At 44.8% G+C, this 144,179-nt stretch overlaps 4 protein-coding genes and 3 non-coding genes across 9 annotated transcripts; 3 read left to right on the top strand and 4 right to left on the bottom strand.

Moving 5' to 3' along the window:
* Positions 1-21,743: 21,743 nt before the first annotated feature.
* HMGB1 (high mobility group box 1) lies at positions 21,744-30,979 on the bottom strand. 2 transcript variants are annotated; one of them, XM_083169845.1, is made up of 5 exons: positions 30,826-30,979; positions 25,564-25,725; positions 23,739-23,884; positions 23,283-23,457; positions 21,744-22,399 (listed from the first exon to the last, which is right to left on the bottom strand). In XM_083169845.1, exons 2-5 carry the CDS (start codon positions 25,711-25,713, stop codon positions 22,238-22,240), a joined length of 633 nt encoding a protein of 210 aa, XP_083025971.1. In that variant the 5' UTR covers positions 25,714-25,725; positions 30,826-30,979; the 3' UTR covers positions 21,744-22,237. The 2 variants fall into 2 exon arrangements, with proteins under 2 accessions (XP_083025971.1, XP_083025970.1); XM_083169844.1 differs by having other exon boundaries at positions 30,764-30,887.
* A 23,476-nt stretch (positions 30,980-54,455) lies between these two features.
* USPL1 (ubiquitin specific peptidase like 1) lies at positions 54,456-79,220 on the top strand. Of its 2 annotated transcripts, XM_083169842.1 has the most exons (9): positions 54,456-54,595; positions 60,206-60,376; positions 61,929-62,057; positions 62,163-65,022; positions 65,886-65,972; positions 68,720-68,849; positions 69,207-69,332; positions 71,434-71,588; positions 76,343-79,220. In XM_083169842.1, the coding sequence occupies exons 2-9, from the start codon at positions 60,281-60,283 to the stop codon at positions 77,968-77,970; spliced, it is 5,211 nt and encodes a 1,736-aa protein (XP_083025968.1). In that variant the 5' UTR covers positions 54,456-54,595; positions 60,206-60,280; the 3' UTR covers positions 77,971-79,220. The 2 variants fall into 2 exon arrangements, with proteins under 2 accessions (XP_083025968.1, XP_083025969.1); XM_083169843.1 differs by lacking the exon at positions 54,456-54,595 and having other exon boundaries at positions 57,257-60,376.
* Positions 79,221-86,013: 6,793 nt separating this feature from the next.
* TRNAV-AAC (transfer RNA valine (anticodon AAC)) lies at positions 86,014-86,086 on the bottom strand. Its single transcript has one exon. It is a non-coding gene; the product is annotated as a tRNA-Val (tRNA).
* Positions 86,087-86,540: 454 nt separating this feature from the next.
* TRNAN-GUU (transfer RNA asparagine (anticodon GUU)) lies at positions 86,541-86,614 on the bottom strand. Its single transcript has one exon. It is a non-coding gene; the product is annotated as a tRNA-Asn (tRNA).
* A 346-nt stretch (positions 86,615-86,960) lies between these two features.
* Positions 86,961-87,032, bottom strand: TRNAE-UUC (transfer RNA glutamic acid (anticodon UUC)). Its single transcript has one exon. It is a non-coding gene; the product is annotated as a tRNA-Glu (tRNA).
* A 1,058-nt stretch (positions 87,033-88,090) lies between these two features.
* On the top strand, positions 88,091-112,648 carry ALOX5AP (arachidonate 5-lipoxygenase activating protein). The gene is given in 7 exon segments (XM_083171309.1): positions 88,091-88,283; positions 93,615-93,758; positions 100,680-100,750; positions 100,752-100,780; positions 108,784-108,854; positions 110,687-110,768; positions 111,966-112,648. Coding segments are annotated over 6 exon segments (486 nt in total). The 5' UTR covers positions 88,091-88,283; positions 93,615-93,688; the 3' UTR covers positions 112,129-112,648.
* A 3,088-nt stretch (positions 112,649-115,736) lies between these two features.
* MEDAG (mesenteric estrogen dependent adipogenesis) lies at positions 115,737-142,370 on the top strand. The gene is made up of 5 exons (XM_083169841.1): positions 115,737-116,047; positions 129,286-129,398; positions 130,266-130,378; positions 136,291-136,582; positions 140,702-142,370. The coding sequence occupies exons 1-5, from the start codon at positions 115,830-115,832 to the stop codon at positions 140,779-140,781; spliced, it is 816 nt and encodes a 271-aa protein (XP_083025967.1). The 5' UTR covers positions 115,737-115,829; the 3' UTR covers positions 140,782-142,370.
* Positions 142,371-144,179: the final 1,809 nt, after the last annotated feature.

Raw genomic sequence — 144,179 nt, 5'->3', positions numbered from 1 at the left:
AGTGCCACTCCTAGATGGGCCACGTGTTTGTGCCGCCCACTTGTGTCGCTTAGCATAGCCATCCAGCTACCTCGGTGCAACCTTTTGTCCTTAAAACAATATTGTAAGCCGTGAGGTATTCAGAATAGATTGGAAATGAGTTGAGGTTAATATTACTATAATAATATATTTTTAAAAAAAAATACAGATACAAAACCAAAACCCGAAAGGGTGGTTTTGGCAAAACCAATCAAGATGCAAAAGACGAAGGGAGATCCAGATCCAAAATCAAAACACAAACCACGAAAAGTGTCCGGTACACACCCCTAATTACTTGTGGCAAACAAGAATATAAACCTTACATAAAACAACCAGTCTGCACCTTTATAGAGAGTTAATTACTACACTAGCCAAATGATTCATAAATGGTGCCGCCCATTTCATCTTGACAGTATTTGTTCATTCACACATACCCAAGGCTAAACATGCCCACAGTAAAGTAATCCGCCTGCACATAGGAGGCAGTGTAAACACTGATTTCCTACAGACAGATGCTGATAAGTTCTATAAACTCTGATATGCACAGGCCCAGCAAGAGCTATAGTCAGTAAGTTATACACAGAAGGTGATGTCAGCTGCCTGCCCCTTCACCCGGGTAATGTCCTCATTGCCATGAGAACTCCCAGCGTTATAATGGGAACGCCCATGAAAAATGGTAATGGTGCTGCCCGCTGCCCCACAACCCTCTCCGCCCCCACCTGCTGTCCTGGGTGCGTACCCACTATTGGCAGTGGGTGCACGCACCCAGTGATTGCACATGCTCAGAAATGCGCATGCACACAGCATGACCATCGTTGCGAACAAATTCTGGAATACCGGCGCTCATAAAATGAGAAAGGTACTTCCCTTTAAATGTGTGGTTCCCAAAATTGGTCCTCAAATGAATTGAAATGAATCCTATCAAGGTATCTTTTTAAATGCCAGTGTAGGACTCTCATAAGGTGGTGTCTAAACTCAAAAGACCGACAGGAATGAGGTGCATACCCCAACTCACTCAGCAAAATAAATGTACATTCCCATAAAGGTACCTTTGGAGGCCAAATGATAGGTTTTCCACAGGAATCTTTAATACAAGTTCCTCCAACAACAGGATACACCATACAATTTAAAATAAAAAATAGTGAGGAAAAATACAGTGGATTCCAGACTTTAAGATAGGGCAGATGTTAACATCAAAGTCTACAACCTGGAATGGTGTCCGGACTTGCATCCCAGGTGTTTCCGACTCAGAGCCACAGTCCTTCAATCTGGATCCAAATGTTGTCCTCCTTCTTTGCCTCCCTACACGTTTCGACCCTACTTGGATCTTTATCAAGTCAAAGTGTACCGGGACGCTTGCGATGCTTCGTCGCTGCACTCCGCACACTATTTTATTCTCCCACAGTGCCGTAGTAGATGGTAGCGCATGAAATACCGCCTGTGGGCACACCTAAGATAAAAACATGAAAAACTCAAGTCGACCTATTGACTGTGGACCTTGCCATTGTCAACTTAATGCTTGTGTCGACCTTAGCCATATCAACCTAAGCCCTGTCGACCTTCAGTGGTTGACCCAGTGCATGTCGACATAAATAGGGTCGACCTAGTGACCACATCCCACCAAGTAGTCACAGGAAGTCTACTTGATATTTACTATATATATATATATATATATATATATATATATATATATATATATATATATATATATATATATGTAAGAAATCACAATGTACTGACTCTTCTGCACATCACACAGCACTTTATTCTTTTGATATTGCACGCCCCGACGAAAAGTTTTCGGTCTTGAAACGTAGGCTACAACAGCAATGCAATAAAGAACTTATCTTCTTCACCTAATGCCGTCGGAGTGCCGCCTGCCTTATTTAAACCGGGATCCCGGGATATAGAGCATACAGTGACTATATATATATATATATATATATATATATATATATAGATAGTTAGTAGATAGTTATAGATATATATAGAATAGAAAATTGAAAGTCTGCGCTTAGCTGTTGGTCCCTTAGGAAGCCAGTTAGAGAATCCCTTGTATATAACACAGAGGGAAAGGGTGCACCAAAGTCCAAAATTCTAAGGACCTGCAGGCTCTTCTTTTCTCAGGGAGTGAAAGACTCTGGAATCCACAGAGCAAGAGAAATCTAGAAATGGGCAGAAAGAAGGCGCTTCATGGTGTAATATTTCAAAGTACGAAATTTATTAAAATATATATTCCCAGGTGCAGGTAAGATTAGACTCGTACCAGATATAAAAACACTGTGGACTGGGTACCACAAGGCATGGGTTTTAAAACCATAGGCATAAGCTGCTCACACTGTACCAGGACCTCGCTTGGACTCAAACGCCGCAGGGCTGGGTTGCAGGGAAGCGTAAAGACTCACAGCACGTCGAGGCAGCCAGTAACCAGAGCAGATGGAGCGTCATAGGCCACGCCCTGACGCGTTTCGTCACTGGGGACTTCGTCAGAGGGCGTGGCTACTACGTACGCTTGAGATGTTTATATAGGGCTAACCCCGTCGAAAGAGCAGGTAAACATTCAGTAATGAGAGCCGATAGTAAAGAGGCGGATAAACAATGTCCGCGTCATAACGTGACGCGCAGGTGGGGAGTGTCTCACCTCGGGCGCGTCACTACACGGGGCGGGATGTACTTGGAAGCATCCGCGTCATAGCGTGACATGCGGAAAAAACGTGTCCGGCAATAGGCGAGTCAGCCCCACGTGGGGTGACAATGGTAAACGCCACGCGTAAGCGTAACACGCATTACGCTACCTGGATACTCAGAAGATCCGGCAACACTAGAAACAGTCGGGGACGTAACCTGGCAGCCGGCAACCAATCCCGACTGTCTAATGTTGACACAGCAGAACAAAAGGGGGGATATAAAGATATATATAAAAAAACAATGAATACAGCGGGCCGTGTTATTAATGAAAAATAGCTATAGGTATTATTAGTAATAGCGCCTATTATGCTACAACAGGGCTATTAAAACCCCGTTGCCACGGTAGCGGCGTACACAATAATGTATGTAACATAGGGACGGGCAGCCAATGGAAAAAATTAATTAATTAAGGGCCGAACAAGTCAGCTGAGAAGGCCACTTGATTAGACATAGTAAAGTATAAGGGACCGCAGGCATAAAAAAGTAAAAATAGCAATTTTAAGGGTTTTTATGAAAGGTCCTTATATGTGCCAGCAGCATATCTCCATGGTGTACATAAAAAATTGATAAAAAAACATGTACATCAAATCCCAGTACAAACAATAATACATATAGGTTTTTATCAAGGGAATATAAATGCAACACAGTGCATATATCAAATAAACGGGAAACCATTTGGATATTGAGGCTTAATACACTGGTACCCAACGGGTTGAACGAGGGCTATGAGATTACCCCGTTCATCAACTAGAGTGACCGTTGTCTTTACAAACTTTTCCTCTGAAAATAATATCTACCGTTTTTTAACATCCTTTAGATTCATTGTCTCTTTGTATATACTTATTGGTTAAGTTTATTTGAAGATTTAGCGATGTAGGATTGGGATACAGATTGTATGATTTGGTTTTCCTTGAATCCCGCTTCTTTCATAGTAAATTCTATGTGAAAATAATGGTTGTAAAACTAATCTTATAAAACTAATCACAGATATGAAAATTGTATTATATATATGTGATCATATGCATTTTTGTATATATTTGATATATGCACTGTGTTGCATTTACATTCCCTTGATAAAAACCTATATGTATTATTGTTTGTACTGGGATTTGATGTACATGTTTTTTATCAATTTTTTATGTACACCATGGAGATATGCTGCTGGCACATATAAGGACCTTTCATAAAAACCCTTAAAATTGCTATTTTTACTTTTTTATGCCTGCGGTCCCTTATACTTTACTATGTCTAATCAAGTGGCCTTCTCAGCCGACTTGTTCGGCCCTTAATTAATTAATTTTTTCCATTGGCTGCCCGTCCCTATGTTACATACATTATTGTGTACGCCGCTACCGTGGCAACGGGGTTTTAATAGCCCTGTTGTAGCATAATGGGCGCTATTACTAATAATACCTATAGCTATTTTTCATTAATAACACGGCCCGCTGTATTCATTGTTTTTTTATATATATCTTTATATCCCCCCTTTTGTTCTGCTGTGTCAACATTAGACAGTCGGGATTGGTTGCCGGCTGCCAGGTTACGTCCCCGACTGTTTCTAGTGTTGCCCTGGTTACGGATCTTCTGAGTATCCAGGTAGCGTAATGCGTGTTACGCTTACGCGTGGCGTTTACCATTGTCACCCCACGTGGGGCTGACTCGCCTATTGCCGGACACGATTTTTCTGCATGTCACGCTATGACGCGGACGCTTCCAAGTACATCCCGCCCCGTGTAGTGACGCGCCCGAGGTGAGACACTCCCCACCTGCGCGTCACGTTATGACGCGGACATTGTTTATCCGCCTCTTTACTATCGGCTCTTGTTACTGAATGTTTACCCGCTCTTTCGACGGGGTTAGCCCTATATAAACATCTCGAGCGTACGTAGTAGCCACGCCCTCTGACGAAGTCCCCAGTGACGAAACGCGTCAGGGCGTGGCCTACGACGCTCCATCTGCTCTGGTTACTGGCTGCCTCGACGTGCTGTGAGTCTCTACGCTTCCCTGCAACCCAGCCCTGCGGCGTTTGAGTCCAAGCGAGGTCCTGGTCCTGGTACAGTGTGAGCAGCTTATGCCTATGGTTTTAAAAACCATGCCTTGTGGTACCCAGTCCACAGTGTTTTTATATCTGGTACGAGTCTAATCTTACCTGCACCTGGAAATATATATTTTAATAAATTTCGTACTTTGAAATATTACACCATGAAGCGCCTTCTTTCTGCCCATTTCTATATATATATATATATATATATATATATATATATATATATATATATATATATATATACACAACAACAGTAGTGTCTTCAGCGCCCTATGGATGTAATATCTTATTAAAAACAATTAAATATATAAAAAGAAATACACTTGTGGCTTCTTTTCTGAAGAATATTTTGATTTTGATTTTCAGATAGCATCAATCAATACCCAGGGTATTGATTGATGCTATCTGAAAATAAAAAATATTCTTCAGAAAAGAAGCCACAAGTGTATTTCTTTTTATATATTTAATTGCTTTTAATAAGATATTACATCCATAGGGCGCTGAAGACACTACTGTTGTTGTATTTCTGTGTTGGTTCTTACTAGTAGGGAACCGAGTGTCAACAGCGACCACCTACTTTTATTAGCGCAATTTCGGAGATTGTGTTTTATATATATACATATATATATATATATATATATATATATATATAGACTTCTTATTGGAAGAACGCGGCACTCCAGACCAATTTCTATTTGAGGAACTTTATTGAGACATATTGCTATATGTCTCAATAAACTTCTTTAAATAGAAATTGGTCTGGAGTGCCGCGTTCATCCGATAAGAAGTCTACATAACATCTTGACGAAGGCACCTGACAAGTAGTGGATATCGGAGGTTGTGCCCGGCCCTGCAACGAGTATATATATATATCAGTCGTGATATATAGACCTTCATATTATTTATCATAGGTTAATCCGTACATAATTCTTTTGGACACTCTAAATCTGGATTGTATTGAATACTCTATTCTGGATGTTATTTTTGAATGACCTATAGGTATGTCCTCTTTTTGTTGTCCTATGCCCTCAAAACGGCCGTTCTCACCACCAATTGAAAAATCTGTTCACTAAAGGTGTATTTTAAGGCTTGATGTTCATCATTGTCCTCTTCCTCCCCTCATTCTCTGACCTGTTCTGTGCTCATGTTGTATGCTCAACTAGTAACTACTAATTGCTTAATCATTACTTATATTATTGTGTTATGATTCACAGTTCTAACAGTTATATTGTTGCCCCTGATGAAGTCATGGTTATGACGAAACGCGTCAGGATTTCTATTCTGACCGGATCCAACAATCAACCAGAAATGTCATTATATTGACTCATTGATATTGTACATGAAAAATTCTGTGTACTTCTGCTGGCCCAAAAGGACGGTTTTTATGTCATTTTTAATCAATTTTATGTATTAAATATTACCTTTAAACATAATTGTTATATTCTTATAGCGCCCTCTGAAACACCATTTCTCTTTCATATACATATATATTTATATATATATAGATATATATATATATGTATATATATCTATATATATAGATATATATATCTATATATATAGATATATGAAGAGAAAAGGTGTAGAGGTGCGCTCAAAGGTAGTTTCACCAATCCACAATTGGGAAAATATAAAACATTTATTACGAACAGTAATACAATTAAAAAACTTTCATAAAAAGCTTCTCATTTGGAATACATTATACAGTTTCATGGTGTGTCATTGTCATCCAATATCGTTTTGATCATAGGTGTTTGAGAGATCACGCAGAACCCTACGCGTTTCGTCCACTAGGGACTTCTTCAGGGGTAATACACCAGGATCTAAAAAGGGGGGTGGTGAAACATTGCCGTAAAGAAATGGAATTTTACCGAAAAAACTGGTTAAGAAGGATGTTTCTATGGTACTTGTTTCCTATCTGGGCGCCCACTAAGTTAATTGCGCACCATGCTATTCTCCGTAGAGAAATCGGATCGCATCGCATCGTACACATACACGATATTGAACGATGCGATGCGATGCGATCCGATTCGATTTCCCATAGAAAACAATGTTAAATGGCTCAATTTAGCCAAATTATCATAGGAACAATAGTAAATGGGCCAAAAACACCCCTGAACATTGAAATGTCCCCCCAAAAGTAGTTGACGCCACCCCGCCATCAACGTGAACCCGAAGCGTGGCGAGCGCAGCGAGCCCGCGAGGGGCGGCGGTACGCGTCCTCCGACCTTTTCATGCCCTACTATCCACGTCGGCGTGGAGTGAGAATAGAATAGTGTGGCGAGCGCAGCGAGCCACCGAGCCCGAAGCGTGGCGAGCGCAGCGAGCCCCGCGAGGGGACGCGGATACCTTCACAGGTAAACGCGTCCCTTCGCGGGCTTCCCAGGTGTCCGCGTCGCCCGCGAGGGGACGCGTATAACTGTGAAGGTATCCGCGTCCCCTCGCGGGGCTCGCTGCGCTCGCCACGCTTCGGGCTCGGTGGCTCGCTGCGCTCGCCACACTATTCTATTCTCACTCCACGCCGACGTGGATAGTAGGGCATGAAAAGGTCGGAGGACGCGTACCGCTGCCCCTCGCGGGCTCGCTGCGCTCGCCACGCTTCGGGTTCACGTTGATGGCGGGGTGGCGTAAACTACTTTTGGGGGGACATTTCAATGTTCAGGGGTGTTTTTGGGCCATTTACTATTGTTCCTATGAGAATTTGGCTAAATTGAGCCATTTCACATTGTTTCCTATGGGAAATCGAATCGGATCGCATCGCATCGTTCAATATCGTGTATGTGTACGATGCGATGCGATCCGATTTCATTACGGTGCCGTACGTAGAAAACCTGGGCGCCCAGATAGGAAACAAGTACCGTTTCTATCAGCACATGGAGGACCGGAGGAAGAGACAATAAACGGAGAGAGCAAGAGGAGAGACATGTGGGCAGTTCCTCCCAGGGAGCTGCAGAGTAAGTTTCAGGAAAAAAGTTTTTAAGTCAGGATTTCCCAAAATCACCTCAGTGAGTAACAGCGATAAATGATAAACATACCTATGAAAATTATGTACCTTGGTTCGATACACACGAAATTATATAGGGTGGCTCTTTTGAGAGTTATTAAGGGGAATGTGGTCACTGTAGTTAATCCGGTGACCTTGTAATAGTTCCCTTAGTAGTAGGTATAATGGAATCTGTAAATTGATACAGTGCGCAAAAATGAATACATATATCTTAATTTCCGATGGGGCCAATTTTTAACACTTCCAATAGGAAGACTTAAAACATATAATCATCCTCTATGGGTATATACGTGTCTTTACACATGGCCTGATGGTCAAAGCAGGGTACAGTTGGAAAATGTACAAAAACCACCAGTATGGTACAACGTATGTATGATTGATAATACAGGTACTTAGATTAAAAATAGAAATAGAATGGAGGAGAAAAAGTACATACCGAATCAAGAAGCACAAAAAAACTCCTCTCCGACAGAATAACCAACTGCACAGTCAATTCTAAATATTGATAAACAGCAATCAGTTACAAATTCATACATAGGAAAAAAAAAAACTTCTTCTACTCAAGCTAACCACAGTGTGTCAGCCTAGAAAAAAATGGCTATAGGCTTTGATAGTCCACACATGGGTATGGAGGTACATAAAATATCCATATAGTTTAGCTGGTTCTCCATAGTGGGTTACAATATAATATAATATAAACCTTATGTAAAGCTGGTAAATTACATTGGTTACCTCCAAGATTAACTGGGACAATAGTATATATATGTAGCTTTTGATTTTACTCATAATCAATGTGAGCTTTTTAAAATACCAGTACATCTGAATAGTACATAGTTTAACATTTTATAAAAACAGCAAAGACATTCACTGAACATTAAAGAGCAAAAACATACAGTGATCAGAGATATACAAGACCAATTGGGAGCAACCTACCTGAAACTGCAAGCCTCAGTCTTACACAGCGTGTGGAGAGATAATTACCCTCTGTGGAGTGAGGCTTAATATACCCCTCTTAAGATGACCTCATTTCCGTTTTTTCAATTAATAACAGACACAGTAAATGGACTTATTAAGAGGTGTTGGGATAGGGGTACAGCTACTTATAACTCTAACAGGGCAAAACCCCAGTCCTCCGGAATAATATGGGTGTTAATAATCATTACAATAAGATGCCGCATATCCAGGAACGCTCTGCGTTCCATTTTGCGTGTCAGCCCTCTGTTTGAGTGGCTTGATCACGTAAAGGGGATTCCTCCGATGGGCGGCTGTACGTGAGCAGGAGGGGGTGGGCATTAAGCCCGCTTATTGTTGCTAGGTTGCGTAGTAACCCTACGTGTTCTGTATTAACCACGTAGATGAGCTGCTGGACGTGACCTAAAGCTATCGGGCGCGCGCCTCATTCCACACATACAACGTGTGTATGGGCGCCGCAGCTGTATGGCAGATCAGACCCACCAATATAGATGAAGTCTAACTGATCACGTGTTGCGTGTCAGTTTGCGTTCCATAGTAACCATAGTGACCTGTAGTATACGGATAGTGTGAATGTCAGTCTATGTCACTTAATAAAGGGATGTGATGCTCCCTAAAATAGCTGGTGGAGGGATTACAAGTATCGCTCAATATTCTAATACTGAGGCAAGTGTATCTCCATATTCTAATTATGAAACAATGTGAACAATGTAATAATCCCTGAAAACGCAGTGTAGGGGAAGTGCAAGTGTAACTATGTTTCTAGTAATAGGCTATCAATCAAGTTGTCCTGTTGACGTGTAATAAATATGTGTGATGGGGAAAAAATCCCTAAATGGTGAAAATTAGTAAAATAGGTCTGTGGCATATATGATATATAAGTGAACAAATAGTCCACATAACTGATATATTAATAATTTATTCATCCTTTAGCTAGAAAAAGGTGTTTTAGAGCCATAATACATTATTATAAAGATTATAAATGTGCAGTAATCCAGGTGTTCATTAGGTGAGAACTCCCATTCATTCAATATGTGGGGAAAAAACGGGGACACTAAACCCCTAAGGTGGATAATATGAAATATCAAAGATATATAAGGGACATATCTTAACAAATAAGGGAGAAAGGGTCAAATGATAACACTTCTACACCGATGTGGTATCCCGTGTGTAGGGCAGGGGAAGGTGGGGGTAGGGAACCTTCTCAATTTATACGGGTCCTAGTGTCGATACGGTTTAATGAATACAAAGAAAATGGAGGGACGAGCATGGCTTATAACCCATTATCGCAATAGAACTGTCCTTCGAGCTTATAGGAGTTATCTTCCGAGAGTGGTAGAGGATATTAGAAATGTGGAAAAAAAAAAAAAAAAACAACTATTTCATAAAAAATAAGGGGTATGAAAAGGGTGGAGAACATTGGTTGGTTAAATCAATGTTACAAACATGAGGTTTATAGCCCAATTGGTCCTGTATGTACATATTTTCAACATTTTTCATCACACTATTCAAAAATTTAAAGAAGGAGTGGGGGGTATAGGCAAAGAATGCAGGAAGAGGGAAAGTGGTATGTGTCCTTATTGGTTACTCTACAAAAAAGAAACAATGTCTATGTTCTCGTTGAGACCATTGGGGGCTAAAGACCCTAAGGTAAATATCCAGAATGTCTCCCGCTTGGATAGGGCGAGATCCCTATTCCCGCCTCTGGGGTTCTGGGGGATACATTCAAGGACAGTAAAGGAAAAGTTTTTTTCCGGATTGGAACTATGTTGATGAAGATAATGGCGGGGTAGATTATGAGAAGTCAGCTTGTTCTTAATACTTCTAAGATGTTCCTGAATTCTTATTTTCAACATTCTCTTGGTCTTGCCTATATAATATAGGCCACATCCGCAAGTGATTCTATACACAACATAGTTCGAGACACAAGTACAGGATTGATTCAAAGTGTAGGATTTATTCTCGATGGTCTTCCACAGAAATGGTTGCTTTTCCATGTACTTGCAACATATGCATTTAGTGCACGGGGTACATCTGATGGTATCCTTTAGAAAGTGGTTCCCCTTTTTCTGAGTTGCTTTATCCAAACGGAAATGACTAGGAGCTATTAGACTTCTCAAGTTAGGGGCTCGTCTGTAGACCACGTTGGGTGACGGGGGCAATGTGGGTCCCAGGACTGGGTCCTTCAATAGGATATGCCAGTGTTTGGCCAGAACTTTCTTAATACGATAGTTTTCCTTATTGAATTGAGTGATAAAAGGACGACATGAGGTTTTTTGAACCCTATTCTCCATTTTATCACGTAACATTGCTTGTCTGTCCGATCTTTCGGCCTTTGATCTGGCTTCCTCGATTTTTTCCTTATTGTAGCCGCGTTCGATGAATCTTTCTTTTAAGACTTCAGATTGTTGTATGAAGTCATGGAGTTCTGTGCAGTTCCTTCTGAGTCGGAGGAACTGAGCATATGGTACTCCATCTTTCCATTTTGGATGATGGCAGCTATTATAAGGGATGAAGTTGTTGGCGTCAACATCCTTAAAATACGTTTTTGTGTTAATAAACTCCCCAGGTACTCCCTTGAGGGTGAGGTCCAAAAAATCAATTTCTTTATTGTTGGCCTTTGAAGTGAATTTCAGATTATAGTCGTTTATCTGGAGATAGGTATTGAAGTCATCCAGACTTGAAGCGTCTCCCTGCCAGATGAATATTAGGTCATCGATATATCTGTAAAATAATTTGATGTGTTTTTCAAATCTGGAGCCATAGATGTATACCTCTTCCCACCTCCCCATTAGAAGGTTGGCGTATGAGGGGGCGAACTTCGTCCCCATAGCTGTCCCGTTTTGTTGGAGATAATGAGTACCGTTGAATTCGAAGTAATTATGTGTAAGGATGTATCCTATACACTCAATGATGAAATCAACTTCTTTTACGGACTTCTTTGGGTCCTTCGAGAGGGTCCATTTGACAGCTTCCATTCCCTTAGAGTGCGGGATGGACGAATATAGTGCCTGGACGTCCACCGTAAGCCAGTGGAAATCTTCTTGCCACTTGATGGTTTGAACTTTCTGTAGAACGCTTGTTGAATCCTTCAGATGGGATTTGTTGAGTTTCACATAAGGTTGTAGGAGAAGGTCTACAAAGTGTGACAGATTTGCACTTAGAGATTCCACACCAGCCACAATGGGTCTTCCAGGGGGTTTCTTTTTATCCTTGTGGACCTTGGGCAGGTGGTAGAATATTGGCATAATGGGATGTTTCATATACAGATACTCAAACTCTTTTTTAGTAATCAGTTGATTCCTAAGTGCGTTCATCAGTAGTATATATAATTCCTCCTGGAATTTGGCTGTGGGGTCTTCTACAAGTTTTACATAAGTGAATTGGTCCTCAAGGATGTTTGATGCTTCATTCAAGTAAGCCTCAGTGGTCTGCAGCACTACTGCCCCTCCTTTATCGGCCCCTTTAATGATAATTTCCTTATCCTTCTTGAGAGTTTTGATGGCTCGTTCTTCTGGAGTACTCAAATTGCTGTTAAATTTATGGTCTGATACTTTGAGTTTTTGGAAATCTTCATTCACTGAGTCATAAAATATGTCAATATGACTTCCTCTAGATTCTACTGGGTAAAATTTAGACTGGGGGGCTACACGGGATAAGGTTTGAATTCCCCCTTCCGGTTCCACAGTAGGATTTTTAATGAAGTGTCTCTGCAATGTCAAGTTCCGAATAAATTTATTTAAATCTATAAAAAGATCGAATTTTTTTACATGTATATCCGGTGCAAATTTCAAACCTTTGTTTAAAACTGTGATCTGCGTTGCAGATAGTTGCCGCGCAGTGAGGTCAATAACCCCTGTTTCTGTGACGTTATGGCCGATGTGACTTTTCTTTTTTTGGGACTTCTTTCGTCCACCTCTACATCCTCGTCTTCCCCGTTGAGGATCCTCTTCGTACCTTGGGGTGAATCCATCATACGGTGGAGTTCTTCTTCTCTTTGTAGAATGGGTCGTTGAAGAGCCATATTTCCTCCTAAAAAACGTTTGGAAGGTTGTGGGGTAGGGGAGGGAGATCTATAATTTCTTCTATAATAATTATGTTCAGACGGAATTCGGTAGCGATGAGTTTGTTGTCTCCTAGGGTCAGATCTATCCCTATAATTCCTTTGGCCTGAAGGGTCTCTGGGTTTTCTACGGCCTGACCGATCACGAGGGTGTGTATAATAGTTATTAGAGCTGGAAATTTCTTGACTATATACTGGTTGTTGCCATCTGTTGTGGTAATCTCTTCTCATATTTCTACGAGGTTTGAATTCTTCCATAAAACAGGAGTCCCGCTGCTGGTAGTTGGAATATATTGGGCCTTCATAGAATTTAGGTCTTGTATGTTGCGGATTTTGTTCCATCCTTTTATCAAAATTCGACCAATTTCTGATCTTCCCGCTTGTATAGTCGTTTTTATCGCGTATGAATTTTTTCTGTTTCCTACGTATTATCGCGTTCTCTTCTTCATCCAGTTTATGTTGGATGTCTGCAACGTCACGTTTGAATTCCTCACTCTCACCGAATTTCTCCAGTAGTTTTTCTATCTTATTTAGCTCCTCTTCAGTTTTAAGGATTTCTCTCTTTCTTTCATCAACTATCAGTGCTATAAGTTTGGATGAACACTCATCTAATATAGCGTTCCAATGTGTCATGAATTCTTCATTATTGTTGCCCATTGTTGGGGTCTTACTAATTCTCAGTCCCCTTGGTATACGTCCTACCTCCAGGTACTTTTCCAAGGTGTTGATATCGTACCAATTTCTAAGTTCCCTTAGGGTGAGTTTTTCAACCATATTAAGGTAGTTGTAGTAATCATCCTCCTCTGTCTCGATTAGTTGTTCTTCCTCCAGAAAGATATTCTTCACTCTGTTTGATCTTTTAGATCTATCATAAAACGGCATTGTATTTAGCAGCAGGTGGGGTACACTTTAGCAGCTGAACCTAGGTCCACAAAAGATAGAAGAAAGGGGGGGTTTGTGACCCTATCCTGCGCTTGTTGGGTGAGCAGCACAACTCTAGAGGCTCCGCCGCTAATGGGAGTCTAATGTAAGGAATGAAGAGAAAAGGTGTAGAGGTGCGCTCAAAGGTAGTTTCACCAATCCACAATTGGGAAAATATAAAACATTTATTACGAACAGTAATACAATTAAAAAACTTTCATAAAAAGCTTCTCATTTGGAATACATTATACAGTTTCATGGTGTGTCATTGTCATCCAATATCGTTTTGATCATAGGTGTTTGAGAGATCACGCAGAACCCTACGCGTTTCGTCCACTAGGGACTTCTTCAGGGGTAATACACCAGGATCTAAAAAGGGGGGTGGTGAAACATTGCCGTAAAGAAATGGAATTTTACCGAAAAAACTGGTTAAGAAGGATGTTTCTATCAGCACATGGAGGACCGGAGGAAGAGACAATAAACGGAGAGAGCAAGAGGAGAGACATGTGGGCAGTTCCTCCCAGGGAGCTGCAGAGTAAGTTTCAGGAAAAAAGTTTTTAAGTCAGGATTTCCCAAAATCACCTCAGTGAGTAACAGCGATAAATGATAAACATACCTATGAAAATTATGTACCTTGGTTCGATACACACGAAATTATATAGGGTGGCTCTTTTGAGAGTTATTAAGGGGAATGTGGTCACTGTAGTTAATCCGGTGACCTTGTAATAGTTCCCTTAGTAGTAGGTATAATGGAATCTGTAAATTGATACAGTGCGCAAAAATGAATACATATATCTTAATTTCCGATGGGGCCAATTTTTAACACTTCCAATAGGAAGACTTAAAACATATAATCATCCTCTATGGGTATATACGTGTCTTTACACATGGCCTGATGGTCAAAGCAGGGTACAGTTGGAAAATGTACAAAAACCACCAGTATGGTACAACGTATGTATGATTGATAATACAGGTACTTAGATTAAAAATAGAAATAGAATGGAGGAGAAAAAGTACATACCGAATCAAGAAGCCCAAAAAAACTCCTCTCCGACAGAATAACCAACTGCACAGTCAATTCTAAATATTGATAAACAGCAATCAGTTACAAATTCATACATAGGAAAAAAAAAAAAAAAAACTTCTTCTACTCAAGCTAACCACAGTGTGTCAGCCTAGAAAAAAATGGCTATAGGCTTTGATAGTCCACACATGGGTATGAAGGTACATAAAATATCCATATAGTTTAGCTGGTTCTCCATAGTGGGTTACAATATAATATAATATAAACCTTATGTAAAGCTGGTAAATTACATTGGTTACCTCCAAGATTAACTGGGACAATAGTATATATATGTAGCTTTTGATTTTACTCATAATCAATGTGAGCTTTTTAAAATACCAGTACTGTACATCTGAATAGTACATAGTTTAACATTTTATAAAAACAGCAAAGACATTCACTGAACATTAAAGAGCAAAAACATACAGTGATCAGAGATATACAAGACCAATTGGGAGCAACCTACCTGAAACTGCAAGCCTCAGTCTTACACAGCGTGTGGAGAGATAATTACCCTCTGTGGAGTGAGGCTTAATATACCCCTCTTAAAATGACCTCATTTCCGGTTTTTCAATTAATAACAGACACAGTACGGACTTATTAAGAGGTGTTGGGATAGGGGTACAGCTACTTATAACTCTAACAGGGCAAAACCCCAGTCCTCCGGAATAATATGGGTGTTAATAATCATTACAATAAGATGCCGCATATCCAGGAACGCTCTGCGTTCCATTTTGCGTGTCAGCCCTCTGTTTGAGTGGCTTGATCACGTAAAGGGGATTCCTTCGATGGGCGGCTGTACGTGAGCAGGAGGGGGTGGGCATTAAGCCCGCTTATTGTTGCTAGGTTGCGTAGTAACCCTACGTGTTCTGTATTAACCACGTAGATGAGCTGCTGGACGTGACCTAAAGCTATCGGGCGCGCGCCTCATTCCACACATACAACGTGTGTATGGGCGCCGCAGCTGTATGGCAGATCAGACCCACCAATATAGATGAAGTCTAACTGATCACGTGTTGCGTGTCAGTTTGCGTTCCATAGTAACCATAGTGACCTGTAGTATACGGATAGTGTGAATGTCAGTCTATGTCACTTAATAAAGGGATGTGATGCTCCCTAAAATAGCTGGTGGAGGGATTACAAGTATCGCTCAATATTCTGATACTGAGGCAAGTGTATCTCCATGTTCTAATTATGAAACAATGTGAACAATGTAATAATCCCTGAAAACGCAGTGTAGGGGAAGTGCAAGTGTAACTATGTTTCTAGTAATAGGCTATCAATCAAGTTGTCCTGTTGACGTGTAATAAATATGTGTGATGGGGAAAAAAATCCCTAAATGGTGAAAATTAGTAAAATAGGTCTGTGGCATATATGATATATAAGTGAACAAATAGTCCACATAACTGATATATTAATAATTTATTCAACCTTTAGCTAGAAAAAGGTGTTTTAGAGCCATAATACATTATTATAAATGTGCAGTAATCCAGGTGTTCATTAGGTGAGAACTCCCATTCATTCAATATGTGGGAAAAAAACGGGGACACTAAACCCCTAAGGTGGATAATATGAAATATCAAAGATATATAAGGGACATATCTTAACAAATAAGGGAGAAAGGGTCAAATGATAACACTTCTACACCGATGTGGTATCCCGTGTGATTGCTGTTTATCAATATTTAGAATTGACTGTGCAGTTGGTTATTCTGTCGGAGGAGTTTTTTTGTGCTTCTTGATTCGGTATGTACTTTTTCTCCTCCATTCTATTTCTATTTTTAATCTAAGTACCTGTATTATCAATCATACATACGTTGTACCATACTGGTGGTTTTTGTACATTTTCCAACTGTACCCTGCTTTGACCATCAGGCCATTTGAAAAGACACGTATATACCCATAGAGGATGATTATATGTTTTAAGTCTTCCTATTGGAAGTGTTAAAAATTGGCCCCATCGGAAATTAAGATATATGTATTCATTTTTGCGCACTGTATCAATTTACAGATTCCATTATACCTACTACTAAGGGAACTATTACAAGGTCACCGGATTAACTACAGTGACCACATTCCCCTTAATAACTCTCAAAAGAGCCACCCTATATAATTTCGTGTGTATCGAACCAAGGTACATAATTTTCATAGGTATGTTTATCATTTATCGCTGTTACTCACTGAGGTGATTTTGGGAAATCCTGACTTAAAAACTTTTTTCCTGAAACTTACTCTGCAGCTCCCTGGGAGGAACTGCCCACATGTCTCTCCTCTTGCTCTCTCCGTTTATTGTCTCTTCCTCCGGTCCTCCATGTGCTGATAGAAACATCCTTCTTAACCAGTTTTTTCGGTAAAATTCCATTTCTTTACGGCAATGTTTCACCACCCCCCTTTTTAGATCCTGGTGTATTACCCCTGAAGAAGTCCCTAGTGGACGAAACGCGTAGGGTTCTGCATGATCTCTCAAACACCTATGATCAAAACGATATTGGATGACAATGACACACCATGAAACTGTATAATGTATTCCAAATGAGAAGCTTTTTATGAAAGTTTTTTAATTGTATTACTGTTCGTAATAAATGTTTTATATTTTCCCAATTGTGGATTGGTGAAACTACCTTTGAGCGCACCTCTACACCTTTTCTCTTCATTCCTTACATTAGACTCCCATTAGCGGCGGAGCCTCTAGAGTTGTGCTGCTCACCCAACAAGCGCAGGATAGGGTCACAAACCCCCCCTTTCTTATATATAGATATATATATATAGATTTTCTCCTGTGATCTAAATTGTATTATTATTATTGTTACATTGTATTCATAATGTGCCACAAGTGGTTAGCAGTGCCATTCATATAGCACACATTAGAACAGGGTACACAGAACTTTACATAACAGACTGAAAAACTAAAACAGACTTTGGGGGGGATTTACTAAGATCGAATGGGTACGAATGCACATATTCATACCCATTCATTGTCAAATATGGCTTATTTGCTGATTTATGTAAGGCAAGCTCAGCCAAATTCTGGTTTACAAATAAATACATCATCGATAGAACATGGACGGATATGACCATGAGTTCTATGGTGGGGTGCTGCATTCGTACTGCTGAATTCGGCTTGTAATTCAGCAGAAAATACGACTGGAAAAAACAAACAAATTTTCCAGGCGGATTTGGTTGAAGCCTGCATGGATCAGTCAGATCAAACCAATACCATATACACATGGGCTTCCTTACCCCGAATGCCTGGTACCCACGTGACTCCCGTCGCACAAACGGCTCACGTATGCACACAGTCATTCGAGCCCCTAGTGTATACACCTCTTTTTTGCTCCAAAAAATGTCATGTGACTAGCTGGTTGCTGGTCCCAGTGTTTAAAGCAGTGTGCATAGCACTGCAATGTTGTACCATCCTACTTTTAAATAAATACTCAGTTGCTCTTCAAATTGTAGGTCACATGGACACGCCAACACATATACAACAGATTTGGATGTACAGGTGGGTGGCAATATAACTTTGACCATCTGCAGCACTAGAATAAAGGGGTTGTAAAACCCCTACAATAGCAAAAAGAAAAAGTATTGCTGCGCTAAAACATTAGCGTACATGTGGATGAGATTTCACAAATTTAAAGGACATGATTACTAATTCAATAAAAAAATTCACAAATAAAAAAATATATTTTACAAGTAATAATATGGTGTATTAAATGATTGCAATATAGTCACCCGCAATAGGCCCGATATTAAGTCCCTTCTGGTGGTAAGACTGGAGTTAGTAGGTCCAGTTTCCTCAGCACATGCTGGCGAGGTGGTGTGCCTCTTCAGACTTAAGATAGAATTTGACGGCAGATAAGAACCATTTGGCCCATCTAGTCTGCCCCTTTTTTATCCTTCAGGTAATATCAACCCTTTTTGATCCTTATTTCTTTGTAAGGATATTCATATGCTTATCCCAAGCATGTTTAAATTGTTCTACTGTCTTAGCCTCTACCACCTCTGATGGGAGGCTATTCCACTTATCCACTACCCTTTCTGTGAAGTAATTTTTTCTTACATTTCTCCTACCTCCCTCAAAGAAAGAGATCTAGGAGTCACTATTTCAAGTGACTTAAAGGCAGGAAAGCAATGTACTGTAGCAAAGCAATGAGGAAGGCTAGTCAGATGCTTGGTTGCATAGGGAGAGGAATCAGTAGCAGAAAAAAAGAAGTAATAATGCCACTTTATAGGTCATTGGTACGGCTTATCTGGAATACTGGGTCCAGTTCTGGAGGCCATATCTTCAAAAGGATATAAATACATTAGAGAGTGTACAAAGAAGGGCAACTAAAATGGTGCATGGCCTACATCACAAAACGTACCTGGAAAGACTAAAAGATCTTAACATGTATAGTTTGGAGCAGAGAAGGGAAAAGGAGGACATGATAGGAATCTTCAAATATATCAAGGGTTTTAACATTGTACAGGAGGGAAACTTTCTTCAAAGGAAAAGAAGTAATAGAACACGAGGACATGCACTGAAACTGGAGATGTATTGTCTGGCGCTGCGGAACCCTTATGGCGCCATATAAATAATAACTAATAATAATAGTGGAATGTATGGTGTCAGCAAGCTTTTGATAAATCTCTTTATAGAATAGAGGTGGCTCCTGGACAATTTCTCCACAGTGGTACCATGTGAGAAAGTTGTACCAGTTCTGCAAATTGCGTTGGTTGGAAAGGCGCCGTTCACCACCAGACGTCCCTTTATTTTGCTAAACCACGGTACGGCTGTGGAGAATTGTCCAGGAGCCACCTCTATTCTAAACACTGGCATCAGGGGAAAAAGGTTTATCAAAAGCTTGCTGACACCATACAGCCCATCTCATCTCTCAAGAGGCACGCCACCTTGCCAGCATCTGCTGAGGAAACTGGACCTACTAACTTCCCATGCAAACGCTGGCCATTTCCATGTAAATGCCAGCAGGACGAATATGCCTGAATAGGTGAGTTTTCAGGGAACGCTTGAAAGTTTGGAGGCTAGTGAAGTCTTATTGTGCGTGGAAGGGCATTCCATAGGATGGGAGCAGCCTGATGAAAGTCCTGTAATAGTCAATGGGAGCTAGTGATCCGTGCAGAAGACACAGATCCTGTGCAGAGCATAGTGGTCGAGATGGGAGACATTTTGGAATAAGTAAAGAGGGTACGGCACTGTAGTAAAATCGCATGCAATTTTGCTGTGCAATGCAAGTTGTTAATTTTTAGTGCACCCACTATCCACGTCAGTTAAGCGTCCTCCCGACCTTTTCATACCCCCACTATCCATGTCGGCGTGTTAACTTTATAAATTGTGGCAAACGCAGTGAGCCACCGAGCCCGAAGCGTGGCGAGCCCCGCGGAATACATGTAAAGTTATCCATGTCCCATCGCTGTGCTCACCACGCTTTGGGCTCGGTGGCTCGCCACACTTTATAAAGTCTACTCCACGCCTACGTGGATAGTGGGGGTATGAAAAAAAATTGACCTTCGCAGTGACGTGGATAGTTGGGGTGTGCATGGGTGCTTTTAAAATGAAGTACCATCACATGGGTGATAATACAATGAAAAATCGTATTGCATTGCACCGCAAATGGCATGCGATCCGCAGGCAGGGGTTCACTAAAAATGAACTAAGGAGAATCGCATCGCACCGCAAAATTGCATGCAATGCGATTTCACTACGCAGTATAGCCCACTAAGCAAATAGCTTAGTGGGCGCCCTGCAAATACACAAGTACCGTAAAGAGATATATGCTGGTGCAGTATGGTTAATAGCTTTATATGCGAGTAGAAGTGTTTTATATTGAATACGGTAAGATACAGACAACCAATGGAGGGACTGGCAGAGCAGATCAGCAGATGATGAGTCTTGCAAGGAAGATCAGCCTAGCAGCAGCATTTAAAATGGATTGCAGTGGTGAGAGTCTGTTCTTGGGAAGACCCAGACTTACCCCTGATGAAGTCGTAAGATGAAATGCGTTGGTTTGTTTGTCAATTCAGCTGTACCTAATGTGGAATTATGTCATACTTACTTATCTTGTTGAACGATCTCCACATTCTGATTGTTTTATATATGAATAAACATGACATGACTGGCATTCATGCCAGAGTTCAATCTTTGTCTCATCAGACCAGAGAATTTTGCTTCTCATGGTCTGAGTCTTTCAGGTGCATTTTGGCAAACTCCAGTCAGGCTGCCATCTGCTTTTAACTAATAAGTGGCTTCCGACTGGCCACTCTACCATACAGGCCTGATTGGTGGATTGCCGCAGAGACAGTTGTCCTACTGGATTGTTCTCCTCATCGGGTTCTGGGCCAACTAAGGCCCTTTTCCCCCGGTAACTCAATTTAGTCTGACCAGCTCTTAGAAGAGTGCTGGTGGTTCCGAACTTCTATTTATGGATAGAAAAGGCCACTGTGCTCAATCAGACAGCAGCAGCAGATATAATTTCTGTACCCTTCCCAAGATTTGCGCCTCAAGACAATTCTGACTTGGAGGTCTACAGAAAACTGCTTTGACTTTATGCTTGGTTTCTGCTCGGACACGCACTGAAAAGTGTGGGACCTTATACAGACAGGTGTGTGTCTTTCCAAATCCTGTCCTCTCAACTGAATTTACCACAGGTAGACTCCCAATTAAGCTGTAGGAACATCTCAAGGATGATCAGTGGAAACAAGATGCACCCGAGCTCAATTTTGAGCTTCATGGCAGATGCTGTGAATACTTATGTACATGTGATTTCTTATTTTTTAATACATTTGAAAAACTCCAAAAAAGTTATTTCATGTGGTCATTATGGGGTATTGTATGTAGAATTTTCTGTGAAAAAAGGTGAAGCACTGTTTATACTTTCCGGATGCAATGTAATATATATCTCTCTAAACTATATATACTTAAGAAAGCAGAATACTGAAGACATCTGTGTTTTCTAGAACCACCAACAAGAGTGTAATAAAAAAAATGTTTTCTTTACTTAGAAGCAATCATAATGTCAACAACGTTGCAACTTTTTTTTTTTTTTTTGCAATTACAGAGTGGTATTCATTTAAACAGAACAACAATTATGATGCGGAAACAACTGAAGATGAAAAATAAACAACATCCCCCATATAAACTATTTTGTGCTGTGCACCAAATTATGAAATTGCTGAATTTACCATGCCAATTCACAACCCCCATACTATAACCAGGCAAGGTTAGTGGCAAGTGAAAACCACTAAAAATAGGGAAATCTAAAAACACATATGGTAGTGTGTTAACTATACAAGAAAAAGAAACAAACAAGGTTTGGGGGGAGGAAAAAAAATAAAAAAGACACTGTACAGTTTAAAAACAAAAACATACACATTCTTAGATTTAATTTGTTTTTGTCTTTAAAAACAAGTGAGCTGTGTACAGGGGGGGTTTAAATGATATATAGACAAAAAATGCTCATAGTGAGATCTATTCATCATCGTCATCATCATCTTCCTCTTCTTCGTCATCCTCCTCATCGTCGTCTTCATCATCGTCATCATCATCCTCCTGTTTCTTGCTCTTTTCAGGCTTAGCTGGAGCTTTCTTTGCTGGCTCTATTTTACCTTTGCACCGGTATGTGTCAACGTCCTAAAGAGAGATGAAAGAAAAATGTAATAAAAGCAAGCAAATATTCAAAACTTATTTTTAAAAGAGAAAAATTGTTTCACTATGCACATTTTGAGGGGGAGATTTTTTTCCAACTGGGGATAGGTGTATATTATGCTGCGTGCCCTTGTAAGCAATGTACTCTGTCGTGTATTCATGTACAGACAACAGAGGATATTGCGAACGACACGCAGGAGTGTGCATAGTGAATGATATAGGAGCCCATTTATCATGCTAGATTTGCGGCTAAATCCCTAAAAACGCTAGCCACAAATATTAAAGTATCCCCCCCGAATGTATGTAGGAGGGACCGCAGCAGGACTCTACAATCCCTGCTGCGACCCCTCTTGTACCACCGCCGGCCCCCTACCCCATAGGTTTCTATTGGGGGGTGCGAAGCTGCCCGATGTGGTGGCTACCACCATTCTGAGATGGCGATAGTCCATTGTAGCCTATGGCAATATTCCACCCAGATCACATTGTAAATTCGATCATTGACAAATGGGCCCCATAGTGCATAAACACAAGACTATATGCACGATAATATAGGTAACGATAATCTTCCCGTGTGTACCCAGCTTTACTCACACCTCATGCTTTGCTGCGAGAATTTAGATGGCTATCGTGTCATTAGGTAGCCAGAGATAAAAGTTGTCTGAGGATCCATTGATGTGATCAGAAACCACACATTCCCCCACACTCACACAGCTATTGCGAAACCATCCATGGAATTTCCTGTTTGAGTTTTTTTTTGTATTTTTTTTTTTTTACAGAGTCGTTGTTTTTACAGTTTAAGAAATATTTCTAAACTATTGTCATGTTAAACATTACAGTAAAATAAAATAAAAAATAAGAGTGAAATTACCTTTTTATACTTTTCCTTCAGTTTGTTAGCTTTTGCTTCATAAGGCACCTTGTCTTCTGATGGAGTATTATTCCACATCTCTCCCAGTTTCTTCGCAACATCTCCAATAGTCGAGCCTGGGTGCTCCCCTTTGATTTTAGGACGGAACTCAGAACAGAACAAGAAGAAAGCTGATCTGCATAAAATGAAATAAAACAAAAAGAATTGAGATTGTCATCTGTATGATCTATTTTTCCTTCAAAACTCCTTATTTGTTAATCATTAACATTGCTGGAGTCTTGAGCTGTGTTCTGACCAAGGCGTAATTTTTATGGAGTTTGTTTGTGCTCTACCTATTTGTATGGGATTCCCATCCAGATGCTATGGTATTCCGCTACAGCCCACAAACATACAGGTAGGCTATTTAATTGTTGACAAAATAGACCCTAGATATTTACCCCCAAATTTTAAACTTACGGTGGTCTCTTTGGTGCATTTGGGTCCTTAAACTTCTTTTTTGTTTCTCCTTTGGGTGGTATATAGGTTTTCATTTCTCTTTCATAACGAACCTTGTCCACTTTTGCCATATCTTCAAACTTTCCTTTTTCCTTAGCAGACATAGTCTAAGGGGGAAAAAAAAAATAGATTAAATCTTGTTAGGATTTCCCAGTCTTCAACTACCCAATGTGACTGGTACAGGTTAGTTTATGGGGAAATACTTATAGGATAGGAAACAAGTCGCAAATATTAGGTTTCAACATACGGTGGTCAATCCAATTAGGTGCAAGATTGGGTTTATGAAGCTCGCATGCATGGATGCACGCACCCAACACACGTGAGCTTGAATTAGAAATTCAGGATGAATTTGCGTGACTTCTGTCTACCTTGGAAGAAATGCCTGAGGTAGGGACCATCGTAGATCCTAAAATAAACACTGCTAACTAATATAGTAGGACCATAAGGAAAGAAATGTTTTTTTTTTAAAAAGGAGTGAAATTGATGATTTTTTTTTTTTTTACTTTTTTTTTTTTTTAATGGTTACAAAAACACTATTTTCAATATTTTGGGATACAGAAATAGGTCTGTATTGTAATTTTTCAGTGTTTTTATAAAAGTTTGAAAGTTGGGATAAATTCTATTATGGATCATTCATTAAAAGGGTGATCCAGACATTCCCCACTGTCCCACCATTTTCACCTTAAATCAGATTTTTTTTTTTACCCTTCTACAAGCTCAGATCATCAGTCTTTCTCTCATTAATTGTACAATTAATGCAGCAAAGGTCTATGCTGAGTTCTTTTAATGGGGCTACTGCTTTCTAAGAACCAGACTTGGGACACTTGAAGTTGGGCTTCTAATATTCCTACCCCAATCTTATTGTCTAGTACTTACTTTACAGACTATGTAGCCAAAGGAACCATTTGGGGTATGATTCACTTTGTAGTAATAAGGCATGATTACGGGTTGCACACAAGTCTGACAGGAACGCAACAGCATCGCTCAATCGATTATATAAATGCTGATCTTTAATTGTATTTACTTAGCTACACAGCCCCTAACCATTCATTTGTAAAAGTAGCTGTGAACACTCTCAGCTCGCTGGTCGCATTAACCCTAACCTTGGTACAACAAATATGATCATAAAGATATCGGAATAGTCCTCAATTCTGCCTCTGCTGTGACCTCACTCATGGGTCTTCAACCTGTGTTCCAACATGCATTGCCACATATATTCCTACAAGAGCATGCCAAAACTGTAAGTTCATGCTGGGACATGTAGTTCCACAACATCTGGGGGCCCACAGGTTGAAGACCTGTGCTCTACCAGAACACTGCAAAACTACAGACAATTAAAGAATCTTGCACAGGTGTAAGCGGCATAAGCAGTATTAAAAAAAATAGACATTCCTTCCACAAAATGGACTTGTGTGCAACTGTGAATCAGCTCCATTGTCTGGTGATCACCAAACACTACAGAAACCTTCATTATAAAAAGGGGATGATGTATCAATCAGTGAAGGGTGGAGAAGTTACCCATAGGCTTTAAGGTAGCATTTAATAAGTATATTTAAATGATAGCTAGAAGCTGATTAGAGAAATTGCTAATAGCAAACACTCTTTTCATTGTTTGATAAGTTAACCCCATAAACAACAAAAAAAAAATCTTTATTTTGAATGCACTCAGTAGAAACTATGTTTTAAAAGGAAAAGACGACTTTTTTTTTTTTATTCTTGGGGGAACGGGAATGGGTCTTGGTTGTAGATTTTAACAAGACCCATATTTATACACAAATATCTTTACCTTCCATCTTTCTGAGCACTTCTTGGAGAACTCTGCAAAGTTTACAGATGTATCAGGATGCTTTTTCTTGTGCTCTTCTCTGCAAGTCTGCACAAAGTAAGCATAGGAGGACATTTTCCCTCTCGGCTTCTTAGGATCACCTTTCCCCATTTTAGTATTGTTCTGTAAGACATGGCAGTTTGTATTTAAATACTATGAACCGTAGAAGTTCAATGCAATTCATAATATTGCTGTAAACTTGTATTTGAAGTTCACTTTTTGTTAGTATGGTCTGTTAAAAGATATGCTGATGCACTGTTTGTTTGTCACAGAAAGTGGGATGCAGTCACATAACACACTAAGCTTTTACTTTACCAATATAAGAATCCAAACAGTTTTGTCTTGTTAATGTGAGACCAGTGGGACATATTGTAGAGATGTATGTGAATTGTACGGTGTTGCCTTCCAGTCAGTGTTACTAGTTTGGAAAAATCAGCACTTATTGTAAATTTTTTAGTGGCAGACTACCGTATCTCATGGTAGCTTCAACATTAAAAACTGATGTCAATAGTATTAGAGCCCTAGTTCATGTAACCTTTTCTCCTAAATCAAATGCCTATTTCCCTAAATATCTGTAAATGGGGCCTAATTCAGACCTGATCACAAGGCTGCTAATTTGAAGTGGCCAGCAATTAGGTAGATGCTGCCCCCCCTAAAGTGACGTCCCGCCTTGCAAATTAATGTGCATGCTGTGTGAAAAGATATGTATGAAGAATTCATAGCCGAGCAAATATGACCAAAACTCTTCGTGAGACGCTGACCATCGACTCATCACCAGTCATTGCAAGCGCCCCATAGCCCTGGACTCTCAGCCACTGCGATGAAATCAGCCCAATAGAGGCCAGAGCTGACATCCCCTAAAATGTTTGGGCACGCCTACGTTTATTCAGTCATGTCTGTATTTTTCTTGGCACTCAAATGAAACAACCGGTTACCACCCCCAAACGCTGGTTTCCTGTCAATCACCTTGCAAACGTCTAGCGAAAGAAAAAAGTAGAAAGATTTCTTCGCAAGCAGGCGTCGCACAAGTAGATTGTCGCCCAGACGCATATGCAGTGTATCGATAATCAGCGGATTCATTCAGGTAAGAGAGATAAGGCATCTCTGTTAGTAGGTGCACTAATTTGTCCAACTATTAGCTCATCACATGACAAACTGCAGTAGGGATGGCCATCGACCATTGATGATTCGAAATCATTGATGGTTCATGGCCGATGTTGAATACTTTTGTCATCGATGGGGGAGAACCAGATGGTTCCCTTTCATTGATGGAACAGCAAAACTATGTTTTTCTTTTTTTTTTCTTTCAAAGTGCCGGGACATGGAGCATAGCCCCGCCATCAGCGAAGGCCCGCCCCCGTGTTTTGATTGGCCCACAGGCCAATCAATCAAACACAATGGATGACCATCGATATGTAAAAATATCGATGGTCAGCCATTGCATAGTTTAGCACTATCGATGGCCAGTTGCAGAATTGCTATCGATGGCCCTAAACTGCAGTAGGTGGGAATACTCTAGCTGGACACTACACAGTATGCTTCAATGAAGGCCGATTTGAGTTCAGTAGTAGAAAGGAAGGAAACATTTAAAAGAGGTATTTACTTTGACATACAGTAGGTGAAGAATATAATGCGGGTAATATAATTACATTTGAGGTGTTTTTGTATGTAATGTTATTAATTCTGTATTATAGGCACTAGGGGCATGATTCAGACCTGTTCGGAGGCTGCATATACTCGAAGCCTAGCTAACAGTTCTGCGCCCTGTCAAACTTTTTGAAAATTTTGCCCCAAATGTATATTTAATGCTATCTGACCACCGTCAATAGAACCTTGGACCCTCGAGGGCTCACTTGCTTTTTGGCAAGGCGACTCGCTCCACTTGCCACATTTAACTATTCCCAATTGATGTTCATGTGGATAATAAAAAGAGCAAATACTAAATTTGGGACAATTTCTTTTTCTTCAAAAATGTGCATTGACCATTTTCCTGTCAACCCGTTGTACCCATCGACTGTGCTTAAGGGCGACAGGTACATTTCATCCATGATAAACATAAGGCCTTGACCTATACATTGTCTATATATCATCCGGATAACCGATGTTGCATAGGTTGACAGCAAAAGCCCCGTGTACACAGTTCGATTTTGCTTAAATAGTTCAAATCGAATCAAAAGTTTTTTAGCAGCATTTGATCTAGATGCGCAGCCCTGAAATCAAATTGATAAATAGACTGTGCAGGAAGGACCATCTGTTCTATATAGTCTGAATCGAATGTGTTCACTGCGCCGTGCGATTAGAACCCAATCGAACCAGGAATGAATAGAAAATTAATTGCACCATGTGTACGGGGCTATAGTGAGATATCCTATTGAGGGTACACATAAGTAAACAGGTGAGTGGAAAATTATTTCATAATTGTTACTAGGATAGCAGGACTAGGGATGGCCATCGTTGGCAATAGTGCAACTGGCCATCGATAGTGCTACACTATGCAATGGATGACCATCGATATTTTTACCTATTGATGGTCATCCATTGTGTTTGACTGATTGGCCTATGGGCCAATCAAAACACAGGGGCGGGGCGTGTGTTGGGAGCAGAGCTATGCTCCATGCCCTGGCACTTTGAAGGAAAAAAAAGAAAAGCAAAACATTGTTTTGCTGTGCCATCGATGGGGGGGGGGGGGACCAGATAATTTCCCTCCATCGATGGCAAAAGTATTCAACTTCGGCCCGATGACCAATGATGATTCAAAATCGATGGTTAACAGCTATCCCTAAGCAGGACCTTAACAAGGGGGTCGATCCTATTAACCCGGAACGGTGCGGATGATTAGCGAGTTGCGAATCATCATGCTACCGGGCACACTTTACGGCAGGCCGAATTCGATGATAGCCTCCACCTCCATAGAAGTGGAAGCAATCTTCAGCCAATTCAGCCCCACGAAGGGTGCGAGTTAGGCTTAATTCGGGTGCTGCTTTCAGCATTAAAACGGCACCCGAACGGCAACTCACACCCTTCAGGGTTAATATGATTGACCCCAATGGCTGGACTTTAAATGAAAATTGCAGTGAGCAGAAAATTACTATTTAAAAAGGATATTAAAGGGTCCATCCTATTAACCCCGAAGGGTGCGAGTTTCCATTTGGGTGCAGGGCTGAATTAGCTGAAAATTGCTCGCACCCACATGGAGGTGCGAGCACTTTTCAGCGAGTTCGGCCTGCCGTAAAGTGCGCCTGGTGTTGTAAGGATTCATAACTTGTGAATAATCCACACCCTTTGGGGTTAATAGAATCAGCCCCTAAGGCTGAACTGAAATTTCAAAAGGATTAACTTTAACATTAGTATATTCTCAAAATACGGCATTTTCTATGTAACTGAATAGTGTATTAATATGCCGTGCTTTATTTTTATTTTTTAAGAAATGCTCTGAAATATTATTACATTTCCATTTATTCCCTCATCAAAATAAGGATAATCGTAAAATAATGCTTGAATGTAAGCAAGGGGGGCTGTAATGTGCAAAAACAGGAGACGGTCACCTATCACAAAATGTAGCGGCCTGGCAGGATATTATAAATAGATTTCTTTTGGAGCCATGTATTTGTATGCCTAGCTGGTTACACTGCAGGACAGTCTGACAATCCATGATACACATTGCTGGGGCAAAAAGCAGTGTGTGAGCGAGGTAACAGGCCAGTTGTAAGCGAGCGTATCCTGGGAATGTCCTGTGTTTGGAATACTTTAAGTGTTACTCATCCCCCAGCACAACCCGTGATCCACCACATGGGATACAGGAAAACTCAATGGGGAGTACACAGGAGAGGTCAGAGCTCTTGTATAATTACAAATCTCAGTGTAAAGCGAGCTAACAGGCTATGCTGAGACTTGTAGTTCTACACTTACAGAGCAGCATAGCCTGCTGGTGTAGTACTACAAGTCCCAGCAGGCTAGTAATGTCTTCCAGAGGCTACTGTCTCCATCTGGCATAGCTGATCCATTAGAGAGAGCTGGAGAAAGTGAGTGTAATCACCACGTCGTACTATTAGCGAAGAAATGGCGCAGCTCCAGGAAGGAGGAGGGAAAGAAGGTCAACAATGACAGTCTCTGCTCCTTCCATCTTGTGGCTGCCGCCTCTTGATGAAAGAAAGTCCCCTCCAAATGCATCCCTCCGCCGGTCTGGGCCTGTGTGGGGGCGACCGGCGGTGAGGGGGGGCCGGAGCACTGACGTGCCTGTCCTGCTGCTGCCGAGCCCCGCTTATAGATATATATACACAGTATTACACACACAGCAGCAGCGAGGCGGCTATTACACAGCAGCAGCACTGCGGGGCCGGGGACGCGCGTCCCTCTTTTCTCCTCCTAGCAGCGGGCGCGACGCGCGCCCCCGCCACCCTCTATCCCCTATTGTTGTTGCTGCCGCCGCCGCGCTCCCGCGACCGCGCGCTGATCACCACCATGTTATAGAGAAGTGGTGAGGCTCGCGCACCGCCCGCCATCTCAGTGGCAGGAGGAGAGAACGGCCGGCTCTGCAATGGTGACGGGCACATAATGATCACCCCTCAACTAGGGCTACTCACCCGTCTCCCCAAGTGCCTTCCCGGCTATTACCCCCTCCCATCCCCCCTGCCTGTTTACACCCTAGTCAGCCATGTTACGGCGGAAGCTCCTGAGGTAAATTCGGGGTATTCTACCGCTGGCAGAACGCCCCGGGTGTGCCCGCTTCCAGCCACCCGCCGGGGCGGGCAGCAGAGCCCGGTGCAGGGCGATACCCACCCATCACCCGTTAATGGGCGGCATTTATCACAGCCGCTTCTTTGTAAAATGTGAAGGTGACAGAGCCCGGCTGTGGTGATACATCACCCGGGGGGACACCCGAATTGCAATAACGGGTGTTAAAAGTTACCCCAATACTTTGTAGGGGCAAATGATACGTAGCGAGGGTAACACCGGGCACAAGTCCGGCGCGGACTCCCGGGCACCACTTCTCTGTGAGGTGCGGGAGGGAGAATGACCCTTTTTAGGGCACATTTGCCCTCAATCACCGTCGGTGCCGGGTGGGTTTTATAATGAATCCCTGCGACGGCCCGGGATTATTTGACGTTTTGTCGCGGATTGAGACGGGTCACTGTCGTCCCCCACCGGCCGCTATACTTACCCGCTTGTTCCCAGTGCATAGACATGGCCAGTCAGCGCAGTTCGCTGGTGCCGGGTACTCACCCAATGCTGTGCCTATGGAGCGCAATGTACTGCAATGGCTGTGACACAGAGAGCGGGATCGATACGCAGCCTCTTCACTTCTCCCAATCTGTAACATTACTCTTAGCTCAGGCGGCCGCTGAGTGGCCGCCACCAACTCGTACCCTCTCGCTATTGGCTATCGAGCCTCCATTGTCCTGACCAGCGGCCGACGGTAATTGGGCGGAATTTAGCCGACGTCACTGAAGATCAAAACAGCGCGCAAATACAAAGTGTCTTCAGTGTGTGCGAGGCGCCGAGACGGGAGGGATGCGGCTGCTACATATACTGTGTAATGCGAGTCTGCCATAGTCCACACAGCCCCGGTGCTGGGGATCGAGGAGCGGGGACCTGGCTGCGTTACTGGGCTATGCCATGCCAGAGAACGAGCGGACAGCTATCCTGCAGCACCTGTGCCTACACTCTACCCCCTACCATACCCTGCAGCCATCTGCACAGACTGGAGTACGAGGACCTTGTAGCCGCTTTCCTTCCTATGCTGGCTACGGCGCCGTGAACGCGCATAGTGATGGGACTAGGCAGGGAACGCAATACGGGGATGCTCTTTTGCAAGCAGCCCCTGTGGCATGCCCCATCTACCCGCCACCTGCTAAGGTGATCTGTAGCTGCAGAATGCAGCGGTGGGCAGTCTGTAGTTGTTTCCTTTGTGGAACTAGAAGTCCCAGCACGCCCTGTTATTTATACGCAGCCTGGGCATGCTGGGGCTTGTAGTGCCGCAAGGGTAGGCACAGTTTGCTTATATCTCGCACAGATGTTGTGTGATATAGGACATGGGGGCACCGGGACGATGCTCGGTAGTGTGCAGCCAGCTGGGGGATAACGGGGCAGACATCACATTGATTCTGGGAGACCCGTATTGAATGCTGGTGCAGCAGGTGGCCCGGGGATGTCATGCAGCTGCTGCGGTTACGGTGATGCCTGGAAGCGGCTGCAGCTACATGCACCTGTGCAGGTAAGTTGCTCGGGGTATTTATCCCTATGTCCACACGATGCTCGCAGTCTGTGCTGGCTACCTGAGCCTGCTACTCTGGACGAGGTCCTATCGGGATTAGGGGGTGCGACTGCAGGGTGTCGGGGTACCCCAGGACCACCACCGATCGCATTTAAGTGCTATGGGAGCTGTACTGTAACATGAGCTCGACTCGGGGCGGCTATTATAGGAGCTGGTCTCTGTACAAGCCCGAGTCACCCCGCAACGTTCCAGAACGTCCAACTGTGGAATCTACAACTTCCAGGGTTCTAGGATGTCCGTGGCAGCGCGCTACCCGTGCATTCTATATGGGCATTCGGGCTGATGTCAGTACAGTGATGGACCGGGCACTTCGCGCAGCTGTCACCCATCGATTTGCATTACATGTCGAGTAGGGGAAAATTTATATAAATTACCTCTCCATCCCCCACTGGCATCATAAATCAGATAAGAGCTATATCTATTTTTGCCAATGTACGGGTCCACCCATTTTTTACTGTACTCATGCATGTTTTCTTTTAACTAATGTACTTCTTTTTTGAAATAAATGTTTTATTGTTTATAAGCAATATTACGCTATATTCTTTTCCCATTTTTGGGAGACTTTTTTGGTTTTAAGGGATCGGGACGACAACCATTGGATAACACCTGGATGTACATGTTCCAAGTGTGAGTTGTCTGGTTTTTACCCTTTATAAAGCCTTTTTCACGAGGTGATCAGCACGTGGATCATTTTAAATATTCCACTAGGTGGCGTTGTTCACCAAGTATATATTTTTCCATGCACTAGCACTTATAAATATTATTTAATTGAGTCACCCTAAAGTGAATATTTGTAATAATACACTCCCCCATCGACTTTCCCTATGCCTGGAACGCCTTCTTGAGACGCGTCTACAGGAGAGAAAGCGAGGGAAGGAGATCGGTGTAAAGCAAGATATCACTACATGAGAATTCCTACTCATTTGATGGTACGCATATATTGATTAACCAAGAGGGATTATTAATACACTGAAGGCGCAGAAGTCATACCACGTTCCTATTTTAACCTAGTGGTCCTATGGAAATTAGGCCAACCCGATGACATCTGACGACACAGTTTGAACTCTGGAGTGTTTTTAATAATTTTCGAATAGACATTTTTGCGTTTTTTGCACACTGCACTGTGCACTTTCTATTTATATATATTTGTAAATCACTGGTTAACACTTAGTCAGTGGCAGCGCTGTCTGTGCACCACACACCATATATATATATATATATATATATATATATATATATATATATATATATATATATATATATATATATATATATATATTCTTTTTAATAGAAACAATCAAAAGTACTTGTTTTTTTTTCATATACATTTTAGCAATAAAGTGTAATTAATATATATATTTTTTAAGTTATCTAATTTATATAATCGAATTAATTTCGCCCATCATGTAGGAGACTGGTGCTTCAGTGATTCTACCCACTTTCTAAATTTTCATGTGGCTTTCAACTTTTTTTTTTTAAATTGCTTACAACCATTAATGCCACAACCCAGGTGTTTAGATATTGGAAAAACTCATTTTAACCTTTTCACCATTGGGAGACATAGGGACCATGTGGTCAACGGTGGTCACAATGTTATCCTGCCTACATCCCCAAGAACGATTACTTTTCATTTACTAAGTAAAATAGCATACTTATATTTTGTAACTCTTTACAGAGAATATTTAGTCGTCAGCCTCCGTCCCTGCTTTCAATCTATATTTTATTCTCTATTTTTACATAATTCATTTCTCTTTGCACTGCTGAAGTGTGAAAGGTAATCTGGAGATGTAAATACCCTTGTGAGCGGTATTCATTGCCAGGACAGCAAGCAGTGGCGATAGCTCACCATCAGAGTATTCAACTGCCTCATAATTTTATTTCATATAAAAAGCAAACATTTCTAAAAAAGCAACTACTAAAGCCGTCTAATGAATAGACATTTATTTATAAAGTATATTGACTTGATTACCTCACTTAATAAGCTTTCTTGAATTCAGTCCACAAATAAAGTAATAATATACTTGGTGTGGGACACCTTATTCGTTGATATTAAGTGGTAGTGTTGTATCCAAGTGGCTATAATTGGTAGTATTGGAACAGATCACCCAAAGATCTTTGTACACTCCAAAGTGAATATTGTGTCTAAAGGTGCGCACACATGGGCTAAATCCCTGGCAATATGGTCGTTGAGCGTGCTCGTGGTTTTAGCCCCCTTATGATCGCTGGTCACCAGCTGATTCCCTCTGCGGCTCCCCCGGCAGAGGTTCTCTTTCATCAGCGACCATCTCTGGTCACTGATGAAAAGGAGACCCTGAGCAATATACACAGCTTCAGGTCTCTCCCGTGCTCAGCAATGCTTAGTGTGTCCTCAGCCAGATCAGGTAATGAGTATGCTTCAATCAGGTGTCTCCGTGCCACGCAGAACTGTTAGTGGTTGGATTCCAAATATCACTCTGGCTGTGCCGTTTGCACAGCGTCGCATCAGCCAGTCAGAAGTGCGGCATCAGGGAGATGCTCTCTGGCAATGAGACAAACCCGGCGGTCAGTTCACCTGTGAGCATTGCAAATGTGGATTGCGCACCTCATCTGGACCGACCACTCAGCTGTGCTAGTGCCTTGCGGCTGAATCGCTTGTTGTGGTCGTATCCGTCAAACCAGGCTACAGACACTTAGGTTTAGACACACGCTGATGGTCTCCCATGTCCGCTAAGTATGGCAGGTGTAAGGACAAAGGTAGTGCGGGGTGGTTGGTCACAGTCCCCAGCTTTGTAGGTCAATTCAATGAACACCTTAACGCGTTTTTCCGCAGGCAGAAAAATGGCGGTTTAATCCCTCTGATGAAACCGCCAGGTATATTAATTATTAGGTTTGAGTATATTTGAACACCGCATATTTGCACATTATAAAATGTCATGAACATTTCAGATTAGCATACATATTAAGACGTTCGTGGGTTTTGAAATACCCACATTGGTTCATGACATTTTTATGATCTGCGCCTGATTTCTTTTCTGAATAGCATTCAACTGCCTCCCCTTCACTTGCAGTTTCCACCTCACTGGTTCTTTTCGGCGAGCTGGAAACGGCGAGTGTGGCCATAAAAACGGTGGGGCTCGGCACAAAATGCAGCATGCTCACTGCATATGCGGTGAACCTCGCCATTTAAGGGGCTCCTTGCTGTCCTCTGATGGCCAGGAATTCTCCCTAACATTGAATATAGCGAGGTGGTTTGATGGAGAGAATGGCTTTTCCTCGCCGAAAAAAGCCATCCTCGCCGTAGCAAACCCCCCTCACTCTGGCATCAAATACCGCCATGTGTGTCCACATATTTATTGCCAACAACTGGGTTTAGGCCTTAAACTGTGTACATGCTAGACCAGGGGTTCTCAAACTCGGAAGACTGATTGTACGGACGTGTTCTCAAACTTTAGAAATAGAAAAAATGTGAATAAAACCAGCGCTGGGTTGCAATGGGAGAGTTCAATTGGAAATGGCAAACAGCATAAATCCTACTTCAGATGCCGACCCCATTGAAGGAAGGATAGAGACACAGATCAGAGGACTGAAGCCGCAGCGTCTGCAGCGCTGCCCGCCGGCTCATCTGACATCCGTCCCGCTGTGTCCTCCTCTTTACTCTACCTGTTCCCGTGTACATTACCCCCGCTTTTACCTGTATGTCTGGAGAATAAATCGCTTTTACCTTCAGAGGAGTGGAGCGTTTGATGTAAAGAACCTGTTACGTGTACTCGTGACAGAAAGCTAAAGTAAGTCTGACTCCAATTTCCTGTGTACAGACGTGGGGATTCTTAAAGTTATACAGATACTGTTACGTGCATGCGGGTCAGAACTTGAAAGTAAGTGTCTGCCGTTAGGGGATATCCCTGATCCCACCTGCCTTTCAAGTTACTGTCACCTGCATACATCTTTGGGACGTTCAGAAGTAGGATTTATGCTGTTTGCCATTTCCAATTGAACTCTCCCATTGCAACCCAGCGCTGGTTTTATTCACATTTTTTCTATTTCTACGGTTCCTGAGTTGGGGAAGTTGATGGTCCCCTGAATTTAACCAGCTGCTCGTTATTCATTTAACACCTACATTTGCGCCAGATTAGGAGTATTTTGTTTTTTGCCTAGATTGTGTGTTCTCAAACTTGGCCCTCAGGATCCGACACAGTTCCCATTTTCTAGGTCACCCGGCTGGTGCATTCATTACTTACTGACACATTTCAAAAGATCCACAGGTGGAGCTAATGATTTTACTTGATTCTGTGAGACGACCTGCAAAACCTGCACTGTGTGGGTTCCTGAGGACCGAGTTTGAAAACCTGTCCACTAGACCAGAAAAGGTGCCAATATGCATGATGACTATAGCGTGAAAAAAATATCATATTTCATATCTTCTAGGGTGTAGGCAATTTGTTATTGATGCGTGCTCCCACTGGTCATTAACTGCCCTTTGTTGTCCTGCTTGTACAGATGAGGGACGATGCCATTGCTGCTGTCATAGAGAAGTGTGTCCGTGCCACCGGGTTCCGTCGCTTGTGACTTTGCTGGGTACATATCGGGTAGTGCAGGGGTTTCTCAAACTCGGCCCTCAGGGCCCCACACAGTTCACGCTTTCCAGGTCACCCGGCAGGTGCACAGGTGCATTCATTACTCATTGACACATTTTAAAAGATCCACAGGTGGAGCTAATTATTTTACTTGTGATTCTGTGAGACCTGCAAAACTTAAGCCCTGTACACACACATAGATTTGCTTTTGATTCGATATTAGATTTGATTTTCTATTAGATCTGGCATTAGATCTTTCCATTCGATTTGGCATTAGATCTGTATTTTTGCATTAGATATCGAATTTAATATTCCTTTGGCTGCACAGTAGATTTTTCTGTTCGATTTTGTGAAAACGGGAGAGTGCATCGAATCGAATGTAGATCGAAAGTGACACACAAACCATTCAAATTCGCTTAGGATTCGATTTGATTTTGCTTCTATAAGCAAAATCGAATCGAAAATCTGGAAAAATCAATGCATTTGTACAGGTCTATACTGTGTGGGGTCCTGAAGACCGAGTTTGAGAACCTGGGGTGTAGTGTGTACCCAGTTTTATCACTTTGATTTTGGGTACAGTTTCTTCTATCACAGAGACTTTGTAAGTGATAGTATACACATCTGTAGTTGTGGTAAATTAATTCTAAAATATATAGCAAAGCTGCATTAGAAGCAACTTAGCTATATATTTTAGAATTGTACCACTACAGATGCGTCTGTCACTAAAAACGTCTGTTTGGAGGAGGAGGAGGGGGGGGGGGGGTAGTTGGGACTATGGCCTAATCTCCCCTTTGGGAAAGTTATTGTAGGTGAAATCCAGTAATTCCCGAAACGGGTAGTGACCAAGGGATCCAGGTGCAGCTAGTGATTGCAAGCAAATGTGCGCTAAGTACATGCTTCAGCCCATTGCTATGACCGGATGGCCTACAGGGGGAAATTTTTTGCCACTTTTAGTGATCTGTCTACATAACTTAAGGTGCCCATACACGCTCCGATGCGGGCATCCGTTTTGGGCTTAAATAGCAAGCATAGCATGCCTTGTGCATGCAATGAAAAGCATATACAAGAAGTATGTGCAGTACATACTTTTTGTACTGTAGGCTGAGATGCCGCGGGAGCGTGCATCTCAAAGTACAAAACGGACACCGTTGGGCACCTTTCGAAATTAAGCACACATCGCCTGTGTGTACACCGCATAGCGATGCACGGTTCCTTGTGTCTCTAAAGCAGCCCATACACGGTGCTATGAGGGCGTGCTTTTCATGCTGTACTAGCACAGATTGCATGTGCATGCAATGCGATGCAATTTGATGAAACCTAAGTACAAAAAGTATGTGCAAGCACATACTTTTTGTACTTAGTTTTCATCACATTGCATGCACAACGGATGCACATGGAATGCAATGCAATGTGATCCGTGCTAGTACAGCACGCCCACAAAGCAGCGTGTATGGGCTGCTTATCGCCTGCTCAGATCTTTAGCACAGGCAGTCAAGATCTAAATAGATTACAAATTGCCCATATGTATGAGGCTTTGAGCTGGACCAGGGGTTCCAAAATTTTTCTGAGCGCAGCACCCTAGAATCTTTTTTCATTTAAAAAAAATTAAATTGTATTTATATGGCACCCATAAGTTTCAAGTTCTATGGTGAGGGCGAGGATTCGCTTTGTCCGCATATATTTTATGACTTGCAGCCACAAGCACTTGTTTTGCCTATTTGACCATAAATAATTTGATTTGGCCTGGACCACCACCAAGCCATGGCACCCCTGCAAGTACTCAGCAGCACCCCAGAGTGCCACGGTACACAGTTTAGGACATGCTGCACTAGACTATATTTTACACAAATTTGACAATAATGACATGGCCACTACATCAATAGCAATGTTCGCGTCTGTGTTTCTTAACATCCTCCATTGTCTAATTACAGGTTCTCAAACTTGGTCCTCATGTTGTGCAGGTCTCCTCACAGAATTACGAGTGAAATAATTAGTTCCACCTGTGGCTCTTTTAAACCGTGTCAGTGCGTAATGAATTCAGGTCTGAAAAATGTGCAATACCGGGATTGACTTCTTTAATAGACAAAAAGGGCAATGCACCTGGGGGCGGGTATAGGCTGTATGGCATGCGCAGATTGCCCTCTGACCACGTCACGCTTTGCAGTCTGACAGCCGGGAATGGGAGCAGGTGGGCAGCATTTGAGCCAATGCTCAAACACTGACTGTGCATCCCTTTTGAATAGGCTGGCCCAGAAACAAATCAGTATGGGCTGCAGTGAGCAGTTCAAATCCCATTTAATGACGAATAGCCAGTTCATATAAGGCTACAACAGGCTCAACTTGTTTCCACGTGGAAGTACCATCTTCATCAGAAGCAAAATGAATCAATAGTGAACTGGGGCCTCTTAATACTCCTGAGCTAATTGTATAATTGATTGCAGGTGTACCTGTGTGTATATATATTAAAATAAACTATAAAAAGAATTGTATGTACAGAAGACCACATATATATACTACTTATTCAATACATTCATAAGTGCATATAAACTCCAGAAAAATTATTTTCATAATATAAACGGTCCTGTGACCTAAGTGGGTCACGTGATTCAATTTGCAGAGTTCTGAAGCAGAATCATTTCATTTATTCTTTTTATCCAAACAATATACCTGATAGGGCTAACTTATATCCAGAAGGAGCCCGTCCGGGCAATGGCAGATGTAACGTGCAGAGAGAATTAGATTTGGGTGAGTTATTTTGTTTCTGTGCAGGGAAAATACTGGCTGCTTTATTTTTACACTGCAAAGTAGATCTCACTTTGAAGTAAACCCCACCCAAATCTAACTAAATCAATGCACATGGTTTTGTCCATTTGAGAAGGAATTTGCCTTTGTGAGTGAAACAGAATAAAGGTGCGTACACAGGGGGGCGATTTTGTACAATATCGCGGGAAATATGGTCGCTAAGCGATCATATTGCCCATGATGGGAGTGTGCACCTGCGATATATCGCCGGGTACGTGCTCCTGTTTTTACCCCTGTAGTGATCGCTGGAACATGCTCCTGCGACCAGCTGATTGCCACTGCCGGGCTCCCCCAGGCAGTTTCTTTTTCATCAGCGACCATCTCTGGTCGCTGATGAAAAGGAGAAACAGCAATATATTGCTCAGCCATATATGGCTGAGCAATATATCTCCCCCGTGTGTACGGGGCTTTAGGCACAAAATGTGAGCGCTCCCTTTTTTTTGGACAACAGGGTATCTATTATACAGAAAGGACCAATACTCCCCTCTGGATGATGGTTTTTATCGATCACGATGCTCTCAGATAGTAGATGTTTAACCAACCACCGTTTGACACGAAGAATATGTAAAATGAGAACACATGGATATATACAATGGATGTATCTGGTTTAGCATGACTCTTTAAAAAGCAGAAGGTTAAACTCATATGTACCTAAAGCAATCAATTTCCCTCTCTCCACTTGCTACTTATAACCTCCATCCTGACACACTCTCATTGACAAACGGGGGCAGAGAAACACCCTGCTATGTTACTCTAAACAACATGGCCGCACTGCCAACCCCACTGCCGACAGCAGAAGTGTCTACCTTCTCTATCCCTACTTGACCCTGCAGCCCAGTCCTGGATTCTCTCATCCTGAGTCCAATGTACGTCTGTATGACTCTAGGAAAGCAGAAATCCTAACTGGAAACTAATACTGCTTTCACATTGCAGAAATGGGTAATGACGCGGTATTCTTAAATGGGACTTTAAAACGGGTCTGAGCCTTGAGACCTTTAACATTGCAGGTGAAAACCGTTTTAAAAATCATTTAATACCATTCAACCCGTTTAACCCCCAAGGGACACGTTTCAAGCCATTGAAATAGAGCTGTTCAAACTGCCAAAAAAATGGCTTTAAAATGTGTAGGACTCTGCTTTTTAACCGTGTTGAAATACCGGTTAACTTTAACCGGTAAATCAACTCTGGCACTTTCACACTGCAGCCTTAAACGTTTTAAAATGGAAAAAAACCGGCAATATACCGTTTTAAAAGTGCGATGTGAAAAGGGGTATAAAGGGTCTATCTACCAGAACAGATTGGAATAAGCACAAATTAGGAAGTCTATATAGACAACAAGCTATGTACCCTATCCCTGTCTGTTTAAAGTAGATACATGCAAAATCATTTACATTGATCAATCTAGAACGGCCTGGTACACACCAGAACGATCTAGATTGTTAGCAGATTGCGTGATGCTCGCACGATCCTGTTGGAGCACACAATCTGCTAACGATCTGCATCCAATCTGATCCCAATCCGATCTGAGTCTGTATCCAGTTGAATGGATCTTTTACAGATCCTCACTGCAGCAGGTAGGATCTGTAAAACGACCAAACGACAGTGGGGACCCGCATCGGATTGGAATCGGATCGGAATTGGACCTAAACATGCCCAATCTACATACAATCTGCATCCAATCGGTCGGAATTGGATCCAGATTGATGGAATTGAGCCCTAATCGTTCTGGTGTGTACCCCCCCTAATTCTTTAAACTGCTACTAAGCGTTATGAATTCTACTACTGAGTAACTAGTTACTACTGTTGCAAATAAGTAACAATTCTATCACTGAAAGTGGCTGTAAATTTCTGACATACTATTGTGCCATTGTAAAGAGCAAGAAACTGTGGGATTCCTCCAGATTGCAACCACTTATTTTAGGCCAATCGAGAGGAAGCAATTTATAATTGGTCAATTAAGTGTAAAACATACATGGAATCAGAAACGCATTTTAGTGTGTCAGGACACTCCATTTGAAGGGATCAGAGATTTTATCCACCGCTCCGCATACTGACCAATGAAAGGTCAACTAAATTGAACATAGCAGTCTCCATAAGAATAGGGAATTAAACCCTTAAAATTCTCCAATTTGCCTCTAACAAGCCCTAGTTAGAATAAGCCCCAAGGCTCACTAGGAACACATCACAACCCAATTGGTCCCATTTTGGAACCAACCCAAATCCCCAACGCATAGCATATATCATAAACAGCTCACTGCAAGACTGGTGTTAGATTTTGGGACACAGGCCAATTCGTCCAAAACAACCCCTTTTTCTTAAAAATACTATGAATAAAAGTAAATTTTTTATCTACAATATCATCATATCATAAGTGCCCCAAGAAAAAGAGTCCTCTTTTCTCTCCCAATTGCCCATGTTTATTGTGAACCTCTGGTTTCAAACCTGATAAACATTTTACCTCAGTAATTCAACCCAATAAATCGGTATATGAAAATAAGAAAAATGTATATAGTATAACACGTTTTTTAATAATACACAAACATAAAACATGGGATTCAAATGTAGTATTCCAATAAAAAGTCTGAAGGTGATGGGCAGGATTAATAATCTCTGTATTTATTATCCTTAGCACTGATGGAGAGATTACCTCATTATTTCTTTCAGTTATACTGAACACATCACAATATTGGTTTTAGTTCAAAAGGTTGCACCGCGGTAGCTGGATGACTAAGCTAAGCCACACAAGTGGGCGGCACAACCCCATGGCACTGCAGTGACAGACAGGATGGCCGTTTAAAAAAAAAATAGGCCACAAAGAGCACATAAAGCAACAAACTATCATTTTAGCGACAGGGTCTGAAACACAACAGGTCGGCATTACTGGAATTATATAAGGCTGTGCAGGGCCGCTCTCCTGGACTAATATACAGCAGCGTGATTTGTGGCTCCTCTCAAACGTGTAGGAAAATTACAAGCAGACCGCAGCCATATTCAGAAGCCAATCATAATATCAAGAAACCTTTATGTGCTTAGATGGTGTTTTTTGCATGTAAGCATACATGTAAGAATATTACATTGAGGGTGACACGTGGTGAACCTATAGTCGATCCGAATAAACACTGGTGGGAGAAGGAAAAACTACATTAAGGACTATTACCCTTTGGGGATCCCCCTACTCATTGGTCATACAAACGAGAATACACATTGTGTGTTTTTATTGTTTCACGTGTCCCTGAGGGAGGAAAATACAAGAGGAATCCATTCTGGACGTTGAATTACATTTTGGGATTGTAAGAGACGTTTTTGAGGTTGTATCTAAACAGTAAGATCACAACAGTATCTGTTTACCTAACTATTGGGCGCTTTTTCCTGTCTTTTTACTCAATAATATTCAGAAGCAAGCTCTCAATAAGAATAACCTCTTGAAAGTATAGACACCCCTTAAATAAACACCCACTCCCTCCCTTTTCCAACCCCCATTACCCACTGCGCTACCTATGCACCAGATAGGTGGTCTGGAAAACATGAACTGTTGATGGCCCACAAAGGCTACTTTAGCCAGGCCTGGTCATTGTAGTTTCTTTAAAGAAAAATAAATCCTACAAAACACATGGTGAAAAAAGGAAGCCAATGCCTGGGGGCATAGACAAAGAAAAACCTGGATGCAGGATGGCCTTGCAGCATGGTTACCAAATAGAGGGGTAAATCTATGAAGCTTGGATAAGTGGTATCCTTCCCCATAAAGAATTATGGGCAAGGTGATAATGCAACAGCCAATCAGCTCCAATATGTAAATTGACAGTTAGGATCTGATTGGCTAGAGCAGGGGTGGGGAACCTTTTTTGTGCCAAGGGCCATTTGTATGGGGAAAAAAAATCCTTTGGGGGCCATATGTAAAAAATTCTCTTACAAATTGTCCTGCTGCAGCCGTCCCATGCTGAATAGGACTGACAGTCTCCGGCTGCTGTTGATTAAGAGGAATCTCGCAAGAACTACCGACCTCTCGCGAGAATTTCCCTGTACTTGACTCCCGGCAAAGCCGGGTGGGCGTGCCACTCAGACCAGCATACGGCCCCCGGGCCTGAGGTTCTCCACCCCTGGGCTAGAGCATTATCACCTTGCATATACCATACTTTATGGGGATAGATACCACTTCTCCAAGCTTCATACATTTACCCCAGAATAACTATTACAGACATTTTCAAAGCATTGATGCCTTCTATTAGCTGTAACTAGCAGCACAACCTCTGGACCCTGCAAAGCAAACAAGGGCCTCACACTGCTAAATTCTCCATAGTTATCAGCACCTGACAAAGGAAAGATATCCAGATATCTTGCAATGTAAGCTCTTATGGTCAGGGCTTTCTTCCCTTATGCTTTTCTTATTTAAAACATCTTTGATGGCACCAAATCCTGCAGTTTTATGCCTATTTCAGTGCCGTCTGCTAATGCACCTATGTTTATGTACCCTGTACTTGTCCTCTACTGTATTCAACTCTAAAGGTGACCATACATCAGAACAACGTGCATACAAACTGATCGTATGCAGGTCGTTAGATCTGCTTATCATATGTGCAGCACGTATGATTTGAGGATTGATTTCTTGAGCCATGGGGCCGTGCATCATACCGATATTCCTTACGATGTGCACACAATGAATTGCACACCCCATTGAAATTGTGCGTTCGGGCCTGAGATCGGTCTAGTGTATGGTCACCATGTCAGTCTCCTGTTTTGTTTATGTACTCTGTAATGAGGGGCTTCTGGTCCCCTGTGTCGCCATATAAATAAAGGATAAATAATGGTAGTGACATCTGAAAACGAGTGAGATGGGCGCCTCCTAGTGTAGTATTTTATTAGTAACAAATTAGATTCCCTTCACCACATGGAGACAGGATATCCCCCAATATTAAAAGGTGTACCGTTTTTAGCGGTAACCCACCACTGTTCTGTGAGCGTGTTCAAATACAAGTGTCACTGGCTTTTCAGGAAACCTTTGTGGTCATATTTCTCTCTCTCTCTCTCTCTGTTCCTCTCCACGGTATTTAGCACCAAATGGACATAGAAAAGGAAAGAATATAGAAAGCAGACTAGTGCAATATTGTCAACACAATTTATTGTCACCGCAAAATGAAGCAATTAAAATCCGTACAATATTCATAAAAAAGTATTCCGTCAGCCATCCACTAAAAGTGGAATATAGCCCCCTCAACGCGTTTCATCCCACAGGACTTTCTCAGGAGTGTAACTATATATATTTATATATATATATATATATATATACTGTATAACATGAAAGTTGTAGATAAAAAATATGGCCACAAAAGATCGGACAGTGAGCACTAAAAACTTTACAAACCCATTATACTGCACTAACCCTTTAAAATAACACTTAAAATATGTTGCAGAAGCAACCTAACACTTGTTGGGCACCATCTGCTTCCTCCTGGTGAACTTGGATTCCATTTCCGCTGCCTGCGCTGTGATTTTTCACAGTCAATGGTTTCCTGGCACCAGTGTAAAACATCAATGTGGCCCCTTCAATGACCATCTCTACTCTGGCCTAGGCTGTGGGGAGAGTTGCCTATTCCCATCAGTTAGTTCCCCCTTGACAGGAGTTACCTCAGAGAGGCAAAGCTGAATGACAATGTACACTGGACTGGAGTTGGCTGTGTCAGCTTTCCCTCTGTTTTTTTTTTTTATCTCCTCACTTGGAATAGTTGAAATGTAGTACTTTCTGAGTAAAAATACCTCACTATAATATACATATTTTAATATTGTGATTTTGTGTGTGTGTGTCACTGTAACTGCAATCTCTTCGAGATTCGCAATTTCCGCAGTCAACTATACCATTCCTGTCACAGGCAATTGTTTTTTTAGGATGTTTTGGGGGTGTTTGTTTGTTTTATCATAGATGTGATTTGTATTTAGTGCTAATTACTAAAATGTAGTTCTGTAGGAACTATACACACACACACACACATTATATATATATATATATATATATATATATGATATAGGATCGCACTCCATACAACAATTGTGCAACCGCTGGGGTGACGTCCAGAACTCTCCTCGCAAGAAAAAAGTCCATGTATATAAAGACCAAAAAGACACACTCTCCAGACTGTTTGATGCAAAATAAAAAGCTGTGTATTTGTATTCACATAGACATCAATATAAAAAAGAAGGGTACTCAACGTTAGCGTTTCAGTCCATAAAGGACCTTCCTCAGGAGTTAGACAACAAGGGCATCCATTTGGGGTGAAGCACAGCGTGGACCACACAGCAGGTTCCTTAAGCAAGGTCTTAAGGTGTGCACATACTGGCCATTTTTGCCTATGAGCAATGTTCTGAAAATCTCTGGCAGATAAATCACTCAGTGCATACACACTGAGCAATATTTACCTGGCCCAGCGATTTTCACAGGGGGGATGATCCACTTTCCATAGTACAAGCCTACTGAAATGGTTCATTCTGCCTGCAATAACGGCCGACGGCCGCCCGCAAAGATGCTGGAGCGCACCAGCAATTGCCGCCCGCCCATACACACTAGCATAATCCTTAATCCACACGCAATGTTGCGAAATTTGCAGCATTGCGTGTGGACCAGAATAAGGTCCCCTGTATCCACTACCTATTGAGGGTACTGTAAAATCTCCACCGCAAGTGAATATAAATATTCTACAACTATCAAATCTACCATGATTCCAAATCCAATCACTGCCTTGCTAAAGGACTGCATGGATAGGAAGTATGAGGTAATAACGGGTCTGTTTCCACTTCCTGGGTAAATAAGTGGTAGTTTAGTAGCATGAGCACATTTCCGAGTGATTACAATCGGGTATAACATAGAATCATCAGAATATTTCAGTGATGTTGCACTGCATGGCTCTTGATTATAGTCTTAATGGTTGCTATATGGCACACAATCTGCCTCATATCCCCGGAAGTGGATGCAAGGTGTACAAGGGGTGGCCTTTCTTTTTTAAGGTAATTTTTTATTTGGGCATGAGTCTGACAAGATAATTAGACCCGAAACAGGTAAGTATCACAAGGATACAGGTGGGGGTCGGTCCTCACTATTAGCGCTCACAATACAAGATTCAACCACACCTCCCTTAGGATTTAGTGGCGATCCTCTTCTCCAAAATAACGACAGCTAGAATTAGGAACTCTGGACCATTTTCATACTCCAGGTCAGCACACACTCCATCCCAATAGATTTCCACATAGGAAGAGAGGAGAACAACGATTGCGCAATACCACTTTTATTTATGTACACACAAATCAGACAAATCAATGTTTTAAAAAAAAAATGCACAGATCCAGTAGAGAGGAGAAGGGGTGAAGTTTACCATTTGAGATGGAGAACCAGGTGAAAGGCTCTCTGAATGGGCTTAGGCAGTGACAGATGTTGGGACCCGGGTGGTCACGGCGTCAGTCCACAGAGAGGGCACTCCTTCTCCAAAATCTCCTTGTCTGTAGGTGCAGCCTGCTCCAACGCGTTTCGGACACCATTGTGTCCTTTTTCAAGGAGTATGGCTGTAGTGACAACAGTGAACCTATTTATAGGGGAACTGTCTCTGAAAAAAGTCCAATCATCAGCGTCAGTCCGCACACGCGGTACTGACTTCCGGTATCGGCTCGCGACTTCCGGTTTCTGTAACTCGCGGGGATGAATATGCCCCACTTCCGGAGCGGACATCTACTTACGGCGGCGGCGTCCTGTGAATTATGCCACACTTCCTGCTGCAGCCCGATTTCAGCTGTGTGCGGCTGCAAGCTGGATTGGTGTACATCTCCATGGCAACTTGTATCACTTGTTTGCACGGGGATCAATCTCATAGTCAGAGAGGTATGGAGGTATTCAGCCGCTTTGTTTTTGTGACAGGACAAATCCATCTGACAAATGATGGTTGAGAGTCTACAAATGATGGTTGAGTTCAAGCACTTATGTCTCTTGTATCGTAGAGAGCCACCCAATTATCCTTTAATGTTCCACCCAGTGTCCATTGGATGCTCCGGTCACCACAACAGAGATTCAGGAGCATGGTTCGGGTGCTCAACAGGATGGAATTTCCCCCTGATCCAGCCCTGAGACCCTAACTCATGTTTATCCTCCACTGCTACATCCAGACCTAAGTTAGTCTTCCTCTTCACCTCTATTCCTGGCCCCATCATCTTTCTTACATAACACCACATCCTGTGAAAAAAAAAAAGGATAACACTGCTCCTCACCTCTAAGGGTGGAATTAAAGTTTTGCTTCTGTATATAGCCTATTATATTTCAGGATAGTTTGAACTTGATCAGATGGTGATGTAAAGCCCATTTCTCATTCAATTTCTGAGGAGAATTGGTGTTTTGGGAGGTTAAGTATCCCCGAATATTAGTAGAATCTCCGATACCTCCTGTCCCACATGCAGTTGTATCCGCCATAGCGTTTTATGGGGGATGCGATCCTGCCAAATCTACCAATATCCGGAATGCAAAGCCTGTGGGATACTGACCGAAGTGGCCACTTACGAGTGATAACAAGTATATCACTTATTGAAACATCTGCCCCTCAGAAATATAAATTGTGTCTATAAGATATCAGAAAAAAAGTATTTTGGTGTGAAGGCCCCCATACACTATGCGACTTCTCTGATGGTAGAAGTCGCATCCAATTCCCCATGATGCGCCCGGGACCCTCCCGTGCGGCAGGATCACATGCGATACATCCTATCCGCATGCGATCCCTGCCGCCAGTAGGAAGTCCGACACAGAGATCATATGTGCAGCACATGGGTACGATGCGCAGAGGACCATAGATCGGACGTCAAGCACATGCTATTTGAGCCGATTTCTCGTCCTGACCCAGGCTCAAATCGTATAGTGTATGGGAGTCTTAAGTGTTCAGCTGTGCTACAATCAGGTTGCTACAATCAGGTGATTTCAAGATATGTAATAGAATAAAATACATTTTACATATTTTGTGGAGGATGCAACAGAGAACATTTCCTCGTCTGTATTCAGGTCAAATTATTGAAGTTCTAATAAAAGAATAGAATAAAAGAATAGTATTTTATGGATTGATTAGGTAACAGACATGCATTTTCATCAGACACCATATTAAATTGGTTCATTACTGATACATTATTTGTGGTTTCTCTGATAGGATGAAACAATGAAACTTAGATAGTGACTCTAGTTGACTCGGTAAGCTGTGAAGCTCGCAGCTTACCGAGTCCTTGTAATGCCGCTCTGGCGAATACCCGCCGCCTTTTCCCCTTGCAACCATGCAAGATGATGTATCACGAAGACCCATCCCCTCGAATGTGCCCGCAGCAGGAGAAATCCTTAATGGCGACCATCAACAATTTCCCCTGCCTTCGCAAATAAGTCAGTGGAGACAGACATATTTGCGGGCCCCGGGAAGAAGACAAGGTGGGCGGCTGTTGTCATGTGGGGTGAGATTTAATAGGATGAGAGATTCAGAAAGTGAGAGATTTGGTGAGAAATCTCCAGTTTTTTTAAAGTGGCAATCATTTACACTGCAAAACCAGTTTCATTTTGCAGTGTAAATGATTGCCGCTTTAAAAAAACTGGAGATTTCTCACCAAATCTCTCACTTTCTGAATCTCTCATCCTATTAAATCTCACCCGTGATGTCAGCCGCCCACCCCAGGCAGACTTTGTCCCACCCTCATTCCCATGGGAACGCCCAGCATTTTCATGGGGACGCCCATGAAATTTTGGGCATTTCTATGGCCCAGCGCCGCCACTGCCCCGTCCCTCCCTCCTCGCTCTGAATGGCCTGGCGACATTTTAAATTGCAGAGGCCATTCGCATTAGGGGTATGCACATGCACAGAAATGCGCATGCGCAAACCCCGACCATCGGGGCAGGGGCCAAATGTGGTTCACAATGAGTGAAACAGAATTATCCCCTTAATGCCTTGATGCATTTAGTCTTTTGGAGTAATTACACTGTGGTGCTCAATCCAGTTGCATAGAATTATTTATTCATATTTCTCATTATTTTACATTAATCTGTATAAACCAGGGTTGCCTATCCTCTCGGAATGACTGGGAGGCTCCCGAAAAACGAAAGGTGGGATTCTGTGGGACTCCCGCTCTGCATGTGCATGTAACGTATGCAAACTTATAATAAATAAATTATAAAGCTATTTTTTATATAATATAAATAATCATTAAACCATGACAATCCATATTAAACTTTATATACCAGGACCCCCAAGAGACTTAGGGGGGGGCACACACCAGGACGACTAGGCCCGATCCCATCAATTTAGATCCAATTCCGACCGAATTGTGTGGTGATCGGGCCCTATTCTGTCCCTGTGTGGACCGATCCGATGCGCGGTCCCGCGGGTCGGTCGGTCGTTCCTCAGATCCTACCTACTGTAGGTAGGATCTGAAGGACGACCATACTCCCGGGTGCGGGTCGCCATCGAATCATCGTGAGCGGGTCGGAAGAAAACACTGACGACCCGCTCACGATGTGCATCGTGAGCGGGTCGTCCTGGTGTGTAACCAGCCATAGACATTGTGAGTGTCTTCAAATTTGAATTATAATTAAAAGACAATAATATCAGCTTTGCCAGTCCTAAACATCCTATTTTTTACATTAGCCAAAATGGTATGTAGAATCGAGCATTTATCCATAGAAAGTGAACAGGAAGCTCAATGGTGTCTCCTCTCCTAACCTATACTGTATGACTGGCTTTCAATACTGAGCCACACCTTACCAAGAAGTATTTGTAACAAGAAATTACTTGTGTCTTTTACTACAGAGATCCATTGATGCGCCTTGTCTTGTCTGCAGACACTGTGTGTTCCTGAGCTACAGTATACAAAGACAAGGATAAACAGTTATTTTAAACATTACAGTTAAGCAAACAATAGCTCACCAGCCATTACTGACTGAATTAGGGGGCAGATTGAACAACGTGTGATATTCTTGTTGTCACTCGTTACAAATAATAAATAGTGCACCGGCCAATCAGCTACTAACTGTTGTATTTTAAATTCGCCAATTAGGAGCTGATTGGCAGGCTAGAGCACTTGGATATATACGGATGACTGCAGGTCAGAATACTGACTCTTTCTCCTCCTAACCCTCCCTTCTCGCAGCCTGATACTAATCCTCCCTGCTAGTGCCTAACCCCTGTACCCTGCTGCCAAAATTGAACACCCCTACCCCGCAGCCTAATCATCACTGCCTGCAGTCCAACACCCCTCCATCCCGCAGCCTAACTCCAATTGCGCCCCCCCTCCCCCAAGTGCGTAAACCTAACCCTATCCCAGAGTATTCTTGTGCCACCATCCAATTGAAGTCGGGATTCTGGTACCGGTTTACCAGCAGTAGTCGGAATGCCAGTTAGTACCGGCATCCCGAAGAATCATTTGTTATACTAATAAGTGATAACAAAAATATTACTCTCTGTTGAATCTGTCTGCAGATTGGCTAAGCTATGCATCCCAAAATACGTGGATGCTGCAGAAAGGGGGGCATGGTTAGGGAAACTGCATTGTAACTGTGTCAAGGTGTGTCCGCAAGGCCAGACTTGCCATTTGCCACTTCTAGAATGCCAGAAGGGCTGATGGGCCTATTCAGCCTAAAAGCTTGGCAGAGTAGCTCTGTTTGGCTGCACAGCAGACAAAGAGTCAGGGGCTGACCGAGCCGTCCCGCCTCATGGTGCTCTGTATGGTACACTGGCACAGGAGCTGGCGAACAGCTCCACCTCCAGCAGATATTCTCTGCCACCCAGCACACAGAGAGGTATAGGGGCTTGCCTAGAGGTCAAACCCCCATGAGCCATGACCACGCCTCCTTGCAGGGCATGCCCACTAAAATGCCAAGGATGTTTAACAGTGCCAGTCCATCTCCGATTGTGTATAGTGATTCCTAAGCACTAGACTACAGCTAAATCCCCTAACATACCCAAAATGTGTATTGCATCAAGCATTCAGCACGTGCTACATCCTCTCCAGCAGGATATCACTTTCCCCAACAGATGAGTTAAAGACAAAAAATGTTCCCCTAATGTTTTGAAAGTCCACATTTTGAGGATGGTAGAAATGTTTAAGATGGCTGTATAATAAAACAAAGCAGCTTAAGAATAAAAAATACCTGTGGCCCTCCAAGCCTTCACTTCCAGCTAGGGTCACTAAGAACAGCCAAGGACCGGGGTAATTAAGGGGTGTGGCCAAATACAGGGAGTTGTGTCCACTCTCCCTAAAAAAAAAGTTTTCTACACAAATGTTCCAGTGGTTGCCGAGGCTGCTGGCGGTTGCACAGGGGGACATTTGTGCTCTTAATAGTGCTGCAGTTGGGCCCCTATGTCATGCCCAGGCCCAGGTAATTAGTATGCAAATAGTTATTTTCTATTGGAATACTTGTATAAAAGGCTGCCAATATGTGCATCTTTCATTGTTTAAATGTATTAAATTAACTGACTACTGAGATTGAGTAATGTGCGGTCCTTTAGGTAAAAGGGCATGGGCACCTGAAGTGTTGTCTTACACGGAGTCAGATGTTTACTATCATTATCCATATCTTCTAACTGATGTGATTTCAGCAGAGCTGCCATGAGGGGAATAATAATAGGGCCGGATAGGCACTAGGACAACATGGATCACGGGCGATGGGATGACCGATGAAAAGATACATACACACTGGACGATGTGCACATCTTTAAATTAGAGATGAGCGGTTCGGATTCAGTAGATTCCGAACCACTCTGAACACAGCCCCCGGCTCCACATCTGTGAGACGAGCCCGCAAGTTTCCAGCTTTGTTCGGAAACCCGAACACGGTAATCTCACGTTGGAATCTGGCAAGCAGCCGAGTCTTTAAAGGCTCGGCGTCCCAAGAATTTGGTGCCATTTCACACACACTTCCACAAGCTGGGCACAGCTCTGCAGTGCAGGGGTCTGGGCATGTTGTCCAGGGGGGTGTTGTGCAGTGCAGAGGGGTTACTTTGTGCAGTGCAGAGGGGTTTGTGCTGGGTTTCTGTATTGTAATGGTCGTATGTTAGGCAGGCTGTCAGTCAGTGTAGTGGGGTACAGTACACAGGCAGGCTGTCAGTCAGCTTTTCATTTTTTTCTTTTCTTTCATTGTGGTGTGTGGTGTGCTGAACTGCAATCCAATACACCATATACTACTGTCAGAACATGTTCCGTGTGATTGTTCTGCTTCCACGCAGCGTTATACAAGCTGCACATTACAAAAAAATAACGGTAACATTTAAAAAAAAATTCTCTTTCTTGTTTGTGTGTACTGCACCCATATTATACTGTCAGAAGTTCCGTGTGTGATTGTTCTGCCTCCACGCAGTGTTATACAAGCTGCGCATAAAAAAAATATTTTGCTCTTCTTTATTGTTTGTGTGTACTCCACCCCAATACACCATACTGATAATGTCAGAAGTTACGTGTGTTAATAACCAGCCAGCTTGCTGCAGACCTTGGCCTAAATTGAATCAAAAAAACACTGGGAGCTGTAAAGTGGTCAAAATTGTCTGGAAAGGGCTGGAAATTAATGTTACTGAGGTTAATATTACTCTAGGGATAAAAAAACGCAAAAATTACGTGATTTGGGTGTATTTTGACAATTTTTGAAAAGAATCGAAAGCTTTTCACCGCCGCTTGACAAAGCCAAATCGCGGAGACAAAGCCAAAATTTTGGCCCCGGCGCTCATCTCTACTATAAATGCAGCACTGAATACCCATTACAACCATCGGTCGCGATGATCAACCTGATAAGTTTACTCAGTCTGGCCATTACAACCCCTCTTCCGGGTCCAGAAATTAGAGCCTAGTTGCAGCAAGCCTACAAAGTACAAGGCCATCCCTACAAAGCAACCTACCTGCCAACTTTTCATACCTCACTTCTGAGAGTTATGAAGAGGTAGGTGTTATACCTCCCAACATGACCCATTCCAGGAGGGACACATTGCTCTGTTCCTGGACTTCTTTAATTTATGATGGCTATAACCTATTTTAAACAGGTTAATTCAAAAGAAAGGTGTTTCAACACCGGTGATGGTAATCACAATTAAGAGGGTAATCCAGGAATAGATCATAAATTAAGAGGAATAGAGCCTTTTAACCCTCTTGGAGAGGGCCAGGTTGAGAGGTATGGTGAGTGTGGCTTAATGCCATCATCAAGCCAATGACCGCCCAGGGTTTGATGACATCATCATAGCGGTTGATATGACACAGCTTTGCCCACTTGCTGGCAGATAAATTACCTTTCACAAGTTACAAATCTTGAGGACTAATATGCATTTCAGAAGTGTATGCTGCCATGATTTTGGACTAAAAACACAGAATAGTATAGGAATGGAGAATGTTATATTTAAATTGATAGAATTATAGCTGTAGCAGAGGAAAGGTGACCAGGGAGGGCATCCACGGAACCATGTGATGTCATGATATAACGTAAGGATGTGCCTAGAACCATGGGCAGCAGCACCATTTGCTCACCCCCTTGGGGGTGAATCAGTTTGGCTTGCGCAACTACAAATTCAGTCCGGGGACTGCCCATGCGTATTGGCAAAAATACTCTTGTGCAGACCAGCTGTGCAGATGCCTTTGGTGAGTTTCACACTTGTCGAGGCATTCGCACAGACAGGGGGTGGTAGGGGACGGATAGTGGGCTGGAGCATGGGAACACACACATGTAAGTGCACACATCCATTCACATGCAAACGTGGCAATTCGCTCAGTGAATTAGGGTTGGCGTTCGCTCACCCATCAGGCGGTTTACCTGCTCGCTAAGCAGCGCACTGCTGAGCGAACCAATCTGAATCAGGCCCCTCGTTACAGTTAGCAGAAACTTAGAAGAAAGTTATCTCTGTCTGTTGCCATGACTCCACACCAGAAAAGGAAATTACATTTATATATTTTTCCTGTTCAGCTGTAAAACAATAGTGAGTACAGGGATTGCAAACATGCCCCTTTATGTTAATCTGCTGCCACAGTGAGCCCAAATGCTTGTGACCTGTTGCCTATTACTTATAGCAGGATGCGCGACCGTCACCTTTCCCCCAAATCAAACATGGCATCAAACGTATATTCTTTATTTAAAATACGCCGGACGTGGGGAAGTAGGTTTGTATTTTTTTTTTTATACTTATACCAACGGAAGTGGGGCAGTGATGTACTTGTCCATGCCGGAAGTGGGGCTGTGATGTGCATGTGTACCGCCGGAAGTGGGGCTGTGATGTACATTGTTACCGCCGGAAGTGTGCACGTAGGTTTTACGTTCTCGGTCTCACGTGTTGCCGGCTCGGTCGATGCCCTGCTTTGTAGTGTGGTCACGGTAAGGAGATCGGCGTAGCAGAGCACACAGGTGAGAGAGGCTACAGCTTGGTCATAAGAGAATGACCCTTATATTCCATCTACCATACCTCCGTCCATGACCCTCTCAAGGAGGGACGGATGGCTCTGTTCCTAGTTTTCCCTCTTATTTATGATTACCATAAACCTGTGGTAAAACACCTTTATTATCAATTAATTTGTTTAAAACAGGTTATGGTAATCGTAAATTAAGAGGGAAGTCCAGGAATAGAGCATTGTGTCCCTCCGGGAATGGGTCATGTTGGGAGCTATGAATCTACTGACAGTACCCTACAAGGTTTTGTCACCCTTACACACCATGTATTATTACACTCGAACCGCACTTGCAGGTACTTCCACTGTATATTATTTACAATACACCTACGCTGCACTTACAGATGCTTTCACACTTCTACATTATGTATTCTATGCTGATCTTACAGATACTGTCACCTTTATACACCATGTGTTCTATCCTATACTGCTCTTACAGGAGCTGGCACTCTCCCACCATGTAATAAAACACACTGCACTTGCAGGTACTGCCACCCCTATATATTTACTTTACACCTACTCACGGGTCCTGTCACACTTGTACAGCTTGGTTTTAATACTGCTATTAGGGGTGCTTTCACCCTTGTACATCATATTTTAGACCATTCACTGCTTTCTGGTGCGGTCACCCTTATACATCATGTAGTACATCCTAGACCTATACTGCTCTTACAGATGCTGTCACATTTATTGATGATGTGCTACATTCTATAGTGCTCTTACAGGTGCTGTCACATTTATCGATGATTTACTATATCCGTGATGGCTAACCTTGGCACGCCAGCTGTTGAACTACACATCCCAGCATGCCCTGCTATAGTTTTGCTATTTGACCTTGCCAAAACTGATGCAGGGCATGCTGGGATGTGTAGTTCAACAGCTGGAGTGTCAAGGTTAGCTGTCACTGCTATATCCTACACTGTTCTTACAGGTGCGGTCACCCATATACATTATTATTATTATTAATAACGTTTCTTAAGGCCCTCTTACACTTGTCCAACAAGTTGGACCTGATTGACTTGAGATTTATCCTATGTGCAGGAGGATCAATCTCTTGGTTAGACACAATGCGCACAGGATTGTGCATTGGGTCCTACACATCAGGCACATCAGATTTTGTTAGATAAATTGGCCTAATCCATCTGAATTGGGTAAAATCTGACAAAATCTCACAGGGTCCTTTATATAGGGCAGCATATTCCGTTGCGCTTTACAATTGGAAACAGTGATAAAATAAACTACGTATAAACAAACCAACATAGAAGTAGGAGGGCCCTGCTAGCAAGTTTACCATCTATAGGGATAATAGGAGGGATACATAAGGATAGGATTCCATATCATGGCAGTCCCACCAGGTTACAAGACAGTCCTCATAGGTGTGAATGCTACTGGAGGTTATGTGGGGGTTCTGGAATATGAAAAGCTTGCCTGAAGAGGTGAGTTTCCAGGGAACACTTGAAAGTTCGGAGGCTAGAGGGGGTGCCGGATGGGATCCCGACAGTCATTTACCCGACATCGGGATCCCGACTGTTAAAACACCGACAGACGGGTTCCTGACGGCCACCGACTATTCTCCCTCGTGGGGGTCCACGACCCCCATAGAGGGAGAATAGAATAGCTGGCGAGCATAGTGAGCCACCGTGCCCGCAGTGTGACGAGTGCAGCGAACCCGCAAGGGGCTTTGTTGCGCTCACCATGCTGTCTGAGTTCTGCCAGTCGGGATCCCGACTTCGGGTTAATAACTGTCGGGATCCCGACTGTTGGAACCCTATACCACACATTCCATAAGGTGGGTGCTGCTCGACAAAAATCCTGCAAGTTTAAGTGGGAGCAAGTAATGAGTGTGGATGAGTGATGCAGATCTTGTGCAGAGAGGAGATGTCAAGTGGGGATATATTTTGAGATAATCGAAGAGATCTGCCAGTGTAGTCAGAGTAATGGCTTTGTATGTACTAATTTGGTTTTGCAAGAAGTCAATAGATTACCGGTTGAGCCATTAATCCCTTGAGCAGGTTTGTCCTGCCCCAGCAAAACCCACCACAGAACGTAGGGCCGCTACATGCCCAGCCGCCCCCCCATCCCCACTCCGGCGATTGTACACCGGAGTTCCCTTTCTGCTGCTCCAGCCGATATTCACAGCAGACAGTGAGCAGGTGGCAGGCTCGGGATGTTTGGGGCGGCTCGAGAGCACTCTGCGATCTCCATTCAACATGTTATTTTGCTGGTTTTCCTGAAAACTATAAGTAACTATGGCCAAGTCAGACCTTATTTCCACGGCAGCTCCCCGGGAGGGCTCTGACACGATTTGGAACTTGATGTGCCAAGTTGTCATGCGATCTATCACATGTAACTCCCGGGGAGCCGGGGGGGGACGTGGGCTGGAGGGGGGACCGGACGGCGATGTTCTCAGGAAGCCAGGCAGGGGAGCTCATGTGTTATCTGTGCTCAATCAGCAGAGCCTGCAAACAGAACGTACTTTATGGACATCATTCCTCTATATCAGGCTTTCCCAACCACGGTCCTCAAGGCACACCAACAGTGCAGGTTTTAGTGATATCCAGGCTTCAGCACAGATGGTTTAATCAGAATCACTCAGGTACTGATTAAGTCACCTGTGCTCAAGCCTGGATATCTACAAAACCTGCACTGTTGGTGTGCCTTGAGGACTGTGGTTGGGAATGCCTGCTCTATATGGTAAAGCTGTTTTCTGTGCTCATTGCCCTTATATGCTGGAAGAAACTCCCACGTTAGGGATCAATGATCCTTGTGTGCTAATGTCGTGTTAACTAGAGTATGCACTTATTCCAGCACAATGTTTACTCAACTATCAGAATGGGCAGGACTGTAGTTATTGAGATCATTATATGCTGTACTAACTTGTATTTATTTCCCATGTTTATTTTTACCAGAAAAATAAAATCAGGGTTTTTTTATACCCCTTTTACACCGCCGCAAAAACTTGGGTTTTTCCCTCCTGGACCTGGACCAGCGGCGGTGTAAAAGGGGTTAACCCGTGTCCTTTTACACTGGACTTCTACCCAGGTCCTGACAAGCATAGAACACGGGCAGGACCTGGGTAAAGGGGTACGTCGGGTCATCCGACACGGCACCCATTTACATCAATGGGGGAAGCCCAACATCCGGACGGCAGCATCTGCAGACTGGACGGGGGCACACACAGCCTCCGCTGCTGTACTCTGCAGACAGCAGCAGAGGCAGGCAGGAGGTAAATAGATGCCTATGTTTGTTATCCATTCACCTCACGGATGGGGGCTTGGGGGGTGCACAGGGGGCATCCCCGCAGCTTACCTTGGTGCCGGGCTTGCCTCCAGTGCGGCTTGGCGATTGGCATCCCCGGCGCTTGAAGATGATGTCATCTCCAGGCGCCGTCTCAAGAACCGCCTGAGGTGGAGGGTGGGCACATGCAGTGAAATTTGCCGATGTGAAAGGTAACAAACGCCGGGTTGAAGCTGGGTCCAAAAACCCAGGTGCAAGCCGCCGTTTTGGTGTAAAAGGGGTATAAGACATGTCGACCTTCCATCCATATCAACCTTAAGCATGTAAACCGATCTCATGTCGACCTTCAGTGGTCAACCCAATGCATGTCGGCCCATGAACTCATACCCAGTTCAGGGTATGTGGTTTTGCTCTGCATTGCTTATCGTACTACTGTTATGTTGGGTTAGTGAGCCCGCTGTATCAGCTGTCTCTTCCTGAGTGCACAAGCATATTAATAGACCAGGCCGGTGACATGTGCTTCTGCAGAGACACTATATAATGTTACTGGCTTATACTGGCAGCGACTGCAGATACTGGAAGAACATGCTGTGTTGTATTCCATTTATGAATCCTGTGACAGCATTGACGGTCAATCTGGAACCAGGGATCTTGGTTATCAATGCCGTCTTGTACGACACCATCCATGTGTCGTTACTAAGAACAGCTGCATCATATCTAACATTGTTGCTAGATAATTATACATTTGTTTTAATCTATATGGCATTTAAGGCTGTTCATAGTGAACGGAACATGCATCAAAATTGCATAGTACATTGGTGATCATTACATAGCATTTACAAACATACATACTTAGGATGACCGGCGGTGGGGTACTTGCCGTCAGAGTAGTGACACTGGCATCCAGATGCTGGGAATACTGACCGATATCTGCAAGCTCCTTACACATCAATTCAAACCTGCCCTGATATTTATAGCACAACTCTGCCAGCCTAGTAACATCAGATGTGCAATGCAAAGCTACAAGTAGCCTTGATAGATATTTAGGACTAGTAAGCCCGCTCGAAGCAAAAGCTCCGAAAGCAGGGTTTCAGGTTCAGGTACACACAGTGTAGAGCTTGGTACACACTTTACAATGGTGTACCAAGGGCCTGATTCAGACCCAGTTGCCCGTGCTGCAATTACACAGCGTATGAAGGCAGCCAGCGATGGCTAACCATTGCTGGCTGCTCGCAGGGTGATTGACACTCTGCAGCCGTTTGGGGACCATAACGAAGTCTTCTGAGAGTCCCCCGGCCATTGGGATGACATCAGTGGCCACCTTCTCCCTGCGGACATCGCAGCGCTGAGTATGTGCTGGCTCACTCAGTGCTCCGAACAGAGGGGGAAACCATTCGATAGTCACTAATTTTGAATGGTTGTACCCTTGTGTGCATGGCTGCACATGGGTGGGGGCAGGGCATTTACCTGTCCGCTGGGCTCCGAAAACTAGCAGCCCAGCGGTCAGGTCTGAATGAGGCACAAAGTCAATATAATTGCCTGGTCGGCTGACATATCAGCTCCCGTGTACACACCAGAAGGACGGAGCTACATATCACTCCAACCTACATAGAAACCGTGGTAGTAAAGTTTGAACTATTGTCTTCCTGCGCACCCCCTTTGGCAGCCTAGATCTCTCTGGGTGTTTGCAGACACCCGTGGGTAAATATGGAATAGGTAAAATAGAGACAACCTTTGGCGCACTGGGTGATACACTGCACACAATGAATTTATTGTTTAAAAAACATGAAGAGAAAATAAACTAAATATGAACAATTCGGTGAATAAATAAATAAAAACAATGACAAAAGTCCAGGATAGTCCCTTACCCATATTGTCATATTTTATCTTCATGTTTTTAAACAATAAATTCATTGTGTGCAGTATCAACCAGTGCGCCAAAGGTAGTCTCTATTTTACCTATTCCATACATGTACATAGAACTTGGTTGCTAGTGTTATCTCCCAATTAGCCATGCAGGAGTGCCGACTGGGCGACGTCACTAGCAACCATGTCAAAGATTTGCTCATTATTCCATTGTGTGCCCGGTTTAAAAACCTGTGTTGCTGCCATGTAGTAAGAGACCTGTAGTTGGGTTTTTCTAGCATTAATGCATCATCATGTGACCTGCCAATATATACCTGATGATCTTGCACCCCTGGTCACTATGACTATACTGTTTAGCTGCGATTCTCATGGAAGTTACATTATATGTTTCTACTTTTAGTCTTTGTAACATTTTACTTCTTCCTAATTCCATGTGAATAACCTGTTCCACTCACTTGTCTTTCAGGGTTCTCTGACCTGTCCTAAACGGTGCTGATATGTTACATGTGATGTGACAAAAATAAGCCAATGGGTCACCACAATGGCTTCAGAGACTCCAGGATCTACAGTGTCATTGGTTGGACAAGGGTCATTTTTAGATAAACCTTCACTCCACATGGTGGGGTACATGGGAAAAGTCAGTGAAACCTTTTTTTGTTCTGCTTTTTTTTTTTCTCTAAATTTTTATATCTGCGCATACATATATGTCCTGTCTCTGGGATATATATATTTTTTTGCTTTTGTTTTTCTCCACGGAAATCTTTAAAAAAAAAAGGCGAAAGATGGTCTGGAATGTAAACATGGCATTCCATGACTTTGGTGAAAGCTCTTTGTGATCATAATATAGGTTTCTTATCAACAGTTTGATTCATTTGATTTCGTTTAAAAATTATTTGTTCTTCTTGCAGCTAAGGCTGGGTACACACTTTAAGATTTATCTGTCCAATCTGTCCGTTCATAACACACAAACCTGGTAATGCATGGGAATAAATTATCAACCATTTGCTCCCAAACACTGGAAAACAATCAATTGTTGTCCAGATAAATCGGTGAAATCGATTTGATTAGCCAAATTTATCCAGACAGTGTTGTCTGTTTTCCAGTGTTTGGAAGCTAATGGTTTAATATCATTTATTGCCATACATTACCAGGTTTTGTCCACATCAGACCTATAAATCTTTAGGTGTGTACTATGCTTTTAGATGTATGATTGTTACATTTACTAATTGTTGACAGTTTCCAGTCATCGCCAAAAAGTATTCTGCTGTAATGACCTATTAGTATCTAGGAGGACCTTGGTTAGGATGACACTACTGTGACCCCGACTACAAAGGCTGTAGATTGGTCATTGTAGATGTGGTTGAGTCTTGTATAAGTAGACTGTACGTTCATCAAAGATTTGCTTCCAAGTAAATGATGCTGCATATAGAGAGAAGTGCCTGTCAGTTGGTTGCACTGTTTCATTACTTACATTAAGTAAATGGCTGCCTTCTTCTTGTGCAGTAAATGTGCATTGCAGTGCAATTGTTCAAAAATCTAGACACTGCCTTTTGGATGGATGCACTCCTAGATGAAATCAGAAAATGCTACCAACTCGCAATCGGGTGCCGGATGACTCACCGACAGTTGGACCTTGTCGGAGTCCCAACATACACTGGCTATTCTCCCTCGTGGTGGTCCATGACCCCCTTAGAGGGAGAATAGAAGAGGTGGTGAGAGCAGCACAGCGAGCCCGCATGGGGCTTGAATGCGTTCACCCCCCTGTTGGGCTCCTGACGGTTGGGATTCCAATGTCGGAGAAATGACTGTCGGAATCCCGACTGTCGGTAAGTTTTACCATACCCTTTGCAAACTCTAGATCTACAACATCTACTACAGCAGTCGTCTTTTTGGTGATGACTGTGGCACACAGTCATTGTTGGAATGTGTTTGTACATAGTAAACCGTGTTCTAAATGGGTTTGTCTAACATGCTCTCTGTCCTACCGTCTGTGTGATTTTAGAACCGCATTTAAAGATTTAAAAAAACGCAAGTGCCAAATATAGTTTTTTGCTCTTCCACTGTTAAAGATTTACACATGTCTTGTTGCTTGAATTGTTCCTGTATCATTTGGTCTAAAAAAAACTTTTTTTTTTTTTTTTGGCTTAACTTTATGACTGTTAACATCTGAGTGTTGTTATCCATTCTAGAACCCTAATTCCTTTAAAGCTCCTCCTGATGGATGTTGCCCAGTATGCAAGTCCAAAGGCCAGTTGCAGGCTCTCCAGACATACCGCATCAATTTTACAGAGTCCATATTCCTTTGCTCTAATCCACAGGTAAAGTTCTATTCAATTTAAATTCTGTTTGAAGTAGTTGAGTAGTCCTTCTGTGATATTTCTATTGTTGTTGACTTATTCTATTTCTCTTTTTTTTTTTTCCAGTGTATTTTTCCACTGGGATACACTCCCTTGGATAACATAATTGTAAGCACTGTGGACTTAAAGAAGAGCTCTAGCCCCGGCAAGACAAAAAAGCGAAAGATCTCGGACATTTCACCAACTCCCATCCCTTGTGAGAAGAGACCGAAGATCGATTTGCCCGTCCTTGAGGAATGTCTTCCAAGAAATGGTTTTCGTTCTGACCAGGACAAATTCATGCTGGGTGTTCCCACACTGGCATGTGATATTAAACCCCCCGGAACTTGTGATCAAAAGATTCAAAATGTGTCTGGGACATCAAATTCATTCAGCAGTTTCCCCTCTGGTCGTTGTGAGGAGCCTACCTCGACGTCTCTACCTATGGGGCCATACAATGGTGAAATGTGGGACCAATCTGAAGCACTGCTTGCAGATCTGGATATTCTACAAGAACCTGTCCCACCAAATGAAGGGTTGGAAATGGACATGTTAGCAAATGGTCTTCTCAACCATTGTGAGATGCCGGAGACACAGGATCTACAGAAGTTATCAGAAACTGGCGATACATTGAGCAGCAAGGGCGAAGAGCAGGAAACCTTAAAGCTAAATCCTGGAATATTAAACATAACTGCTTCAAACGAAGATCCAGGTGTATTGAAATATCCTTCATTCTCTCCAGATCATACGTCTATTAAAACTACCACCCTTCCACCTTTGTCGGAATGCCATCTGCCAGGGTCACAAGTGAAGGAACATTCACCCAAGATGCTGGTCAGCCCACCATCTGATATTGTTAATAGGCCAGATCTTGGAAATGATTCAGTCTTGGAATCTGGATTACCACCATTATGTGAAACCGTCCAGGACAGTCAGTGTGAAAAAGTGGAAGGATGTTTGTTAAAGGACAATGGGCCTAGACAGCAAGTGGAAGACATTGGAGCCGTGGTATCTGCTGACTGTGCAGAGGCTCCTCAGGACACTCAAACAACAAAATGTGAGATTACAGCCTCTGCTGGTGTACGGCATAATGAGTCTGACCAGGAAACAAATGGAAACATCTTGCCGGAACTATATTCCTTGCCGACTGCTTCTGTAGGTGCTGCAGACACAGCTGTCTTGCCATTAAAATGCAGGTTATCGGAACAAGATGGCTGTAAAATGACACCTCCTTGTCAGTCGGTGCAGGATATGCAGCAGGTGTCCCCAACAGACGATGGTTGTTTGGATGTGTATGAGCTCACTTGCACTAAAGCTTCTGTTGCCAAAGACAATAGTGTAGAACTCACAGCGGCATCTTGGAAAGTCTGTCAATTGTCTCAACAGCAACATTTGGGGGAGGGCAAAGAGGAATGTGATTGTGTAACAGACGCTCCATCCTGCTTATTGGAGAATAATCTGCTGCCCCACAGCTTTTCCAAAAATAAGTCCTTGTCTTGTGTAAGTGACGCTACTTCTATGACCGACTCTGTCGGCAAATATAGCCGTAATATAAGTATGGCACATCCGACACTGCCAGATTTTAACTTTGCAGGAGCACCACAGATGGTACAGGACTGTCAGACAAATCGTTCTGATACCCCTAATTCTGTTCAGGAGCTTCTTCCCAACTACCTTCCAGAAGAGAAGTCCTTGATTGATCTGGATGACAGCCCATTATCTACTGTAAGTGACCAACCCAATGTGAACGCTGCAGAAGAGTCATCACAGGAAAATCCAATGTCGGGACTATTAGATTTGGTCTATGGTTGCGAGACAAATAATACCACACCACCGAACTCCTTAGAGGATCTTCAGCCAGTGTGTCGCTACGATACTAGTTCCTTGTTGTGCGTGTGTGACACTCTTTGCACTGCAGCACCCATGGTGAAAGAGGGAATTAATGTAAATCCAGATGTTGCATCATTGTTAGACAGTTCTGTTCCAGAATCACAAAGCCTAACCCTGGACTGTACAAAACTTCATTGTGTAACAAGTGCTCCTTCTCTGGGCATCCAGAAGGCACCTCTTATGAATGATCATTCCATGCTTGACGTAAATGATTCCTCATGTGACATAACTGATGATCTGAATGATTGTGATCATGCAGATACAACATCAGCACCCCAGGTGTCGGATAATCATTTCTTGGACAGTCTGATGGAAAGTTGTGAAACTACTGTTATACCAAACTCACAAGTAAACGGTGTGTTAGACAAAGAGATCAGTTCTTCATGCAATACAGATCTTTCTATGGAAGACCAAGACACTGTAAAACAACCTATTTTATTGGACTTTGGTGTGTCGGTTCACAAGCCTGGTACCAAAAAGTCCTTTTATGAGAATACAGTCTTACCTGACTTGCTACTAGACATTCAACCGGAACACCGGATGGAAGAGCCCTTAGTAGCAGAAGCCCCTAGTCCTGCATGCCATGCCATGACTCTTTCCGAGGCAGAACCGGTAGTACATAGTGATTTGCTGCTGGAAGCCCAGGATACACAATACAATAAATCACAGTTGAAGGACTTGACTGAAATATCCAGCCTCGTAACCAATCACAATGGCCTTCATGATGTCAGCGCTTTGTCGGAAACACGTTCTTTAGAAACCTCATTAAATACTGACAGTTTATCACAAGATGAGTCAACGGATGCAACAGGTGTGGAATCTAACCAGGCTCTGAAGTCACTTGGAGGTAGAACCTTCAAAAATACCCAGAGATGTCTACAGTGGAGGAACAAGCATTCTCTGTGCTGGTTAGATTGCATACTGTCCGCTCTGGTCCAGTCTGAATTGCTTAATGATTATGTGGCTAAGGGTGAAAACAAGGAATTAATCATTCACTATCTTTTTGAGAGATACAAGGAAGCCAGCTCCATGCAAAGTACCAGGAAAGCAAAATCAAGTATGTCGATTTCTTTCTCTACCCTTTCCCATTAGTAAATGCTTCTCATAACTCTGTATTGCATGTATGCTATAATGTATATTTAAAAAAATGTAAAGGGTCTATCACCGTGTAATAAATAATGTTTGCACGAATATAAAATACATTGAAAACTACAACAGACTCGCTGCAAGGTCAAAACATAAGCTCCCAAATAACAAAGGAATCAAACCACATATCCTATATATGTGTCTGTTTATCTATACACTATACCAGGCCTGGCCATCCTGTGTCTGTGAAACGGCACATCCCAGCATGCCCTGCCACAGCTTTAGCATTCCTTAATGGCAAAACTGTGGCAGGGTATACTGGGACTTGAAGTTTCTTAACAGCTGAAGAGCCACAGGTTGTCCAGGCCTGCTTTATACAGTTATCTGTCCAATCTGGCAGGTTGGAATGAAAATCTGGTCATGTTTGAGAGCAAATGACAATCGACCATTTGCTCCAACATTTTAGTCGTTAAAACCAATTGGTTAAATCGCCAGTCGTGTTTGTCCATGAGTTATAAATTCCCCATGTTATTATGCCACCCATGAAACTTAGCGGATGAGGCAGCTGGCTTGGTGCACTAGGTGGGATTACCCTGGGTGAAATAGTTTGAATCTTTCTAGATGAACTTCCTGTTTTGTAAATATATGGGTCAGAGGCTTCAATGAAGGCCATTGTTCAGATAAGGAAGGTCCAGGCAAGTGGACAGAGGATCTCCTATGGTGGACCAGTGGACACATTGCCTTTGTGAATAATAACCTGCACAATTTTTCTGCCAATTGTCTTTACTCCAATCTCCCCAGCTAAACAATCCTTCCTTTTTGTGCACTTCGCAGGAGGGGCAAGTAAGTTTGAGAAATGCCTGAATGAAGTGCGAATGTACATCTTTGACCAGCTGAAGCCATTCCTGAAGTGTGAATTAGGTATGTACAATTTGTATTGTACCTGACATTGGAACTCTGATATTGTACTATTGTTTAGAACGATGCTATGGCCATAGTTTAGAGGGGGTGAATAATTAAGCTTACCAATGCTGTAAGCAGCCGCTGCAAACGCACACGAGGCACTATAAGCAATGCATAGGATGCAGACGATATACAGTGATAATGTAGTTTGTCCTCACAAAGGAAAACTGGACAGCTGTGCTTTAACATACATATGAATTGCATGCAGTCCAGGAGTTTACTGACTAATATAATACAGCTGGTTCACAACTGAGTCGTTTCTAATAAATCTTAGTATATCAATTTGAGAGACTGCTTGAAATTGTTTATATGCCAGCATATGTTATCCATGTTCCACTATAATAATTTATTCTGAAAACCTTAATCTATTCTGCAACTGGTTGTCCAGCAGAGTTCTCACATGGTTTCATATACCCCACCGTGTCTTTAGTACTGACTGCCAGTGACCTGCAGATTCCTGCTCCCTCTATGATGCACGTTGATTGCAAAAATTATCAACTGTTCTAAAGCCGTGGCCACAGTGACATTTTGGCTAATGGACAGTTTGGACTAGATGCACATGCAGGTTTGGCTAACTAATGATAGTCTGTAATCTAGTGAAAATGGCATTGCCTGCGCAGTCTGTCTATGCTCGGCAATACTGACTTAGTGGGGGGGCCATTGGTTTTTTAAGCAGGGGAAACGGTGAGATTTTGGCTAACCCTCTATGCGATTTTGACTAGTCACAATCACCTGGCCAAATCTCACTGTGTGTACACCCCTTAAGTCTGTTTGCCAATCTCTCAATATACTGGGGTATGTTCAATGTTTTTTGCAATCTGTGACAGCGAGCAGTATTCAACTGACCCCCTGCACGCGCCGTCTCCCCGTCGCTAGGTTTTTGAAGAAATGGCGGTACGGCCGCTAAAACAGAGAGGCTCACGGCTAAATGCAGCGGGCTCCCTGCATTAGCCGCGAGTCTCGCTGTTTGGGGGAAGCCTTGGCATCCTCTGACAGCGAGGATTCCCCCGGAACGTAGAATAGGGTGAGCGGCCGGCACGGGGTTAAACGGGTTTTCGGCGATCCTCGCCGTCTGCATTGAATACGGCCCACTGTATTATTGGAAATCTTACATTCATTTTGCTTCACATAAAAAACTTTGAGACCCTTCCATTTCATAATGGCACATTTTACCCAACGATATCACAAGTTTACACACAAACGATAGAGGAAGAAAACTTATGATGCCATAATAGGCAAATGTGTGTGTACTGTCACATTGCAGAGGATTTATTAATTTCCTAATAATACATTTGTGTTTCCACTAGCTATGTGATGTTTCTTATTAATGCATTACATATCAATATAATCTGTGTGCGGCTGGTTGCCGTTCTAGTTAGTTCTTCGTACACTATTTATTTCAGAATGTTTTCTCCCCAGTATTCAGAATTAAAAAATATACCGGTAGTTCTTCTGTTGGCAAAGCATAACTTCCTTCCTTGACCGATGATGGGCATCATGGGAAATTTATTTCCGATGAACATGCCCGATCTTTATGTAGAAGTCTGCTTTTAGAAGGACATGTTAGCATAGTGGTAAATAGTGCACGGATCTCCTAGAGATCGCTCCTTAACCCCTTCAGCACTGGGAGCACCTCTATCACGTTGATTTAAAACTTTCATGTGCAGTTTATTTTTAATTAGGTGGCACCCCTTCATTGCAGGTGTCTGGGAAGTGACTAAAACGTTTTTGGACTTATTGGACTACGTGCTATAGTGTAAGTGGAATAACATCTGCAAGGTACGGATTTTAATGGCTCTGCCAACTAAAATGAACTTTGCCGGATTATATCCGCAGCAAAGCAATCCAGTTTAACGGTGTCCTTGTCTGCCAACTTTTTGGCAGTATATAACTGTTTTCACCTGTGTATATGATGGTTCAAGGGTGCCATTTATAAAGCCTTCCTTTTTTTTTTTAAAGTACATTTTGATAAGGTGAGGGCACCGCACTCCACCAATGGGTGTGCGCACAAACAAGTAGGAGGTGAGGTTTTTGGGGAGACAGTGGGATGTAACTAGAGTAGACGTGAGGCCCTTGTCTAACTGTAGCAGGAACTTAGTAGTGTCAGATGCACCAAGGAATCCTATAGTTTACACATCCAATAGGAGGCATTGGTACTTGCTTTGTAGGATCGTAAAAACCAAACTGCCAATGCAGCACTAAAGCAATGACTGCTAATAATATAAATATATATATCATTTGAAGGTAACACAATTAGGATTTTACAGTGTGTAATCGTTTGCTGATGCACAGTTGTGCGTACCCATTCTGTATTACATATAATCAGGGCTATTTTTCAGCAGGAACTGTGGCCCTTATTCTAGTTCACTCTTTCTGACAAAGTTTCTTAGATGGACAAAACCATGTGCACTGCAGGTGAGGCAGGTGTAAAACCCCACCCAAATCTAATTATCTCTGCACAAGTAACACCTGCCTCAACTGCAGTGCACATGGTTTTGTCCATCTTAAGGAGCCCATACACGGTCCGTTGTGTATGGCTCCGTTCTGTACTATGCGATGCGCGCTCCCGCGCAACACATAGTACGGTACAAATAGTATGTGCTGCACATTGTCTTGCTACACTCTGGTGCTGAATGGGTTATTACACTTCTATTATTTTGTTTTATCTTGACTAATGTTTGCTTAACCCTTCGGTCTCCCATCAGGACAGAAAGAGAGTCCGGTATTCGCCTTCCCGTTACTACTAAAACAGGACCCAGAGGTTGAGAAGCTGTTTGTTCACAAATTCACGTGGAAGTTTGCATGCAAGCTCTGCGGATATAGTTACCAAGATAGGTGAGCGAGCGTCTCTCAGATACGGGGAACATTCCTATACGCACAGCCTGCATGTATGAGGAGATAGCTGGTAGTCATGTCGTATGATGTATAACATCTACTAGAAATGTATAAGTAAAGGAAACGCTGCATCCCCCTGCCCGCCTCCATCCTGCCCCCTAGCGACCGCCACGGCAAATACGCAAGTCGCCGAAGGTGTCTGCACAGCAGCTAAAACTTGGGTCCCCGGTGCGAACACGCTGGGGAACGAGTGAATTAGAATCGGGCCCATTGTCTGGTTGATGAATTCAGGGCAGCAGATTGGGATTATGTCTGACCATATGTGTACTTTTGTTTTATTTGTGCGTTTACCTGCAGCTGCCAGAAGACTCTGACCACTTTCACAAAGGTGGCCCCAGGATGGCGGCCCCTGAATGCTGTGCACACTGCTCCGTGCAACAAATGCCAGAACACAAGTCAAAAACGGACAATGCATTTGGAAAAGTAAGTTGCTGTGTTCTACAGTCCGTTACATTCTTCTGCTGTCTGATATATACTGATGCAATAAATCGCTCACCAGCTTAATTACCATCCAGTGCTCACTCATTTCTGCTTGTCCCCTCCCCCTCATTTCAGACCCCCTATCTTATTCCCCAGTGTTTAACCAGCTATTGCACTATAGCAGGAATTCCCAACATTGCTCCTCAAGGTACACAAGTTTTAAAAATAGCCATACTTGAATACAGGTGACTTACTGAGTACTGTAGTTATTTTGACTCAAGTATCTGTGTTCAAGTAAGCTATTCTTAAAAAATGGAATTAAAAAATTAGTGTGCTTTTGAGGACCGAAGTTGGATGGGAAGCCTGCTCTACAGAATACACTTAGATGTACAACATCCCTATCCCCCACAACATGACTTCTCATTACACATTAATATCGCTCATTCAGTCTTTTAGAATAAAATAAGACCAGCTAAGAAATCAAGCCATCTGGTAATGTCCCATTTCCATCTCTTGTAATACCCTTTACCTGCTCTGTGTAATTTATGCCCTGTCTGCCTCAAACATCCTCTGGCATTAGCTCACACAGGGCCAGATGTTTGAAACTTCAAAAAGTGATAAAGTGAACTCAAACTTTTCTGCAACCTGGCTCCTCTGGCTGGAATTAAGATTTCAAATCTACTAAGCTTTATTAAAATTAACTCATTTATGTATGCAATATTTAAGGAACCTCCTTACGATAAACTGCTTTATAGCCCCCCCATGACATGGACGTTAAATACAAATTTTCTTCTCCCTAGGACCGCACGGTTCCCTTTCATCAGCGACCATCTCTGGTCGCTGATGAAAAGGAGAAACTGAGCAATATATCTCCCCCGTGTGTACGCACCTTTACTCACACTCTCATCTTTTTCGGTTGTGTATTACAAACCTTTTTTCTTCGCTCCATAACTCTACTTTCTCTCTCTTGTTAAATTGAGTATATAGAGGTACTACCACTTGCCATACTTTGCATACTATTCTATTGTAACCTCTGTATACACCAGTCAATTGTAAACACCAAAATTCAGTGTCTGTATTTCTGAGTGATACTGTTCGTATGTTATTCACTAATATGATAAATTAATAAACAGTTTAGACAAACAAAAAAAAAGCGATAAAGTGAAGAGTGATAAACAACCAGCCAATCAGCTCCTACCTGCCATGTTACAGGCTGGGTTTGAAAAATGACAGGTAGGAGCTGATTGGCTGGTTATCACTCTCCATTTTATCACTTTTTTAAGCTTAATACATCTGGCCCACATGCTGGCTGGTTTTCTCTTAACATGAGATGCCGGAGATAAAGCTGTGGGCTTGGGGAGAGATACAGTCCAACACGCCCCAAACATCCTGTTACTAGTTATATTGAAAGCTATTGCATTCCATTTTTATTTTGCCTTTCGCCGTGATCTTCATTATAAAATCACATTCCGGATAATGAACGGGAGATATAAATGAGCTTAGATCAGGCAGGCTTAGAGTTTGGGACACGCACGCTTGTGAAATACCGAGGGCATTAGCAACAAATTGATAACTTAATGGAAGTGCATTGAAAACATGCACAAGTAATAGACACTTGTGCACCAGTAACTCACTCTGGCACTGTGCACTAAACCTGGTCATGCATCAGAACAATATCCGTCTTGAACACACAATTTCGACGGGTCAGGCCATCGATTGTGTGCACCTCTTGGGTTATTTCAATTCCTGCTGGTTGAGAGGTCACTCAGCTAATCATGCGTGTTGCACGTATGATCAGTCAGGGTGGCTTGCGGTCATAAGCAGATCATTCTAATGTAAAACACACCGGCCTCTCTCACCACCACAGATTTAATACACAGAGAAGTGACGGCAGCACACTCGTGTTGTATAGCACACAAGACAATGTCTAGATCAACTTCAAAAAGTTTGACACATTAAAAGGTGGACATACTTTTTTCCCTTTTTGTTTTTGATGTCCGTGTCGACAGTTAAGCACGAACATCCCCCCAATTAGTTGTTTCCATTCTGACACCTCTTGCAAGGCGTGTTATACTTTGTAATGTGCATATTTTGTGTCTTGCAGGCTGCATTCTGTGTTTATGCTTCACTTTGTGGAGGGTTTGCCAACCAATGACCTGGAGGAGTATTCATTTCAATTCAAAGGCCACTTGTATGAAATAAGAACAGTCATTCGGTATCGGAACGACCATTTCTCTACTTGGATAGCGAATGATGACGGTACGTAATGCCAATTGCAAATGTATGAGCTGCTTGTCTTTTTGATTCAATGTTGAGGTCCTGCCACTATATAGGTAATTGCTTGTCATAAAGTATAGGGAAACATCTGAACACTCCTTTTCCTTTATGGAATATTACTTGTATAAACCAGTGGTTCCAAAACTCTTTTGAATTATGGCACTGGTTGTCAATCTCGGTCCTCAGGCCCCCACACAGTTGACATTTTCCAGGTCACCTGTGCACTCAGTACTCACTGACACATTTTAAAAGATCCACAGGTGGAGCTAATTATTTCACTTAATTCTGTGAGGAGACCTGCACAGCATGCACCATGGGGGGTTTTGAGGACGGACTTTGAGAACCTGTGCCCTAGAGTATCAGATTTTTTTTTTCATGGCACCCTTAAGCTCCGTACACACAGAGCAAGCAATATATTGCTCTGTGTCCCATTTTCATCAGAGACCAGAGATGGTTGTTGATAAAAAGGAGACTCTCTGCCAGGGGAAACAGCTGATTGCAGGAGCACGGTCCTCCGACCAGCGACCACACCAGGGCTGGTTGTAGGAGCACGCACCTCCGACCAGCGACCACACCAGGGCTGGTTGTAGGAGCACGCACCTCCGACCAGCGACCACACATGGGCTGGTTGTGGGCGATGCACTCCTGGCGATAGTTGCACCGTACATATCCCCAGCGATATAAGCTAGAATTGCCCTGTGTATACAGGGATTTATGCTAAATGTTTTTTTAAGAAATGTAGAGAAAAGAAATAAAACTAAATTGTGTTTGTCATCCTTGGGTTTAGTTATACAGGATTTGTTTTTGTTTGTCCACATGTTATTATTGGAGCCACTAGCACTGGTTTTATCTACTACGCTAACCACAAATATTTTTAATTGGTCCTCGACCACCAACCCGAGGCTCCTCTGCAAGTGAGGATAGTTTGGGGTGAGACAGCGCTATCCTGTTTGTATTGGTGCTCTGAAAGTGTGTATATGAGCAAAGAAAAAAGATTGGAAAATAGAGGTATAAAACAATGTCAGATTTATTCAAAGGTCAATATATCAGGAATATATTCCTATGCAAGCAGCTAAAAGTGTGGTATCCTTGTTATGTGCTTATACCAGACTCTGATATAGGGGTGGTGGAGTGGTGCTTACCCTAAGGGTAAGGGGGGGTTGGGGTACCTCTGTGGGTATTTACTTGGTGTTTTAATTACACCTATGAGGGGTCCCCCAAGCGGGGATTCCTGTGGCAAGTGTCACCAGAAGAGTGTTCCCAAACGGGTATTCCAGATAGTCTGTACTAGACTTCTTTGGCTACCGTAGGCCCTGTGATAGAACCTACGGTCTCTCCTGGTGATTTGTCCCAGGAATAGAGTCTGGGTGAATTGGTGGAGATGTCTGTGTTTTCAGCAGGCAGGTGCCTTATGGGCTTCGGGCGATTCTGGTGAACCCCCTTACAATCTCATAGGTGTGGTTACCTATGCCCTCTCTGCTTAACACTGTCCAAATAATGTAAGTGTCTCAGTTATAAACGCTGCTAGCGGCGTCCCGCATCGCAGCTTGTTGCAAAGTGTGACTCACGGTTCCTGGGTAGAAGTTCTCCGCGGGGATGCAGCAATGTTCAGCAGTGTGCAGTTAGTCCCTGGAGTTCTCCTTCCTCCTCCGTGTGGATGCGTGTCACAGTGTTCCTCCGGCCACTTCCGGGTCTCCGATCTCGCGAGACTTCGGGCGCCGGGTGTACAGCGCTAGTGCGCTGCGCTGGTCTGATCTGGGTCTCTTCCTCGGCCACAGGCTGTCTCTGTTCCCTGGAGGTCTCCTCCTCACTTCCCCCGGAGCGGTAGTGAAGCAGCAGCACAGGCCGGGCGCGATGACGTCACACGGTGCCAGCAGCAGCTCGGGCCTCTCCTTCTGGCAGGTCACTTCCCGGTGTGCGCATGCAGGCAGACAGTGCCTACCGATTGTCAGACTAGCTCTTTGTTGACAAAGAGCTAGTCTGACAATCGGTAGGCACTGTCTGCCTGCATGCGCACACCGGGAAGTGACCTGCCAGAAGGAGAGGCCCGAGCTGCTGCTGGCACCGTGTGACGTCATCGCGCCCGGCCTGTGCTGCTGCTTCACTACCGCTCCGGTGGAAGTGAGGAGGAGACCTCCAGGGAACAGAGACAGCCTGTGGCCGAGGAAGAGACCCAGATCAGACCAGCGCAGCGCACTAGCGCTGTACACCCGGCGCCCGAAGTCTCGCGAGATCGGAGACCCGGAAGTGGCCGGAGGAACACTGTGACACGCATCCACACGGAGGAGGAAGGAGAACTCCAGGGACTAACTGCACACTGCTGAACATTGCTGCATCCCCGCGGAGAACTTCTACCCAGGAACCGTGAGTCACACTTTGCAACAAGCTGCGATGCGGGACGCCGCTAGCAGCGTTTATAACTGAGACACTTACATTATTTGGACAGTGTTAAGCAGAGAGGGCATAGGTAACCACACCTATGAGATTGTAAGGGGGTTCACCAGAATCGCCCGAAGCCCATAAGGCACCTCCCTGCTGAAAACACAGACATCTCCACCAATTCACCCAGACTCTATTCCTGGGACAAATCATCAGGAGAGACCGTAGGTTCTATCACAGGGCCTACGGTAGCCAAAGAAGTCTAGTACAGACTATCTGGAATACCCGTTTGGGAACACTCTTCTGGTGACACTTGCCACAGGAATCCCCGCTTGGGGGACCCCTCATAGGTGTAATTAAAACACCAAGTAAATACCCACAGAGGTACCCCAACCCCCCCTTACCCTTAGGGTAAGCACCACTCCACCACCCCTATATCAGAGTCTGGTATAAGCACATAACAAGGATACCACACTTTTAGCTGCTTGCATAGGAATATATTCCTGATATATTGACCTTTGAATAAATCTGACATTGTTTTATACATCTATTTTCCAATCTTTTTTCTTTGCTCATATACACACTTTCAGAGCACCAATACAAACAGGATAGCGCTGTCTCACCCCAAACTATCCTCATATCTAATTAAAAGGGACTGGGATACCCTTTATGAGACTAGCAGCACCTGGACCTAGCCTAGAGCACATACAAGCTGAGCGCAGTTGTGTTAATCTATCCTCTGCAAGTGTCCCGAGGCACCCTAAAGTGCCACGCACAGCACACCATTTAGGAACCACTGGTATAAACCAAAAGCACAGAGGGAAGTTCTATATCAGTGTTCAACCTAGCACCTGTCACAAGGTGAGGTGGCTCTGCAGCTTCTAGAATGCTCTGGTCTATCTCCACACTGAGATACAGACCAGTATGTGCTAGAGTGAAAGATCTACTGCATAGGTTGCAACTGTGATCATTCTAGCACTGTTCTGAAGTCTAATCAATATGTTTGCAGGCTTTTAAAAGTTCATAAATGGCTGGGTCTTGTGAAGATAATACAGCAAAACACAACACGGGGAGATAGAAAAACGGCGCAATAATGTACTCAATTTCTTTTAGTGTGTTACAGGCTTCTCCTTAGATGTCACTGCAATAATTCTCACGTTGATGTGGTTATTGCAGTGACCTCTAAGGAGAAGCCTGTAACACACTAAAAGAAATTGAGTACATTATTGCGCCGTTTTTCTATCTCCCCGTGTTGTGTTTTGCTATATGTTTTGTGAAGTTAGGGTGTAACTTCTGGGGATTGTGAATTAAGGCAGCATTGCGCCACGTATTATCTGTCATCCGTTTTTGCAACTTGTGAAGATAATGTCTATCATGGTGAAATAGGTTAAATTCAAATATCTATGGTCTAAGGCAGTGGTTCCCAACCCTGGTCCGCAAGTACCCCCAACAGTGCATGTTTTGCAGGTCTCCACACAGAATCACAAGTGATATAATTAGATCCACCTGTGGATCTTTTCAAATGTGCCTGAATGAAAACGTGCACTGTTGGGGGTACTTGAGGACCAGGGTTGGGAACCACTGGTCTAAGGAGTTATGTGACAGTTCTCATGGTCCCATACAGCAGACCTCATGGTTCTGTTTGTCGGAGAACGGGTTAATTCTACTTGAGGGTTAGAATGGGGCTTTCCAATGCTACATCTAGTTTATATATACAAAATCATTTTGCATGTTGCCTTATTAAAGACTTTTGTTTAGGTAGTGGAAACACACAATCATGAAATACAGCTTCTAGTACACTCCAGTTTCTATGTGTTGTAGACCAGAGGTTCCCAAACGCGGTCCTCAAGGCACCCCAACGGTCCAGGTTTTAGGTATATCCATGGCTCAGCACAGATGATTAAATCAGCCTGACTGAGTTCCTAATTAAGTCACCTGTGGCCAAGCATTAATATACACAATACCTGGACCGTTGGGGTGCCCTGAGGACCGCGTTTGGGAACCTATGTTGTAGACTATTCTTGGAAGATAGAATTTGGATATTGAGATGTCCAATGTAACAGACTTTATACTTAATTTTGGTAACGCTCTAAACCACAGGTTCTCAAAGTCGGACCTCAGGTCCCCACACTGTGCATGTTTTGCAGGTCTCCTCACATAATCAAATAATAAATAATTAGCTTCACCTGTGGATCTTTTAAAATGTCGGTCAGTAATGAGTGCACCTGTCAGGTGAACTGGAAAACATGAACTGTGTGGGGTCCCGAGGACCAGGTTTGAGAACCACTGCTCTAAAGTGAAGGTTATATTTTCATGGCAAATTTCCTTCTGGTAAAACCATAACTTTATCATTGCAGATACGTGGCTGGAGTCGGATGATCTTAGAGGCTCATTTTGCAGAAGGCAGCAAAAATTCAGAGTGCAAGCTGAGGATATTCACGTGGTCATGTGGGAGAGGCGCGACGCAAAGACGCCCGGAGAAGAAAATACACAGCTTAGTGCAGCAGAGCATAATAAACCTGAGCCTAGCGCAGTAAATCAGCCGACCTCACCTCATGAACAGAAGCTGTGTCTGGCTGCTACTGACTCCCCTACACAGGTTATTCCTGCAGCTGGATCTGGTGACCTACTCGCCTCAAACCCACTTGCTGGAATGGAAGGATATGCTGATGATGACATCATAACCCTGACTCTTGTAGAAATCCCACTTGATGCTACTGGCAACCCTATAGACATTCAGCCACCTGATACTTGTGCGGCTGAAATGGTAGTAAGCCAAGTAGTCTCTCCCCAAGCTGCTCAACTCTGTGTGCCCAATGATCCCTTGCCACTGCCTGAACCGAAAGACGAGAGGCGTGTCACGTTGCCTTCGCACGTCTGTACCAGTTCTACAGCTAAGACTGTTTCTCCTGTGAGTTATGAAGTACCTCAGAGTCCCGTTGAACAAAACAGTGTGACAAACCCGGTTATTAACATGGAGGCTACAGCCAGGGCGACTAGCACCCCTGCTCCTCGGCTCTATAACACAAGGAAAAGCACCGTTGGCAACTGGATGATGAGTTTGATTAATAAAGATCATTCTCTCCTAAATTCCAGTCTTTATGGTGCAAAGAAGAAGAATCCCGCTATCAAACCTTTAACGCCCCTGAAAGTAACCGAAATCAATGGTATTACCAAGAAGGCGCAGAACTTTGATGGTTTCCAATCAAAACGTGTGAATAAAACAACTGGGCCGGTGGGATCCACTGTATTCCAATCTAAGGCTCCAAATCCGTTGTCTTTGAGCACACCTACAGGGAAGACCGCACCGCCTGATGCAACCTTTTTAACACCCGCCGCTCCAAGCCCGAGACACGGAAGCAATGGGTTAAGTTCAAGCAAACCCATGAAGGATGTGAGCTCATCCAATGAAGATAAGATCCGGAAACTTAGACTGAAGCTACTGAAGAAACTGAAAGCCAAGAAAAATGAACTGGCCACTATAGAAAGGATGGCAAAAATGCGACAGAGCAACCCCTGTAGCGGTCAGTCAGACAGCGTCGCCCAAGGCGGGTTAAATAGGCGTGAGCACCTACGGGGCTTTTTGCAGGAGCTTCAGGATCAGATAGACAATGCTGACAATGAATCAGTTTGCACGATGAGTTCCACCACCTCTATATGCAGCAGTCCCGGAGACGCTGAGTTTTTCGCAGAACTGTTCTCACCACCGCCAGTGGACAACCCAGCAAACGACAGCCAGTATCTGGAGATGTTGGCGGATGGTTATGGAATATCTACAGACCAGTCACAGCAGGCAAATGGTCATGACCTCCCCATGGACAGTAGCGTCTCCCAGCAATCTACCTCAGGAAGTAATTCCTGCCTCACCACCGGCACACAGAACTGTTCCATTGGAGACGAGTCTCTTGATTTCATGTCCACTTCCACTTTAGCAGTATTGAATGAGGACACTGAATTCTTCCAGCATTTTGATTACATTTTCTAATATTTTGGAAATCTTTTATTGGAAGCCTGTGTGTGTGCGCTTGTTCTTCCAATATAATGTTTGGATGCCGCTGCTGTTTTCTTACATTGTAACCATTGCCCACAGCCATTGTGGTCATGATACTAGTGCCTCATGTTGTTGCTGTGTCCTGTTTTCTGCATTCTTATTAGCCTAGTCCACACAATGATTACATCATACTTCATGTATTCTTTATACCAACCAACATGCGAGCATCCAGCTGCTGGTGAAGTACACATCCCAGCATGCCCTTCTTTGCTATTAGTTCATGCTACAACTTTGGCAGGGCATGCTGGGATATACTCATGAACACCTCTGCTCTATACTATACATGTGTATGATGTGGCCAGATTGTACAAGCTTTTTTTTTATCAATTTACTACATGGATTAATTCTAAAATGTTTGTTCTGTCAACCTCAATATTTATTTAATGCACTTATATTTGTCAGGTAATGCAGTACCAGCTCTGCTGAGCAGCTACACACAGACATGCATGGAAATGTGGAAGCGTGCTGTTCTCCTTAAACAGGCATGTCCAAACTGTGGCCCTCCATCTGTTGTGAAACTACACATCCCAGCATACCTTGCTTGTTTTAGCATTCCCTAATAGCAAAAGCGTGCTAAAGCATGATGGGACTTGTAGTTTCACAACAGCTGGAGGGCCATAGTTTGGACATGTCTGTCCTAAAGGAACTTTTTTTTATGTTTTTGTCATTAGGGTGGTGATGGCTTGCTAACCTACAATGTCTATGTGAATTATTCTACCTTAAAGGTTTTTAGCAGACCTGAAATTGAAGTGCTCTTAAAGAGTAATGCTTAGCCCGCAGTGTTTGAGGTGGACTTGTCACTTACGATCATTGGGCAGGAGAAGGCGTAGTTGTTTCGCGAGCTGGACTAATTTTCATGAGCATATGGTCTATTGATTTATTAGAAGCCAAGGCCTCGTGGATATTGGTTTTGTTTGTGTTGAAGGTTATTGCAAAATGATAGGTCATGTGCTGGCTCCTCCCACAAAATGAATCATGCCCCATTTTGGAAGTTTGCCAGCTCGTATATATCCGTACCACTCTAATGGAGGCTTGGTTCATACATTTCCTGACTTGACTTGAATTTTTAAGTTTTTTTTTTTTGTTATATATACTGTATATATCGTTATATATGTATATTTTCAATGTTTTCGTTAAATAGCAAAGGTCTGCTATATTAAAATGTATGAAGGTATTTTAATCTGCCTGCTGTGTGGTTTGTTGATGTATTTATTTCCCTATATTAAAAAAGGGAATCCTTTTTCTCTTTTTGCAAATATATTTGATACGGTTTTAATAGGTTATGCATGCGCAGCGTCCGGATGGCTAATCGCACATGTAAGAGCGGATTCAATTCAGCGCATTGCATACAATCTCGCCGACTGCGGTTGGTAGACTCTGCTTGCATGTCCCAGGCTGTCAGTAGAATGTGCGTTCTAGTTAGCATGAAGAAGAGCTGAAATGGGCTCCAGGGGCTTCCACGTTTTATTAAATCTGACCCTTAACCTTTTTAGTGCCAACATCTCTCTGAGAGATGCGCAGAATATCTGCTAAAATTGTCAACATCTCTGAGAGATGTGCAAAAGATCAGTGGAAAGTGCCAGCGTCGCTCACATTTGTTATATAAATTTAAATAAAAAATGTTGTGCAAAATAAGATTATATTTCCTATATATATGGTAAACATTACCGGTCATAACGATGAATAAAAATGTTTGCTTGCCAAATTTCACACCAATTTTGAAAAAAAAAAATTAATTTGGCGCTCAAAGGGTTAAATCTAGGCCCAAGCAGATGTTTATACACTGTACAACTGGCTTCCCGCATTAAACCATATTACCGCTACATGGGAATTTGATGCATCCCTTTAGTAGGGGAAAAGTAAGGAATAATCATCATTTTAAAGTATTTTCATTGTAAAAATGTCTCACCGCTTATTTCAGAAATGTTATTTTGCCAAAATCAAGTAAAAAATGTCATGTTTTTGGGGGTGGTCTTCTGAAAAGAGCAGAATTATAGGTTACAGATGCCATACAGATATTTTAATGGGGGGGGGGGGGGGGGTGTTAGTATTGATGGGACAGATGTTTTTTAAGTTGCAGGTGTTTTTTTGACAAACTTTTCTTAGTGGCTAAAATCACACAAGGCACCTTACAGGCATTTTTATGCACCCTGAAAAAAAACCTATCTATTGTAAAAATGTATTCATTTTAATTAGTAAGATTTGAGTAAAGCACATGAATCCTCTTTCTAACTTCTTGCTCTGTTTGGCACTTATAAGCCTCAGCAAGGTAACACCTCCCATGTAGTGGATGTAGCCTAGGGCCCCTCGCTATATTAAGCATAACTCTGGTTGGATCACCTGAATTAAATGTTGCACTACAATGATTAAGGCAGATATTTACAGAGCGTGTACCAAAGACACCTGCCTCCAATGTTCCCTCTAATGTTACGAAGGCTGTGTGCGGCAAAAGAATTTGGCTGTGCAACTTTGGAAGGAAATTAACATTTTTGTGCGTCACTTATATATAACTGGAAAATGACGTTCAGCATTTGTGTTAACTTTACTTCAAAATGATATTAAACATTTAAAACACAGCACACAATGTAGTTAATAGGTGAAACAAACATTATCTGAGTCCACAACTGCAAAAAGAGACCACTGCTGCTTTGTGCGCTCTGTTGTAGTGTCTGTGCGCATGCTCGGCGAGCTGTGTGCGCGCGCACACGCGCACAGCTTAGAGGGAACACTGCCTGCCTCAGAAGTCTGACAGGACACAACATCACAAATAATCCATACAACAAACTCACACGCTCTCTCAATGCCTATCCTTCATGCTCGTAAATATTGTATAATCTTGACAACACCAGATTAACCATTATTCCCTTTTGCATTACAGTTAGTTTGTAAGGGGGTATATTTTAATGCCGATTAGGCGAGCAGTGCCTATTGCTCGCCGTCAAAGCCCGCCCTCAGTACTCAACTGACCCCCTGCACTCAGTTTCCATCTCGCAATTTCAAAAAGCAGGGTGGAAATGGCGTATGCGGATGTCAAAATGAGGAGGCTTGTTGGCTATATGCAGGGGGCTTGCTGCATTAGCTGCAAACCGCGCCGTTAGGGGGAATCTTCCCCGTCCTCTGAGGGGGGACAATTCTCTCAGATCATAGAATATGGTGAGGAAGGCTTGTTTTTTTGTCAATCCTCTGCAAAAATAAGCCACCCTTGCCGGGTGGCTTGAATGCACCCCATAGAATCTGGGCCGTGAGTTTTTAGAGCCCCACACACATACATGTGTGCATGCCCGTCACCAACCATTCAATTGTCTGCTGATGGGTATTCTAACAAATTTGCCAAGTGTCCAATTTGGATGCCCAAATGACTCTCTTCACGTTGCGGCTAGCACTCTAGTGGGATTTAGCCATTTGTGTTTCCAAACAAGTCTAAAGTGACTGGTAATATGCAGTTATTGGCAACCATTAAACAATTGGATTGCCCACCATTAATCCTGAAATACCAGCTAATAAAAATTATTGGGAGTGTCTTTTCACACAAGCCATTAGTACTGTACCTACCATGTACAATAAATGTATATGTATAGATCATAAATATTTAGTATATTAGTGGTTATATTTGGCAGATTTATTAAGCCTGGTGAAGTGATAAACTGTCAACTTACAGACTACGTTTGAATGACTGTTAGGAACCTATTGGCTGGTACTTTATCACTGGACACTTATCACTACACCAGGCTTAATAAATCTGCTCCTCTATGCCTGTTATAGGGCCTTAATACAACAATGAAGAACAAAATATTACCTGAAATGTGTCTGGTTTTCCTGGAGCTAAATATTCAGCTTTGTATACTTTTTAAAGTTTTTTTGTATTGACCACAAATTTGTCATACAGTTGTGCAGTATACATGCATGGACTTCTTAAAGTGCTGGTAATTTGAGCAGGGCTGGCCAAACCGGTCCTACCAACGGGTCACATTTTTCAGACCACCCAGCCGGTGCACAGCTGTAGTCATTAACGGTAACATTTTCAAACATGTTCCGTATTCATTCCTAACTGACACATTCTACAGATCCACAGTTTGGAAAATATGAACGGTCGGTAGATCTTGAGGACAGGTTTGACCACCCCTGAAGTGGACTGTACACTAGATTTCTCTGTCACCTGAGGCCACTTTAACTGAAGACAGGGTTTGTTGAGTAGGTGGTAGATGCTCTTCAAGGGAAATACTAGTTTCCCTTGAAGCCACCTATTCTATTCTCCCTCTATGGGGGTCGTGGACCCCCACAAGGGAAAATAGAGGGTGGCCGTCGGGCACCCGGCTGTCGGTGTTTTGACGGTCAGGATCCCGATGTCGGGTAAATGACTGTCGGGATCCCGACTGTCAGGACCGCATCTGGCACCCGTGAAAATGACTACTGAAATAAGTACACATATTACTACTTGTATAATATGACAACTGCTAGCTTAGTTTGAAGCATTGCATTTAGAAATACAGTCACCATCTTGCACATACCTGTTAAGATTTATATTTTGATATCTTACAAATACCCAACAAACTTTTCAGAAATGGACAATGTGATTTTTAACTATTTAATTATTGCTTTGTATCCATGTGTATCCCCAGATGGTTTCTTCCTTGGTAAATGGTATAATGTCACCAGTGGTTTTGGGTCGAGTTTCTGATTGTCTCTCTGCCATCTCATCTTGGATGTCTTGTCGCCAACTCAAACTTAATATTTCCAAAACGAAATTACTTATATTCCCGCCAACTAAGAACAGTTACCATCCTGACATCTCCATTGCTGTTGACAACTCGATAATCTACCCTACCCCACAAGCTCGTTGCTTAGGGGTCATCCTCGACTCTGAACTGTCCTTTCTTCCCCACATTCAATCTGTCTCCAAATCATGTTACATGCATCTAAAAAACATATCCAAAATACGACCTATCTCACACAAGACACTACCAAATCTCTTATCCATGCACTCATTATATCCTGCATTGATTATTGCAATAGTCTCCTAACTGGTCTTCCCAAGAACAGACTCTCACCACTGCAATCAATTTTAAATGCTGCTGCTAGGCTGATCTTCCTTGCAAGACGCTCATCGTCTGCTGATCCGCTCTGCCAGTCCCTCCATTGGTTGCCTGTATATTACCGTATTTAATATAAAACACTTCTACTTGCTTATAAAGCTATTAACCATACTGCACCAGCATATATCTCTGCACTTATCACAAAATATCTCCCATCTCGACCACTACGCTCTACACAAGGTCTGCGTCTCTCTTCTGCACGGATCACTAGCTCCCATTCATTATTACAGGACTTTTATCGGGCTGCTCCCATCCTATGGAATGCCCTTCCACGCACATTAAGTCTCTCCACCAGTCTCCAAACTTTCAAGCGTTCCCTGAAAACTCACCTCTTCAGGCAAGCCTATCATATTTAAGTTCTACATGCATAACCCTCCGAGGCACTTATGTATTATATAGCTTCCCTTCTGGACTTGTAACTACTATGCTATTACTGGTGCCTGTCCTTATGTTTCCCCCCTATATCCCTATAGATTGTAAGCTTGCAGCAGGGCCCTCCTACCTCCAAGTCTGTCTGTTGTTACCCAGTTTTTCTTATCACTGTCTACTATTGTAAAGCGCAACGGAATCTGCTGCGCTATATAAGAAACTGTAAATAAATAAATAAAATAATAATGTTCTGGGTAGCACCATCTAGTGGGGAGTGAATGATAACTATAACGGTTCCAGCTGGTGGCACAAGATAAAAGCTTGCAGTCATATTTGAGGTTGAACTGATGTAGTGTAGATAGATTTTTGGAGATTGAGTGGAAGTTGGAGCTGATTAGGCACAATGTGGTTTGGTGAAGGGTGGGTGGGGCTACCTGTGACACCTGATGCCAAGAAGATGAGGGAAAGAATAAAGCCTCCCTGTATGGTTCGTGCATGTAGCAAAACCGAATGGTCCGGACCACACATGGAGGCTGTAATCCCTTTTCCACGTCCCTTGTGAAAGCTATCGCATGCATCCCCCCGGAACACTAAAAGCTCCGGAATGCAGAGTTTGATGTCCATTACGGTGTTCCGGGTTATACATAGTCTCATAGTATACAGCCTTTCTGTATGATCTGGACATGCGGCAAAAAAGAATTAAACAGTCTGGACCATATTATGAGGCTGTAATCTCTCTCCCCATCTCTCACCCTTTTGCCCCCCTATGGGTCCATTTATCATTTAATATTCCGACTTCCGGTGGGGCCGGGGATGGTCGCTTGCACGTGGAGCTCTGATGCCCCATCCATGAAGCTCCACTATCCAGCGTGGTTGTGGTGGAGCCCACCCCCTGCAGCGACGAGCGCCGCAAACCGCTGGAGCAGCAGCGGGACGGTCAGGTCCATCAGCCTGTGGGCGGGCGCCCCCCCCCCCTGCCGGGGTTGGAGAGGAAAACACACTGGGAGCTCAAGCTCCATCCACGGAGCTCCCATCCCCCGGCCCCCCAGCCCCACTGCGGGATCGGAAGCTGAGACGGCCACCAGGAGTGAAGAGGAGAGAGGGCCGGGATCCCCCCAGGCAGCGGCAGTCTGGCCTAGCGGAGGCCCCACACAGAGATCTGCAGGCGTCTATCCCGTGACCCCGGGACCAATGGTGGTAGAGGAGGGGAAGCTACGGGAGGGCACCAGCAGTGCCCTCAGGAGACATTGTAGCATGAATCTTAGCCCAGGGAGGGCCCAAGTCCAGCCCCAGGCCTCACTGACTCTCTCTCCCCCACCAACTCCAGCCCCAGGCCTCAATGTCTCTGCTCAGGCCTCAGTGACTCCCAGTATCTGGTACGGCAGCAGGACCATTGTGGCTTTTAACCAATTCAGTGTACAAGGCACTGCATGAAGGTAGGCAGGGGCGGATTGGCCCGCCGGGAAACCGGGCCATTTCCCGATGTCCCGGTCCAGATTTCCATCTTGCTGGGCCGCCGACCGTGCTACCAGGGCTAGTGCTATGAGCCCTGCGGTGCGGCAGCCATATTTGTTTTGGGCTATCCTGCCCTTCTTTATGACCAGGCTGCGGCCGCTGGTCGGTGTCGTCAGACAGCTACTTTAGCCTGGCGGTGCGGCGGGTGACTGGTGCCTGGTAAGTAACACTCACACACACACCCGGGCAGTAGCGCGCCCTCAGCCCCCCCTCCCCCCCACCCCAGGCAGTAGCGAGCGCACCCCAGCCCCGGGGCTGCTTTGAGATTGTTCCCGGGACGGATTTCGCTGCCAATCCGCCCCTGAGGGTAGGGTTTGGGTAAGACCTGGAACCGGACAGTACCAAGGAACGGGTCTGGGGGATGCTTGTGCGGAGGCTTGTCCCTATCCGGTTTTTACTTAAGGTACCCATACACAGCACAATTACTTGATTCAATTGCTCATCGAACAGCTCAAAAAGTATGTACTGCAATTGTACCGCTGTGTATGGGCGGGTGTGGTATAACACCCTGATGTCGGGATTCTGACAGTCATTAGCCCAACGTCAAAATCCCGACTGTCCTGGCTCAGACAGCGGGGGGAGCGCAACGAAGCCCCTTGCTGCAGGCGTAGTGCGCTCACTAGCTATTTTATTCTCCCTCTATGGAGGTCGTGGACCCCAAGATGAAAAATACCCGCTGCCCGTGTGTCAGGCTTTTAGCAGTCAGTATTTAGACTGTCGGTGAGTCCTCCAGCACCCGTATGGGCACCTTTAGGCCAATGATGTGATATACCCTTTTTACTATGTATTACCACAAAGTAAACCGTTTCTCACAGTATATCATAAACAAATGATAAAACAAGCTTCTTGAAAATGCTTTTGTGTACTTTTAAATTGTTAGCACACTTGTATGTATTACCCCTGTGATAAATGTATTCTGGAGAGATACGTAATTGTTTATGGATACAAAGTATAAAAGCAAATAATAAAACTATGCTTATTTTTGCAAAATGTCAAAACATGTTTCCGCCCGGTTTCGAACCGGGGACCTTTCGCGTGTTAGGCGAACGTGATAACCACTACACTACGGAAACTTCCTGCTAACATGGGCTGGCAAAGCTGCTCATATCACAGCTTATTCCTGTTTCTGTCTGAGGCTATATTCAGTATTAGGTTGTGTTTATTGTGCTATTGTATCAGCTTGGTGCATGCTGCAATACCAATACTCTCTTGGAAGTGAAATAAGCCAGTAACAATATCACAATGATATACTTTCATATACCAACTACCTCTAACATTATGTTCCAACCACTAAGCCGTCCAACATAGTATTAACTATAGAACTCTATGTTTTTTTTTAGCTCATACCTTGTTGCACAGATGGGACATTCAGGGGCGCACATAAGCCCACATTAGCTCCAGCCTCAGGGCTGCTGGTTAGAGTATGTATAGAATATATATGGACTAGCTAACCTAATAATTATCCTACACGCATATTATGCATGTGAAAAACGCACGCAACCACTACAAATAAATAAAAAGATCACACGTCCCTGGGTGGGCTTGAACCACCAACCTTTCGGTTAACAGCCGAACGCGCTAACCGATTGCGCCACAGAGACTGCGTTATTTTAACTGCTCTGGTTGCGTACTAGACGTTCAATAATACAATCTCAGTGACTCCCAGGAACGCAGCGTTAACGTACGATGCGTATGACGTAAGACGCCTACGACGCATGACGTATGATGCCTATGCCGATATAAAACCGACGTGTAGAAATTATGAATTTATTTAAAGAAACAAAATAAATGAGTAGAAAATTAGACATATCCAATTGCAAACTTCATTTATTATGGAATGAGTTAGTTGCTTATTTTTATCCAATATGTAAAATCATAATCTCCGTTACTGTTAATGGATTATTAAAGTGATAATAATAGTAAAAGGGGTCAAAAAAAAATTGTAACTTCCCATACCGGGAGTCGAACCCGGGCCGCCTGGGTGAAAACCAGGAATCCTAACCGCTAGACCATATGGGAGGCTGATGATGAGACAGCCCTGCCTCTGCCTCTATTCCTGCAATGGTCATAATGATATCATGCATATTCATGTGCACTGGGAGGTTCTCTCATCTCTAGTGTATGCTGAGCCTTTGTCAGTACACATCAGATGAGAGCTGCAGTATATACAGCTGGAAACGGTGACATTTATCTGCCAGTATCACAAACATGTTAAAGTTTGCTGAGGCTCTATAGAATGTCAGCTGTTACAGTGGGAGTGAGAACATATGTTTTTTTCTGGTGATAGCAGGCACCCACATTCACCATCCTCCCTCAGAACCTGGAAACCTACACACAGCTCCGAACCAGTATACGGTCATAAGGTCGACTTACATTGGGTCGACCACTGAAGGTTGACGTGGGTTAGGTCGGCACTTAAAATAGCTCAACATGCTTAGGGTCTACGTTGTTGGAGTGTCGACAAAAGCATTAGGTTGACAGTGTCTAGGTCAACAATCAAAAGGTTGGCATGAATTTTTCAGTTTTTATTTTTTGTTGAGCCGACATGTGCCGACGCGGTGCACTGACATTCGGGACAGAAAAGTGAAAAACCCATGTCGATCTTTTGACTGCCAACCTAGACACTGTCGAACTAATGCTTGTGTCGACCTTAAGCATGTCAACCTTTAGTGTTTTAGCCAATGTATGTCGACCTTCAGTTGGCCCATCCAATGACTCATACCCTCCCAACCATATTGCTAAAGCAGCAGAGCATCACACAGCTTCCGTGGTGATATTTTTATGGTAAATTGGGCACTTAAAAAAAAATCACCCTGCTCATCCAGGAATAACAAATAGACCCCAAAATTCAGGGGTGTTTCATGAGAGGAGGAGGTCTGGGTGCAATCTCCATCGCTTGGCGTGGGCAGTGAGGCACATTCAGCCACAGTCCCTTTCAGTGATTCTGACTGTGGGCAGGATGATTCATAGGCAGAAGCACACTGGTCTGTACCGCTGGGGTGTAGGGAGAGCGGCACCTGGTGGAGGGCGAGCCTCAGGAGCCGAGAAGGAGAAAGATCGCACCGCCAGCCCCCTCTCCTCCCATCTCTGCTGCAACAGGAGCCTGGAAATGAGGGGAAGCAGCGCCGCAGGGTCGCAGAGTCTCCAACCGCACAGAATATGCAGAGACTTGTGGCACTCCAAAAATGGCCTCTGCCTTATAGGAGACAGAAGCCAGCACATACAGCACTACGCAAAAGTGGGGGTTCCCCCACTTTTGGCAACGAGCAGGTAACGTGCATGCTATCCAGGGCCACTTTCTTGCCCTTACCTTTCAGATTGTCATTCCGCTCACCCTTACATGTAATGAAAAAGGAATTACATACATACTAAGCCGTGTGTGATTACCTTGAATATGCTGCGCTGCGCAATCTTATTTAATTTTTGCTTGCACAAATGCAACGACAACCCCAAAACAATGATATCATAATAGACCTGGGGCTAAAAGCACCAAGTTTCAAAAAGTGATAAATTGGAGGCTGATAAACCACCTGCCAATCAGACCCTAACTGTCATTTTTCAAACCCAGTCTGTAACATGAGAGTTAAGAGCTGATTGGCTGGATGTTTATCGCCTCTGGCCACGAAGTGGACGTGGTGAATACTGTACATGGCAAATCATTTCCTGTACTTACAATTTAATTAAAATAAAGAAAAAATTCAGTGCAAAGAATACTGCAATATGGTAATATGACTGCATAGGCGCTGTGCAGCTTGGCGGCTATGTGTTCTCTGTGTGATAACTGTACTGTTCCTACTTATATTGTTACCTACCTGGCTGCTGCAATGACCAGTGGTGCCGCTGATGGCAGGGGCGGATTTAGGGATGAGGGCGCCCCTAGGCACAACAATAATATTTACTAAGTAGGACAGTTTATAGGGGCTGTATCTGCATGTCCTATCCATTTACACTCTATTTAAGATGGAATATAGTACAGTACAGTGGATATTTTGCATTTATTGGTACATTTTGGGCTGACAGTACTATCACAGGCATCCAAGTGCCGCCCCCAAACATGTGCCGCCCCTAGGCCGGTGCCTCACGTGCCTAATGGGAAATTTGGCTCTGGCTGATGGCTGCCTAGGCACTGTGCAGCTCAGTGGGTATGTGCCCCCTGCGTCTATATCCCCCATGCAGTGGCGTAGCTTGTATAAGGCAGCCCCCGCGGACGCTTGGAGGAGTGGGGGCTGCGTGGGCGCCAGCACAGGACACTGACTGGCAATCATCAGATTCATCACTGCTGCCGCAGTGTGCCGCCTGCCGCTACCCGCTGCGTCTCTATGCCTCAGCTGTGTGTGTGAGGTGAGCTTAAGTTCACAGTCCCGGGCTGTCTGTGCAGGTCCTGCGGCAGCCAATGAAAATCCTCAGAGCCACACTAACCAATCACTGCAGCCAGCAGCTTCATCCATACGCTGCCTGAGACCTCTGCACTTCGTTCCCTGGCTGCATCATCCTGAGAGACGCAGAGTTCCTGCAGAGCCGCTGCTCCTAGACAGACACTACAGCTACATGGAGCCTGTAATAGCGGCTACATACTTCTCATACAGGGGTCTTTCCCCCGGCCCTGCAGCCACACCTACACTCGCAGCCCTGGATCATACAAGTGACAGATCCCTGTGACTTTGCAAGCCCTGGATGATGTAAGTCCAGGCTGAAAACAAATGACAGGTGTATATACACACCATACACATCCCAATCAGGGGCGTAACTATAGCACTGCAGCCCCCGCGACCGCGGGGGGGGCGCTATGCATGTGCGGGCGCCGGGGGCTGCAGTGCTATAATTACACCCCGCCGCCCACCGCACCAACCCCCGCAAACCCCCCCATCCCCAGTCTTTACCTGTGTTCAGTACCGCTGGTCCCGGCTCCCTTCTTCTGCTGAGGACCACCACAAAATGGCCGCCCCCATATAGCAAACAGTTCTCTGAAACTGTCTGCTGTATGGGGGCGGACATTTTGTGGTGGTCCTCATAGCAGAAGAAGGGAGCCGGGACCAGCACGTACTTAACTGAACACAGGTAAGACTGCGGGGGTTGGTGTGGCGTGCGGCGTGCGGCGCGCGACGGGCGGAGGGGCGGGTAAGTGGCTGGGCGCCCTCCCTTTAACGGCGGGGGGGGCGCCCAAAATGTAGTTACGCCGCTGATCCCAATATTAATACCCCACCCATTCCTAAAAATAGCAAGTATATACAGCACAAACAATATATAATATACACACACATACACCTACATAGGATCTGGAACACATATGACACGTATACAGTATACAGCAACATACCTCCCAACAGTCCCGATTTTATCGGGACAGTCCCGATTCTCAGGGCCTGTCCCACCCGCGGGCGGCAGTGTCCCGCGGTGTGGGGGGGCTGTTGGGAGTCCCCCCTGTCAGCTGCTAAGCAGCGGGGAATAAACACTGTGCGCATGCGCACAGCGTCTATTCCCGCAGCCAGGGGGCTGGGGGCATGGCTAGAGGCTCACAGAGCCTCTGGGTCATGCCCCCATAGCGTAAAAATGGGGCGTGGCCTCGCGGGAGAGCTGCGAGTATAGGCCACGCCCCCAAATTAGGCCACGCCCTCCGAAAATTTCAACGCGCCTACGGCGCACAGCAGCAGCGTCCCGCCTGCTGTGGTGCCTAAGTTGGGAGGTATGCAGCAATACAGCAAGTACATTAATCATAAAATATATTTACCACATACAGCAGGCATACACAGCACATAGGATCCCTATATGTGTACAGCACATAGGATATACACACATACATATATACCACAGAGGATCCCTACAAACATACAGCATTATGGTGTGTGGTATAATATGTAATAGGTATTAAGGCATTTGGCATAATGCAAAATGGGCATTACAGTGTGGCATAACATGTCATGGGCATTATGGCATGTGGAATAATATGTAATGGGTGTGTGACATGTAGTAGGCATTACGGTGTAAATTCTTGGTGCACTTCCCCTATTTTTAGATTGTCTGGCTCCTACACTTTCATCCTGGCTCCTAGATTTTACAAAAACTTGTCGAGCCCTGCCTTACAATATATTTTGTAGTGCCATTGTGATATTCATATATCATACCTCCCAACAGTCCCGATTTTATCGGGACAGTCCCGATTGTCAGGGCCTGTCCCGCTGTCCCACCCGCGGGCGGCAGTGTCCCGCGGTGTGGGGGGGCTGTTGGGAGTACCCCCTGTCAGCTGCTAAGCAGCGGGGAATAAACGCTGGTCTATTCCCGCAGCCAGGGGGCTGGGGGCATGGCTAGAGGCTCACAGAGCCTCTGGGTCATGCCCCCATAGCGGCAAAATGGGGGCGTGGCCTCGCGGGGGAGTCGCGAGTATAGACCACGCCCCCAAATTAGGCCACGCCCCCAAAAATTTCGACGCACCTTCGTCGCGCAGCAGCAGCGTCCCGCCTCCTGAACTGGCTAATATATGTGTGTGTGTATGTGTGTGTTTGTCCAAAAATGGAAGGGGGGCAGAATTTTTTTGGCTGGGAGGAGCAACATTTCTAGTTACGCCACTGCCCCCAGGGTACTTCTAGCGTATACCTGTATGTGTTCGCATATCTGTCACTGTTTAACTGTACCTAACTGGCTGTTGCACAGCAATCCAAAGTCCAATTCCTAGTATACGCAAGTATACCTGGCCAATAAAGTTGATTCTGATTCTGATATGTACTACATGGTTCCACCACAGCTGCACAGCCACTGGTCACCTTGCCTGACATAAGTGTTTGCAGAAATGTCCAGTAACGGAACTACAGCGGGACACAGATCTGCAATACAGGATGTGCGTGGTCAGAGGGACCTTTCCTGCCTCACCATTATTACATAACGGAAGTTTCAAAACCTCAGATGAATTTGTGAAATTTCTGGTTTCCTTTTTGCTGTGTAGTTATTTGATATTATTTACAAAACATCCTAAACTAGATAGCAAGCGTGTAAACCCTTTGTAGCAAACATGTATTCACAGTACTGTAAAGCTTCTGCCCAGACAGACAGAAAGACACTTCAGGAAGGAGCTTGGTGTATAAAATGTCTGATAAGGGAAAGCGATAGTCTAGAATGATACCCTGTAGATAATGAATGTAATGGAAGACTTGACCAGCCATTAGAAATAGAAAGGAAATGCAAAGAACAGGACTCTTTTATGAAGTAGGGCAAGGGGGTATGTCAGGTCCAGCCATTTTCATTGGCCAGAGGGCTAATATTGCTGTAGTTTCTATAGAAACAAGCCAAGCCCCAAAGTTCATCCATGACCTTGCTTCACCAAGTTACTGACGAATAGAGGAGGAAGTGGGGCCCTCAGGTAGTGGCTCCCACTGGGGATTCCCCCTACTTACCCATTGGCCAATCCGCTCCTGGAGATGGTCACACACATTACCAGAAGAACTTTACTGTTCTCATCTAAAGAATAGAGAAATGGGATAGGTCCGTCCTTGATAGGGCCTGTAAGTGATGTTGACCTAGGCATGTGCCCACAGACCAATAGAGACAGTTTGCTGTAAACCGAAGTGATTAGGCAGCGGCAGGGGGGAGACATTCGGCCAGGTGGCGTGCAACGATATGCTGCTTGCTATGTAGCGAACGCCCCCTGCTTAGTGAGCCATACTGAATCAGGCCCTATGTACTAAACATAAGGCTGCATACATACTGGGCATTTGTGCCCAACGTGTATGCAGAGCGATGATGGGGAAAATCCCTGGGCTGAAAATCGCTTAGTGCATACACACTGAGCGATTTTCGCCCGTCTAACCAATTTTTGCTGGGGTGGACGGCTTTCCATAGCATGATGCATTATGCTGGTAATACCATACCATACCATACCATAATGCTAGTAATACCATACCATACCATAATACTGGTAATACCATACCATAAATTATAATGCTAGTAATACCATACCATACCATAATGCTGGTAATACCATACCATAATGCTGGTAATACCAGCAAATGAGTGGCTACAAGCCATAATGCGGGAGCACGCATCTGCAGCACTAATTAGCTTTCTGCAGGAGAATAATAAAATGATGCAGTAACTGCAGTTTCTACATATTGGTCCTTATTCTAGTTCACTCTTAGAGGCAAATTCCTTAGCTGGACAAAACCATGTGCACTGCAGGGGGGCAGATGTAACATGTGAAGAGAGATTTAGCTTTGGGTGAGTTATTTTGTTTCTGTGCAGGGAAAATACTGACTGCTTTATTTTTACACTACAATATACTGTAGATCTCACTTTGAAGAAAAACCCCACCCAAATCGAATTCTCTCTGCACATGTTACTTCTGCCCCACCTGCAGTGCACATGGTTTTGTCCAGCTAAGAAGGAATTTGCCTCTAAGAGTGAACTAGAATAAGGCCCAATGTTAGGGAAAAAACTTGATAACTAGGCACCTTTATCTCACAATACTTTCTCAGCTAATCCTGCTGCTTCCCCTTCTAAAGGCACTGAAGATTACCTCACTGTAGTTCTCTTCATGTGCAAATAGGCTTGCCAGGCTGACAGAACTCAGACAGTGATATGTGTGAGATTAAACAGAAAACTTCCTCTTTTCAGCAGTCTCTTCTAGATTACAGCGTGACACTAGTCCCCTATCCAGCTCTCAGTGCTAGGACCATTACAGCTGAGGAATGGAGCAAGAAATTATCGGTAATATTGTCCTTTTGGCAATTGTGACATTGATCAGCGTTGTACAGAACGGTAAGAAGACAGTCGTTGGGTAGGGATTTGGGTTTGCTTATAGTACAGGTTGAGTTTCCCTTATCCAAATATCCATTATCCAAATTATTCCAAAAACCATAGTTTCCAGAATGCACTTCTTTTTGTTGTTGTTGCTATAAGCACTACTTGGGGCATCTGCATTTGGTACTACTGGGGACATGTGTAACTGGCACTACTGGGTACATGATATGTAACTGGTGATACTAGGGACATCTGTAACTGGTACTACTGGGGACATCTGTAACTGGTACTACTGGGGACATCTGTAACTGGTACTACTGGGGACATCTGTAGCTGGCACTACTTGGGTCATGATATGTAACTGGTAATACCAGGGACATCTGTAACTGGCACTACTGGGGACACCTGTAACTGGCACTACTGGGAAAATTATATGTAACTGGTAATACTGGGGACACCTGTAACTGGCACTACTCTGGGGTCATGATATGTAACTGGTAATACCAGGGACATCTGTAACTGGCACTACTGGGGACATGATATGTAACTGGCACTATTAGGGACATCTGTAACTGGTACTACTGGGGACATCTGTAGCTGGCACTACTTGGGTCATGATATGTAACTGGTAATACCAGGGACATCTGTAACTGGCACTACTGGGGACACCTGTAACTGGCACTACTGGGAAAATTATATGTAACTGGTAATACTGGGGACACCTGTAACTGGCACTACTGGGGTCATGATATGTAACTGGTAATACCAGGGACATCTGTAACTGGCACTACTGGGGACATGATATGTAACTGGCACTATTAGGGACATCTGTAACTGGTACTACTGGGGACATCTGTAGCTGGCACTACTTGGGTCATGATATGTAACTGGTAATACCAGGGACATCTGTAACTGGCACTACTGGGGACACCTGTAACTGGCACTACTGGGAAAATTATATGTAACTGGTAATACTGGGGACACCTGTAACTGGCACTACTGGGGTCATGATATGCAACTGGTAATACCAGGGACATCTGTAACTGGCACTACTGGGGACACCTGTAACTGGCACTACTGGGAAAATTATATGTAACTCGTAATACTGGGGTCATGATATGTAACTGGTAATACCAGGGACATCTGTAACTGGCACTACTGGGGACATGATATGTAACTGGCACTATTAGGGACATCTGTAACTGGTACTACTGGGGACATCTGTAGCTGGCACTACTTGGGTCATGATATGTAACTGGTAATACCAGGGACATCTGTAACTGGCACTACTGGGGACACCTGTAACTGGCACTACTGGGAAAATTATATGTAACTTGTAATACTGGGGACACCTGTAACTGGCACTACTGGGGTCATGATATGTAACTGGTAATACCAGGGACATCTGTAACTGGCACTACTGGGGACATGATATGTAACTGGCACTATTAGGGACATCTGTAACTAGTACTACTGGGGACATCTGTAGCTGGCACTACTGGGGCATGATATGTAACTGATAATACTGGGGACATCTGTAACTGGCACTACTGGGACATCTGTAACTGGCACTACTGTGGACAACTGTGTTGCACTACTGGGGAAATGATATGTAACTGGTAATACTGGGGACATCTGTAACTGGCACTACAGGAGACATCTTCATTTGGCACTACTGGGGACATATGTAACTGGTAATACTGGGGAGCTGGCGGGGTATTGCATAGGAACCTCTTATGTATTACCCCCTTGGCCTTAAGACCAAAATGTACTGTAGTGACATGCACGCATATTTATAAATATTTTTTAATTCCTAAAATAAAGTCGAATGTGGATAATACTGGAATAGAAAACCATTTTTGTTATATAATGAAAGAGTGGCAGTATTCAATGTGAATAATCGTGATGTGCAGCGAATCCTGTTTAGGAGGGCTGGAGCATTCGCTGTCAGCCCTCGCTGTCGCCGTATTCAATGCCGCAGGGGCTTGCTGCCTCTGACGGTGAATTTTAACCCCTGCAGAGCTGGGGGAGGACAGCAGGCCGGGAGATGGAAGCCTGCCTGCCTGCGCCGGACACTGTGGGTCAGAAGCAGGGCTCCTGGGGACACAGGCAGCAGAAACTGCCCCCCGGGAGAGCTGGCAGGGGACTGGGGTAGGCAGACGCTGCACTGCTCCCGCTAGTGCATATGTAATGAGAGGGAGCAGTGTGAAGTGAATATATGAATATATAATGAGCGGCTCTTGGCCCCCTGCTGGCTGTTATGTGTAAAAAAAATAGAAAATTGCCCCTTCACAGAAAAAAAATACTGATTTTTTTACACCAAATTATAAAAAAAACGGTACTTGTGTATTATCACGGTGCCCATTACGTAGTTTGCGTAGTGGTGTATTGAGAATACCAATACACCACTATGCTGGCTACGTAAACTACGTAACTTGTTCTGGAGCTGTGAGAATACACAATGCTTCATATCCCCACTATCCACGTCATACCCCCAGTATCCACGTGGGCGTGGAGTTAATGATATAAAGTGTGGCAAGCGCAGCGAGCCACTGAGCCCAAAGTGTGGCAAGTGCAGCGAGCCCTGTGAGGGGACGCGTATCCCCTCGCTGCGCTTGCCACACTTTGTAAAATTAACTCCACGCCCACGTGGATACTGGGGGTATGATGTGGATAGTGGGGATATGACGTTGTTAGTGGGGGAAATCTGTGTTGTGTGTGTGTGTTGTGCTTTATACTTACCCTCCTCCGGCCTGGCCACCGCGTCATCACGATCCCCGCTGACTCGCCGCGATCTACCGATGCACGGTCACTCCCCGGTGGCAGCATTCAGTCCCCCTCCTCCGGCACTCGCAGCGGACAATGTACGCAATTAGCGTAGTGCTGCTGGGGGAGCAGGGAAACCATGCAGGGCACTACGCTGAATCACATACATTGTACATTACGTACATTGCGGGTGCCGGGGAGTGACTGCCGGAGGAGGGGGACTGAACGGTGCCGCCGGGGAGTGACCGTGCATCGGTGGATCGCGGGTAGTCAGCGGGGATCGTGATGAATGATGGACGCGGTGGCCGGCCTGGAGGAGGGTAAGTATAAAGCACGACACACACACAATCAACAACTGTATTATCACGGCGCTGGCTACGCTGACAAAATACCTTAGGTTACATTGAAAACATAGCGTAGTCGGGCGCCGTGATAATATACAAGTACCAAAGAACCCTTTATTTTAAAAGATCACAGTTCAGTTCACCATAAAAAGATGGCGATTGCTACACGGTGACAGACGGAGAAAATAACTTACTGTAGAAAGCAATTTGCCATCTGATCACTCACGGCGAACCACATTGAAAAACCCATTGAAAAACCACAGCGAATTAAGGCGACTATCAGACGACTAATTGTCCGTCATTCACTGTTCGCCGCCGGCGAATATTGCATGTTGAATGGGGCGAATCAGTTTTTCAGTAAAAAGATTCACCTTAGAGCACGAAAATAGCACACATTCGCCGTAGAACATGGCGAATCAGTCTCATTGAATACTGCCCTATGACTTGCGTACATTGAGACCTGGCGGTGCTATAAATATTAATAAATAACATAGCTTAGTCAGACTTGGGCAGAGACACATCCTGACATCAGGCCTACTAAATTGGGACAAACCAGCCTTCTATGTCCTACACTACCACTTTCAGGAGAGCTCCGACCAGTGGTGGATATTACCTATGGACTGCAGCCACCCAGTAAAAAACTACCACCCTGCTCTGCCTCACTGAAGTCAGATGCAGTCTGGGAGATTGCACTGGCTTCACTGCGACTGGCAGTGACATTCTATTGGAAGTCCAACCTGCCAGTCACCCACAGTAAAGGCAGTCCCATTGGGAGGTGTTCCCTCCTGGGACTTCCAGTCCGGGGCAGGCTGCAATAGGCAAAGAGCTGGCTTCCTATAGGAATCATAAATCATAAATGTGTAAAATAGTAATGCAATTTTAATACTTATGATTTATGGGAAGCTGGTGATCATGCTGTCATTATGATGGGACTACTTTTATTTGAAGGCCTAGCGCTGCAGCTTAATCCTTATTACTGTTTAATGGCCAGTATATGCTTAAAGGGAAACAGCCCATGGTTGCTCCATAATGTCACCTTCCTCCTCCCTCCTCACTCATCTCTCCTCTCCTATTCCTGCACTAAACATTAAAATACTTAAAAACTGATCACTAACAATCTTACCTGTAATCAAATGCCACCAGCATCAACATGTGCTTCCTGCTCTAGCGGGTACAGGGATCCAGGATAAGGAGCAGTGTTGTGCTCTGGGTTACAACTCATCGGCCCTTATTCTGGTTCAATCGCAAAGGCAAATTCCTTCTCAAATGGACAAAATCGTGTGCACTGGCGGGGGGGGGGCAGATGTAACATCTAGTGCTTGTGGCTTCCCATCATAAAATATGTGAACAAACAGAAGTGAATCCTGTCCATTACCAAATAACGGACCATAAGGATGACATATAAACACAATTTACTCAATTCAACATATGTCAGATGTGCAAAAGATCTGATAAAAATGCTAGTGTCGCTCACATTTGTTATATAAATTTGAATAGATGTTTTTTTTTAAGACTTGATTTTATTTCCTATATAAGTTAAACATTACAGGTCATTATACGGCCAGATGTATCAAGCTTCAAAAAGTGATAAAACGGAGAGAGATAAACAACCAGCCAATCAGCTCCTACCTGTTATTTTTCAAACCCAGCCTGTAACATGACAGGTAGGAGCTGATTGCCTGTTTGTTAATCACTTTCTGTTTGATCACTTTTTGAGCTTGATACATCTGGCCCATAATGAGGAAAAAAAATGTTTGCTTGGTAATTTTTACACCTATTTTGTCAAATTCACAATCAATTGAAATATTTTTCTGCATTTCTCAATAAGAAACTTTTGGCCTAGGGGTGCCATGGAAAAATCACTGATACCCAAGGGAAAAAAAGTTTGACCACTGTTATAGGACCCAGTGGTGGAACATGTAAGTGTTTGGCCCAGGTGCAAAAATAGGTACTTGTGTAATAACTGGGCGCCTGATTTTTTCATTGGGTCGGAAAAATCAGTTGCATTGCATCGCATGGGTCCAAATCGCATGCGATGCGATGCGACCAACACGATTTTTACATTGGATCCAATGTTAAATGGTCCCTGAGACCCGATTTTACATTGGGTCCACTGTTAAATGCCCCCCAGACCCCATTTTAATAGTATACCCACCCTGATGGGTAATTTCTATGTGAAATGCCCCCCATTGTTAACGCCACGCCATGAGGGGATGCGGATTACTTAACATGTCATCTGATCGCATGCCTTAAGTTAAGGCATGCGATAAAAAATCGGGCGCCCAGATATTGCACAAGTAGTCAAAAATATAATTTGGGTCCTCCTCCAACCAAAGTTCACAATATGCCACACAGCAGTGGGTGTCAATGCACCTGCTGCACCAATGGTAGTTCCACCTCGGAATTTTACCGCCCAGTATCGCATTGAAATATGTGATACTATCGCATGGATGTGTCATCATGCACACACAGGGACAAGGCTTCAAAAGGAGCCCGTCCCTGTGATGCACACAGCCGGGTGCTGGGGGAAGGGGGGGGGGTTTGGGCATGCGCGGTTAGCGCTGATGGCGGCAGTGTGGTCTGTAGCCCAAAGGCTATAATGGGTTACCGCCATCGCAGAATGGTGGTAGCCCAGGAACCCGATGTTGATACATCGGGCAGCATTGCGTCTCCCTTAAAAACCTATTGGGAATGTGGCATGTGGCGGAGCAGGAGGAATCGCAGCAGAGAACGGAGATTCCTGCTGCGGTCCCTCCCAATACATTCAGGTGATATCCGGATATCCGGGTGTTTTGGGATTTAGCTGCAAATATTACATAATAAATGGGCCTCTATAGGAGGAGATGTACAATTTAAGCCTTGAAAAGTGAGAGTGAAGTGGAAAGTGATAAAGTACCACCCAATAAATTCCTAACTGCCATGTTGAAAAATGTCAGGAGCTGGTTGGTAGGTAGTTTATCACTCTCTGCTTTATCACTTTTCAGGGTTTAATACATCTGGCACGATATATAAGGTAGCAGGGGCAGAATAGCATATCTCGCAATATCAGCAATGCCCGGGATCGCTTAGGGGTAAATTTACTAAGATGGGAGTTCTATTGAAGATGGGCTGTTGCCCACACAGTGCAGGTACAAAAATCCCCCCCCCCCCCCCACAGTGCCAAATACATAAATGCCCCCACAGTGCCAAATACATAAATGCCCCCACAGTGCCAAATACATAAATGCCCACACAGTGCAGGTATAAAAATCCCCCCCCCCCCACAGTGCCAAATACATAAATGCCCCCACAGTGCAGGCACAAAAATCCCCCCCCCCCCCCCCCCCACAGGGCCAAATACATATATGCCCCCACAGTGCAGGTACAAAAATGCCCACACAGTACCTGTGCCAGCGACGAGGGAGGGGGAGTGGGGCCGCTGCTGAGCGGGTGGGTGCTCATCAATTTCCGTGTGTGCTCGGGCCCTCAAGCACCCACAGAATCGGCACCTATGCATTCTAGGGTTAATTTTGTAGGGAGCCAATTAACCTAATAGTATATTTTTGGATTGTGGAAGGAAACCGGAGTACCCGGAGGAAAACCCAGGCAAGCACAGGGAGAATAATAATAATAATAATAATAATAATAGTGTCCTATTTCACAGCTGTATCTTGATATTTTATCTATACAGTTAAACAGTTACACAACCTGATTTTTATTCCACCCACGTCCAGCTTCTTGTTAGACATCATCATTTGCTTTGAATCAGTACTCAGTATATGCATGTTTTTATTCCTGCTAGTTTATGTACATACCAGGTATATCACTGTCTGCTCTGTTCATATTTTAGTATCATTTGCGTTTAAAGTGGAACATGAATCAAAGAACCATCATTCAAAGAGCTTCCAGAGGATCGGCTCCCCCCAGCTTCGAGAAAGTGTACACAGCAAAGTGAGTTTATGTGACAAAGTAATGTTGTTTTATTACAACGCTTAATCATTTTAGACAGTGGCGTAGCTACCGCTCCGCAGCCCCAGCGGTGGCGGGGGGAGCCGGTGCCACGGGGGCGCAGGGTCCTTGTGCTGTGACCTGTGGGGGCTGTGCCTGCTCTCCGGCCGCTCTTAAGCTGCCGCATTGTTCCCCTGCACATACCCCCTGATGCCACATGCCGATGCCCGCCCGCCTGCAGTGCATTACTGGGAGTGTGGGAGGGGCCGGCCACTTGCCTGTCCCTAGTGCTGTCCTGGACCTCTGCTGCTACTGCTTCCCACGCGCCACGTGCTAATAACTACTACTGTAGGTACTGCTGTTTTGCACTTAGTGTACCTGCAGTCTTGAGATGCCGCTCCCTCAACTCCCGACTCCCACCCCTTCGTGGCTGTGCTCCTCCAGCCTCATTTCAGGCTGCCGCCTGTCATTACCCTCCCCTGAGTCCGTCCTGCTCCGTTTGCCGGCTGCTGTTTTTATACCAAGCTGCAGGCAGCCCCCCGCGCGCACATACATCCAGTGCCTGCGCTCCCTGCCCAACACCCGCCGCTCTGGCACCTGACGGTGGTGATTCTCCCCCCCCCCCCCCCCTTTGCTGAGGCACCCGGCGACTGTCTTCCCACAAGCGCAGGGACCCCCTGGGCCCTGCATTCTTCTCATCTGTCAATGATATTTCTGTCAGCTTTGGCCAGCCTGTGTACATGCAAAATGGTAAGTGCCAGTGTTTGTCCATGTGTCAGCATGTGTCTGTGTGTCACTGAATGTCTGCATCAGTGTGTCAACATCTTTCCATGTGTCATCAACTGTCTGTGTGTTTGTATGTATCAGCATCTGTCAGTGTCTATGGGTCAGCATCTGTCTTTGTGTCTGTGACCACATTTGTGTCAGCACCCATCTGTCTACATCAGTATCTGTCTGCGTCAGCATTTGTGTCAGCTTCCATGTGTCTGTGTCATTCTGTGTGTCAGAAACCGTGTTTCACTCTGTACCAGCGTCTGCCAGTGTGTTAGTATCTGTCTGTACGTGTGTCATCAACATCTGTCCATGTAGCAATGTCCAAGTGTCAGCATCTGTGTCTGTGTCAACATCTGTTTGCTTATCAACGTCCGTGTGCTAGTGCCAGCATTTGTGTCAGCTTTCATGTGTGCACCAGTGGCTATATGTCTGTGTCAGCATCATCTATGGGGGGGAGGGGGGCGCTAGAATTTTTTTGGCGGGGGGGGGGGGGGGGCGCTAGAATTTTTTTGGCAGGGGGGCGCAAAATTTCTAGTTACGCCACTGATTTTAGAGCAATATGTAGTATAAAAAGATTTTCATGTTTACAGATATCATACTCACATTTAAAATGGGTTCAGTATTTGAATTTTTTTCTATCATTGCCAATTGTTTTTTTTTTTTTAAATAGGTAAATATATTAAAATAAAAAACACAATAAATACAACAAACATTTTATATACCTGCAAAATTGTTTAGAATTTTTTTGTTTGAGTCATTAACAAAATATGTTTTACTCTGCCAACATCTGCAAGTCATAATGTGAATCAATGTTCCCTAATGTCATGCCCAGTCCCTTCAGACGGATCGCGTTCAGCGTCGTGGCGTAGGGGATGGCGGCGTTAACAATACCGCCTCTGGCATCCCACCTACCGCCAGTAATTTCAATAGAAAAGCCGGACCCAACAGTTGCTTTTCTGGCGCGGTATATGTGATGTCATGCCATCACTGCCACTGAAGTGAAGAAAAGCCACTAAGAGAAGAAGGCTTTGTGCATGCTGAAGATGATATATTCTACTTATACATGTATGTGTGTCATACATGTATAAGGAGTACGACTGTGTAGCGTAACTTGAATAAGGGGCACTACTGTGAGTCATAATGTGATTAATATGTGGCATAATATGAATCAGGGGCACTACATGTGGTAAATACGATTGTGCTGTGTGGCATATTATGAATAGGGTTTTTGTGTGACCACACCCCTCCCTTGTGAAACCACTGTCCCTTTATTAAGTATGGCAGGTAGGGCACAAATTTACAGTTTGAAGTGGGTCCCGAATGCCCCGGCACTGACTTGGTCTCAGTCTAATGGGGAAGGGGGGGGGGGGGGGGGGGGGAGACTGAGACAGGGGAAATGAGTTCCACCACCTCTCCAGGACCACTTTAAGCCCTGGCTGTAGTGATGATAATAATACAATATTCTAGATATGTAGATCTTGCTAATAAGAGCTACAGGTACTTGTTTCCTAGCAGGGCGCCCACTAAGCTATTTGCTTAGTGGGCTATTCTGCATAGTGAAATCGCATCGCACATCTCATCGCATGGCTTTTTGTGCCTTGCGATGTGTGCGATGCGATCTCAGTATTTATTTAGTTAATTTATTCACTGCACCCTGAGTGAAATCGCATCCCAGATGAGTGAGATGAGATGAGATCTCAGTAGTTCATATGGTAAAATACCTAAAACAGCACCACTCTCCACGTCACCCCGAAGCGTGGAGAGCGCAGCGGTACGCATCCTCCGACCTTTTCATACCCCCACTATCCACGTCGGCGTGGAGTTGATTTTACATAGTGTGGCGAGCCTGAAGCAAGGCGAGGGTACGCTGATTACTTTACATGTATTCCGCGTCCCCTCGCAGGGCTCGCTGCGCTCGCCACACTATATAAAATCAACTCCACGCCGACGTGGATAGTGGGGGTATGAAAAGGTCGGAGTATGCGTTCCGCTGCCCCTCGCGGGGCTCGCCACGCTTCGGGGTGACGTGGAGAGTGGTGCTGTTTTAGGTGTTTTACCATATGAACTACTGAGATCTCATCTCACATCTCACACCACAAAAAAGGGCTATGCAATGCGATTTCACTCAGAGTGCAGTGAATAAATTAAATAAATTAACTACTGAGCGTACGTAGGAAATCTGGCCGCCCTGCTAGGAAACAAGTACCGAGCTACAATTCCATTTGTAATTTGCCATGAAAAAAAAGTAACCGTCTGAGACCCTAGGCTTCCCAGATGGAGGCACAGGCACTGCGTCACAATACTGACCTACATCCATGAGATACAAACAGTGAGTGGGTCTTGAACCTGCAACCCCCAGGCTTCCCAGGCATAGGCTTAAGCAGTGCGCCTGTCCTGTAGTTGTCCATAGCTCTGAGACCCATGAGCTGCTGCCAACATTCTATTGTAGAATTCTGCTACTGCCAACATTATATTTTTGAATTCTGCTGCTGCCAACAGTCTATTTTAATATTCTGCAATGGCCAGCAACCTAAAACCACCCACTTCAGTGATCCAAACAAAATGTGTGCCACAAAATGCTGTATATGTCCATAAAACCTGCAGAAATATATAGCCAAATGCAGGTGCATATAGCTATTTTTTAGCTAACTGGGCATGCGCCACATCATACATATGCAGACATATACAGTATATACCTTTTTAGGCATTTTTTAAAATTTATTTAGTTTTTATCTCCTTCTTGCAAGAAGAAAATTCTAAAAAAACAACTGTATGTTAGATAAAGTGTTTTTAATAAAAGAACCTAGACTATATAAAAGTAGCCTGATTTACACAAACATCAAAATCGAAATGTCTGTTGTATCATTTCATTCTATCAATGCCTTAAAACACCACTGCTAAGCCAATCTCCTATAACACACATTCACAATGCAGCAGCGTGTAACAGCGGCGCCAGGAGACTGCCACCAAAATCCTAACAACAATGTGGATGCCAATATTAGAATGCCAACTGCCGGGATGCCAAACAGAAGTATGTGTATGTGGGGGGGGTTGTTTAGGTTTAGGCACTAGGGGGGCATAGGGTTACAGACGCTGAATCTCAGCCAATCAGCATCTGGCCAGTGTTTTTAATTTCAGCAGCGCTTCCCGTGCCGCCGCCCAGCAAATATCGCTACTCAGTTCCCATCAGCCGCACGGTCCGTGCTGACTTAATGCCCAGTGTCACAGGAACCTCGCTGCCTGCCCCACACAGATGGCGCTTTCCAGTCACTGCTGTTCGGACTGAACCCCGCTGTTCGCCCCCTGCCACCACCACCAGCTGGCCAGACCCAGCAGCCCACCCCCTGCTGCACGGGAAGGAGGTCCCAGGATGAGTGTTCGGACGGCCAGCACGTCCAGCCACCTGCTCGGGTACGATGCGCAAAGGACCGCGCATCAGACCCGAGGGGACATCAAACCAAGCTGATTGTGACGAATCAGGCTGCATGATGTGGAGGAAGCTCTATTGATCATATTATATACCAGAGCTATTTCCATAATTTAAGGCACTTGTAATTGTACTCCCCTGCATGTGCCTATGCAGAGGTATTCTACCAATTATTTGTTTTCTTGGGTGCTTGTTCTATGCTATCTAGCTATGCTGCCACGGGCATATAAATACCCTGAAGCTGGGTTGATTGTTTTCCATTAAGGTGTAATAGCGCATAATAGATTTGCAGCCAAAATTTGTACTGAGACCTGTCCCCGATGCAGAGTGGACCCCAGCAAACGCAAGCGTGCCTGCGCCTGCATGGGGCAGGCGGCTGATATCACATGATGTCAGCACCCGCCCCTAATTTGGCCATCTCAGTGCAGCATAGAAGTAAGTCCAGACTTACTTTTATTTGCGAGGAGCGGAAAAATCATTCGATGGTGAGTAACCATCAAATGATTTTTCCTCTCTGCGGCAGCATGCGTGCGGATGTGTGAATATACACATCCACTCACGTCGTAGCGCGGTGATTTGGGCAGTGGGGGAGGGGCATTTTCCAGCAAATATATGCAGCCTAGCGAGGTCTTATTTACCCCCTTAGAAAGGATGGTTAGGCTAACAAATTTAGGTGGCAGTGTAGAGAAGAGCCCCGGTGCTGGGACAGCTCCCCTGTGTCCACAGCGGGACCCAGCTCCATGTAGCGCTGGGATCAAATATCCGATCCCAGTGCTGACAGTATAGGAAAAAGGCGGCACGGAGCATTGCGGCGGTCGGGGCAACAGTTTGAATTTGTCGCCAATTCGGGCGACAATCCAAAGCACCGCAGTTTGAGTCTCCCAGAGCAAGCGCTGATTTGGCTCCCAATACGGGAGCCCTGATTTGCTCCCGAATCGGGAGCCAATAGGAGAAGCCAGAGGTGAGCCAATCAGTGCTCGCCATGCCTTACTCTGCCCTGGTGCACTTCTCTACAGCAGGGTTCTGGAGATAGGCTGTGGGCGGGGGAGGGAGGGGGGCAGTTTAGCATGTGGCGAGGGAGCATTGGGGGGGGGATTGGGGCAGGGGGAAGGTAAGTATATGTTCCTGACCTCTGTAGGAATTTCGTATGTATCCCCTTTAGACAGCTACAGTACAGTACAGTAGTCATATGTGAAAGGAAATTAGGGGAAGTTAATACTCTTCTTCATGGTTACTGGCTTTTTGTCTAACAGATTTGTAACAGGAACAATATGTAAATAACAGAACATGATCTGGGCCGATATCTTTAACCAGGCATCTATTCTCCAAATCTATTCAAATCGGCATCACTTCTCACACAGTTTTGAATTATACATATATACAGCTTAGTAACCACAAAAGTCAAAAGCAGCTGTCCCCTTCCCACTATACTGTATATGCAGCCAGTTCACAGCCTTAATCAGCCTTTAGCATATGCAATCTCAAAAACATTGCTCAGACACATCACAAGAGGGTTCGGGCCGCACCCTGGTGTCAGTCTTCCAAGGGATGACACCAATATGCCGTCTCCTCCGGGTGCAGCACTGTGACATTATCCTGCAGCACTCAGCTCCTGTCACTGAAAAGTAGCCGGCAGTGCTGGGAGAGCACCCGGGGCAGCCTGCACACACACCCAGAGCAAGGTAAATTGGGGGCTTCACTTGTGAGGCCATACCTCCTTTAGTAGCGTGTCACATGGCCATGCCCCTTCCACAATGCCACGCCTCTTTTCAGAATATGCGCATGCAGTCAGCCTTTTGTAAAAAATGGGCTAGGGTGTTGTTGACATTAATGGTGGTGCAAGCACAGACCATTGATGGTAATCAACTACACTATATGGTACCATTGATGGTTTTACCATTGTGTTTTTGGCCCATGCACACCCATGGCAGCCGCCATCTCTGTGCAGCACTGTAAACACCAGGGGAAAAAAACATCGGGCTCCGGCTACCATTAATGGCAGTGACCCATCTGGTTCTCTGCCATTGGCCATAGACTATCAAAGAAAAGCATTGATGTTTGATGTACATCCCTAGTCACGTGGTCTCAGGTGGCGTCACAAACCCTGTGCCACCACTGCCACTTTATTATTAATTATACATTGCTTCAGTGATGTTACTGATTACTAGCAAAGTGATAGGCTAGGCTCTTATAAACATTGGTCCAGCCAGCCAACTGGGTACCGGTTATGAGCACATGGATGTAGAAGCTAGCAGAGGAGATGCCGATGCCCCCTCCCGGGGTCAGGACGGACTCTTCACTTGTCCCCTTAGACTAATCATGTGACAAATGTGGAATCTGATGTGTGTTTATTGCATGTGTCTCTGTTTTGTGTTCAAAGTTTTTTAATTACATTGCCTGGACTGCATTTTTTTAAAATGCACTTTATCGCATAAGATAGAGCACTCTGGATAAGCAAAATGTAAATCATATGCAGAGTATAATGGCCACGTGTCCCTCTGCTCACCTACTCCCCCTGTACTATAAGCTCCCACCCACTCAGCAAGGGCAAACCGCTTCCCCTCTTTACCCCACCTCCCAACAATTATACATTCTGAACCAGGACTGAAAAAGCACTTCACCCCCTCTGCTTCCCTTAACCCACACAATAAATCCCTCCCCCATCAGCTCCCTTTTTTTTCATATTTAAACCACAACCATGTTTGCAAATCTCTGCCCCCTTATAGGCCTACCAGTTTGATATGCAATGCAGCAATGAGTATTACTGTATTCTTGTTAAGTGGAAATTGCTTTGCATATGTAAACAAATGTAACGACACAACATTTTATGCATGTACAGGTTTGCAAATATTTGCATAGCACATTAAGTTCACCAGGTCATGTAGACTAGACACATGTGATGGGTACATAGGCCATCTTGGCTTTATGACATTGCTCAGGTCCTGTGCAAGAGCAGTTACGGTACTTATGAGTTATCCGGGCTCCCGATTTTTTGATTGTATGCCTGTTAAGGCATACAATCAGATGCGATGCGATATCGCATCGCATCGCATCCGACCATCGGATGCGATGACCCGATTTTTCCATAGGAATCAATGTTAAAATGGACTGAGTCCATTTTAACATGGAATTCAATGGAAAAAAGGGGTCCTTTTCATACCCCTACTATCCAAGTGGGCATGGAGTTGGATATAAATCTGTGGCGAGCGTAGCGAGCCACCGAGCCCGAAGCGTGGCGAGCGAAGCGAGCCCCGCGAGGGGACGGTATTCCGTGTCCCCTCGCGGGGCTCGCTACGCTCGCCACACTTCGGGCTCGGTGGCTCGCTACGCTCGCCACAGGTTTATATCCAACTCCATGCCCACTTGGATAGTAGGGGTATGAAAAGGACCCGATTTTCCCATTGAATTCCATGTTAAAATGGACTCAGTCCATTTTAACATTGATTCCTATGGAAAAATCGGGTCATCGCATCGCATCGCATCCGATGGTCGCATGCGATGCGATGCGATGTCCCGATCCGACCCGATTTAAAAATCGGACGCCCGGATAACTCATAAGTACCGCAGTTACTTATGATCCCCGGTCATCCCTCCCTCTATATTGTGTGCTTGTGTATACAGCCACCTACGTAACATTTTACTGCTTAAAGGTGACCCAAATATGTGTACCTTTACAGTGGCCCAGGTAAGGTATACTACCTGGTCCACTCTAATGATTAGTTACATGCGTTACCATTGGCCCAACGTGCTTCAGAAATTAACCTTAATTCCTTTCCTCTGGATGTTTTTTTCTTATATTTTTCAGTCAAAACTGCATAGATGCCTACCCTACATTCCTGGCTGTGCTGTGGTGTGCTGGAATATTCTGCAGCCAAGGTAACATAAGCTAGCAATCTTTCCTGTTTAAAAAGGATGGCTTAGAACCAGGGGTTAAAGTGAGGGGGAACGGGGTGGAACGGAGTTCCACCACCTCTAATGGCGAGGTGGAACATTTTAACCTCCACCTTAGCCCTGCACATCTATTTTGCAGGGTGATGCCAAAAACCCTACCACTGTCCCTGTCTCTGCCTAATGGGGGTATGGCAGGTATGAGCTGGCAGGTATGAGCTGATTGGTTGGCTGTTTATATCTGTCTAGAACCCCAGCATAAATAACTTTTTTGCTCTGGGAATATCAAGCACCATAGATAGAGGGCAGATGACACGGCAACGGGACTAATTTGGTGCTTTATGCAAGAAATTAGCTGATGGCATACACATGGGAAGCTACTATTGGGGTAAATTGCATTCGCTCCGGGGGTTTGAGCATGTGCGGCTATGCGCATTCACACGACCCCACCATCGGAGATGGGGTCGAATTCAGACCTTATGGAACAAGTCTGAATCAGCCCCTTAGTGGGAGACTTATCAAACCTTGCAGAGAGTTACAGGGCGGGATGTTCTAACATCCTCTGCCCTGTATCGCCGGGCACCGCATTCTTAATAATCGCATATGCTCTAACACAGAGGTGGGCAACAGGCGGCCCGCGAGACGCTCAGGTCTGGCCCGCCACGCTGACCTCTATTGTTATGACAAGCGGCACGACTAGCATTGGCCGTTTGTCATTTAACAGGCAGACGCAGGGCTTAAAAAAGTGCGGTGCCGTCGCTAATGTCTGCCTACACCCGTCATGCACAGCATCACTGGGAGTGTGGGAGGGGATGCGGTGACGCAGCAGCTGTGGCAGCCGCCTCCCCGCCATTGGTTGGTGTGACCGCGTCCCCTCCCACACTCCTAGCAATGCTGTGCAGGGCGGGTGCAGTCAGGTTATGGCGGGCGCATGTAAATCTGGTTACAATCAAGCACAAATGGCCATTTTCTAGAAAGGGATTCTGCATGACGTGATTTCTGGCAGAAATATTGGAAGACCAGTGTAGGCAGAGAGGAATTGAAGCTGGCAAGTCTGCATCTTGGAAAGGGCTGTGATCTAGAGTAGTACAGAACAAAAGCACTCAATCACTGCAGCTGTAAATAGGAGGCAGGGAAACAAATTCACTGCAAGAGAGACACAAGAAAGTGTTTGGAAGGAGAATTAAAAAGCATTGGTGAATGGGATGAAACCATCCATGGAAACTGCAGCAGAGGAAATGACAGAACTAAGCCAGGAGAGAAAAGGTACCCATAGGGTTCTTGTATTAGGCTTTCATTGGCAGGTAGATCTAATTTTGTGGCCCTTAATATATACACACAAGATATTTTGTGTGCGGCCCTCGAATATTTACGGGAATTCTTAAGCGGCCCCCCAGCCAGAACAGTTGCCCACCCCTGCTCTAACTTATGCGATTATTAAAGCAAGGGATAGCTCTTGCAATAAGAGCTGTCCCTTGCGATGTCTGAGACCCGGGAGTCTGTCTGCGCATGCGCAGAACGCCGGGTCCAGCCGCAGGGCATGCTGGGAGGGATCCTGCTGCAGTAAGAAGCCCATAGGCTTCTATAGCATATCGCCAGCAGAAACTGGCGGATTCCTCTACAGCGGTGCCCCGGCGGAGGGGTTTTTATTCATATGATAATGTGGTAAAACGCGTTCAACCCACAGCATGTTACATGCCATTAGATGATTGGTTGGTACTTTATCTCTCATCTCTTTATCTAGCTTTGATTCTACTGGTTCTTGCTTTACTCAAGTCTCTGTGTGAAACTGAACATTTTATTTCTATATTTTAATTTAGCACCTGCCGCCTTTGCTGGCCTCATGTATTTATTTGTCCGTCAGAAGTACTTTGTCGGTTACCTGGGGGAGAAGACACAGAGGTAACATCATATTTCACTGACTGCTTCACTCTCTCAGTACTGTTTAATGTCGCTTGTCTTGTAACAAGGTTGCAGCTATATGTTGTGAGGGTGCAGACTTCATCTGATCTCTCAGGTAGACACGAGCCAGGTATAGATACATTGGAGTTTTATTTGGTTTAACAGGTAAATTTTCAGTAACATAGGAGTCTCAATACCGTAACAGGCACAGTAAAGAGTCATCAAGTGGACACAGAATTCTGAGACGTGTCAGGGTAGAGAATGACAGTGACCTAGATCTCCTACACATACACACTACCCAATGTTGGCCGCAGCCGCGGGACGCACATATTGAGTGTTTACACAGAACGATATCAGTAAACTATAGGTTCAGTGACATCACCGGGACCCGCTGAACATGTGGGTCGTTTGACTATATCGCCAAATTGACCTGCATTGTTCAACAGACAGGAGGGGTCGTTAACAATGCACAGGAGTGAGCATCGATAATGATATTAAACGTACATATTAAAAGTCCTTTCTGAGCGATATCTTTTACTATATCCTCTAGTGTGTATGGGGCTTTAGATAAAGCCTCTATCTTTTATACCCCATTTAAACCAGTCATGGAAGTGACAGTTCCCCTATCAGTTAAAGCAACCTGTTTGTAGTGGGACTATCTTTAACCAATTGGCCCTTCTCTACACGATTTCAACCTATCGGGTCGATAAATTGTGTGAAAGTGTCAAATCGTATAACATTTACTTCTGATCCGATGCGCGGTCCCACGCATCAGATAGGAACAGGAGATGGTCGCTGCTGGACTAACAATACATCAGAACCTTGGGCAGTGAATGGGACTGCATATGATAAGGCTGCATGCGATACCTCAAACTAGTGTATGGGGGGCCTAAATACCCGACATTTCCACACAGAGGCCATTATGTAAGAAGTTTACATCTTTAATTATTGATATGGCGGCAAAGAAAGCACATGCTTGTATCAGCACCAGAACCCGAATAAGCCCCACTAGCTACCTAGTCACTTGGGGCAGGCCTGCTTTGAGCAATGGGAATTTCTCATGGGGAACTGCCCATAATTGCTATATGAAGCGGAGGGGCGGGAGACTCTTCTATATAAATATATATTTTAATTAAAATGTATTTAGGCTACTGCTATATATTTTAACTGTGCTTTTTAATTATCATTTTGTCTTAGCACTCCCGGCTATGTTTTCGGAAAGCGGATTATATTTTTCCTGTTCGCCATGAGTCTGGCTGGGATTCTGAACCATTACATTGTATACCTATTTGGAAGCGATATGGGCCAGTATATAAAGACAGTCAGTGGAACCTTCACTCCGTTACTGCTTATACCATAAATGGAATATCAGTTGCAAATACTGTGACATTAAACATGTAATCTGTATCTTAATTCTTTCTTTAAGGTTGCTAATGTTTCATTCATTTTAAATGTTACAATTTCTTTACAAAATTAAATAACCTTTGACTGTTTACCTTGTTAGTGTTTATTAATCATTTCCTTATTGTTACAGACTTTTAAGGGTTTGAGATGTTCTATAAGCGCGGTACTTGACATGACTAAATAGAAAGAACTCGGTTATAGGTTAAAAACCACTTCTTTGCTGAAGATCATATCATTTTTATTATTTTTTAAAATATTTTTATTGAAGCAATAGCACTGTACGATGTGCATACTGAGTATACATTGAAACGAGGAGAGCATTTCAACAGTTCCACAAAGTGTTAATAAAGTATTGTTAAGTAAACTAGTTACAATGATATTTTTCGTCTTTACTCATGTAACAATCTGGGTATGTCTTTAACATATAGGTATATAAGATGTACACATTGTATGTAGGCATTAATGTACAGAAATTACAATGAAGGATACAACAATAAAAAGAGAAAAGGAATACTTATAGTTGTCTGACACTCACTCGATCATATAATTTTTTAAAGCACTGTATAATGTGGTCAGTCCGTCCCGTCTGCCATATCCTCTCTTGATGCTCCGAGGCCTGACGTCACGATGTAGTGACAGCCCCGGCACAAGAAAAAGAAGAGAGAAGCTGACAATGGGCCTTGCTGCTTGCTAGCGCTTCCGCTGCTGCCACCCAGCACTACTGAGGGCACTCCCTCCAAGGGACCTGCTACTGCTGCCCGGCACTGAGGGCACTCCCTCTAGTGGGACATTCCCGGTGATTCCTGTCTCATCTCTCTCCTCTCTCTGCTGAGATTCCACTCTTGCCTCTCCCTAAACTCTCCTTTCTCTCTCTCGGCGGGATGTATCAACATACATCTCCGCCCTTCGCACGGCAGCCGCCGCGATGCTACCGCATATGTACTAACATATGCGGCCAGCATCGGGCTGCGGTAACGGAGACCCCCGCGATACCTGTGATGTTGGCTGCAGGGGTCTCCGTCACCTACCGGCGGCTGCCAGCATCCCCCTGTGTCTCCTCCTCCCCCCTGAAGCCGGATGTCCTGCCGGCTGTCACACCAGGGGGAGGAGATGATCACAGGAGGATGGGAGGGGGTGGGCGCGCGGACGGCGTACGGCGGGCGGCGAAAGAAGCCCATAGGCTTCTATAGGGTATCGCCACCCAGAGGGTGGCGATACCCTGCAAAGCGAAAACGCTGCGGACGTATATTGATACATAGGAAAATGCCGTAAAACGGGGGTTTTACGGCATTTTCCCTTTAGTAAATCTCGCCGTCTCTCTCTGCTCTCTTTTCTCTCTCTATCGGCTCTCCTTTCTCTCTCTGGGCAGAATGTACAAAGCAATTGTGGTACATCCCGCCGCACATCGCATTGATACTAATCGCATATGTACTAACATATGCGATTAGTATAGCAAAGGGCAGCTCTTGGGACAAGAGCTGCCCTTTGCGAAGCAGCCGGTGGAGGTTGAGCGGGACCCCACAGCTCTCCCCCTCCTCCTGTGCCCGGCAGCCTCCTGCTCAGTAGGGATGGCCATCGGCCATCGATGATTCAAAATCATCAATGGTTCATGGACGATATTGAATACTTTTGCCATTGATGGAGAGAACCAGATGGTTTTGCTTTTTTTTTTTTTCTTTCAAAGTGCCGGGACACGGAATATAGCTCCACCCCCTGACACCCGTGAAGCCCCGCCCCTGTGTTTTGATTGGCCCACAGGCCAATCAATCAAACACAATGGATGACCATCGATATGTAAAAATATCGATGGTCATCGATTGTATAGTTTAGCACTGTTGATGGCCAATTGCAGAATTGCCATCGATGGCAATCATCGATGGCAATGGCAATGATGGCCATCCCTACTGCTCAGATGGCTGCAGGGACTGCTGGGCTCCTCCTCCCTGCACCCAGAGGGTGCTAGGGAGGAGGAGGTCACTGGTCCGGGCAGCACAGCAGGATTTCATGCCCTACCATCCACTAGTGCGTGGTGGGATAATAAAATAGTGTGCTGAGTGTAGACGAGGCACCGTGCCCGAAGCATGGCGAGCGGACGCAGTGCTACATTTCAGTGTCCATGTCGACATTCGGGACAAAAATTTTGAAAAACCTAATGACCCTGTCTACCTAATGACCCTGTCAACCTAACCCATGTCGACCTAGACTCATGTCAACCTAATGGGGTTGATCAAATGACTGTCGACCAACGTGCTGGTGACCTAATGATCCATACCCCCTTCTACATCCTGGCAGAAATTAATTTCTTATTGTTGGAATAGGCGCTATAAGAAATCCTATTTCTCAAGTCTTAACCTCAGTTCACAGTAAATGGGCCCCTTATATTGTTCTGCTGATTCACAAATTTTAGCAGTTACCATAATGTCATCTGTTTTTACATAAATGTGTGCTTAAGTGTCTTTTTGTATATAGGGATAGATAGATAAATAGATCGATCTATAAAAGACAGACAGACGGACATCTCTGTTATCAGTAGGTGGTGTGTCTGATTAAGTCTTACTGCCCCTGAGGGGCTGACATTCAGCAAAATAGGGGAACCAAAATTCAATTCTATCTTGCCTCCCCAATTGATAGGCTGCCAGCTCATGAAAATGCTAATACTTTTCCTATGTGACAAATTTTTTTAAATTTAGGTTAGGTATAATATTAATAAAAGTTCAGGATCATAGAATCTGAATATTGAAAAGCATTTACCTAGAATGGCCACCATGTGGCGCCAAAAGCAAGCACTGCATAGGTTGGATGTTTTCACTGAATGCATCCACTCTTAGGGCCTAATTCAGACTTGATTGCAGCACAAATTTGTTCTCGAAATGGGAAAAACCATGTGCACTGCAGGTGGGGCAAATGTAACATGTAACACCATAAATTAGGGACCCTTGCATACGTTGCAGATCGTATGCCGGTTGTATGATTGTTGAAACGAGCGATCGTATGCGCTATAATGCGCATAGGATCTCCGACTGATCACACATGCACACAATCGATTGCACGACCGAGAGTTCAGGCCCGATATCGTTCTAATGTATGGCCAGCTTTAGATTTGGAGAGTTATTTTGTTTCTGTGCAGGGTAAATACTGGCTGCTGTATTTTTACGCTACAGTTTACATTTCAGTTTGAACACACCGCACCCAAACCTAACTCTCTCTGCACATGTTACATCTGCCCCACCTTCAGTGCAACATGGTTTTGCCCATTTTCAGAGCAAATTTGCCCTGCAATCAAGTCTGATTTAGACCCACCATGACATGGTGACAGCTATAAACAGGAAAGCAGAGGAAAGATTTCTGTTATAAACACTGATATGATTTGCATAGTCTGCTCCCTTCACATAATACATTTAGCAGAACACTTTAAAGTTTAAACCCTCCGTCTGCTGCTTTTTTTTCTTAAGTCTCCTGAACACATGATCAGTGCAGGGGAAGAGGGCTGGCATGGGCTCAGACTCAGGGTGTGGTGTATGACCAGTTCTGGCATTGGATGTGTGTGCAGTGCCAATGCTCAGAGCTGCAATAGTATTTTTGCACAGTACTACAGTCATACACGGGGCTCCTCTACGTATTGTTACATCTGCTGCGATTTACTAGCGACTTGCAGCAATGTCTGTGTCTTCCGAGATACTGGCCAGTGTCACCACGGCCAACTGCGAGATCGCTGTGCTGCCGCTGGCACTGCTGCGGGAGTTGCAGCCACAGTACATCAGCCTGGAGGAGGACACCCTGATCTGTGCCAGTCGAAATGGGGGCTACACTCTGCTCAGTGATGGCAGTGCCAGGATAGATGGACGTCGCTGCAGGGTCATAAACTACATACAGAGGTGAGCACACTGTCCTGGGATTCTCCAATCCCTTATTTTTTATTCTTCCCTATTCAACAGTATGATTACTTCCATTATATTGCAGCCATTGGTTGTATACTTGTAGAATATGAATTATTTGAGGTCATTAAGACCAGAGGTGTAGATAGCTGACATGTGCCCCTTACACATTATACTATACACACCATAATGCCCATACACATTATGCCACACACCATAATGCTTACTTCCCTTCATCCCACACACAGTAATGCCCATTACAAAATATGCCACATTTCGTAATGATTATTTTACTTTATGCCACATACTGTAGTGCCCATTACATATTATGCCACACTCCATAATGCTTATTGCATACTATGTCACACACAGTTATGTTGTTGACTCCACAATGCCACCACTAGTGCTGCTTTCACACAGAATGCCCCCTGAAGTACAGCTTACATACATGCTCGGAATCCCGACTGCTCCCTCGTGGGGGTCCACGACCCCCATAGAGGGAGAATAAAATAGGTGGCGAGCGCAGCGAGCCCGCAATTGGCTTCATTGCGCTCTCCACGCTGTGCAGTCGGGATTCCGACGTCTGACTAATGACTGCCGGAATCCCGACTGTCTGAGTATTATACCAAACCCTTCTAGCTAGTTGTCAGGGATTTATATATACCTGCAGATCCTCAATTAGTTTAGTGCTTAAAAGGGATGGGTAATGTAAAGTAAAATAAAAATATTGTTTCCTCCAGCAAGCTAAAGCAGTATTCAGATTTAAAGACTACATTATAATGGAATTCATCTTGGTTACATATATTTGCAAATATGTGAAAAATACCCCAATCCATCCTCAAGGCTTCCCTGTGTATTAAGGGTCCCTAATGCTATATCGGTACTTGTTTCCTAGAACGGCCACAATCGTGAGTGATCGTGGCTCTTAATTAAGGGACACGATCCTCACGATGTGGCCGATTTTTTACAATTTTTTCCCTTTGAATGACAGAAATCGGGTCAATCGGTCGGTCGCGACCAATTAAAATCGGCCGCGATGCGACCGACCGATTCACCCGATTTTTCCATAGACTTCAATGTTAAAAAATCTTTTAACATTGAAATCGGGAGGATCTTGTCGGTCTTGTGCCATTATAATGGCACAAGATTAGATGGACTTCATTAAGTCCATCTCACATAGGGAAAAATGATAAAAAAGGTGAAATGGGCCAATATGACCCATTTCACATTTTTTATGTGCCCGCCATGACCCCACGATAGACGTCAACCCGAAGCGTGGCGAGCGCAGCGAGCCCGCGAGGGGCGGCGGTACGCGTCCTCCGACCTTTTCATTCCCCTACTATCCACGTCGGCGTGGAGTTGAGAATATATAGTGTGGCGAGCGCAGCGAGCCACCGAGCCCGAAGCGTGGCGAGCGGACGCGGAATACATGTGAAGTAGTCCGCGTCCCCTCGCCACGCTTCGCGCTTGCCACACTATATAAAATCAACTCCACGCCGACGTGGATAGTGGGGGTATGCAAAGGTCGGAGGATGCGTTCTGCCGCCCCTCGCGGGCTCGCTGCGCTCGCCACGCTTCGGGTTGGCGTTGATAGTGCTGGTGGCGTTAACAATGGTTATTGGGGGCTCACGATTTTTTATCTCATGGACCTCATGCATCTTATGGATGCATAAGATCCATGAGATGCATAAGATGAGATCCATACAATTAAAAAATCGTGTCAATTGTATTGATTGTATGCCTTAAGTTAAGGCATACAATCAGTGAGATGGGCGCCGTGCTAGGAAATAAGTACCACTTTCCTTTGAGCTGTGACAGTTTATATTATCCTTTTAAACTGTGACTGTTTTTAGTTCACAAACTCTCCCCACCATCATTCCCTATCTGTTCCTACCTCCAATCTGTCTTCACAGCTCCCTCTCTCCATATCCAGCAAAAAAAAAACAGATAAGTGCCCCATAAAAATTGCTTTCATTTTCTGTTATGACACCTTTTAGCACATAAAGAAGTAATTTGGTTCATTGAGTGGCCTCTAGAGGTCACTAGCGGTACTTCACCTCGTAGATGTGAGGAGTAGTTAACCTTTTTAATATGTATATAGATAGTGTGATACCTCAGAGCGATTCAACCACACCAATCCAGGGGCACCGCACACCAAACCCATCTTACCCCAATCTGGGTCTATAATTAACTAGTATAGAGTCACATGATAATGACTCATAATTAAATATACCTAAAACTAAAGGCCCATACACATCAGAAGATTATCTTTCCAATCTGGCTGGTTGGAATGAAAATCTGGAAATTTTGGGGAGCAAATAGGGTTACCACCTTTTCCCTTTAATTCCGGACACATATTAATTACACAGGTTCTGTGGAAGTTTAAAACCAGGTGAAATGGAGTCTTGAAGTCAGCCAGCCACAGAACCTGTGTAATTAATATGTGTCCGGAATTAAAGGGGCAAGGTGGTAACCCTAGGAGCAAATGACAATTGACCATTTGCTCCTAAACATGGAAAACAGACAAAAATAGTCATTCAGACAAATTAGTTAAATCCATTTATGCAGATGGTATGGATCAGTGGTAGCCAAGCCTAGCCCTTGAGAGCTACCAACAGTTCACATTTTCCAGACAACCTAGCTGCTGCACAGCTGCACTCATTAATCACTGACACATTTTGAAAGATCCACAGATGGAGCTAATTAGCTTACTTGTGATTCTGTGAGGAGATCTGCAAAACATGCACTGTTGGTAGCTCTCGAGGACTAGGGTTGGCTACCCCAGGTATGGATCATTGGATAGACAGCAACTAGGTTGACAAGCATTAAGTCGACACCACTAGGTCAACATGCATGAAGGTCGACATGACTGAAGGTCGACATACAGGAAAGTCAACATGACTGAAGGTAGACAGTAGAATGTTAGGTCGGCAGGGTCATTAGGTCGACACGCATTAGGTCGACATGGGGTTTTTCACTTTTTTGTCCTGAATGTCGACACAGTCAACATGGACACTAAAACGTAGCGCCACGTGTGCTCACCATGCTTTGGGCATGGAGCTTCGCTGCGCTCAGCACACTATATTATTCTCCCACCACGCCCTAGTGGATGGCAGGGCATGAAATACCGCCCGTCGGCACATGTCGGCTCAAAAAAAAGGTATAAACCCCCATGTCGATAATGATATCGTGCGTACACACTACAAATATATCGTAAAGGGTCGTGCATAACATTAACGATAATCGACTCATGTGTACACACCTTAAACTGTGCCTAGGATTTATCTATACAATTGTGGGGCCTTAGTGGGGTTCAATTTGCAAAAGTGCAAATTCTCATGGGTTTTTGTTTTGTTATTGCTGTGGGATTTACAGTGGTGAATATTATTTTGATAACCAAAACCAGATTGGTTTTACGTATAACAACAACCAACAGAAACATGTTGCCCAAAACCTTGTGGCAAACTCACAGAAACATCTGCACTTTTTCCTTTCTCATTCACAGACTGGGAAAATTCTTATATGGTAAGTTGCTAATGAACTAGCCATTCCGTCCAACTATCCCAATTTTCACAGGACAGTCCCGTTTTTTGGGGGACTGTCCAATGTCCTACCCAGGGTGGGCAGTGTCCTGCGGTGTGGGGGCATATTCAGAGAAAAAGAGGGGCTGGGGGCACGGTCAGCAGCTTACACATAGTGATGAAAATGGGGGCTTGGCTTGTGGATGTGGAATCCCTGCAGGGCCATGCCCCCTTCCCCTGCATAGACCACGCCTCTTTTCAGGCACGCCACGCGGGTGTCCCGATCACCAGGGTTAGAAAATTAGGAGGTATGTTTAGCAGCTATTAGCAAATCGGCATGATCTTCGCAGGCTTGCATTGGGCGGGATTTCAATCTGGTAAGGCAGCGGCTATCCAGTCACAGGGCTCTGCAATTAGCAGAGATTAGGTCTGAATAACTCCCAAAATCTTTATTGCTACTCTTCAGAGTGCACTGCTGAACGGGTGCTGGATGACTGCCTGACAGTCGAGATCCCGACGGTGAGTTTACCAACATCGGAATCCCGACTGTTCAATTTCCCGACAGTCGGGATGGTGACTGATAGGGGCTATTCTCTCTTGTGGGGGTCCACCACCCCCATAGAGGGAGAATAGAATGTATGGAGAGCACAGTGAACCACCAAGCCCGCAAGGGGATTTTTTGCGCTTGCTCCCTGTCGGAGTACCGGCGGCGATCAGGACTCCAATGCAGAGGCGTAGGGAGGGCGGAGCCACCGGAGCTCATGCTCCGGGCGGCGATTGGTTGACTGGCGCCGCCGGCCCGCCCCCCCTCCGCAAATGATCCCATCCCTGCAAGTGAAGTGTGATGTCTGCACTCTGCATAAGTAACTAACGGGCCGGGCAGCGTGCGCAGCGCCGGCGGCTGCCCTGCCCTGCGCCTGCCTCCTGCCCTGCTCGCCCCGTCCCTGCCGCCAAGCGTCACGGGCGGTGAGGCCGGGCGGCGGGCTGACACCGAGTCGGACCTAGCCTAGGCTATGTCCTCCTCCTGTTTCTGAATTGCTGCAGCTGCTGCTGCTGCTCGGTCCGGCTTCCGGGCAGCGCAGGCAGCGTAGCAGCACTGCCCGTGACAGAACCTCTTCCAAGCTTTCCTGATGACCATCCCCTACATCGGAGAAGCTTTCCCTCATTTGAAAATTTTTTGCCTCATCTGAGTTCTTACGACAGTTGGCTGAATGAGCTGAGCTGTGTCTGGCTGTTGGGCTGCACTTGCCGGCTTTGGTGAATTTCCTCCAGACGGTGACTACAATGACAGCAATGTCTACAATGACGGTGACAGCAGAGTGCATTACATGTTGTTATATAGCGCAGCAGATTCCGTTACAGCGTCTTATATAGCGCAGCAGATTCCGTTACAGTGTCTTATATAGCGCAGCAGATTCCGTTAAAGCGTCTTATATAGCGCAGCAGATTCCGTTACAGTGTCTTATATAGCGCAGCAGATTCTGTTACAGCGTCTTATATAGCGCAGCAGATTCCATTACAGCGTCTTATCTAGCGCAGCAGATTCCGTTACAACGTCTTATATAGCGCAGCATATTACGTTACAGCACCTTATATAGCGCAGCAGATTCCGTTACAGCACCTTATATAGCGCAGCAGAATCCGTTACAGCGTCTTATATAGTGCAGCAGATTCCGTTACAGTGTCTTATATAGCGCAGCAGATTCTGTTACAGCGTCTTATATAGCGCAGCAGATTCCATTACAGCGTCTTATATAGCGCAGCAGATTCTGTTACAGTGTCTTACATATCCCAGCAGATTCCGTTACAGCGTCTTATATAGCGCAGCAGATTCCATTACAGCGTCTTATATAGCGCAGCAGATTCTGTTACAGTGTCTTATACAGCGCAGCAGATTACGTTACTGTGTTTTGTAAGTTTTTTATTTTCAAATGTGACATGCCAACACGTGTTAGCCACGCCCCCAATTAATTACCGGGGGGGGGGGGGGGGCGTGAAATATGCCATTGCTCCGGGCACCATGGCGCCTAGCTACACCGCTGCTCCAATGTCGGTATACTTACCGTTGACCCTCGGCCACTCATACCACACCTCTGTTGAAAATACAGGGCCTGATTCAGGGGCAGCTGCATTGCCTGCTAAGAAACAAATCTCTGTGTTTCCATGTATCTCTATCTGCTTGTGAAAGTTCCGTTCATCACTATGAGTGCTGAATGCAGACTTGCACTAGCCGGTATCATGGGTGTGGTATAACACACCGACATATGTGACAGTGCCCCTGTACGGTGTGGTGCAAGATGGCGTACCTTAAATCTGGAGCTGGTGACCGCGGCGGCTTCTGGATTCTTCGCGGCTTCTGCTGGAGAACCTGTGGCAGGGAACGGCACAACCCAAGGGACCCACAAAAGACAACGCTACTTCGGTTAGCAGCGACAAATATTTATTAAAGGAAAACAACTGCACTAGTCGCTGTGATATACTCGTACACATATGCAAACATCAATAAGAAAGATAAAAAAAACACAAAGACAATGACATCAAACAGAGCAATATTAAAGACAATAATATGACATCACTAGAATACTATACCGCACATATAACACAATACTGCACATACAACACTATACTGAACTATAGTCCCTGGTGCAAAGAAAACAGTCAATGAAGAAACGGTCCCACGCAGGAAGATCCTCACAAGTACAAGGGTAGGCCCTACCTTAGTGTGCACACTACTATATAAAGGCCAGAAAATATTAATGGTCCCCTATAGCGGGGTACAGGCGAGTCCCCGTTACCTAGGGCAACTCCCTGCTAGACATACAACACAGGCTGTAGATATAGGCTTGGCAGTGGTGGCAAATCTGGCATGCAGCCAGAGGGGCGTTGCAGGTGTCTCTGGGCTGGTAATGTCGCAGGGTGATCAGCACCCCAATAACAGTTGTCCCCTATGCAGTGGAGAGCCACTTCAATAGCTGGGTAAAGTGGGCCAATGTGGGGTGCAGGCCAGCCTGGGGGTAGGGGAGCTCCTGTACCTTAACTCTCAGCTGCAGATGCCAGTTCCTGCTGGTCATGACTCTTCAGGGTCTCTCACTCCTCTCTGGGTCTCTCACTCCTCTCTGGGTCTCTCACTCCTCTCTGGGTCTCTCACTCCTCTCTGGGTCTCTCACTCCTCTCTGGGTCTCTCACTCCTCTCTGGGTCTCACTCTGCCTGGCACCTATCAGCAGCACCTGCTCTCCTCTTCAGTGCAGGACAGGGGAACAGCTTCTCCATTCACTGCACACACGCTGCTGGGCTTTCTCCTCTCTCTGCCTGAGCCTCTCCCTGCTCCAAGCATGTCTTCTCACTCTCTCTGTGCACAATCTCTGCCTTCTCTCCACTGCAGCAAGTTTTCTCTGTCCCGTTCTGCTGGCTGACCCCTGACCTCTCAGCTTCCTGTCTTCACACACTCCAGGGCAGCCAATCAGGGGAATGTCAGGTTCTCTGCACGTGGATGTGAGCTGGGTCTGTTAACCCCTCACATCCCTGCAGTGTCTATGAAGCTGCAGTCTTTCCTAATAGCAGCATTGGCTGCCATTAAGCCTTTTTGAGGGCACAGGGGCACTCAGAGTGGATTGCCACATACCTCCCTGCTGGAAATTTGCCTGTCCGCAGGCAACTTAACCTGGGTCAGTAGGTTCCTGCCAAAAACCTCTCAATGTCCATGACAAGACATTTAACGGTGAGAAAGAAAACAGGTGAGTACACATACATTCACCACAAATACAAATTACTGCCTCCCTATCACCTGATATCCAATGTGGGCTCCCCGTGCCAACCATCCCTCCGCCACAGGACCTCCATCCCTCTGCGGTCCAGCTTCTCCAAGGCTGTCAATGGATGGCGCCCACTCTCACGATGTACGCATCTTTAGGCATGTCTCACCTCTCGAACTTGCCTCTTCGACCTCTGTATCGCCTGCTGGATTCTGAGGGCGAATTCCTCTCCTGAGATGGTCGTATATTCACCACTTGTTACCGGCTTCCCACCGATGAAACAGATCTTGGCCTTGTCTTCTCTCTCTGGTGCTTCTACTTTGGCCTTGGATTCAGGCAGTGGCACCACTGGTTCTGCTTCTGACGGCTCCACTGTCTGTGTCACAGCCATGTGAACCTCAATCTCTGGGCTTCTCTGCTGGTCTACCATTCCGACATTTCTCGGCCTTAGATTCGCCACCCGGTAATCTGCATCGTCCATCCTGGGCACATACTCCCGCGTCGGTTCCGGAAGTTGAGGCCTGGTCGCTTCTTGCCAGTTCTGATGGACTGCCTCACTCCGCACTACCGGTTTCTTGCTTGACCTCGTGATGTCAGGTTCTGGTGGGCGGGGCATCTGTCCTGGTCGAGGAGGGTTGGTGTTGACCCTTTCGTTCTCCTGCTTGACCTCTCTCGGTTCAACTCTGCTTCCGCTATATTGGTGGTAGGGTGGAGGCTCTTTACGGTGCGGGTAGTGCCACTGTTGTTCCGGGGCATGTCTATTGCGTAGCACCGGCGTTCCATTCGGCCCAGTCACTTTTGCGGCCTTGGTGCCTTTCTTCCCGCTTGTTAATTCAAATTCGACGGTTTCACCATCGCTAAGGCTCCGGAAGCAATTCTGGGGGTCTTCGTTCTGTATGGCGGTGTAATGGACATAGACGCTACGCCCGTTGTCTGCACGTCTAATGTATCCATATCCGCGTGGCACATCAAACCACAGGACACGACCTGTGATCCTTCTTGGGCCGGTTCGCGGCCTATCGGTAATCTGAGTTACACCGGATGCTCTTGACGCGTTCTGGAACACTGCCGGTGGACCTCTTTTCCCGTGCCTTCTCACAGTCTGTGGGCATACATTGGCTCGGTCACTGTGTAGTCGTTCCGACCTCCATTGGTGATTCTGTTGGCATCTATGCCTTCTGCCACCTTCACGTCGCTGTCTTTCCTTTTCATCCTCCGCCCATTCCTGACGCATCTCACGGATCATCCTGGTCATTTCAGTCATCGCTTCGATGATTGCCCCAATCGAGTTCTGATTGGCTTGGGCTGGTGGAGTGGCGGTTCTTCGCATCTCCAGCGGTTCTATGTACTGCGATCGCCACATCTTGCCGTTCACAGGGGTCTTGTGCAATCCTGTTCGTAGACGCCAAGTGTGACAGTGCCCCTGTACGGTGTGGTGCAAGATGGCGTACCTTAAATCTGGAGCTGGTGACCGCGGCGGCTTCTGGATTCTTCGCGGCTTCTGCTGGAGAACCTGTGGCAGGGAACGGCACAACCCAAGGGACCCACAAAAGACAACGCTACTTCGGTTAGCAGCGACAAATATTTATTAAAGGAAAACAACTGCACTAGTCGCTGTGATATACTCGTACACATATGCAAACATCAATAAGAAAGATAAAAAAAAACACAAAGACAATGACATCAAACAGAGCAATATTAAAGACAATAATATGACATCACTAGAATACTATACCGCACATATAACACAATACTGCACATATAACACTATACTGCACATACAACACTATACTGAACTATAGTCCCTGGTGCAAAGAAAACAGTCAATGAAGAAACGGTCCCACGCAGGAAGATCCTCACAAGTACAAGGGTAGGCCCTACCTTAGTGTGCACACTACTATATAAAGGCCAGAAAATATTAATGGTCCCCTATAGCGGGGTACAGGCGAGTCCCCGTTACCTAGGGCAACTCCCTGCTAGACATACAACACAGGCTGTAGATATAGGCTTGGCAGTGGTGGCAAATCTGGCATGCAGCCAGAGGGGCGTTGCAGGTGTCTCTGGGCTGGTAATGTCGCAGGGTGATCAGCACCCCAATAACAGTTGTCCCCTATGCAGTGGAGAGCCACTTCAATAGCTGGGTAAAGTGGGCCAATGTGGGGTGCAGGCCAGCCTGGGGGTAGGGGAGCTCCTGTACCTTAACTCTCAGCTGCAGATGCCAGTTCCTGCTGGTCATGACTCTTCAGGGTCTCTCACTCCTCTCTGGGTCTCTCACTCCTCTCTGGGTCTCTCACTCCTCTCTGGGTCTCTCACTCCTCTCTGGGTCTCTCACTCCTCTCTGGGTCTCACTCTGCCTGGCACCTATCAGCAGCACCTGCTCTCCTCTTCAGTGCAGGACAGGGGAACAGCTTCTCCATTCACTGCACACACGCTGCTGGGCTTTCTCCTCTCTCTGCCTGAGCCTCTCCCTGCTCCAAGCATGTCTTCTCACTCTCTCTGTGCACAATCTCTGCCTTCTCTCCACTGCAGCAAGTTTTCTCTGTCCCGTTCTGCTGGCTGACCCCTGACCTCTCAGCTTCCTGTCTTCACACACTCCAGGGCAGCCAATCAGGGGAATGTCAGGTTCTCTGCACGTGGATGTGAGCTGGGTCTGTTAACCCCTCACATCCCTGCAGTGTCTATGAAGCTGCAGTCTTTCCTAATAGCAGCATTGGCTGCCATTAAGCCTTTTTGAGGGCACAGGGGCACTCAGAGTGGATTGCCACACATACAGCATTCCGACAGTCATTACTCCTCCATACAACTAATAAACTGGCCACCAGATGGTACAATGACATAACTGTTCCCTTTCCTGTTCTGTGCTGCTTGCCCTGTGTCTAAGAAGTCTTTAACCCTTTGCAGTCCAATTTTTTTTTTGCAATTTAGTCTGGTTTAAATGTTTAAATGAATTGTACTTTTTTAAATAAAAAAATGGTCTACATTGAATGTTGAACATTATTGTTCTTATTTTAAAGTGTCTCACCATTGGATCTGCTACTAGCGCTAGGGCTGTTCAGTCTGACTAGATGTTGGACCTGAAAGGGTTAAGGGTGATGTCACTCATACTGTCTTCCTCTAGCCAGTGCCAATTGGTGAGCTGTCTTAAAGTCTGAGGGACAGATTCTCTAAGCTTCAAAAGTAATAAAATGGAGAGTGATAAACAGCCAGCCAATCAGCTCCTGTCTGATATTTTTCAAACACAGTCTGTGACATGGCAGGTAGGAGCTGATTGGCTGGCTGTTTATCACTCTCCATTTTATCACTTTTGAAGATAAGAGAATCTGGCCCTGATTCTTTTTGGGATGTTTAGTGAAGACTGCACGGGACTATCCTGGTTATCGTCAGTTAATTTAGTTTAAACTTATGCAAAAAAGAAAGCGCAACGTATACAGACTGAAACTGAATAGAGATTTTGAAGTAAATGTAAGCCGTTGTTTATATTTAAAAAAACATATTTGTGTCTCTAAATGGTGACTGTGTTGGAATATGCTGGTTTCAGAATGTCAGACCCATTACTTACTGGCAGTCACTGACTACAGATGTCATTTTTTGGCAATATTCATTCTAATGAGATCATTTTAAGAAAAAAAAAAAGAAAAGAAAAACAATCATTTGAATGAAAGGAGAAATATCATCATTATTCATTTATTATCTTTGATGTTTAGGAGATTTAAGCTGGGCACACACTGGGTCGATCACACACTGGGACCAATCACACTGGTGCAGCACAAAGCTCCCGTCGCCCCGTGTGTACGGGGCTTTACACCTAGAAGGGGCTGGTGCAGGTCCCATTACCGATGGTGACAGTTTCTGATGTGGAGAGAAACACAGTGGGCAGCGCAGCTTACCAGCTAGCTTGAATGAGCCCTATGGAAACTCTCATTAGCATCAGCATTGGATTCTGAATCATATCCCTGTAGTATTGTGGTGTGAGGAGGGGGGATCACTTTGAACCATTGCATTACTGGATGGGAGCAAAGGACAATCAGAAATGTGCCCACAAACCCAGGAAAATGGACAAAAACATTCAGTCAAATTGTTTAAATCAGGGGTCCTCAAACTATTTTGCTCTGGGACCCCATCAGACAATAAAAATAATGACAGGACCCCAGCAAGTTACTGCAGAAGGCCATCACATCACATGTGTAGTCAGCAGACAGCACATACATGGCAGCATTGTGCAGGCACAACCAGGGCTGCCAAGAGGAATGCTGGACCCCGGTAACATTTTGGGGCGTGGCCTAATAACAGGAGGCGTGGCCACATCCCACGATTAGACCACACCCAAAAATGTTAAGGTGGGTGAAAAACACTCTAAATTCGAGGGGGGAGTGTTATTGCCCCCCACCTCAGCAGCAGCAGAACACACCTACAGCATGTGCTGTGCTGACAGCTTTCAGCACAGCACATGCTGTAGGTGTGTGCTGCAGCTGCCTAGGAGGAACGGAGTGGGAAGGGGGGGTGTCGGACCAGGGCCCCCGCCAGGCCCCTCCAGCAAGCCTGGGCCCTGGTAATTAGTATCTGCCCCTCCCCCCCCCCCCCTCTCGGCACCCCTGGGCACAACATGATGTGAGAATCCTAAAATAACATACAATTCAACTGATTTTTCAGACTCCTTGGGGTCTATTCAATGCCTTGGGCGAGCGGTGACAGCGAGCAGGGCTTCCTGCTCTCTGTCACCACTCGCCCTGTCAGTATTCAACTCACCCCCCTCATACACCGATTCCCCCTCGCTCCATTTTTTGAGCGAGGGGGAATAGGTGTATGCGGCTGCAGAAGCAGCAAGACTCGCGGCTAAATACAACGGGTTCGCTACATTAGCCGCGGGTGTCGCTGTTTGGGGGAATCCTTGCCGTCCTGTGACGGCGAGGATTCCCCTGGAATGTTGAATAGGGCGAGCGGCAGTGAGGGGGTTAAACAGCGAGGATCGCTGGTTTTCTGCACATCTCGCTGTTTAAACCCCTTGCCGGCCGCGGCGAGCGGCATTGAATACTACCCCTTGAATCACTAACCGAGATTAGAAAAGTCATCAGCCTGATGGTCAGCAGCATGGAGTGGCGACCCCATGCTGAGAAGGTCGGGACCCACTTTTGGGTCAGGACCCACAGTTTGAGAACCGCTGGTTTAAATCAAACAGATCCAACTACAGTACCATGTCTGAGCGACAGTTTTTGTCCTTTTCCAGATTTTGGGAGCAAATTTGTGAAGTAAATATTACAATTGCTCCCATCCAGACCAGTACCATATTTTTATTCCATTCAAGCAACTAGTTGGATGGTTGGAGGAAAGTTGGTCTGATGTGTGGCAAGCATAATTATAGCTTCTCATAGGACCTCACGATCGCACTTTCCTCAAAATCATCAGCACCTGGGGCGCCCAAAAAAAGTAGAGCTGTAATGCTCCAAGTGGGAGTGCAGCTTAAAAATATGGTAGCTTAGCTCTCAAAATGGCCGCCCTGATGCCTGCTGATAAGTATCAAATGGTCACAGTCCCATACCTCCCAACAGTCCCTATTTCAGCGGGACAGTCCTGATTATTAGGGCCTGTCCCGCTGTCCCACCCGTGGGCGGCAGTGTCCCGCGGTGAGGGGGGGCTGTTGGGAGTCTCCCCTGTCGGCTGCACGCGCACAGCGTCTATTCCCACAGCCAGGGGGCTGGGGGCATGGCTAGAGGCTCACAGAGCCTCTGGGTCATGCCCCCATAGCGGCAAAATGGGGGCGTGGCCTCGCGTGGAAGCTGCGTTATAGGCCACACCCCTAAATTAGGCCACACACCCCCCACCCCCCCGAAAATTTCACCACACCTACGGCGCGCAGGAGCTGTGTCCCGGGTCCGGCGCACAGAATGTTGGGAAGTATGCAGTCCTTCTGCTACAAAACGCTCTAGAGATTTACATTTGCTGATGGTTGTCTTGTTTTTCTTTTAGGAAAGTCACCCTCCAGAGTCATGCTGACTATAAGGATTACAGAGAAACACTGTTTGCAAAACCCATATTATTTATAACAAATGCAAAAAAAGTCAACAGCCCCTTTACCTCAGGTATGATGAAGTCTTGCAAAGCCCATTTGGTGTATCACAAATCTAATTATACATGATATATTAACATACCTCACAGCATCAGAGGTCTCAACATTGGACTGGGGTCGTGGCCGTACTTCTATATAGAAGTATCTATATAGACAGTCAATAGGTCTACCCCAACAGGTCGACATGTAATAGGTCAACAAGGTCAAAAGGTGAACATAGGAAAGGTCGACATGAAAAGGGAAGACACATGACAAGGTCGACATGAGTTTTTCATAACTTTTTTAAAAACTAGCTTGTTCTTACTTCACCATCCATGCAGCATAGAGGGAGAATATAATAGTGTGCCAAGCGTAGTGTTGCATCGAGCCAAAAGCATGGCGAGCCAAGCGCGGGTACGTGTTACACTAATTGGGGGTTTATGTCGACAGTTGTTGACATTGACGCAAACATGTTTTTAAAACTCATTGACTTTTTCATGTGTCTACCTTTTTTATGTCAATATTTTAACCCTGTCAACATTTTGACCCTGTCGGCCTTTTCTATTTCGACCTGTTGACTCTAGACCTATTGACTGTCTATCTAGATATTGTAGATCTATCAACCGGAACCACCATGGCAATGAGTCTTCTTAAGCCATCAAAAGACCTTTTCATCGTCCGCCATTACCAATATTATTTTCAAGTACCCCCAACTGGTCTGCAGTGTACCCCCAGGGGTACTAGTACCCCAGGTTGGGAACCACTGACCTAGAATGATGGGGCACCCCTCCTTTGCACATGCAGTGTAAAATGGCTTTGCCAAAGTACAACATTACTTGCTTGCTTTGTTCCCAACTCTGAATGAGTCCCAGGATTGTAATAAATACACTCTCTTTTTCAGCTAAAACATTTGCTTTAATTGTAAATACCAGACATCCAAAGGTGAAAAGCAGAGTGGAGGATGGAATGAATACTGCAATATCCTCAGTTTGGGGAGAAAACTACAGTTTACAAGTAAGCTACGTTCCATTTCACGTATTCCTTAAATATATACTAATTTTAATACATTATATATTGACATTACAGTTGTAGGGCCCCAACAAGGTGTTATGATAACTTTAAGGCAGGTTTCAACTGATTGCCACTTTAAATTGGATCCATAACCTCTAAAACTATTACATAACCCCCTTTGGGCGAGTTTAGAAAAGGGCACTCTTTGCCACTGTTCCAATTTATGTCCGGTTTTGAGGATTTGATGGGTTTGTATAAGATACGGGAACTAGAGACAAGAGGATTAAACCAATAAACTTTTTCTCATAGATACAGAGAGCAGATTTCCAAATATTGTCCTAGGAAAAAAAAAAATTGTGGACTGGTCACAATTAACGTCTTTGAAAGTGTCCTTTACAAAAGTTGAAGGAAAAGCCACTCCGCAAAAAGACAAAAATACTGAGGAGAGATTTAGAATTCCTGGCGGTGCTGAAGAAAAACTGGAATAATTTGAAGAAGATGATGACAATTTGGTTTTGAAGAGGTAGAAGAGGTGATAGTGGAGACAAGGAGAGCTTGTCCTTGGGTGCCCGTGGTGAGAATACAGGACTACAGCAGGGTGGTCTGAGCAGAGGTAGAGGCGGAGTAAGCAGGTCAGAGAACGAGACAAGGAAATTAGTGATCCATCTGGAAGACTGAAAAAAGACAGCAGCAGAGAACCAAACTGCACTACAGCTTTTTGCACTGACATCAAATAGCCCAGACAGCCTCTCTAAATCAGAATCAACTTTATTGGCCATGTATGCTTGCGCACACTAGGAATTTTTTGTGGATTTACAGTGCAGCATCAAGCAGGGATGAAGGGGGGTGAAGGCATTACATACATTACATTAAGACATTACATGTGGGGAACACATACCCGCCGAGCTGCACAGCTCCTAGACAGCCATCAGCGGTGCAACAGCCAGGAAGGTAACCTTAAGCAGAGACAGTACAGTTATCACAAAGGGAGCACATACCCGCCAAGCTGAACAGTGCCTAGGCAGCCATAAGCGGCGCCACTGGTCACCGAAACAGCCAGGTAGGTAACAATACAAGCAGAGACAGTACAGTTATCACACATGGAACATAATTGGCTGAGCTGCACAGCTCCTAGGCAGCCATCAGCGGCGCCATCTTGATCATGCTGCTCAAAGGCAGCAGTAATAATATTATTTTCATGGCAACTGAAGCATGAGTTCGACCGGATGTAGCACTTTTCTTCCAAAGCTGGCACACCCTGCCAGCTTGTTGTTGGAAGGGTGTGCAACTAGTGATGATACAGCATACAGGCTTTGCAAACAGTGGTTACGGTGGTACATGGTACAAATCATTGTAAAGAAACAGTAAACAAAGAAAATACATAGCTTTCATCAGCTTAGAGGCTGAGAGAGATGGTAATTGGTGAAAAATGAAATGATGCCATGTGTGGGTGTAAGTCCAAACTCCAGTCAAACTCATGCTTCAGTTGCCATGCTTACGATGCAGGCTAAGATGCAGGCAAGCCTTTAAGCAGGCTTCCAAAAATGTCCAATTTTAAAGGAAAGTTTGGGCCAGCTGGTACAGGGGGAGGGGCTGGTGTTTGCACAAATTCCTCACAGGCTAATTAGTGGAAGGGGGAAGTTGCAGGCTCCAAGCAACAAAACAATTCACAATGCAGACTGTTCTTTAAATGAAAAGCATCAGATGTTCAAAATGGGATTCATGTACCTGTAAAATAGGAGTATCTTGAGGGCAGCTGTCATTTGTTCTCAGACAGGAGGGGCTATAAGGAATTCTGGCTGACCCAATGAAGAATGTGCCCATTTCCAAGATGGCGACATCAGCCTCCGCAAAGACACTGCCTGAGGCCCCCTCGGCAAGTCTCTATCTCTCCGAACTGCATCACACAGCCTCCGCCTGCCGTCTCTGATGCACCTGTTAGGAATTTCATAAAAGTGGGATTTTTATTGATATACCTTTAGGTATAGATTGCTACATGTGGAACATTTTAATGATCAGTTCACACTATCGGGGCTAGATTCTCTAAGCTTCAAAAGTGATAAAATGGAAAGTGATAAACAGCCAGCCAATCAGCTCCTACCTGCCATGTCACAGACTGTGTTTGAAAAATGTCAGATAGGAGCTGATTGGTTGGCTGTTTATCACTCCCCATTTTATAATTTTTGAAGCTTATAGAATCTGGCCCTTGGCCTTTAGTATAATAAGAGGTTTCACTAGTGACATTATCATGCTGTACCCTGCTTTTCTAGCAAGCACCCCTCCTTCCAGCAAGACCACACCCATTTTTTGTACACACACATCAAAGTGGGGCTCTATCTTGCTCATTGAGTGCCACCGCAGTGAGAATGCTGCATATAAAATAAATGTACTTTTAGATGCAGACAGGGCCATCTTAATGTACGGGCTCAATGGGCATCTGCTCAAGGCACCACCAATTCTAGAGGCCTTCGAGCTGGGGTGGATTGGTTTTGGACATCTAGTTTCTGAGCTTATTGGGAAGCAGTAGAGTATGCTGAGCAACCAGGCAGCATTTTCTTCCTGCTTCCAAGCCTGCAGCCAGACAGTGAATGGCTATCAGCATGCTGATTGGTGGATAGCTCCAGCCATCCCCCAATCATTTTCCAGCATTCTCTACATGCCTCCAAACTGCAGCCAATCAGCATGCTGATTGGTGGATGGCTGTAGCAAGTGAAGAGGTGGCACAGGACCACAGGAGGGGTGTGTTATGATTTGTTTTGTTTACATTGTTTCCCGTGAATAGGTGTGGGCCCCAAATGCATTGCTTTGCCTGGGGCCTACAATGCTGATCATGGGCTATGTATTCATTTTCAAAATAATTGTTCTATATTCCCCAGCCAGTTATTAGTGTGACAATTACCAGATGTTAGCAGAGATAAAAGGATGTAAATAAAGAAAAGTAGCATCAATTGGTACTGTATATTTGTTATTCTGTCAGTATAATGTATTGTCTATGACTCTGTATGTCCTAATTAGGCCGTTCAAATGCACATTATTATGTAGACAGGAACATTAATCTTGATGTATTATTAATTATCAGTGAGTTGTTCTAACGCCTTTATACTTACCATAAGCCCTTGTCCACAAATACAATATTGTCTCAGTGCAGTACTACATGGTTGTGGTTAAAACAGCTGCTGATAACATTGATACCATATTGTGTATATAATACAGTTCATGTATATTAAAGGTAAATAGAGGAATCCCTTTATATAATTTTTTTATAGTAAAGTAAAAATGACTGTAAGACAAACAGCGATCTTTCCTTACAGCAAGAAAAGGTGAACAACGGAAGCCAGGGGCCAAATTTTATAGGGTGTAAAAATCAGAAAGTGAGAGATTTTGGAAGGGTTTTCCTTTTTTTCCTTCTTAAAGCGGCAATCCTTTACATGGCAAAATCAACCTGTTTATGCAGTGTGAATGATTGCCACTTTATAAAAAAGGGAAAACTCTCCCAAAATCTTTCACTTTCTGATTCTCCCCCCCTCAGATGTGCAGCCAGCAGGTGAGCTGCCCGGTATCCCTGCTTGGCAGGTGGGCGGAGCTAAATGGGACCCACCAGGGGTGGGGCTAGATAGGCAGAGGTACCTTAGTTTCATGTGGCTGCTGCTTCAGTGCTTCCTGCTATTGCTAAAGAGGGAGGGAACACAGAGGAGAGGCTGCTGGAATTCCATGCCCACACAGGTAGTGAGACTGCACTCTGCGGATGTTTTAAAGGTAAGTTGAGTGGTGTGTTTGTATATATGTGGGATGTGTTAGGCTGCTGGGTGGGAGGGGGGCAATTAGGCCGCAGGGTATGAGGGTTAAGCACTAGTGGGGACTGGGAGTGTCAGGAATAGCTTGTGGGGGGTGGGGGAGGAGAGGGTTAGGGAGCGTGTCAGTGTAACAGAGTGCAGGCCACAGGGTGAGGGAGTGCGTCAGTGTGATAAAGTGCAGGCCGCGGGGTGAGGGAGTGCCTCAGTGTGAGAGTGCAGGTGGTAAGGTGAGGGATTGCATCTGGCTGTTCCATTGCAGTGAACAGGTACTGGGTCGCATTGACCCGGGTTACCCGTTTACACTACACCACGAGGCGGGTTTAACCCGAGAGATGTCTCTTGACCCAGCATATTTAAAATGGGCGCATTTACACTGTCTGCAAACACTGGTTTTTGTGTGCTCCCATGCAAAAACCTGGGTTATTTAGGTCGATGTCAAAGGGGTATAAGTTAACAAAAGCTCTAACATATGTTGGGACAACTCATTCTATAATGAAATTATTTCATAATGACTGGTTATTATTTAATGTGGAGGATATGATCCACTTTTGAAGTGTAAACTAAATATACTTTCAGAGTTTCCGCTGTTTTATGTGTCCTTTTAAACCCTTTTTTCACAGTATCTATCATGTCATCTTCTCACAATACACCAGTTTATGGACATGGCCTAGTGAGGTTATAGGATCCAATGTTGTTGGGTACATGTTAGGTAGGAGAACAGAGAAAGGATTGTTCCTGGCTTTTACAGAGAAAAAACTACAAACTATGGGCCTGATTCAATAAGGATTGTATATGATTATCAGCCACATATGCAATTCTTCACAATCTCAGACTTGCAGTCACAGGGTGTATTGCAAGGCAAAGGAAATAGGATTGCAGATGCATTCATTAGTTACGCATGGAAAATGGGAAGGAGGTGTTTTTGCAAATGGAAGCTACCCTTACCCCCTGACAGGAATTGCTTTGCCCATCTTACCAACACGCTGGAGTATGTTATGCTGCCGGTCCGCTGCTGGCTCCCTCTGGGACCGTAATCAATGGAATGATGTTGCTGATGCATCCCCCTGTGACACTGTCTATCCTCTGGCACCTCATATGGCGTACGGGGAGTATGGACGCCGCCATGACACCCAGGGTCATCTGGCCACTGAACACCAGTCCACTGTTTCCTGCATAGATCATGTGACACAGTTAAATCCAGAAAACTTTGTCTCCTGGTTCTGTCCTCATTGCTGCTGCAACCAGCAACCAATCAGCAAGCAGCTTGGGGAATATAAGCAGGCCTTCCAGAATCCTCCAGTGCCTTGAACAATCATCCTGTGATTACCTCCAAAGTCGAGTTCAGGCTTGTTCCTGCTCCAGAAGACCTGCTGCTGCATTACCTGAGACCTGATTCTACTCTGCTGCCAGATCCACTTCTGCTGAATACTATTCCCAGCTTACCACCCAAAGTATCTGTGGCCTCTGTTGGTTCCCAGACCAAACCACCACCAATATTGGTTCCCAGACCGATAGTATACAGCATTGGTTCCCAGATCAATAGTATACAGCATCGGTTCCCAGACCAATAGTATCCAGCATCGGTTCCCAGACCGATAGCATCCAGCATCGGTTCCCAGACCGATAGTATCCAGCATCGGTTCCCAGCCCAATAGTATCCATCATCGGTTCCCAGACCGTTAGTATTCAGCATCGGTTCCCAGACCAATAGTATCCAGCATCAGTTCCCAGACCGATAATATCCAGAATAAGTTCCCACACCGATAGTGTCCAGCATTGGTACCCAGATCAATAGTATACAGTACCGATAGTGTCCAGCATTGGTTCCCAGATCAATAGTATACAGTACTGGTTCCCAGACCAATAGTATCCAGCATCGGTTCCCAGACCAAATTACCTTTATCAGCTCCCAGGCTAAAATACTTACCTCACCATCAGACCCCAGACTGATAATTCCCCATCGGTTTTCGAACCGATCAAAACCTAGAGTTCAAGTAGACTGCCTAAATCAAAATGGCTGCTTAACACTCCTCCATCACATGCAGTACTCATACATGTCAATGCTCAATGTGGTAACTATTTACTTACTAAGAACAAATTATTCCTTTTCTCTCTTTCTAGATTAGTTTCCAGAATACCTTTAGAAATTACCTTCGGAGGCAAAATTTTGAGGTGACAGAAGAGAACCTGAGTTTTTCTTACACTTTCAAACTGGATGTGCTTCTGGATATTTCATACCTACTGGGTCTCAGCAGGAAGAAGAGTGAAATGACTGGCACCATTTTGAATTTGTCTTGTTCAAAGAAAGAAAAGAAGGAAAAAGTTAAAATGTTCCTGTCAAAAATGACCGACCCCCTAATCCGACGAGGCAGCAGCTTTGACAGACCCCGGAGGAAGAGTTCCTTTGCTCTAGGTAAGTCTTATTACTGATTATAGTTTGTATGTCTTTCCATATTACTGATTTCGGTACTTGTGTTGTTTCACGGCGCCACACTTTGCTACGTTGTCAGCATAGACCAACGGCATCCCAGCGTAGTGTCCCCGCGGCAGCCCTGCGTAGTCAGCATAGTGTCCCCATAAGGCAGCGTATTCACTGTACTGTGCCCGCGAGATGCAGCTCTGTCCCCGGCGTCTCTGGCAAACCTCACCAAAGAATCAAAGGTCTGACCCGGAAAAGCTGCTTCAGTCATCAGGTGCGGGCAAGTCACGGCTGGGCCACCAGGGATGATATGTTGACATTTCAATACTTTCTACATTATCACCATATCAACATGATGAATAACTGTCCATATATCACACACAACCCTAGTGTGAATGCACACTATGGGCGGTATTCAATGAGCTGAATCGTTGGTCACAGCGATTCAGTTTTTTCATTCGCCAGCCAATCGCCGGTTTTTTGCTGCCAATCGCCATGCATGGGGATTCGTGGGGAGTCGCCGAGTCACCCTATTCAACGTGGCTGAGAATCGCCGGCCCTAACGGCGATTCTCAGCCAACCCTGCGTTTCCCTAAACAGCTTCATTAATGTCGTCAGTGTTTAAAAAACTGCAGTGAAATGCAAGAAAAATGCAAATTACCCTGAATAAACGCTTCCAATACAGCAGACGGCAAAATCTGGGTAATCTGCACAAAGGCCAAACGAAGGAGTGAGGTGGGGAGGAGAATCATGGGTAAGTGAGGTGCACCATGGGTAAGAACAGTGCTTTGTGGGAGAAAAAAAAAATACCTCAAAAAATTAAATATATATTTGTATAGCACTTCTACGACCATCACATCACACAAGGGCAGCAAATAATAATACATTACACTTGCACAGTTAAATAGAACACTTAAAACCAATTATTTGACATGTTCCTATAAAAGTTCACCAGAAAAAGATGACGAGGGACACTCGGTGAGGAACGGCGATATGTAACAAGAAAAAGGAATCGCCAACTTCTCATTGAATACACTTTTGGCGATTCCCCTCGACTACCGTCGATTCCCCATGCAAAATTCTATAGACTAATAACGGCGATTTGTAGAGAATAACATTTGGCGATTGGTGCTTCATTCACCGGTCCTTATCGGCGATTATAGGTCATTGAATAGGGTGATTCGCATTAGGAGCTCCAAAAATCACCGTCAGACACGAAAAAAACACAGAATCGCCATAAAACTTGGCGATTCTGGCTCATTGAATACCGCCCTATGGGTGGTATTCAATGTGAATACTGGCGACGTGCAGCGAATCCTGTTTAGGATTCGCTGCACATTCGCCACTACTCGCTGCGTTCCGGAGCCCCTGACTGGCGAATTCGAGCTCCTGCGGCGGACGCCGCAGGGAGCCTGAGAACGGTGGCAGGCAGGGAGATGGAAGTCTCCCTGCCTGCCCCAGAACGTTTGTGGGGGGGAGGTGGGCTCCCCGGGAGCCAGGCTTACAGCACATGAATAAAAATAGCATGCCCCTCCTCAGAATAAAATTCCAGATTTTTTTACACCAATTGTAAAAAACAAAACACTTTATTTTAAAAGTTCACCTTCCACTTCACCATAAAAAGATAGCGATTGCTGCTCGGTGAATCATGGCGAAAAAAACCTTGAAATGTATTCGCCATCTGGTCATTGAATAGGGTGATTCACCGTTTTAGTCAGAAATTCGCCTTACAGCACAAAATCGCCATAAAAACCTGGCGAATCAGCCTTATTGAATACCGCCCCATACGTGAAATTCCCTGGGGATCAGCGAGGCCACACCATCAGAAATGACAGCATTGCGCAAGGCGTATATGAGAGTTTTTATCACTGTTATTTACTATTTATACTGTTTATACTGTATATATTTTATCTGCCATCATAAATCAGAGGTGGAGAAATGGGGTTTAGAATAAATAGGCGGAAATAATTATAACAACTATTCCTGAATCCTGACTTCCCAGACATGTCCGTGTATGGATGGCTATAGTATCTGGAGATGTCCTGCTGACTCGTACATAATAATTACATACATACAGTATGAACACCTGTAGCACAGGATTCTAGAATTACAGCCAAAACATAGATTATATATAAATGCAGAGTAAGTATCCCTTATTTCCATATACACAATGCGATATCTTGGGAATGGGTGCTGATAACAACGCTGGGCGCACCCCTGCAGATGCCAGCTTGGGGTCGGGCGGCTGACGTCACATGGACCCATCCCTAATAGGAGGACATGGTTGAAATGCAAAGTGATTCCTGGCTTACCTCTCTATATGAACGGAGGAGAAATCATTCGCTGGGGAGCGAGTTGATGCGGGGATTTCCTCAGCGGGGGGGTGGACAGTCACTGGGGCGGCAAATATATACGCTGCCTAGCGAACAGGTCTGAATCGAGCCCATAGTTTGTGTATACTGATCCATCAGAAAACAAAGCTGTCGCTATAGCATTAGATTATGAAGCATTTTGGATTTCAGAATTTAGAATAAGGTGTACTCAGCCTGTGTATACATAAGTACATATACACACCTACTTCTAGGGGGGATTTCAGTTAGAACCAATAATATAATGCTTGTGAAAAAGGGTGGTAGCCTCAGGCATTAGAGGGTCTTTCAGGTTGGCTCGATAAGCTGATTACCAAGCTCCAAAGACACCTGCCACTGGCTGTCCGAGCACCTAACACCCCCCCCACACACTTGTCAATTCCCCTCTTTAAAACAATGTCCATTCCCATGGGTGATCCCCGCCACTATCCCCCCTGCCCCGGTGTTTTTAGAGAGTATGTGAGTCTGTCACAATGACCCCCTTAACCCCTTCAGTGTTTTTTTTTTTTTTAGGGTGCGCTTCCCACTGAGTGAGTCCCGTCCCCCCCCCCCCCCCGAAAAAACACTGCTGTGTCCCCGGTCCCTGTTAGCACTGCTGAACCATCAATCAGCCGCTGCCTGGCCCTGCACCCCAGCGCCTCGTCCCTACATGCGGCAACTCAGCTTGTCATAAGCCAGCGCCGTAGGCTGCAATGCAACAGCCGAGGGGGGGGGGGGGGGGGGGTGTGTGTGAGCTGGGGGTGCAGCGGTGGAGAGGGAGCCGGGCAGCACTGAAGCCAGCTGAGTTCAGCGATAAACTCAGCAGCGCTGCCCGGGGCTAATCACTGGTTATCCCGATCATTTTCCGGGCTTGCCAGCCTGGGCATTAAGGCATAGCCTGGAAAATTCTCGGGATTACCCGGTGTTTCCCCTGTTTTTCTCCAGGAAGAAGATAGCAAGTTATCTGGGTGGGGTGCCTTATATAGAGGCTGTCTGGCCAAACCTCAGATAAAAGAAATGGGGCGTCTTTCACCTACAATGAACATATAAACAATGGGGGTAGCTGCACTGTATAATTAATAAAGGTGTGCAATTAGTAGTAAAAAGACATATATTTAATGTTGATATTTAAAATAATAAAAAAATAGCATTATAGGCAAATAACTTATTATGATATAATTATAAAAACATGAATGGTAAGCAGGGCATATGCCAATGATTGATAGTCACCCCCGCAGTTGACTGTAAGTTCTACAGTGCCTTTTCTTATAATGCCCAATGCAATGGCTCTCTATAGCAGCACATGATAGTCCCGGTACCTCCTTTTCCAGGCTTAGAGAGGTGGCGTTCCTTCACAATTGGCTTGCCGTGGTAGAATGAGGAATCCTGGGAACAAAGATGTCGTAATTGTGATCCAAAAAGTGATGGGGCGGTTCCACAATGGAGCTGGTAAGGTCACTTGGAGTCACTGGCTTCTCATAAGTGGGGGTAGTCACAGCATCACCTGAGGTATACCAGACCCAACGCGTTTCGCTGTGTCAGCAGCTTTTTCAAGGTAGGGGATAGAACCTGGGGACCTATGTGTTAATGGGTTCAATGCAGCTGAAACAGCCAATTTATCTGGATTTCTTTTCAGTTCTGCAGGCTACCTTTGGGGCTAATTGAATAGTCCTGGAGATCAATTACCATGGCTAACTAATTCACCTCCCTATTGTAAATGTAAGAGATCATAAACTAAAAAGTATCTGTCTCATTGTATTTTCAGATATGATCCTGGAAGATCCATTCCCGCCAGAAGATAATACAAACAATGATACAGCACCCGTTTGGCCTCCGCAATCCTGAAGTAAAACTAAGAACTGTCCCAACATCAGTTGTTCAATATTTGGAACTGAATAAGAGTGAAGGTCCCCAAAATGCATGAAGTTGTTCCCAAGCAACATGTACTTGGCATGTGCATTGGGTACACCGCTAGAAATGTGGTGGTATAAGCCCATATTCCATTTAGCCGCTAACTAAATAATGTACACTGATATTTTCCTGTCAAAGCTTCAGAAATGTCTTATAGAATACTTATAGAAGTATAAATATGACTGCTTAAGAAACTACAGGGGTGATTCTAGTTTACTCGCTATTTAGCCAGTCCGGACCCGTCACAACGTTTGGGGACTGTGCATGGTATATTATGCACATGTGCAGCTCCCCTTTGCTAATGGCTTCGTCGATGTGCATAGTTGACGAGCCGCTCGCAAGCATCTGGCTGGCCAGGGGGCGTACAGCGGCGGGGATTACCCATGGGAACGCCCAGCTTTTTATGAGCATTCCCATGAAAATGCTGGCAGTACCCATGGGTACGCAGACGGGTCGATTTCTGCCAGAGGTGGGCGGCTGACATCACAGGACATCAGCTGCTTACCCCATCTTCGTTCATATGGGCGAAAAATTGGTGAAAACTGCGTGGTGCAGCGAAATTGCCTCAGATTCAGGTGGTTTTGACAAATTCACGCCTGTTTTTTGTGGCCATATTCACCCAGTCCGATTCGCCCCAAAAAAGGGAAATGGCATAGGTGAAAATCGACTAAAAACCAGGCGAAACGCCTGTGATTAAATATTGATCGATGAATTATTGCTGACTTTTCACCTGGCCAGAAAATTCATCTGGGATCACCCTATATGCCAGCAAACTATAGGGGGAGATTCTCTAAGCTAAAAATGTTAGCATCCCCCGCCGGGTTACCGCGGCGGGGGGCATCGCCAGAAAAATCTGGCAATGCCAGATAGAAGCCAATGGGCTTCTATCGCAACCCTCCGCCGCCCCGCGCCGACCCCCCGCCGCCCCGCATCGACCCCTCCCCCCTCACCTGTGTCCGGGCAGCACAGCGCAGTGCTGCCCGGACCTGTGACCTCCTCCCTGCACTGATCCTCTTCCGGGTGCAGGGAGGAGGAGAGCCCGGCGCAGCAGCAGCAGCGCCGGGTGTGGGAGGGAGGGGAGAGCCGCCGGGACCTGCTGGGACCCGTCGACTCTCACCGCAAAGGACAGCTCTTAACGCAAGATCTGTCCTTTGCCTTAATTATCGCATATGTTACAGCATATGCGATAATTAAATATGCGATCGGCGGCGAAGGGGGGCGGAGATTCTTAGAGAATCTCCCCCATAGTCCTTATTCCCACTGGTGTTTTGCAGGGCGTGCAGAATTTTACCTGTACCCATTTTATTCTTCTTTCCAGGTACTTTAGTTGTTGATGTATTAGAAGTTGGGATTCCATCATATTAAATATAAATTGCTTTGTTGGACTCTTTAATAGGAATATATTATCTGCATAGTCAGTCAGTGACATTGCTTTTTTCTACCCTGACACAATTCTATGTATGTATATAGATAACATATATCTAAATATTCATTAAAATGTTCCAGTGAGCTGAGGAACATATCATATGTTTTATGTGTTATTTACATTGCAGCGTGTTACGTTAAATTGGTGTTTACACCATGGCATACCTCCCAACATTGTCTAGATGCGAAGCAGGACCCTAATTTTTGGGGGTGTGGCCTAGCGATACGTGCATGGCCTATTCCCGTGAGACCACACCCCCGATTTTGCCGCTGTGCGGGCATGGCTAGCGGCTCTCTGAGCTGCTGGCTAGGGCTAGTATGTCCCCGGCCCTCCAGCTGTTGTTGAACTACACATACCAGCATGCCCTGGTACAGTTTTTTCTATTTGGCAATGCTAAATCTGTTGCAGGGCCTGCTCGGATGTGTAGTTCAACAACAGCTGGAGTGTCAAAGGTTCCCGATCCCTGCTGTAGTGTTTAATCATTCACATCAACCCCAGTGCCACTACAACCTAAATTTGAGTTGTACAAAAGTGGGAAATGGATGTATGTTGCCATTGCTGCATAATGCAGATGCACGAGATAGAAATCAGCAACTGCGCAAGTATAGCAGGGTTGCCGACTTTTTAAATTTCCTTACCGGGAGAAGCCCGGAGAAGAGACTTTCAGAAGGAGTTAGGGGGCGGGGCTTGAACATGACATCATTAAGCCCCGCTCCCATGCTGGAAAATGACTCGATTTGCCCATCTCCGTGGAGGGTGCGGGGCTAAAATGACACTATTATGGCACTTTAGCCTCTGCCCCCCATCAGAGATAAGTAGATAAGGTTATTTAAATGGTGTGTCAGGGGGGAGAAGCCACGGTCGGGGGGGGGGGGGGGGGAGGAGCGGGGGTCCCCCAGAAACCGGGAGGTTCTGCACACCTGGAGGGCCAGGAGGGTAGGCAACCCTGAAGTACAGACTGTACTTCAGGGTTGCCTGAAGTACAATGGATTCATCTGTCTATTGGATTCATCTGTCTATTGACAGTCTACACTTTCTGTGTATTTGATGGTTCTGAGTGGTAATCAGATGGAGACAGCCCTATTTTGTGGGTCTTTCAATGGAGTATCATTAGCGAATAATATAAAATCTATGCCTATTGTAGTGCTCAGATGGTGTTAGGATGGATGCAAAGGCTATTGGGATTCCGAAATAGGGCTAATGACTGTCGGAATCCCGACTGTCGGTGTGTTATACCACACCCATATAGACTTGTTTTTACATTTAAAGGGCAGAGTATCCCTTTTAACAGCTACAGATTGGATTTGATTATAGACCTGCGCTCTGTCAACTTTTGTTTCTAAAGGTCCATACACACTGGTATACCTCCCAACTTTGACGCTCCCGGAGCCGGGACATAGCTGATGCGCCGCAGGCTTGCCAAAATTTTCGGGGGCATGGCCTAATTTTGGGGGCGTGGTCTATACCGAAGCTCTCCTGCGAGGCCACGCCCCCATTTTGACTCTATGGGGGCATGACCCAGAGGCTCTGTGAGCCTCTAGCCATGCCCCCAGTCCCCTGGCTGCGGGAATAGACGCTGTGCGCCCACAGCGTTTATTCCCCGCTGCCTAGCAGCCGACATGGGGGACTCCCAACAGCCCCCCCTCACCGCGGGATACTGCCGGCCGCGGGAGGGACAGCGGGACAGGTCCTGATAATTGAAACTGTCCCGCTAAAATCGGGACTGTTGGGAGGTATGCACTGGTCGACTATGCCCAGCATGTATGGACAGCGATGATCGTTATCATCAGTGGGGGGAAAGCCGCTCAGTGCATACACACTGAGCCACTTTCCCCTGGCCCGGCACCGTCAGCGGGGGGAGGACGGCTTTTCATAGCGCAGATGAGCAGCTTTTGCGTAATACCAG

This window comes from Crinia signifera, chromosome 2, assembly GCF_055691185.1.
Source record: "Crinia signifera chromosome 2, ASM5569118v1, whole genome shotgun sequence".
NCBI classification, from domain to species: Eukaryota; Metazoa; Chordata; class Amphibia; order Anura; family Myobatrachidae; genus Crinia; species Crinia signifera.
This window is presented reverse-complemented; position numbering and strand designations above follow the sequence as displayed.

What these genes read in the sequence shown, in the direction of transcription:
- USPL1 (XM_083169842.1), top strand. Translation starts at nt 60,281, where the DNA reads ATGGCTTCAGAGACTCCAGGATCTACAGTGTCATTGGTTGGACAAGGG. An exon ending in TCCTTTGCTCTAATCCACAG is followed by an intron (nt 62,058 to 62,162) that starts GTAAAGTTCTAT and finishes TTTTTTTTCCAG; the next exon opens with TGTATTTTTCCACTGGGATA. An exon ending in ATTCCTGAAGTGTGAATTAG is followed by an intron (nt 65,973 to 68,719) that starts GTATGTACAATT and finishes GTCTCCCATCAG; the next exon opens with GACAGAAAGAGAGTCCGGTA.
- HMGB1 (XM_083169845.1), bottom strand. Translation starts at nt 25,713, where the DNA reads ATGGGGAAAGGTGATCCTAAGAAGCCGAGAGGGAAAATGTCCTCCTAT. An exon ending in AATGCACCAAAGAGACCACC is followed by an intron (nt 23,458 to 23,738) that starts GTAAGTTTAAAA and finishes CATTTTATGCAG; the next exon opens with ATCAGCTTTCTTCTTGTTCT. An exon ending in TGAAGGAAAAGTATAAAAAG is followed by an intron (nt 22,400 to 23,282) that starts GTAATTTCACTC and finishes ATCTCTCTTTAG; the next exon opens with GACGTTGACACATACCGGTG.
- MEDAG (XM_083169841.1), top strand. Translation starts at nt 115,830, where the DNA reads ATGTCTGTGTCTTCCGAGATACTGGCCAGTGTCACCACGGCCAACTGC. An exon ending in CAACAGCCCCTTTACCTCAG is followed by an intron (nt 129,399 to 130,265) that starts GTATGATGAAGT and finishes TCTCTTTTTCAG; the next exon opens with CTAAAACATTTGCTTTAATT. An exon ending in GAAGAGTTCCTTTGCTCTAG is followed by an intron (nt 136,583 to 140,701) that starts GTAAGTCTTATT and finishes TTGTATTTTCAG; the next exon opens with ATATGATCCTGGAAGATCCA.